Source organism: Dipodomys spectabilis, unplaced genomic scaffold, assembly GCF_019054845.1.
Source record: "Dipodomys spectabilis isolate Male_0828 unplaced genomic scaffold, ASM1905484v1 ptg000157l, whole genome shotgun sequence".
Classification (NCBI taxonomy): Eukaryota; Metazoa; Chordata; class Mammalia; order Rodentia; family Heteromyidae; genus Dipodomys; species Dipodomys spectabilis.
The window spans coordinates 7,505,240-7,607,664 of NW_024870834.1; the positions used below are offsets into that span (position 1 = coordinate 7,505,240).

General features: G+C 44.5%; 2 protein-coding genes and 2 pseudogenes across 3 annotated transcripts; 2 read left to right on the forward strand and 2 right to left on the reverse strand.

The window, feature by feature from the left end:
* The first annotated feature begins 854 nt into the window (after positions 1–854).
* On the forward strand, positions 855–1,442 carry LOC122118795 (annotated as a pseudogene).
* Positions 1,443–21,361: 19,919 nt separating this feature from the next.
* On the forward strand, positions 21,362–60,405 carry Nrde2 (NRDE-2, necessary for RNA interference, domain containing). Of its 2 annotated transcripts, XM_042692497.1 has the most exons (14): positions 21,362–21,471; positions 33,378–33,486; positions 34,577–34,810; positions 37,158–37,307; positions 44,261–44,711; positions 46,422–46,824; positions 48,625–48,758; positions 50,953–51,073; positions 52,052–52,227; positions 54,221–54,607; positions 55,612–56,540; positions 57,444–57,582; positions 59,561–59,632; positions 60,087–60,405. In XM_042692497.1, the coding sequence occupies exons 1-14, from the start codon at positions 21,408–21,410 to the stop codon at positions 60,210–60,212; spliced, it is 3,495 nt and encodes a 1,164-aa protein (XP_042548431.1). In that variant the 5' UTR covers positions 21,362–21,407; the 3' UTR covers positions 60,213–60,405. The 2 variants fall into 2 exon arrangements, with proteins under 2 accessions (XP_042548431.1, XP_042548432.1); XM_042692498.1 differs by lacking the exons at positions 57,444–57,582; positions 59,561–59,632; positions 60,087–60,405 and adding an exon at positions 57,254–57,429.
* On the reverse strand, positions 40,727–42,394 carry LOC122118843 (annotated as a pseudogene).
* Positions 60,406–61,590: 1,185 nt separating the features above from the next.
* On the reverse strand, positions 61,591–76,750 carry Psmc1 (proteasome 26S subunit, ATPase 1). The gene is made up of 11 exons (XM_042692499.1): positions 76,698–76,750; positions 72,593–72,646; positions 71,443–71,539; positions 68,212–68,336; positions 67,815–68,000; positions 67,527–67,655; positions 66,641–66,737; positions 65,655–65,844; positions 65,123–65,274; positions 64,518–64,672; positions 61,591–61,943 (listed from the first exon to the last, which is right to left on the reverse strand). Exons 1-11 carry the CDS (start codon positions 76,698–76,700, stop codon positions 61,809–61,811), a joined length of 1,323 nt encoding a protein of 440 aa, XP_042548433.1. The 5' UTR covers positions 76,701–76,750; the 3' UTR covers positions 61,591–61,808.
* Between the last annotated feature and the right edge of the window lie 25,675 nt (positions 76,751–102,425).

Below are 102,425 nucleotides of genomic sequence, written 5' to 3' on the forward strand. Positions count from 1 at the left end.
AAGGTTAGGTGATACGACAAAACTAACAGGACTTAAGAAACAAAGAACTCCCGCTCATCTGGTTGAACCACTACTAAATATCCTCATGCTGCTGATCACAAATATGGTATATAACATGTGAACACTTATATATTACAGACTGTGGTAGACAATTTGCTCCAGGGAAGTTAGAATGAACTTGTGACTTTGAAATTATGTAATCATTTAATCACAATCAAAAAAAAAAAAAAAAGAACCTCGGGGAAGGGAGGGAGGGAGGGGATGGTAGGGGGAAAACAATGGAGGGGGTAACAATGTTCAAGAGGAAGTGTACTCATAACCTCACTCATGTAACTGTAACCCTCTGTATAGTAGCTTTACAATAAAAAAAAAAAAAACTGGGACAAGAAGTGTTCTGGATCTGTTTGTTACCTATTGGTATGTCAAATAAAATAGTTGATACTCAATTTATATTACAGTACTTATACTGTGATGCTGGTCATATGTAGAAGTTCAGGGTACCTTAGAAACATCTGCACGGTATGCGGATAGCAGTGTGGCCATTTTTCTAGGACTGAAGTGTAACATAATCAGGTGAGAGATCATGGAAGCTAGTAGCATCCAGACTATCTTGAAGGAACAGAACCTTTCAACCAGGGCCTGCTCTGAGCTTTCCACAGAAGCCAGTTTGACCACCCAGGGTAATGACAAGACTTCCTGCTACAGGCTTGCAGGAGTAGCTTGATCTAGCCTATGGCAAATAAAGAGTTCCTTTTAACCCTCCTTTTCGTAACTGGGTGGGAAAGTTACTGTATGGGGAAGGGCACAAGGCTGGGGTCGGGGAACCCTCTGCCTCAGACTTCACAGGCAAGTCCTAACTAGTAGATTGTAAGAAAAGAAAATAGAAACCATGTTTCGAAGACCTGTGCTACAGGTCCTTCATCTGTTTGTGAGATATGAGTCTAAAATAGCTAGCAGTTTAGTTCTGGAAAGATCTCTGAATTGCATGCAGTTACTTGGGCGAGTGGGTCAGGACCTGTCCTGAGACAGGTGGAAGGAAAATATCCAGTCACAATATTTTCTCTAGCAACAAATGAAATGTGCAATCAGGAGAAAGTGAAGCATACCAAATGGGTGGTGTCAGTCTAAAGACAACATGGCACAGAATATTAGTGTTCTGACCTGGCCTTAGAGATGTGGCATATCAGTATGTGAAAAAGGGGTCTCAAATTTATGTGGAAGGGAAAGTAGACTATGGTGAATTCATGGATAAAAATAATGTGAGATGACAAGCAAAAACAATTATTGCTGATCACATTATATTTCTGAGTGACCAGACAAGAGAAAAGTCATAGAATGTATGATTCTTCGCTGGCCGATGTTTGGTACTGTCTCATTTCCAAATCATGTATAGTCTTTATAGTTTCTAAAAACAATGATTAAAATGCTCTTTCATATTAAAAAAGAGTTCCTTTTATATAGTTGGGGTTCAAAATTCATATACATTTATGTTTCCTGTAATGAAAAGGATAATGCTTCCCTGAAAAAAGTCATCTGACGAGATGGTGTGTATTTACCCATAGCTTCACCATCACACTGAAGTCTAGAATCTCACAAATGAATTTGTGAAGAAAGGTATGGAATTTCCTGCCTGAAGTCCAGGGCAGTGGTGGCTGAGGACCAGCACTCTGACCAACAGAAGTCCTCCAGGGAGATGAGGGAGAGCCGAACCCCGCGGCTGGACTTCCGTGCCACGGAGAGGAACAGGAGAAATAATGCAAAAGATGGGATTTATGCAGACTAAGACAAAAGAGGCCTGGACTCTTTGACCTGTGCCTTTGGACAAAACACTGAGATCTGGGTCCTGGTTTCCTTACTCTGAGAAAAACAGGACCAAAAACGATTATTTCAAGCTTCCTTCCTTCACATCTCGTGATTCCATAGAAACAATATGCTTCATTAGCTTAGTAACAGTTCCTAGGTTGCTTTTATAATTTACAAATGTAATCCAATAGATGCCTCCCAGTCTTCTTACCAGGCCCATACCTGGTAGTCCGCACTTTCTACTTCAGGCAATTGCTAAAATTATTTTTTTCAAACATCACTGAGAAATCTAGGCCTGCCATCTTATGGATCCTAAGTGGTACTGCCAAAAGACATGGTAGTGTATGTTATGTAACATGCACATTCTCTTAGAATACCTGCTTATGTATTTTCAGCTTGTTTTCAAAGGATTTTATACAGCATTTTGATGATTTTTTTGAGAGTGCTAGTGATTAAATCAGGGCTTCAAGCATGCTTGTAGTCTATTACCCATCTACACTCCTAGCTCCTATAATCCCTCCCTCTTCCCCTCTTTCTTCCCACCCCCCCCCCCCCCCCATGCCAGGCATGGGGCATGAACTCAGAGCCTAGGTGCTATCCCTGAGCTTTTGTGTTCAAGGCTAGCACTCTACCACTTGAGCCACAGTTCCATTTCTGGGTTTTTTGGGTTGCTTAATTGGAGATAAGAGAGGATCTCACAGACTTCCCTGCCCATGCTGACTGAGAACCATGATCCTCAGACCTCAGCCTCCTGAGTTGTTAGGATTACAGTTGCAAGCCACTGGTGCTTAGATACTCCTATAATTCTTAATTTTGAATCTCTGGAAAAGAATCCAATAAATCAAAGAGCTCCCAACTCACCAGTTTTAATTCTATGTTGATCCAAATAATTATTTTATAGAAATCATGTCATTGTCTATATGACAGTAGGTAGTTCCCTTGCCTTATAATTTATTGATTCATTTTAGTTCCTTTGCTTTTGAAGTTTGGAACACCAGAATGGTTCTTTGAAGTAACTGCACAGAAATACTGGCATAAAAGCTATGCTCAGCCCTCGTCCATGACCGTGAGATGGCTTTTTCCAGTCTTTTTTTTTTTTTTAATGTAGCTGAACAGTGCTGAGCTTAGGTTTTTTACAGCCACACTGGCCTGTTTGTGGAATTCTCTCTCCACCCCCTGCTGATGTATCTTAGCATTTATCTCTTGTCATATAGCAGATCCAATGAATCAAGTCAGATAACCAGAATAGTTTTCAACTGTTTCAAAACTAAAACTTGAAAATATTGTAAATAGGAGATTAAGGGAAGTAGGGGGAAAGATTGATTCCTATATGACTTTTAGGATATCTGTCCTTAAATAGATCCAAGTATAACTATTTTGCTTTCCTATAATAGAGACACTAAAATATCCAAAGGATTGCTTTTATTGCCCCTGTTTCCCGCCTTTCCCTTCCTCCAAGGCTGAGACTCAAACCTGCATGTACTAAGCAAATTCTCTACCAGTGAACCCCAACCCACCAAAGGATCACTTTTTTTTCCTATCCTGGGGCTTGAATTCTGGGCCTGGGCACTGTTCCTGAGCTTCTTTTGCTCAAGGCACAGCACCACTCAAAGGGTCACTTTTGAGGGACATCCTGACATTTTATCTGGGGCCAGAAATAGCCATTCTGTTTAAAGTTACTGATTTTGTTTATTCAACCACATTCTATTCCCACTGGCTTTCAATTTACTTTCAGTATATAGCATTATTCATGGAGGTTTTAATCCCTTTTGAGTAATTACTGTAATATAGCAGAAGGCAACATTTAGACTGGTTGATCATGGACGTGCTGAATGTAACTAATTTTCACAGATACAGACCTTATTATAACCCTATCACACAGCAGCAGGACACACCCATCACAGAGAACTATAGGAGACTCCTAACAAACTCTTTTAGCCTCTTTGATTTCACCCTCCTTTTTTTTTTTTTTTTTTTTTTTTAATATATATATGTTGTCTGAGCTTGCTTACTTTTTGCTGCCCCATGGAAGGTTGATGCTTTTTCTTCTCATTACATGATTATCAGATTAAATCTTCCTTCTTTAGAATTTCTTTAGTATTTCTGTCTTTTAAACAGACCAGAACCTGTTACTGATTTTCAGGAAACCCTGTAAAGTATTATTTCCACACAATCACAAGAGAATGCTACTTCCATATTTTCCCATTCCTTTTTGTTATATGTTTCAGATATTTATCAATCTTGTCAGTGTTAAATTTCTGTTCAAAGTTAAAAGCCTTCTTTTGTAAAGTGTCTCTGATCATTCACTTAACACATACATGAAAAATACTTTTGGCGTTCATTTCCAATGGTTCAAATCGTATTTCAAATTTCCTTTTCTTTTTTTTTCCCTTCCTTCCTTCCTTCCTTCCTTCCTTCCTTCCTTCCTTCCTTCCTTCCTTCCTTCCTTCCTTCCTTCCTTCCTTCCTTCCTTCTTTCCTTCCTTCCTTCCTTCTTCGCTTCGCCTCTTCCTTTTTTGTTGATCATGGGGCTTGAACTCAGGCCTGGGCACTCTCCCTGAGCTCTTGGTGCTCAAGGCTAGCACTCTATTACTTTGAGCCACAGTACCACTTTTGGTTTTCTGGTGGTTAAACGGAGATAAGAGTCTTACAGACTTTCCTGCCAGGGCTGGCTGTGAATCATGATCATCACATCTCAGCCTCTTGAGCAACTGCCTCTTGAGCAACTAGGATTTCAGGCATGAGCCACCAGTATCTGGATGGCAATTTGCTTTTAATCTTTTTTTTTTTTTTTTCCAGATTCCCCTTTACTAGGTGGCCATCTTTAATAATCTGTTTGCTGTAGACTTATGGAATTCTCTGGACTCCTGACTTTGAATTTCCTGAGAGCAGTGACATCATTTCTATTGCTGATTATACATTACTACCTCTTAGTGAGTGCTCTTACTCTTAAAATGTGTTGTCATAGGCAAAATGATTATGCCAAGTGCCAACAATACATTTAATAGAAATGAAATCATTCTCAAAAATAACACTGTAAGTAAAAATGATATCTTAAAAATAGTGTTTTATGAGGTTCCAGTTTGGAGTGTGCAGTTTGGAGTGATTCCAACACTGATCTTTGAGGAAGAACTACACATGTGTAATTGACATGTTGAAATACAAATACATATCTTTCTAATTATATAGCTATGTATTTAATTGTGTAGCTATGTCTTTAACTTCAAACTTAGGTTTACTTTCTCTTCTGCCACAGGAATGTCTAGTGGCTATAAATCCAAAAATAAAATCATTGCAATTTTTATGTCTTTTATTTAAATATGCAATTAAAAATCTTTATCTTAGGCAATTATCTTTGGAAAAAACAAGATTCTAGTATAACATTTATTTTCAGCCATTTGGTTATACAGGACCACATGTAAGGGGGTATATTTGAAAGCTTGTTAAGAACAATTGCTTAAAAATAGAATAAGTTGGCTAGACAAGAAGCATATATTGTGGTCTACACTAGGAGGTTTTGTAGAACTTTTTCATTAAAAGGGATCAGTTGTACTCTAAAAACCTTTCTAGGGCTGGGAATGTGGCTTAGTGGTAGATGTCTTACCTAGCATGCATGAAGTCCTGGGTTTGATTTCTTAGTACCATATAAACATAAAAAGCTAGAAATGGCTCTGTGGCTCAAGTGGTAGAGTGCTAGCCTTGAGCAAAAGAAGCCCAGGGACAGTGGCTAGGCCCTGAGTTCAAGTTTCAGGATTGGCAAAAAAAACTTTCTAAGAGTTTATTAATAAACTGTATACGAATTGTTTTGCAAGTAACCTTAACAATCTCAGAAAACATAAACAAGAGGCATTTTGGAGGTGTTGAATCATTGATATGATTATATCTTGACGTGGGGAAGTAGAGAAAATTCTGTTCCTCTTTGATGCTATTAAAGGCTTGTGGACAGGAGAAAGAGAGAGAGGGAGAGCAAGGAGTGTGGGGGGAGAGATACTGAACTTTTGTTGCTCTAAAATACACTTCACAAAAGCAATCATACATTTCAAGTTTCTCATCTATTTCTGCAGATCTTTAGCATGTCCTTTTTTTTTTTTTTTTTTCAAATAGAACCCGAGGATCATTTTATTATTGGGTTCTGGAGTTTAGTACCTGCAAAGATGACTATCTTTCTATAACTGGCCATGTCTTGTGGCATGTTCTTTGTGGGGTCAAGATGTTGATCGATGGTGAAAAGTTTTCCATTTTGCAGTGGAAGAGCCTTGTCTTCAGAGCTGGGGGAGAGGGGCAGGGGACACATATTTCTCTGTGGAGTAGGTACTAGCTAGACATCTCTCCTGGCCCCTCCCATGCCTCTAGTTGAAGAAGGAAATAGCTCCCTGGCAACCAGTGCCTGTCAAGTGTCTGAGAAGTGCTGGAGAACTCCCATTGGCCCAGGCTGAGAAAGAATGCAGTGGCCACAGTCACAGGCAAAAATAAGTAGAGCTGCCGGGTTCTAGTCACTTATGTTTGTAATCCTACCTACTTAGGAGACTAAGATCTGAGGATCGCTGTTCAAAGCCAGCCCGGGCAGGAAAGTCCATGAGACTCTTATCTCGGATTAACCACCAGAAAACCGGAAGTGGCAGTGTGGCTCAAGTGGTAGAACGCTAGCCTTGAGCTGAAGAACTGAGAGACAGTGCCCAGGCCCAGGGTTCAAGCCCCATGACCGGCAAAAAATAAAAAAGAGCCTTAGCAAGAAAAGGACATCAAAAAGGATGGTTTAACCCCACCTCTGTCCTCATTTTTTCTTTCTCCCATTTCTCAAGTCTCAGCTTCAGACCTCAGGATTTAGCATTCTCCTCAGCATATCCACATCCTCAGGCTTGCTTTCTGGAATAACTGCATTTTTAGTATGTTAATACAGATTTAGATTCATGTCTTACCTCCCTCGGATTTATGTAGTACATTGCAAACCTTTATAGGTATGGAATGAGGGAATCAGCTGATATAGGTGATTTAGGAACCTTGTATAGATTCTGTCATCCCAACTACCTATAGGCCTACCTTCTTGTAAGGTGTTAGCCCCTAGTTTTATTTTCAAAAGGCTCCATCCCACTACTTTCTCTCACTGTTCTCACTGATCAGTGTGAGGGCAAGACTGGCCAACTAAGATGCCTGAATAGACTAAGCTGTAAAAACCTAGAAACCTGGGGTTTCATAGAATTTTTATTGCAGGAATAAACAATCTCCAAAAGTCACTGAAGTTCCCCTGTTGTGGTTGGTATTTTGTATGTTTTTCAAGTGGATAATGAATGTGAATTAACTAAACAGTAACCACCTTTTCTCCAGCACAGAAGTGCTTCTCCATACTTGAGGTGGGTTGGTCTTCACTGTCTGAGCAGCTGTGGGGATCCCCAGTAGCCCCCACACCCCAATCTCTGGGAATCCATGATGCAGCTTCTGGTCATAAGAACTGTTTATCTGGGAGGATAATGCCCTTCTTTTTCTCCTGCCTTCCTTGTATCCTTTTTATGTTAAATCCCTTATGCCAAGTGAAAGCTTTCCCTGTCTATTGGCACACATCTAACACTGTTGATTTAGCACCACCAGGCAGAGTGGACGGAGCTGGCTAAAAGAAGTCTTTTGGAATCCCAGTGGGCAGCTGATTTACCAAGTGCAGGCCAGCCAGCTTTGCTGGAGTGGATTCGGAGTCCTATCGAGACCATTTGTGATTCTGGGCCTTGCCAATGGCTCCTCGCCCTCCCTGCTATTCTTCTAGCAATTCCGTGGTTCTGGGAGCTGCACAGTGAGACCTCTAACTTATTGCTACTCAGCCTCACCTCCCTGTGTGCTTTCCAGCAGGGACCATGTTCCATGCAAGATGTCCTCCGGAGATGACAGGGTTTCCAGGGCATCAAATACTCTGGTTTGGGGGGAGGGGGAGGGGAGTGACATGCAGTGCTGAGAGCCATGGCACTGCTCAGAAAAAGAAATATAGAAATCAAAAGTACGGACATAGTTAGGTCTTTGTGTAAAATCTAACGATCACTCCTGGGAATTTTAAATTTGGACGGCAGGTACATCAGCACTTTCCAAATCTCAACTATGTCTTGCTGGCACTCAGTGAGGACTCTGGGGACTTTCTGGATGATGATGTTTTCACAGGCCCTTCACTGGCATTCAAGGATTCCCTGTCATCCTGACTGTGAAGATCCACTTATGGAAGCTGCAAGCTCACTGTGTGGAGCTGGTGTTTCTAACTGGCAGATTAGACATAGTAATTCCATCTTTTGCCTTTATTATATGTTCCCCCCCTTTTTTTTATTGGTCGTGGGGCCTGAACTCTGGGCCTGGGCACTGTCCCTTAGCTCTTCAGCTCAAGGCTAGTGCTCTATGATTGAGCTACGGCAACACTTCTGGCCTTTTCTGCTTGTGTGGCGCTGAAGCATTGAACCCAGGGCCTCATGCATGCAAGGCAAGCACTCTACCACTGAGCTACCTTCCCAGCCCTATGATTCCTCCTTTAAAGGAAAATCTTCCCAACATGGTTCATCTGATTGCTCAGCTCTAATACCATGATGTATAAAGTTTCACAGCAACTGAAAAAAGAAGCACTCTAGCACTCAAGGCAGGATATAAATCACCAAGTTCATTAATTCAAACTGTTGAATGTCAGTGTGTCGCTATATAGCATGGTGTAAAATAACATTACCCCACAGTGTGAAAATGGGAAAGTGCAAATTCATTTTATTTTAATTTTTAATGTATTTTTGACTGCTCAAAAAAGATATTAAACATTAATATAACTTAATCTGTAGGCTGACATTTATCAAACCATGGATTTGTGAGCAAAATAAGCAGGGTATTTTTAAAGCATTAAAGATTCAATAGTGATAATTACCTTGAAGGTCAAGGAGGATTTGGGATCAGCATATTCTGCAGACTCCCCATCTGTTGAAGGGTTGGGGAAGTTGCAGTCAGCTGCTTGACACTTTTAAAAAATTTAATTAAATTTATTTTAAATTGGCACTTAAAAATGTAGACATGACCTAGTACTGATGGGTCATGCCTGTAATCCTATCTACTCAGGAGGCTGAGATTTGAGGATCTCTATTTGAAGCCAGCCAAATCTGACATATGAATCCAAAAGACTCATCTCCAATTAATCTCTAGGTAAGAGCTTGAAGCCCTGAGTACAAGCCCTAGTACCACACACATAGCAAATATTTACATTATACTTCTTAGGTAAAAGTCACTATTCTTTTTCTCATATGTCTCCACTTTTATTAGCATATTGTACAAAAGGCTTTCACTGTGGTATTCCTGTACATGCATATAATATATATTGACCTAATTCACCCTTCCAGTTATTTTCTTGTCTTGCTCCTTTCTCTTTTTATTTTATTTTTAAATTTTACTCTATTGTTGTTTTAGAGGTGCTATGCAGCAGGATTACATCTACTCACGTCAGGTAATAAGTACATTTCCTTTTGTACAATGTCATCTACTCCCTCATTTGCTCCTATTCCCTCCCTCCCATCTCCATTTCTCTCTTTTTAAAACAGTATTTTATTATTGTTTTTCATATATGTGTAAAAATACTTCAATCATATTCACACATTCCCCACTCCTCTCCTGTCTTCTGCTGCTTTCTACTTCCAAAGTGTCTGCTCACAATTTTGTTACTGGTTTCAGTCTACATTCCACATGTAAGAGAAAAGATGGGATATTTGATTTTCTCAGTCTGGCATATTTCACCTAACATAACCCTCTCTAGTTCTACCCATTTTTCCTGCAAAACCACAGAGTTTTATTTTCTTTAAAGTAATACGGAGAGAAGTTAAAGCACATGCTGCTTCGCTAGCATGATGAATCCGCTAACTACATGTTGGAGGCTAGTGAAAAATCAGGGAATGAGTTCCCATCCTTATTGCTGCCTTTCCTTGGAAGAGATCTGCTTGACTTGTGCATCCGCTAATCAATCTGCAAGTGGAGTCTGTCATCAGACAGATGTGATGCCATTAGTGTCATTGACCAAGCAGAGCTACACTGGGAATGTTGCTTTCTAGAATGACTTCCCATCACTGAGGTCTTTGAATTTGAGGACTCTCATTTAAGGAATTGATTCCTTAAATACAAAAATTCACCCCCAAATACAGAGCTAATTGGGGTGATTCTTTTTTTTCCATGAAGGAAAAGAGATTTGATGGTGGTAGTTGATAAGATTATCTGATTAGCTGATAAGATAATCAAGTGCTTGGATCTGATATGTGGATCATTTTTTCCTAGTTGTAAAAGCAGATTTATTTGTGGAGTTCCATTCAGTTGGTGTTGAAATTGCACAGAATTTCCAAACTACTGTGGGAAAAAAAATCTTACTGTCTTTGAAATGTATTTGTCTCTGATAACAGGGTCTTTTGATGGAAAGAATCCAGATGCTTCTATAAACACACCTTTGCTGGGTTCAATTTGACTTCTCAAAATGTGGCTTCTCTGTATCTCACTGACGGAATTCCTGTATAACACATACTCTCTCTTATTTCTCTCTCCCAACGTCCCTCCCTCTCCACCTTTACAACTGTACATTTTTTTTTGGGGGGGGGGGAGGTCCGGTCGTGGGGCCTGAACTCTGGACCTGGGCACTGTCCCTCAGCTCTTCAGCTCAAGGCTAGCACTCTACCAATTGAGTCACAGCGCCACTTCTGGCTTTTTTCTTTTTGCTTATGTGGTGCTGAGGAATCGAACCCAGGGCCTCATGCATGCAAGGCAAGCGCTCTACCACTGAGCCACCTTCCAAGCCCTACAACTGTACATTTTTGATAGTGACAGTGACATCTTTCCCTTATTCACCACAGGTTCATGTTGGATAGCCCTAAGCAAAAGACAGATTTAACAAGAGAACAGTGGAACAAATGTATTTCACTAAAGTCATATGGGAAGCAGGAGCCTTTAGAAATAAAGAATCAGAGACCTAGGAAAAATAGTATGGTGGTACAAGAGTGTGACCAGAGCACCAGGATACAACCTAGTGGTGGCAAAGTGGGTGGGCATCTGTATCTTTCTTTCCTTCCTCTGGCTATAGGACATGGACAAGTGCTCATGCAGGTCTCATGACTTCTTTTATGAGAAGTGGATGGGAGAATTTCCCTATGGCAGTGTTTCCAGGGAGAAAGGTGGGAGCATGACCTTCCTGTTCCTGTGGTTTTCTCAGATTACTTCAGCTTGAAATACTCAGGTGATAACCTCTCATCTTGTGTGCCTGCCATTGAATACTTTCATTTTACAAAGAAACTGATAACAAATTATCATTGTCTGAGGCTGAAACTTAAGAAATGAACAACAACAAAAAACCCTAAATGGCCAAAAACCAAGCAACCAAGCAACCAAGCAACCAACCAAACAAACCACGAGAAGCCAGAGTTGCACTCTGTAGCAAGCTGTGGTTGTGGCGTAGCTTTCTCAAGTTGTCTGTGGAGGGCTCAAAACCACTGGTGCTGGCATAAGCATTGTTTGGCTGGCTGCTTAGCAGTCCTTATTCAAGGCAGCCATGGCACCAGACTGTTGTCTAACCGCTGTCGTTAAAGAGTCTGATCACTCCCAACACCTTTGCTCATTTAAAAGAAAAATAAACATTAAAAGGGATACTTAGAGTCAGGGCTTCTAGTTAACACTGAGAGGATATGAATGATATTTAACAGTATTGTAACAATTCTTAACTCCTTCCCATTGCTGTAGAGAGAGGTTCTCCCCCTCTCCCCACAACCGTTTCATCTGGGCCCAAGAGGCTGGAGACATCCTTGTTGAACCAACCCCTAGGGGTGCTGTGATTTGCCACTTCACACACATTTCACAAAAGACAAAGCCAAGGGTAAGGTCCCACTTCTTAAATGGAAGGGGGCACAAATCTTCATCTATCACATCCCACTTTGGCCTCCCCCCTCCCTCCCTGTCTTCTTCCCTCCTTTCTTCTACCTCTGTCCTCTACTTTTTTTGTTGTTGATTTTTTTTTTGTGTGTGGGGGGGTCTTGGGGCCTGTACTCTGGGCCTGAGCACTGTCCCTCAGCTCTTCAGCTCAAGGCTAGTGCTCTACCACTTGAGCCACACCACCACTTCCTGTTTTCTGGTGGTTTATTGGAGATAAGAGTTTCACGGTCTTTCCTGCCCAGGCTGGCTTTGAACCACAATCCTCAGATCTCAGCCTCCTGAGTAGCTAGGATTACAGGTGTGAGCCACTGGTGCCCAGCTTGTTGATTTTTTTTTTTTGAGAGCATCTCTACTCACCTTATTTTCCAGTTTCTTAAAAGCTTTTCGGGAGGGGGGCATTTAACTCAGTGCTTGCCTAACATATGCCAGGCCCTGGATTTGGCCCTCAGAATCACAAAAACAAAACAAAAAACAAGTAAAAATTCTTTTTTTCAACTTGATAGTCCCTTACTAAGGCCCAAGTGTTCATTACTGTGCAATGCTTATGCGAGTTATTGTTAGCACAGACTCATTGGTTTAAGGGGGTAATATCCAACAATCATGGTGTCACTTTAGCTGCCAGCTGCAACAATGGTATATTCTAGACCACTTGTACTCTGTGTGTGTGTGTGTGTGTGTGTGTGTGTGTGTGTGTGAGCACACATTGTTTCTATCCCTGAGCTTTTTTCCTGAAAGCTAATACTATACCACTTGAGTCACAGCTCCACTTCCAGCTTTTGGTGGTTAATTGGAAATAAGCGTCTCATGGTTTTTCCTGCCTGGACTAGCTTTGAACTGCCGTCTTCAGATCTCAGACCCCTGAGTAGGTAGGATTACACATATGTGAGCTACTGGCAACCAGCCACTTGTTCTTCTAATTAGCTACCAATTTGGGGAGTCTTCAGGATCATCTTATGTTCAAGAAGATAGACTTGTGGAGCTCAGGAGTGGGCTATGTAGATAGCGCTCTGTATCCTGTGGATATAGAAATATTCAGAAAATATCCTATTCAGAAATATTCAGGAAAGTGTATAGCATCTATACTGAGCATGTACAGATGTTTGTCTAGTTATCATCCCCTAAGCAATTCAGTGTAACAACAATGTACATATCATTTACATTATATTAGCTACAAAGGGCAGTCTAGGAGTGATTTAAAGAATACGGGAGGGTATGTGGAAATGATATACCGATATCGCACCTACCATTTTATAGATGTCACTTGAGTACCCGAGCATTTTGGTAACTATGGGGAGTTGTGGAACCAATCTTCCATGGATACAGAGGGATAACGGTACTTCCTTTTACAGTTTTATTGTAATAGTCTCCAGGACCAATAAAGAGACCTGTAGGGGAAATTCTGGAAGGGTCCTGAATATAGACTAGAGAGTGCTTTCTTTCTGTGGAATCTGGATGAGCCAGCTCCTGGCACACCAATGTTGTTTTTTTTTTTTCCTACTAAGGAAACTCACTCAATCTTGGTATCTAGAGTTTGATTGGAATTTTATTACAGAGGGATGATTGAATAATTACCCACATAATTGAAGCCAGTCTCCCTGGAGGTCAGGCTGGCTCAAAGCCCCAATCCTCTTTAAGCACATGCTTGGGTTTCCTGGCCTCACCTGCTCCCCACCACAGTTGTTTTGTTAGCTTGCACTGGCGTGCAGTCAGGGTCCACCACTGGTCCTATCATACCATGCAGGAAACTCCAAAGCTCAGCGCTGGTCCCCCAGGAAGAACCAGGGACAAAGACCACATACATTCTTTATTTTCCAACAGAGAACATCCGGCGCCTCCAGACCTGTTTCCGGCAAATCTTGCCATGCGCCCCAGTGCCTCTCTCTTTTCACTGTGGCCAAGGAGTCTGCATTGAAGACCCTTGAACAACTTGGATTTCTGGACATACTGTTTTCTCCTCTTATGTCTGTTTTCTCCTATACCCATCTAGGATCTCCTCCTCATTTTCCAAGATTAAGGTAGCTGGCTTTACCTCTAAAGTACCTTCCTAGCCGGGCGCTGGTGGCTCACGCCTGTAATCCTAGCTACTCAGGAGGCTGAGATCTGAGGATCGCGGTTCAAAGCCAGCCCGGGCAGGAGAGACCGTGAGACTCCTATCTCCAATAAACCACCAGAAAACCGGAAGTGGCGCTGTAGCTCAAGTGGTAGAGCGCTTGCCTTGAGCTGAAGAGCTGAGGGACAGCTCCCAGGCCCAGAGTTCAAGCCCCACGACCGACAAAAAATAAATAAATAAATAAATAAAGTACCTTCCTGAAGGACATAGTTTGTCCCTACCTCTCTAGTGCTATTTGTAATCATTCATAGGTGTTCAATAAAAAGTATAGGACACCATCATTTTGGATTAAGCTCTTATAGTAGGCTTCAACAGACCAGATTAAAAGTCAAAATGGAGTCACCAAACCTAAACTAAATTGTCTGACTTGTGAGAAGTTCAGAGAGAAAATAGCCAACTCCTAACCAGGCCAATATCAATATCAATTTGATGATTGTGAAGCTTCCTCTGTTGTAGTTTTTAATCAGGAAAAAGTAATCTGATATCAAACAGTAACTTTCCTATTATTCTGTCTCCTTCTCCAGTCTTAAAAGAAGATAACTTTGAAATGGCCTGTCTGCCTTCTTTGTTTTTGCTTTATTCTGCCCTGAACTAGTCCCCTCTACAAAGCCTACCAGAACACTTGGTTGTTGTGGTTGTTTTTTTTTTTTACAGAGCAAAAAAGGATTCTAGAACTGCAAATAAAGCTGTAATCTTCAAACGTGTTGTTCAGTAATTTTGTCTTTAGATGTAGCTTATCTGTGCACTTCACTTTCAAAGCAAGCATTGTTTGTTGTCTCTAAGTGCTATTGACACAGAGCAGAGGTCCTTTGTTGAATAGATGGTAGCAATGTCTTGCCTTTACTCTTTCAGCTGTGTTTTGTAGGAAGTGCTGCTTTGCCCTCCTTGGCTGCTCTTTTCACCACCTTCTTCCTTATTTCCCAGTGAATCATCGTCTTGTCATCACCAACACAGTGAAATGTCTGCTAAGTATTATCAACATTCCCATTGGCTATGGATGGAAAGCTACATTCTGGATAACTGATGAGATGACATAAGAAGTAAGTTTGGGGGCTGGGAAGGTGGCTCAGTGGTAGAGCGCTTGCCTTGCATGCATGAGGCCCTGGGTTCGATTCCCCAGCACCACATAAGCAAAAAGAAAAAAAAAGCCGGAAGTGGCGCCGTGGCTCAAGTGGTAGAGCGCTAGCCTTAAGCTGAATTGCTGAGGGACAGCACCCAGGCCCAGATTCAGGCCCACAACCGGACCCCTCTCCTCCCCCCAAAAAGAAGTAAGTTTGTTAAATCTTCAATGGCAGGAAGGGCTAAGTGTATAATGAGAGTCCATTCATTGGATGAAATATGTGGCATCTAATATATGTCAATGAGCTTTAAAATAAAATAGAAATGCTTATAGAATAAAGAGGAAAAATCACAACTACAATGAAACAAACTTACCTTTAATCCAAGACACTGTAAAAATGTAAAAAACTAAAAGACCTGGAAAAATACTCTGCAGTAGTTATTTGTCTAACACACACTTCTCATCATAGTAGGAAAGGATAGTTCCTTTTCTGTATTTCTGAGAGAGAGAGAGAGAGAGAGAGAGAGAGAGAGAGAGAGAGAGAGAGAGAGAGAGAGAGAGAGAGAGAGAGAAAGGAGAGGATATGATGGTTCTAGGATTTGAATTCAGGGGCCTCACACTCATGTTTAGCTTTTTCCTGCTAAAGGCTGATGCTCTACCATTTTAGCTACATCTCTACTTTTGGCTTTGGATAGTTAATTGGAGATAAGAATCTCACAGATGTATCTGCCTGGGTTGGCTTTGAACCTGGATCCTCACATCTCAGCCTCCTGAGTAGCTAACATTACAGGCATGAATCACTAGTGTCTTGCCTCCTTTTCTGAATTTCTATATAAATAGGAGTAAGGGGAAAAGATATAGATAGATTAGATAGATAGATAGATAGATAGATAGAGATATATGTATGTGTATATGTATATCTATATTTACAGGCATATGTCTATATTTACACTTTTGTTCTTTTGGTAATGAAAAGGGAGATGAGATGGAATGAAAGGCAAAGTAATAATCAGCAGAATCCTGCTGCCACACCTGAAAGACAATCAGAACCAAGAGAACTGCCAGACAGACAAAAGTCATGAAGATGAAAGAGATTTGAAATGCAGACTAGGACTAACTTGGTTGTTCAGATGTTATTTTTCTAGTCAAAGAAAAATAGCATGAGTGATGAGGATTTAACTATTTGCTTATTGAAAAATTGTTTCATGGGTGTCTTCGTTATCCATAAGACATTAAAACCATCTGTTGGGCTGGGTGGTAGAGCAGGTGCTCTGTATGCAAGAACTCCACATGCTGGATTCAATCCCTAGCATCAAAACCCAAAACAAAAATCACACATCTTTTCTAGGGGAGCTATCTTTGTTTCTTATTTGTTTGTTTATTTGTTTGTGCTAGACCTGGGGCTTGGACTGAGGGTCTGGGTGCTGACCCTGAGCTTTTGTGCTCAAGGGTAGCATTCTATCACTTGGAGTCACAGCACCATTTCCAGAGTTTTGGTAGTTAACTGGAGATAAGAGTTTCATGGAGGGCTGAGAAGGTGGCTCAGTGGTAGGGCGCTTGCCTTGCATGCCTGGCAGGCCCTGGGTTCAATTCCTCAGCACCACATAAAAAGAAAAAAGCTGGGAGTGGCGCTGTGGCTCAAGTGGTAGAGCGTAGCCTTGATCTGAAGAGCTGAGGGACAGCGCCCAGGCCCAGAGTTCAGGCCCCATGACCGGACCAAAAAAAAAAAAAAGAGTCTCATGGATTTTCCTGCCTGGGCTGGCTTTGAACTTTGACTCAGATCTTAGCCTCCTGAGCAGTTGCTATTATAGGCATGATTCACCAGAACCTCGGGCTTCAGGAGAGCAATCTTAACAACAAAACTGAAAATCTTTTATGAGAATGGGAAGATATGCTAGTTCAGGGTGAGTTACCAAAAAAGATTCATGTAGATTTTTTTTAAACTCTGGTTATCAGAGTTTCATGTCTGTTTTCCCAGCTACTCAGGAGTCTGAAGCAGGAGGACCTCTCCAGTCCAGAAATTCAAGTGGCCTGGGCAACATAATTAGGCCATACCTTAAAAGAAACAACAGCAGAAAATAAAACACTGCTTGAAATGATTTTAACCCACAATCTTTATGAAAGAGATCCAATCTGAGGAGAACAAACTCCAGTGCAGTTCTTCCTAATGATTATTCTAAACAGAAGTAACCTTCCCAACTAGTGTCAGTCTTTCCCATTGCATATATCTACAGGACTGCTCAAGACTCATGTTTCAGACAGATTATGGAGTATGTGAATGGAAATTAGGTTTAGCTATGCCCTGAGATTGTATCTGTGTACTAAAACATGCCCAAAGCAAGATCTCCAGTGCCCTCCACACAAAGCACACCAGGACAGAAAGCAGGTCACCCTAAGGAAGTGGCTCAGGCTCTTTTAGGTTCTCCCTGTTATCTCTGCTTTCCAAATGATATATTTCTTTCTGTTACTTCATAGGGACTACCAGAAAATTCCTGAAGATTAAGTGAGTTGATTGACCTGTTTCACCAGTTAGCCAGGGAAGACTCCTTCTTCTTTAAAATAAAAGGGAGGTGGCTTTTACCAGTTCTGGGTTGACCAGTTGTAAAGTTTCATTTGTCATTCAAACTAACTGGAATGTTTCCAGGCTCTGTGAGTGTGGAAATGGCATCATTCACTCATTCATTCTGTATTACTTGGACTTTTTTTTGTCAGTCATGGGGCTTGAACTCTGGGCCTTGGTGCTGGTCCTGAGCTCTTCAGCTCAAGATGAGCACTCTACCACTTGAGCCATAGTGCCGCTTCCATTTTTCTAGTGGTTAATTGGAGATAAGAGTCTCATGGACTTTCCTGCACAGGATGGCTTCGAACTGTGATCCACAGATCTCAGCCTCCTGAGTAGATAAGATTGCAGGTGTGAGCGACCAGCACCCCGCTTTATTTGGATTGTTGGGTGCCATTGATGGAAAGTGAATTTGAATTTGATTACTAATGTGGGAAATAGGATATTTGACTGTGTCCAAAAATCTAAGTACAGACATGAGACTGAGTTTCAGGGACAACTAGAAGTAGAGTTCCAAAACCACTGGGACTCTCCTCTCTAACTCACATACATTTTCCACCTCCTTTTTGGGTTATAGTTTCACTATGTAGTCCAGGCTGGCCTTGAACATGAAATCTTCTCAACTTCGCCCCCTGAGTGCTGGAATCACAGGTATATACAATCATACCTAGTTCAATCTTCTCTCTTCATGGATAGGTTTGCTCTGTTTCTCCATGAGCTCCTTGGCTATTTGCAATCAAGATGCAAAGATTGACTAGCTTTTGTTTTTCAGTTCTGGTTTTAAAATTCTTGGAAAAGAACTTTGCTGGCCTGGCTTAGGTCCGAGATGGGTTGAGCACAAAAACTTAAAGGCTTGGCTGAGTTAAGTCATGTACCCATCCTGATATTAGCTGGGATTAGGTCAGCAGGTCACCCTGTACTGATGGCCTTCTTGTGGCTTCAGGAGAGAGGTACCAATTAAGCAAAACAAAAAATGTCCACTACCTATTCTTTGTTCTTGACCTGATGTCCTCTTTCCAAACAGAACTGGGGATTATGTAGGCACTGTTTTGCCAGAAACTACTGACTAGCCTTGTGTTTTCAATCTATCTCTTGGCAACCCCTTTGTTCATACCTTGTCTACTTATATATGACATTTCCCAAAGGCTGTTTCCTATCTTTTTTTCTATAGTTTTTAGCTATATACAGTTTTTATTTTTTAGCACTTATTCATATCTACCTGTTTTTCATTCCTCTTAATGCTGATCCTGGGGTTTGAACGCAAAGCTTGTGTCCTGTTCCTGAGCTTTTGTGCTCAAAGCTAGTGCTCTACCACTTGAGCCACAGCTCCATCTCTGGCTTTTTGATAGTTAATTGGAGATAAGAGTATCAAGGACTTTCCTGCCTGGGCTGTCTTCAATCCACAATCCATAGATCTCAGCCTCCTTAGTAGCTAGGATTACAGGTGTGAGCCACCAGCCTCTATTTCATTCTTATGGTCAGACTGGATGCCTTCCTCATTATCCAATTCCTCAACAACTAAATCTCTTTTTTTCCCCTTCATCTATCTTGTCTTACTCCCTCAGATCTCCAGAGAGATTTTCATCAGAATATAGAGGTGATCAAGGTCCCCCAGGCTAGCACAGCCCAAACTGAGAATCCCTGGGACAATGAGACAGATGCTGGATTAGTTACTTAGCACTGTAGTGGCTTTTCCTGCCACAAACAATAGAAATGCTTACAGGAGGTTAAGCTGTGCACTCACTTCCTTTCCACACACTATGTGCAAAACCAAATAATGGTTTGAAATTGTTTCTTTTTTTTGAGAACTCTCTGCCATATTCATGGATTATTACCATACTTACCAATCTTGTTACTATCTCAATAGTACTAATTATTATTCCCTTTACCTTAGGTCACTATATATTAATTTGTATTTTCTAGGATTTTATATAAATAGAATTATTCAATAAGTATATTTTATGTCTGGCTTTTAGTCAGCATGCATATTTTGAAATTTATTCCTATTGTATATAATAGTAATTTGGTCGTTTTGTGGTGATCTAAAAGTTTTAATTACTTGCTAATTTTTTATTATGGAATATTTTAATATACTTAACAAAATAGGATCCTCTTACACACATTAATTCAGGTTCAACAATCATCCAGCCAAAGTCAGTCTTATTTTTGCTTTATCTCTATTCTTAACTCCCTCTTGTATGACTTTGAAGTGAATGTTAGGTATCATATCATTTCATCTGTATTTCAATATTTACTTGTAGAAGATAGGGATAGTTGTTGTTTTAAAGATATAAACACAATGCCACTATCATGTCTATAAACTTTGAACAATAACTTCTTGATTTTTATTAAATATCTAGTCAGTATGGAAATCAACTATCTTTTTTTTTTTTTTTTTTGGGTCTAGTCGTGGGGCCTGAACTCTGGGTCTGGGCGCTGTCCCTCAGCTCTTCAGCTCAAGGCTAGCGCTCTACCACTTGAGCTACAGTGCCACTTCCGGCTTTTTTCTTTTTGCTTATGTGGTGCTGAGGAATCGAACCCAGGGCCTCTGGCATGCAAGGCAAGCGCTCTACCACTGAGCCACTTTCCCAGCCTGGAAATCAACTATCTTATAAATGTCATATTGCTTACATATTTGTTTAAATCAGATGGAGCATGTAAGATATACAATACTATCTGTATAAAACAGATATACATCTCAAATCTATTTAAATGTGTAAATCCTTATTAGCTTATTGGTGCTGGTATAACGAAATAGAGACTAGGTAACTTATAAATAGTAAGAAATTTATTTCTGACATCTCTGGAGTCTGGGCAACCCAAGGTCAAGGAGGCTTTGGTCTGGTGAGGATTGCCTTACTTCTGTGCTTTCACAAAAGTCAAAGCCAAGGGCTAAATGGGGAGGGAAGGGGTCTACTATCCTAATCATCCCTTTTATAAGGTTGTTAATTCCACCTCTTGTCCCACTTCATAAATAGAAGGGAGCAAAATATTCATCCACAGCATCTCCTTTGGCCTTGCGGGGTCCACCTCCCCTCCCTTTTCTGTATCCTCCCTCCTCTCGTCCCTCCTCCCCACCCTACCTCTCCTACTACTTTCTTTTGTTGATTTGTTATTTTTGTTCGTGGGGGCTTAACTCAGGGCCTAGATGCTGTCTTTGAGCTTCAAGGCTATTAGTACTCTACCACTTTGAGCCACAGTGCCACTTGCAGTTTTTGAGTGGTGAATTGGAAATAAGTGTCTCACGGTGACTTTTCTGCCCGGGCTGGTTTTGAACTGTGATCCTCAGATCTCAGCTCCTGAGTAGATAGGATTACAGGCGTGAGCCACCGTCAGGCTGACTTTTTTTTTTCTTTTTTGAGTCTCTATCCACCTTATTTCTACCCACCTTTTAGGCTGGGGGAGGGTAACTCAGTGTCAGTGTTTGCCTAACTTAAGCCAGGTCCTGGGTTCGGCGCTCAGCATCATAAAAGCAAACAAAACAAAACAAAAAAACAAGTAAGTTCTTGTTACCACTTGTCCAATCAGAAACCTATTTTTTTGCAATCTCCCAGTCTCTCAAAACCGTTGCTTTGTTGAGGAAACCTGATGACTTGTTTTTCACATCTGCCCATTCAGTCCTAGTATTTGGCAGACAGGGAAACTCTCAAGCATACAGTGTTTGATTAATCTGATCCAATCAACTAGCGCCTCTCCGCTTTGAACTCTGGCGATTTCCGCTTTTCCGGTTCTCACAGAAGCCCAAGGGCACCCTCCAACCGGAAGCCACCGTTCACTGCCTGTCCGCCCATTTAGCTCGGCCACGCCCATCCATCCCGCCCGTCGTGGCCACGCCCGCTAAGGCGGGCTCAAAGGCGGGGCGAGCGCCGAGAAAACCACATTTCCCAGAGTGCACCGGAACGGCACGGGCCTCCCACGGGCGTTCCGTGGCCGGCGCCATTTCTGTGAAGGGGAACGGCGGCGCGGCCTAGGGTTATGGCGCTGTTCCCGGCCTTTGCGGGCGTTAGTGAGGCCGCCGGTAGTGCAGGCCCCAGGAAAGGTAAGCGCACAAAAGAGCGGCAGAACGCTCTCGGTGACGTTAATGGCAGTTTCTTGTGCCCAGATCTTCGCCCTTACCTTGGCTTTGTTTATCCACCTGTATCCCAGAGTTCCCCGCGGCTCCGCAAAGCCTTCTGGGAAAGCTCGGGCGTCTGGACTGGGCCTTGAGGACCTGGCTGGGGCTGTTGTGGTCGTGGTTTAGCCAAGCCAGGCAAAGGGCACGTGGGCTGGGACGAAGACATCACTTATGTCGATGGGCTTCAGTCCTCAAGCCTCATTTCTTCTTTAAAATAAGAAGAGTGCACCTCCACACCGGAAGTACTTTTCAAGGAGACCCCTGATGCAGATGTTGAGTTTTAAAACGATGCGTCCCTCGATTTTCCTGGCTCAGTTATTGCTGAAGGTCTTCTTAGGTTCTTATCTTTTGGCAGCCACAGCTTAAGGATTAAGATCCAAAGCCTAATCAGATGGGCAAATGCATACAGTAAAAACAAGCAATTATATTTTTCTTGAGGGTTTATACTTGTGAGATTGCAACGGTTGTGTGTTTTATTTAAGCCTCACCTCAAATGGACTGCATCTTTAAACATTGAGGTACTAGTGGATTCATTTAAAATGTAATCTGAAGTCATGCATCTGCTGTGACAGAGTCCAGTTGTGGCTGACATCTGTGCTTTACAACAGATTTAAAGATTGTAACTGGCTTTTACTCAGGATTCTAGAATCCACTGGCTCTCAGAACCAGAACAGGATTTAAAAAAAAAAATCATGGGCTGCAACATGCCAGACCCCATTTATAGATGAAAATGGGAGTGAGATACAGGGACAGTTTAATGGGTTTAGTGGGATGCTTTGCTTGTATCAGCTTGTTGGACTGAGACTGGCCAGTTTTGTTCCAGGAGTATACTTGTTCCAGGAGTAGGTTAGGCTTACTAAGCCAGGTTGCAGTTCCCCTATAAGGATACAAGAATTTATCTGAGACTTTCTCAGTTTACATTTAACACACCTCCGTTAGTATCTTCTAGCTCCTACATTTTTTGGTAAAATGTCTCATAATTGTGATTTCTTGTGTGGTTAGTATATATATTTTATATGTATAAATATGCATATGTGTATATATGTTTATATACACATGTGTGTGTGCATATATATACACACAGGGGCTCCACCTGAGCTTTTTGCTCAAGGCTACCATTTGAGCAACAGCTCCTCATCCAGCTTTTTGGTGGTTAACTGGAGATAAAGAATGGCACAGACTTTCATACCCCAGCTGGCTTTGAACCATGTTCCTTAGATCTCAGCCTCCTGAGCAGATAGGATTATATGTGGCATGGGCCACTATTATCAGCTTGTTTTTTTTTTTACTAGACTGTAACCTCAAAGTCTAGGACAGTGTGTGTTCATTCAGTGTAGTGTACTTAGCCTGTAGTACAGGTCCAAAATACAGAAATCGTTCCATAAATACTTGCTGCTGTACAGGTCGATAGTAAGTACTTAACAGTGTGTTACTTTAACGCATGAATGAACCTAAAAAAATAATACAAGCTAGCATGTTACAGATGTCACAGACAAACCAACCACAGGAATATTAACTTGTAAGGTTTAGAGGATGCATTATATAAGGGATAACTTTTGGGATGAGTCTCAAAGAGGATAGGATCTGGATAGAGATAATGGAGAGCATTCCAGGACCTTCAAAGGCCAGTGCAAGGAAAAACATGAGATCCGTGCAGAGAATTGCAAATAATCTACTTTGTCTGAAAATGTGATTGGGGCTAGTGGTAAAGGATTATTTAATAACATCCAAAGATTGCATTTTGAGAGAGGGAGAATAGAAGGTTTTCAAGGGAGTGTTCCTCTTCTCATCTGTCTTAACTACTGTATTCTCTGGATATAGACTTTTTCCCCCCATAGTACTGATGTTTGAATTCAAGGCCTTACGCTTGCTGGCTATGCAAGCATTCAAGCTATATGCCTTCAGCCCTATAGAAGTATTTTTTATAAAACATTTAAAATTTAAATACATGATAATTTTTTAATATTACAGCCAACATTCAGCTTTTCTAGGTTGGCACAAAAATGGCCTTTTACAGTTGTTTTCTTAAGTCAGGATCCAAAAGAGGTCAAGATCTACATTTCATTTTGTGGATATGTTTTATGTCTCTTCCAATGTAAAATTCCTTCCGCTTCCCTCCCCTTCCCTCCCCACCAGTTCTGTGGCTTGAACTCAGGGCCGAGGAACTTCTTTTGCTTCAGGCTAGCATTCTATTACTTGAGCCAAGTCTCCACTTCTGCTTTGTTTAGGTAGTTTATTGGAGATAAGTCTCATAGACTTTCCTACCCTGTCTGGCTTTGAACTGCAATCCTCAGATCTCAGCCTCCAGAGTAGTTAGGACATCAGACATAAGTCACCAGTACCTGGCCTCTCTTCTAGTTTCTTAGGGGATTTATTTGTTGAGGAAACTAGGTCATTGTTTTGAAGACCAAATCTTTACTGTGGTATTTAACATGCATCTCTGTCCCAGGAAGCTGTTAACTAGATGTAGAGAAATTATTAAAATCAGGTGTAAGTTTTTGTTGAAGAATACATTGTTAGGAATCTGTGCACTTGTATGAAATCATGTCTGAAGGTAGCACTACCCAGTTTCCTTTGTTATGTTAAGTCTGGTCAGTGAATTCGTGTATTTGAATCTCATCCATTCGGAGTGAGGTCCATCTGTTAGTCTTCAATGAGGTTTTCTTGTTTTCTTTTTTTTTCCTCTGAAGTAATGAGGTGTGAACCTGGGGTCTCAAGCCTGCTACACAGAGACTTTACTGCTGAATCATGTTTCCAAACCAGTTTTTTTTTTTTTTTTTTTTTAAATCAAGGTCTTGCTGTGCAGCCTAGGTTGATCTCAAACTTTTAATCTTCCTGCCTTGGCCTCCCTAGTGCAGAGATTAAAGCCAAGCCTAACTCTTAGCTAATGAATTTTTTCAGTTTGTGATTAGTGTTTAGGCTTATTGTTTCATTGAAATAATTCTTTTTCCTCTCCTTTTCATTCCATCCTTCCCTCTCTCCCCATCCCCCTTCTGGGCATACTGTGGTTTGAATTCAGGATCTCCTGCTTGCTACACAGTTGCTCTGTCACTGAGCCATGCCTCCAGATTGGCATTTTCATTAGGCAATAGTATCCTTACATTGTTTTCCTTTACGCACCTTCTTTTCCCTTCTCTTTCTTAAGTGCTTGCTATTGTGAAGGTCGTCTTAGGTCCTGAAGATCTCTCTTATGGCAGTGTGGAGATCTTACTGGTGCACCGAGCTCCACTGTGTGTGTGTCACATAGTTATTCTATCAGTTCCCTCTTAAGGACTTGAGATTGTTTCATTTTGCTCTCATAAAAAGAAGCGCTGCACTGTTGGCTTTACACCATGAAATGTTATAAAAAGTGAAAGATACTATTAGGAGGGTGGATACAGAGTTCTAGTTTGCAAAAGAAAAACACTATCAGAAAGACTTAAAAGGGAGAGAGAGGCCAAGAAAGCTGGCCATTTTGGTGGTGCTAAGAGCTAGGCCTGTCATTGAGTAGGCATCATGTTTAGCAAGGGCAGTGGGGAGGCTGGATTCTGTGCTGCGCATTCTTTGAACAAACAGGCTTAAAGAGGGGCCATTGTGCTAGGAGCAGCAGAACACTCCAGTTTGCAATCCCTCCAAGTCTTTTTTTTTTTTTTTGGTCAGTTGTGGGGCTTGAACTCTGGGCTTAGGCACTGTCCTTGTGCTCTTCAGCTCAAGGTGAGCGCTCTACTGCTTGAGCCACAGCGCCACTTCCAGTTTTCTAGTGGTTTATTGGAGATAAGAGACTCCTGGACTTTCCTGCCCTGGCTGGCTTTGAACCTTGATCCTTAGATATCAGCCTCCTGAATAACTAGGATTACAGGCGTGAGCCATCAGCACTCAGCCAATCCCTCCAAATTCTTGAGCTTTGCTTCTTACTTTCAGATTGTTTATTTGGATTGCATACCTAAAATAAATGTGCCTGTGAGTCAAGTAGTTGGTCAGAGTTGGAATGAAAGATGGTGGTAGAGTTCATTTAGTCTCCATAATAACATATATAATATTTTGGGGAAGAAACTAAGTTTATCTTTTCTCCAGAACTATTCATTTTGGAAAATAGTACCACTCTTCACCCAAACAAAAACTTAGGCACATACTACGACTTCTTTCTCCCATTCAATTCTTCCTCTAGCCCTTGTAAGCCACTCAGTAGTTTATTATTACTATTTTTCCCTCATTCTCAAACCACTACCTACTTTCCTTCTTAGTCATCCCTGGATTTCTACAGCAGCCTCCCCAAATAGTTCTGCCCTGCTTTAGGCTGTACCTTCTCTTCAGGAACAACCCTCCTCACTGTAGCCAGCATTTTAAAATGTATTTATTTTAAGAACACTATATCACTCATTAGTCTAAATGCTTTACAAATATTAACTCATTGACTCCTCATAACAGCCCTGTGTTGGCACTGTGCCTTTTTTGATGGAGGAGGAAATGGAGGTACAAAGCTAGTAGGTCATTTGCCCAGGATTAAGTGGCCAACAAGTCACAGAACCAGGATTGGAATTCAGGCAGGTCTAGCCTCAAAGTGTGCTCACCAGTGCTGCCATTTGAACACCAGCTCTGATTTTGCCACTCTTGCCCAAAACTCTTGGAATGTCTGTCTCTTAGGGTAAACTCAAACCACTGAACTTGTTTTTTATGGCTTGAGCTCTTCACTTTTGTTTTCCTGCCAGTTGTCCAGCCATGACTACCTACTATTGCCCCAGTCATGTCGCTCTCAGACATTGGCGATCCTGTTTTCACGCCCAGATACTTCTTCAGAGCTCATTTACCTACCTGCGTCCTCTGCCTTTAGATCTTTCTTAGCTTAGATGTTCTACAAGACAGCTTTCCCTGGTTCAGATGTCCTTTGACTTAAGGAATCTCCTGTGAGTGCTTGCTACAGTCTATGTGTTTTCTCTAGTGTGGCTCTCTTAACCACCTTGTGTGGAAGTGACTGCCAGTATGTAGGCCCAGCGTTGATTGTGTATTCCCAGCACATGGTACAGTGCCTGGCTCTCAGCAAGAAAATACATGGGGGTTTAAAAAAAAAAAGAAAAAGAAAAACCTCACCAGGCAATTGTGGCTCACACCTGTAATCCTAGCTACTTAGGAGGCTGAGATGAGAGGACCTGCCTCGCTGGGCCAGGAAAGTCTGTGAGACTCTTATCTCAAAGTAAGCACCAGAAAGGCGGCAATGGAGCTATGGCTCACAGTGTTACAGTGCTAGCCTTGGGTAAAAAGCTCAGTGACAGCACACAGGCCTGGAGTTCAAGCCCCATGACCAACAAAAACCAAGACCTCACAACAATAACAATTCATAGCTGGGTGCTGGTGTTCACACCTGTAATTGTAGTTCCTCAGGAAATTGAGAACTGAGGATTGTGGTTCAAAGCCAGTGCGGGTGGAAAAGTTCCAGTTAACCAGCAAGTAGATCTATGGCTCAAATGGTGGAGAGAGCTCTAGCCTCGAGTGAAAAAAGCCAAGCAAGAGCATGAGGCCCTGAGTTAAGGCCCCTGTGTACTGGCAGGTGGATGTGATCATATTCACATGCACATAGACACATGTATATACAGAGGGAAAAGAGAGAGAGAGAGACAGAGAGAGAGACAGAGAGGAAGGGAGAGGGGGAAAGATCAAGTTTTCTTTTTTTCTTCTTTTTTTTTTTGGGTCTGGTCATGGGGCCTGAACTCTGGGCCTGGGCGCTGTCCCTGAGCTCTTCATCTCAAGGATAGCGCTCTACCACTTGAGCCACAGAGCCACTTCCGGCTTTTTTTCTTTTTTTGCTTATGTGGTGCTGAGGAATGGAACCCAGGGCCTCAGATATGCAAGACAAGCGCTCCACCACTGAGCCACCTTCCCAGCCCCAAGATCAAGTTTTCTGTTCAGAGTTGTACAACTAATAAACAATAAAACCAGTTTGAACACAGGCCCTCTGATTCTGGAATGTGTGCTATAAACTGCAGTCTTACAGGACCAAGGGCTTTGTTATTTAAACATTACCTTTGGAACTCCTGGTCCTCTTCAAACAAGCTGTTAACATTTGTAGAAGTTTGCTCATATTTTTTTTTTTGTTGTTGTTGGTTGTGGGGCTTTTAACTCTGGGCTTGGGCAGTGTCCTTCAGCTCTTCAGCTCAAGGCAAGTGCTCTACCGCTTGAGCCACTGCACCACTTCCAGTTTTCTAGTGGTTAATTGGAGATAAGAGTCTCACAGACTTTCCTAACCGGGCTGACTTTGAACGGTGATCCTCAGATCTCAGCCTCCTGAGTAGCTAGGATTATGGATGTAAGCCACCGGTGCCCAGCTTGCCATCTTTTTTTGTGGGGTGGGAAACAGTCGTGGATCTTGAACTCCAGGCCTGAGTGCTGTTCCTGAGCTCTTTTACTCGAGGCTAGCACTCTACCACTTGAGCGGCACTTCTGTTTTTCTGGTGGTTAAATGGAGATAAGAGTCTCACAGACTTTCCTGCCCTGGCTGGCTTTGAACCCTGTGATTCTCAGATCTCAGCCTTCTGAGTAGCTAGGATTACGGGCATGAGCCACTATCCCCATCTTAGAAATGTTTGAATTTTCTCTGGTAGGGTGGCATTCACCTCCAGGTTCACTTAAACGAACTAGTCATCATTGCTGTTTTGTTATAACAGCTTGCAGAACTTGGATATTTTATCCAATCCTCATTTAAAGTTTGTTTGTAGAGTTTCTCCCATAAATCTATTCATTACAGTTCCTCCCTTTATTCATGGTGGAATAGAATGAAAGCATTTTTCAATAGTTAATAAAGAAATAATTCTATAGTAGTAGTAAACTTATCACAGAGACAGCTTTCAATATTTAGTGATGATTGTCTATTATTTTCTGTTAAATGGCCCTGGAAGCTTAAACATGAAGCACAGCTACCAAATAGCCGCCTGTTTTGCTAGGCAGTAGGTCTAATGTGTTTTTTTCTGCCAACGCTTCTGCCTTTCTTCTTCTCTTTTAATGTGGTGGGGTGCCAGGTTCCAGGCAAGTTCCAGCCTGTGACTTATTTACTGTCCCACAGGGACAGAAGTTTTGGCAGTTCTTTCTCTTCAGCCCTAGGCATTTGGCATCCTGCTTGTCTTCTCTGTAAAATGTTGCATCCTGCTTTGTGTTGGCACAATGAAGTAAATGCAGTTTGATTTCTGTCAGGTACTGCAAATTATAAGGATGGAAGTATCTATTGAAAAAGACTTTGCAATCCGATTAATAAAGTGCCTTTTAATCTCAGATAACTTTCTCTAGGATTCTGTTTAAAATTGAGTTTAACAATTCAGATATTGTATTTGACTAGGTAAGGAAATAAGTATACTTACCATGTGTGAAGACCCTGTTTTGTTTACCCCTGTACTAGAACTCTAATACTAGAACTCTGGAAGTATAGTAGATGCTCATTAATTTATTTTATGGTTGAACACTCATTACAACTAAGAATGGAGGGAATATGATAATTATACTTTATGCCTCAATAATGGGTTTTTGAGAAGCTCTTTGTGTGTTAGGTACTGGTCTATAAAGATGCATCCATGTCCTCTCTCAACTTAGCTATTCAAGCAGCATTTATGGAGTTTAGTTACCTTGTGCTACCGTGGCATGGTGCTAGGAGTTGGTCACACCCTTTATGTTATTTTGATGTAATTTTTCTTTCCATTTCCTTCCAGCTGTCATCACTGCAGCCACATACATACTTGTGTAAAGATAGACTGGAATGGCTTGAACGTTTCTCTCAGTATTCTGTTTTCTCCACCTTTCCCCTGTTTTCTTCCTTTGCTCAGGACAGAATCTGTTGTGGAAATAATTCTGGTGTCAATGAGCAACCGGAACTGTTTTCACATATCTCTTGCCAGGAATTAGGCCCACGGGAAAGGAACCATGATACCTCTGAAGGAAAAAGGAGATAGGAGAAAGAACATGAACACTGTTAACACTTACTAGATAGGACCACACAAATCACTTAATCCCTTAGAGCCCTGGTTTCCTCCTCTGTGAAATGGACAACATAATACCTCCCTAGAGCCTTGTTATAAGGATTAAAAGATAGAGAGGAAGTACAAGTTTACCCTGGTATTTGACCTATTATAGGCACTTACTCTCTCTTCTTTCTGGTGTGTGTGTGTGTGTGTGTGTGTGTGTGTGTGTGTGTGTGTGTGTGTGTGTGTGTGTGTGTGTGTGTGTGTGTGTGTGTGTGTTTTGTTCAGTATTCCTTTTCTCGAAATAAAAGGTATAAGAATAATTATCCTTCCTTTCAAGTGGTAAACAGTGATAAACACTTTCAGCAACACAGCAAGATACAAAAAATACAAATAAGTATAGAAACTAGTAGCTTTTCTATATGGCAATAACAAACAGGTTGAAAAAGAAATGAGGAAACAACCCCATTCATATAGCCTCCAAAGAAAAATACCTAGCAATGAACCTAACTAATGATGTGAAAGACCTCTAGGGAGAAAGCAATAAGCTACTGAGGAAAGAAATTGGAGAAGACATTAGAGGGTGGAAAGAGCTCTCATGTTCTGGAGGGACAGATGATTGTACAACTGAAAGCAGTCTACAATGAGGGTAATCCCCACCGAATTCTAATGTCATTCTTCACAGAAATAGGAGACAGTTCTGTACAACAAAGGAAGTAATTACCAGAATGAGACAACATTTAGAGTGGGAGAAAATCCAACAATTTATTGGGTAAAGGTTTAATATGCTAAGCATATAGTGAGCTTAAAAAAGTAACCACAAAAGAACAAATGATCCAGTTAATAAATGGTCAAATGAAGCGAATAGACAGTTCTCAAAAGAAGTACAAACGGCAAATAAATACATGAAGTATTCAACATCCTTAGCCATAAAGGAATTGAAAATCTAAATGACCCTGAGATTCTATCTCATTCTAGTCAGCATGGCAATTATCAAGAAAGCTAATTAATGCTAGTGAGGGTGGGTGGAGTGGGGTGGGCAGGGAGGTCTTATACTGTTGGTTAGAATGTAAATTAGTGTAGCCATTATGGAAATCAGTATGGAGGTTTCTCAGAAAACTAAGAAGAAACTATCATATGATCTTGCGGTACCACTCTTGGGCATATATCCAAAGTAATGTAAATCAGCATACAATTAGATAGATCTGAACACTCATGTTTAATGCAGCACTGTTCAGCATGGCCAAGCTACAGAGTCCACTTAGGAGCCCATCATCCAATCATTGGATAAATAAAAATGTGCTATATATTCACAATGGACTATTATAGAATGAAATTCTGGGTGTGTGTGGGGAAACTTTGATCTTCAAGCCCTATACCCTTCTGTACTGGAAACAAATTGCTTCTTCTTGAGCACTTTCCCATCAACTAGAAGCAGGTCGATATCATTTTGATGTTTTTGTTAATATTGCCAAATAGTGTACTTTTAAATCTAAATTAACACTTTCATATACTTCTGATGCTCTTCATCACATTTGTGATCAGAAGTGAGATGTAATAGCCTTGCCCTTGACAGCAAAAGCAAAGTAGGTTCTTCTGATTATTCAAAGAGAGTTCTACCCTAACTCATGGATTGTGAAGAATGAACTGCTATTGGGTCTAATTAACTGTTGATGGGTTGTGGGTATCATATTCAGAGGCTATTAGTTCCAACTTATGATGCTTAATAAAAATCTTGATTCTTTTAGTATACAGACACACACAGACACACACAGCAAAATTATGTCATTTGCAGGAAAATGGATGGACCTGGACATCATGTTGAGCAAGATAGGCCAAACTCAGGAAGACAAACATTGTATGTTTTCATTTATATGTATAATCTATTCCCAAAACTAACAAGAATAATAATGAATATGACATATCACTCAAATAACTGTAATCAATAAGTAGTTGTGAAGTGTGAAAATTCATATCCTCATCATATATTGATAATGGGAATCTATGGTTTAGCTGGTTTGGAAGGTAGTGTGATAATGCCTTTCTGTGATAAGCATGCATTATTATATGATCCAGAAATTGCTGTAGATACCTACCTTGAGAAATGAAAATACTCATAGGAGCTGTGTGAGCAGAGTTATCCTAGCAGCAACAAAGAGGAAGTAATGAGAGTGTCAGCTAGTTGATGAAGAAAACTCATGGTTTCCATTTGGTCTCTGAATTGGCTGATCTTCGCTGTGAACTTGGACACCAGCTGTTCTATCCATAAAGTTGAATATTGCTTGGAATGGAAAAGAATGGTGTAGTGATACATACTGCAGCATGGATGAACCCTGAAAACATTCAAGTGGAAGAAGCAGTTACAAATGCTCACATAGTGTTGAGCTCATTTGCATGAAGTAGACAGGTCTGGAGAGACAAAGTAGATTAGTGCTTGCCTGTGATTGGTGGCGGGGGAAGAGGTAGTAGACATTGACTGCCCAGTCAATGAAGTTTGTGGGGTAGATGAAAATGTGGAGGTGGTTGCACAACTCTTAAAACACTAGAAACTATTGTCACTTTGAAAGAGTGAAACTTAAAGTATGTCAGTAAAACTGTTAAAATTCCCCTTCTTTCTTGGATCTTCAGCCATTTTAGTCTTTTTTATGAAAGAGCCCTGGCCTCCCATCCTAAGACAAAAATGGGCCAGAATACAAAACCTCCACTCCCCTGTCACTGCTGTGCCCCGCCTCTCTTCCTCCATAGCTGAGACTTTTAATTTTAATTTTTTTATTTTTGTCAGTCGTGGGGCTTGAACTGGACAGCCTCCGCGCTGTCCCTGAGCTCTTCATTTCAAGGTGAGCATTCTGCCACTTGAGCCAAAGCGCCACTTCCAGTTTTCTGGTGGTTAATTAGAGATAAGAGTCTCACAAACTTTCCTGCCCAGGCTGGCTTTGAGCTACAATCCTCAGATCTTAGCCTCCAACTAGCTAGGATTGCAGGTGTGAGCCACTGGTGACCGGCTGAGACTTTTTAATTTTTAGTATTTTTTTTTTTTTTTTGGTTGGTTGTAGAGCTTGAACTTGGGGCCTGGGTGCTGTCTTTGAGCTTTTTTGCTCAAGGCTATTGCTCTATCACTTTGAGCCACAATGCCACTTCTGACTAGCCTGCCTGAGCTGGCTTGTCTGTGATCCTCAGATCTTAGCTTCCTGAGTAGCTAGGATTATAAGCATGAGCCACCAGCACCTGGCTTTTGAGACACTTTAAAAGTTAGAAAACAAGCAATTTAGTTCATTGTAAAATAGTTAAAGATTGTGAGCATGTAGAAAGAAAAAGATTCTAGATAACTAATTGTTCACCACTCAGAAATAGTCCTTATTAACATTTATAGAATTTTAGCATTAAAAATGGACATCTTGTGTTTTTGTTTCCAAAGATGAATACTGTCATAAGGAAAGGTTTGTTACGTTACTACTCTAAGATAATAGAACATTGGTTATTTTTACAACGATCGACACTTCTGTCACAACAGCAGGCATGTGGTGGGTTTCATGCATGATTTGACTTTTTAATGCTGAAGATTCATTTAAATCAAATCTGAACTGTGTAAAACCTAATGCATTGCCAGCATTCAAGCTCCTTAGGTATTTGTGAGGTGAATGCATAGAACCCTGTTGACTGTTAGGCCATACTTGTTCCCTGGCTTTTGCTACAGCCACAGCCTGGTATCTCAAGAGATTTCAGTCTGACTATTTTAGAGTGTGTCAGAGTGCTGTGCCTTGTGAATTAACAATTTCATTTCTGTGTGGCTTCTATGGAGTGTTCAAAATGTCTAGCTGACACTGTCTGGGATAGATGGATGGTTTTCCTGTTCTGAAAGACATCGAGCTAATTTCATTGTTTTGTTTTTTTTTCTCCCTTTTGTTTGTGCAGAATTAGACTGGCTGAACAACCCGAGCTTTTGTGTGGGAACCTTGACATCACTGAGCCAGCCGTCAGAAGAGCCCTCGACCCCTGTTCCTCAGCGCTCACCACGCAGAAGGTAGCTGTTAGACAGGTGGATTTGGGCCTTTGTGTGCTGCTGAAAGTTTAGCTGACATGGTTCTTTTTGGAAAGCCTGTGGTGAGAGCTGAGTTTGAGCTATTTCTTCTGCTTTCAGTAGTGGACCTTACATAGAGTAATGGACTTCATGTGCAGTAAGGGACTGTCGTTCCTGCCTTGCTCCTGTGGATGGTTCTTTTTCCTCTTGCATTGCTGTGGCGAGCATAGGGGACAGTGGGTGCCTGTAACTAGGAGTGAGGGAGGGGTCAGGTAACTTCACTAACATCGTTAGTAACCCTTAGGGTAGTAATGCGGGCGTTGCTTTGGGTACATTTTCAATACTTCTGTAAAAGTAGCTCATATAACGGGACATAGAATGAAATCTCAGGAGAACACTGGGCAAGCACAGTTGCACACGGCTATATGTGGCTGGACAAGATCATGGAATTGAGAAACATCCTCCTTCACCAGTATAGGCTCCGTGGCCTCATTAATTCAGAGAAAGTGCGGTACCCTAAAGGCTCAGGAATTCATTGGACAATGATAACAGATGATAACCAAGAATACTTTGGTTATGAGGAAGAAGAGTTCATTGTCACCTTAAAAGGCAAGGACCAAGCTAGGCACTGTTACCTCATACCTGTAGTACTAATTACTCTGAGTAAAAGCCTAGGAACGGTGCTGCATGCATGTGCGCGCGCACACACACACGCGCGCGCACACACACGTTAGGACCTCAGTTAAGCCTTTTCCTTTTCTGCCTTAAAGTTGCATTGGCATAATAAGTGCCATTGAAAGTAAGACTGATTGTGTCAGTAAATGACATTTTTCTTGATCAAGTTACTACATGTATCTACAACAGTGTAGGCTTCGAAATGGCAAAAATGAGATTCTCCAGCTGTTTTTATTTTAGGTGCAGGTCTTCAGTATGGGGTGAGGTATATAGTCCAGAAAGTCACTATGAAGTATATGAGAAAACGCGTCAGTGTATGTGAGAGTTTCTAGAGCTCCCCAGTACATATTTTCTTGGTTACATATCTTCTCCCACTTCTCTTTTGAAAACAATTGTATGACTGCTTTTCTCTTATCAGAAGTCCTTTGAAGTCTGAGTCTTCAGATGAGAGTGACAGTGGCAGAAAGCTCCCACAAGGAAGCAGGAAGAAGAAGAAAGAGAAGAAGAGGAAAAGAAAGCACCAGCACCATAGGAAGACGAAGAGGAAACATGGGCAGTCAAGCAGCAGTGAGTCTGAGCACGACACGGATTCTGGGAAGGATCGGCCTTCCCAAAGCCTTATGGGCACTCAGAAGGGATCCGAAAAACCCAGGTGGGTGTCTGCCCCTGAGGTTTTTTGTTTTTTGTTTTTTTAAATTAATTAATTAATTTATTTATTGTTGGTTGTGGGCTTGAACTCTGGGTGTTGTCCTTGAGCTCTTCAGCTCAACGTGAGCACTCTACCATTTGAGCTACAGTGCTACTCCCAGTTTTCTGGAGGTTAATTGGAGATAAAGAGTCTTATGGACTTTCCTGCCCAGGTTGACTTTGAACCGTGATCCTCATATCTCAGCCTCCTAAGTAGCTAGGATTACAGGCATGAGCCACCGGCACCTGGCAGCCAGTAAGGTTTTAAATTGCAGTTTGTCTCCCTTGATAGTTGCCAAAAGATGGACATTTGAAGGATTAATCTAGCCATCCAGTCAGAAGAGAGCTCTGCCATCAGAGCAACTTAACAAACAAGAAAAACTGTCATCAAATTGGCAGCCTGATTATATTTGAGAAATATTATTTATGCCAAATAATGATCATGTCACAGTTGGAACTGGGACAGTGAAAGATGCCATTTGTGCAGCATGGATGACATGGGGTCAGTGCACAGCGAGGCGGTCACTTAGGAGTAGCAGTCACAGCTGCCTTGCTGTGACCCTGTCACTTGACGCAGGGCCCAGTGCAGTGCACTTTGCTGTCTGAATGAATGGCTATATTATTGACTTCTACTTTAGTTATTGCACCTTCTGAAAATTTACCTTTTATTTACACATCCATTTTTAGAGCAGAGGAAAAGGAGTGTGAAAGGATTTCCTGAAACCACACAGGAACTTCCATAAGAATTTGAACGATTGTTCATTTCTGCCTGTGCTCGACCATGCCAGAGAGAATCTTCAGTGTCGTAGTAGTTTTATGACCCAGACAGTCTTTTCAAGTTCAGTATTTTTGTTGAGTAACCTATTAGATCAAAATAGATTTTTCTTTTAAAAATTTTGCTACTGGGGTTTGAATTCAAGGTCTTGTACTTGCTCGGCAGATGCCCTACCTCCTGAGCCACCCTCTCGGCCTCAAAGTAGTTTTTATCCTCTCATTTCCTGCTGCTAACTTCTGCTGTCTTCTGGGAAGGTGACCTGGCAGAGTTGTTTATTCTGTACAGACAGGGACGAAGGTATTTTGAGTGATGAATGTCTTTCCATGATGCCAGGGAAAAGGGTTCAAGGAGGGTGGCGTGCCACGCGGGACCTGGGGATACTTCCCCAGGGTGACAGCTACTAATTGACTTGTATTTCATGGGACAAGATTTCCTTCACCGTAAGATGAAGGCAACACACAGCTGAGACTATGTCTTGCTTCCCGACCCACAATACCGACTTGGGAGAGTGGGGAAGGGTAGCCTGCAGTGTGCCCTTGGCTTTCCTCTTCTTTCTTCTCTATGCAGTGCATTAATTTCTTCGCAGTGGGCTCTCCCTCTTTTCCAAGTCTTACATAGTTTATTTTTTTTTTTATTTTTGTGGGCTGGGTGCCAGTTCTGTGGCTTGAACTTAGGACCTGGATGACATCCCTGAGCTTTTTTTGGTCAAGGCTAGTGCTGTACCACTTTGAGCCACAGCTCCACTTCTGGCTTCTTGGTGGTTAATCTGAGAGAAGAGTGTCTTAGAATTTCCTGCCCAGGCTGGTTTTGAATCGAGATCCTTAGATTTCAGCCTTCCGAGTAGCTAGGATTACAGGTGTGAGCTACCAGTGCCCGGCCTTTTTGTTTTTTCTTTTTTAAAGTATGAGCTGGCCTAAAATCATCACAGGCAGCCCACTTAATGTCCGTGGATATCACCAGTTATTACCTTTGCCTTGTGTTCCAGTGTGCCTTAGAGCAAAAGTAATTTTTTTTAATGTATTTTTATTGTGAAAATACTGTACAGAGGGGTTACAATTACATGGGCAAGATAACGAGCACATTTCTTATCAAGCATTGCAGCCTCCTCCTTTGTTTCCCCTTCCCGTCCCTTCGTATTCCCTCCCCCCCCCCCCGTCCGTCCCCCCCCACCAAAGTTGTAAAGTTCTTTTTTTGACATAATGACTTGTACAACTCATTGTGAGCAGAAGTAATTCTTAGAAAATATAAAGCTGTGTTTATAAGAAATATAAATAGTGCTCCCATGAAATAAAGTTGTAATCATTTAAGTGAAATGCTATAAAGTACACCTGTACTCTTCAGGATAATATCTGCGATGACCCCGTTGCTTGGTACGGGTGACAGGTCTGCTTGTTTTGTCCCCGCATCCCTGGCCTGTATGGTTTTCTGCACTTACGTGTGTCTGACGCCACGGCTGCTTGGAAAGCTTTCAGCTTGCTGCTTTGGGCTGTGCGGGAATGTTACTGTAGAGTCACCTGTCCCTTTCCTTTGTCCACAGCCAAGGAAGCAATGCAGTTGCTGGTGCAGGCACTCACCCCGTGTGGCTGGAGGACATTGAGGCTCTGACAGGAGAAACCTTCCGTGTGGATAAGAAGCCTGACCCTGCAAACTGGGAGTATAAAAGTCTCTACCGAGGGGATATAGCAAGGTATTCAGTGTTTCCCCCTCTTTCTACCCTCTCACTCTCTCTCATAGGTTCTGTTGGGTGTTAGCCATTGCATGTGTCATATTTACTGAAAAAGGCAGGCTTGAGGTCAGGTCATACTGACTTGCTTTACCCATGGGGCATTGCTTAGTGCCTGGTGGATAAGCCTAAAAACAACTTACTGTGACAGAGTATCCAGAAACGATTTGGCTTAATCTATCTGCCGTTTAAAAAAAGTAGCAAAGGCCTTTTTATTTATCCTTCTCCCCACATACCATTTAAAAAGTGACATTTAATGATAATGACTTTTTCAGATTATTTCTAGCATATACCACCAGATGATCATAAAACTATGTGGTAGGCGGCATTTGCTTCAGTAATGAAGTTGAACTTTCCCCCTGTAATCTGTCAATCATAAATATTTGAGTAAGCTAGACAAGATGGCTCATGCCTGTAATCCCATCTTCTTGGAAGGCTGAGGAAGTAGATGGGTAAGTCGAGGCCAGTCTGGGAAACCTCACAGTTGACACTCAAAGCAACAGCAGTGGAGTACTTAATAAAACTTTTCAAGCACTTACATTTTCTAGGAAACTTAGGAACTAAAGAACAATAGATAATCTCTATTTCCAAATAGTTTATAGGTAATGAAAATCAAAGGTAGGGAATTATAGGAAGTAAGAGTAGATCTTGGAGATTGTTACCCTTTATTATAGGTTAATGCTCCTTAAAGTTCAGTTTCTAATGCCTCACCAAACCTCCAAATTAGAATCACATTTCTCTTCCTGACTTTATATTTTATCATATAAACAATTCCTGCTGAAACTTCCTTTGTGAGTTTATCTTGGTTGTTTTTGGATTGTTTCAATACTCTGAAGTGCAGTATAAGGTTTTGTATACCACCCCAAGGAGTGGTGGGCACCCAGGAAGAGATGGGGAAGGCAGCATGCCTGACCATGCAGGAGGTGTGTACATGGCCCCTGCTCCTGCTGTGTCAGCCCGTGCGATGCCGTGGCTGCTCCTTGAGGAGGAGAAGGAGGAGGCAAGGACTCGAAGGTCAAGTATCTGTGCCAGATCAGGCAGCCAGGGGAGCACATGAGATGGGGTGTGGTAGGACGCTTTCTGGAGTGACCAAAGACCCAGGTTTGCATTTGATGGCCACTTACCAGCAGCACAGTCCCAAGCAGGTCATCCACCTGTCTCAGCCTCCTTTCCTTCATTTGGGAATTGGGAATTACAGTTCTTACCTGCCTTGCACACAAGTGTCAGAGATGTTTGTAGCGACGTTAGGCGTTACTATTTACTACTAGATGAAAAGGAGAAAACATTAACCAAGAGTGGCTCTTGAGGTTTTGCTAATGAATGTCACAGGCCATAGAAAGAAAGTAATTAGAAAGCACTTTCTTAGTCTAAACTGCAAAGATGGATTTTTTTTCTTTTGTGTTGGTTATTTTTTTCTCCTTAGTGTTTTCATCTAATTTGCTATAGAAAATGCTCCTATTAACTTCAGGTCAGAAAACTCAACCATTTTATGTGTCTATGTGCGTGTGCATGTGCATGTGTGTGTGCATGTGCGTGTGCATGTGCGTGTGCATATGTGTTTCAAGGCCTGTAGATAATCTGAGTTATGTTTTACTACAAAAAATACGCGAATCCAAACTACAGTGTAAAATCGAAGATGTATCTTCACTGAATGTTTGTAAATGGTTTCTTCTAAGAATTACAATTGTTACAGCTCTTAAAAAAATAGGCAATTTTGAATTTGAAAAAATTCACACTTACCATAAAGATGAAAGATGTTCATACTGAGATACTTCAGCCCAAACCTTCACAAACTAGTGTAAGTAAGTTGCTGAATGAAAAAGATTCATTTTTTTTCATATTAGAGAGAAACTACCTCTTGCCTTACAAATGCAAAATAAATTCACTAGACTCCACTCTTTCAGAAACCACTAGCTCACTATTAAGACTTGAACCTCAGTAGCACTAATTGGGAAAAATGTAAAAACAGACTTTAATGTGAGAATTGGCTGAAATAGACATTTTCTGTAGGAAGCATCTCTGGGTTTTTGTTAAGCACGCTCTTAAATCCTCAAACAATCACTTAACCCATGCTGGGTCTCAATTAGTACAGCACTTGCCTGGCATGCCCAAGCCATGAGTTCCATCCCCAGTACTGCAAAACCATAAAGAATGCAACTGAAAGCTGTTTCCAAGATCATTCTGGAAATGGAAAGAATACATTTGATAGCCCTAACAGTGTTAAGGCCATGTTTGAACTCTTAATTTGATGATCTCTTGCTTTTTCACTCCATTTCCTGTCGCCAGTGCACCCTCTCCTTTGTTTCGGGGTACCTGAGGTTCTCTGTGTTTCAGTGAACGCTTGTTTTTCTTTTTGCTTTAGGTAAGAGATTTATATCTTTTGAGACATATGTTCAATAACTACTCTTCACATCCTGCACCTGCATTTCTGACACGTAAAGCATAGCAGTCAGGCAGGTACCACCCTCAAGACTGTCTCAGGCTTGCTTTTATGCCAACTATTTGGAAAGGTCCGTGACCTCTAAGTTTGCCTTTGGAGGCTAGAATTCAATGTAGAAAGTTCAGCGTAGAAAACAAAGCACCTGTTCATAATTTATAGTAGAGCTATACAGCATAACAAACCCCCTTTAGTACGTTTTTGGGAGAAAGGGGCAGACAGTGGGAATTGAACTCAGGGCCTCGTGCTTCCTAGGCGAGACCACTCTTCCAACTCCCACATGTCTCTCATGCCTTTTAATTTATCTACTTTAAAAAATTGTCTTGAACTTAAAAGTAATCATTACAGGCCCCTTCTTAGCCTCAAGCACAATAAAAAAGATTTTTGCCCTTGTCTAACATAAAAGACATGCATTTTTGCTTGACAGGTTCATCAAAGTTACAGATCAAATCTGTTGCTAAGGAACACGGTTTCTGAGCTGGTAACCATCCTGATGACCTGACAACATGGCCAGCATTCTAACACTCAAATTAAAAGCACTGTTCAGGAATTCTACCCTTTTTACTATTGCAAAGGAAAACCATAAAGGAACTTCTAGCTTAGTAAAACACTGACTGGACCTTGGCTAATGTTCTTCAGCAACAGACCAGAAGATTGAGTTGTGCACTGATAAGGCTCTTACCACTCACTGGGTTTTGTTTTGTTTTGTTTTTTGGTCAGTTGTGGGGCTTGAACTCAGGGCCTGGGCGCTGTCCCTCAGCTCTTCGGTTCAAGGTGAGCGCTCTACCACTTAAGCCATAGTGCTGCTTCCGGTTTTCTGGTGGTTCATTGGAGATGAGAGTCCCGTGGACTTTCCTACCCAGGCTGGCTTTGAACTATGATCCTCAGATCTGAGTCTCCTGAGTAGCTAGGATTACAGGCATGAGCCACCAGCATCGGGCCCTACTCACTGGTTTTGTGTCATTTTTCCATAGCCTCCTCTTCTAGCATCGAAGTCCTTCTGATACTCATCTCAAACCAGGCTCCCAGATGGCCAATGTCCATATTGCCTGCCCTCTTTAAAGCCTGCATTCCAGCCTGTGTGAATTAGCAGGTCATGCAGATGGGTTCCACTCATGCTCCACATAGTGTAGTCTACAAAACGAAATCCACAGGCTGTTTTTGTTTTTGTTTTAATTATTATTATTGTGAAAATACCATACAGAGGGGTTACAATTACATGGGCAATATAGTGAGTACATTTCTTATCGAGCATTATTGCCCCCTCCTCTGTTTCCCCTTCCCATCCCTTCCCCTCTCCACCCCCCACCCCCCCACCAGGCTGTTTTTTTCACTTTATCCAGACCCATAATGATCTTCTTTCTGTTACCACTTTTGTTGAAGAGCTCATAAATTTGTTCTTCAGTTGTGTAAAAGGAAAGATTTCCAACATACAGCTTTTCTTCGGTTGTTTTTCTTGTTCTTCATTGTCCCCCTGAAAGTGCTGGTTGCGGTAGTGGTCCATGTAGGAGTTGCTGGACGTAGCACAGAGAGGTGGACAAGCGCACAGCACTTGCTCTATTAATCACTTCCTTAAACAGCTTAGCATGGGGTTATTTACTAGAATCCCGGGTTTGTCTCCCCTCTCTCTTCCTCTTCTTTTCCTCTTCCCGTCTTTTTTTCCTTCCCATCTCCTTTTCTTCTCCCCCCCTCCCCTGCCCCCCTCGCCATTCCTGGGGCTTGAACTCAGGGCCTGGTGCTGTTCAAGCTTCTCTGTGCTCCAGAATAGCACTCTACCACTTGAGCTACAGCACCACTTCTGGCTTTTTCTTTTTCTTTTTTTTATTGTGAAAATACTGTACAGAGGGGTTACAATTACATGGGCAAGATAATGAGTACATTTCTTGGTCAGTCATGGGGCTTGAACTCTGGTGCTGTCCCTCAGCTCTTCAGCTCAAGGGGAACACTACCACTTGAGCCACAGCGCCACTTCCAGTTCTCTGGTGGTTCACTGGAGATAAGAGTCTCATGCACGTTTTTTTTTTTTTTTTGGGGTCCAGTCATGGGGCCTGAACTCTGGGCCTGGGCGCTGTCCCTCAGCTCTTCAGATCAAGGCTAGCGCTCTACCACTTGAGCCACAGCGCCACTTCCAGCTTTTTTCTTTATGCTTATGTGGTGCTGAGGAATCGAACCCAGGGCCTCTGGCATGCAAGGCAAGCGCTCTACCACTGAGCCACCTTCCCAGCCCCAATGAGTTCATTTCTTATCAAGCATTGTAGCCTCCTCCTGTTTCCCTTTCCCATCCCTTCCCATCCTCCCTCCCGCCCCCCCCAATCCTCCCTGCTCCCCCCCCACCCCCCCCCCCCCGCACCAAAGTTGTAAAGTTCGTTTTCGACATAACGACTGTACATCTCATTGTTGCAATGGGTCCACCTGTATCCCTATTTAAACGATTTGTTTACTTCTGGCTTTTTCCTAGTAGTTTATTGGAGGTAAGAGTCTCATTGACTTTCTTGCCTGGGCTGGCTTCCAACCGCAGTCCTCAGGTCTTCGCCCCCTGAGTACTGAGGATTACAGGCCTGAGCCATCGGTGCCCAGCTTCTTCCTCTCTTCTCTTTTTGTGCCGGTACTACATCTTGAAACTCAGGGACTAGCACACTCCATTGACTTTCTCTACTCAAGGCTATTGCTCTACCACTTGAGCCACACCTCTGCTTCCTGTCCTGCTTTTTGCTGGTTAATTAGAGATAGGAGTCTCATTGACTTTCTGCCCAGGCTGGCTTTGAACCTTCATCCTTAGTTCTCAGTCTTCTGAGTAGCTAGGATTATAGGCGTGAGCCACCAGTGATTTAAAAATTATGATCAGTGTAATATACAACTCTTCATTCTCAGTACTGACAAATGCATATCCCTGTGTAGGCCAGAGCTCTTGAAAAGTACAGAAGGTTCCTGTGACCACCAAATGTTTCCTTTTTACTCACTATTCTAATGTTTCTCTTACCAGTTAGTTTTGCCTGATTGGAACTTCATCTAATTGGACCACGCAAAAAGATATGATGTGAGAAACATAGTATTTTGTGTATGGCTTCTTTTGCTTAGTGCAGTGTTTCTGAGATTTATGTGGCATTTCTCAGTAGGTTGGTTCCTGTTGCTGCCTGTAGAATTCTACTATATGGCTCTACCACCATTTGTTTAGTCTTATCTGTTGATGGACACCTGGATGCTTTCCAGTATTTGACTAGTCTGAATAAAACTACTGAGAACATTTGTGCACAGGGCTTTGTGTGTGCATATGGTTTCTTTCTCTTGAGTAAATACCTAGGAATAGAGTTGCTGGGTCATAAGGTAGACCTGTGTTTAAATTTGTAAGACACTACCAGGCCTTTTCCCAAAGTAATTCTACCATTCGCATTCTACCAACAAATGAGAATCTTGGTTGTTCATCAGCATTTGCTGTTGTTACTCTTGTAAATTTTATCTGTGTCAGGGGGATAGGGCATATGAATTGGCATTTCTTGAACTAATGATATTGGGTACTTTTTTGTGAGTTTATTAGCCATTCATGTCTTGTGTGAAATTCTGGTTCAGCTCTCTTGCCCAGTTGGCTGGCACTCTACCTCTTGAGCCACAGCTCTACTTTTGGCTTTCTTATTGGTTCATTGGAAATAAGAGTCTCACGGACTTTTCTGCCCATACTGGATTGAGTCATAATCCTCAGATCTCAGCCTCTTGAGGAGCTAAGATTACAGGTGTGAGCCACTGGTACCCGGCTTCTTGCCCAGTTTCCCCCTTCTCCCCCAGTCTTTAATTAGATTATTTGCATCCAGGAACGTGCACGATTCTCCTTCACCTTAGCCTGTGCAAACACTCAGTAGTCATGTGTGTGTGGTAACCCCGGGCATTCGTGCATGTTCCATAAAAGCCTTGTAGAACTCAGCTTCTCTTCCTCCAAAGTAGAAATAGCCAAATGAACTCTCACTTGACACACTATTAAGATTAAGAGACAGAGCTATAGACAACGTCAGGGTTAACAGGCTAGGTTACCTTGTTAAGTAGAGACGCAGGACAGCAGTGGGAAGGCAGGACCGATGACCGAGGCCCCGCGTCAGTGTGCTTTGTTAGGAGCAGTGTGAGAAGGGAATAATGCTTCTGCCTTGCCTGTCATGCATGGCTGTGATGGCTGAATGACGCAGTGTATGTGACAGTACTGTTAACTCCAAAGACCCAGGAAAACAAGTACTAAGATCTAGAAGACAGGCATGGTTTTAAATTCACGGAGCTGTGAATAAAGGCAGGAGGTGTCAGAGGAGGAAGTGAAGCCAGGCAGAGGGGAGCTCTTTGCTGACCTGCTTTGGCTCTGAGCAGAAACTGATAGGATCGTGAACGTGGATAGAGGCACATCCATATGAACTTGGATGACAAGAGTTTAGGTCTAATGAGTCTTCATGCTCTACAGGTAATGCCACGTTCTCCTTTTGTTACTTTTTTCTTTTTCTACAAGATACAAGAGGAAAGGAAACTCCTGTCTAGGTCTTGACCCTAAGAAGCAGTGTATATCTTGGGAAGGGGCTTCTGCCTCAAAGAAACACTCACACAAAGCCCCAGAACGCTACTTTACAAAGAAGAGTGTGGGATTACTGAATGTCGATGGAATTGCTGTGAGCTGCAACACTGAGCCTCCCTCTTCTAAGCCAGTCTCATTCATCCCAGTGAAGGACTCAGATGATGTGGCTGCACCTGTTACAAGCTGGTTGAATCCTTTGGGGATTTATGATAAATCAACCACACAGTGGTTACATGGACATGGTCCCCCCGAGCAAGAAGGGAAACAGCCAGACTCACAAGTCGACAGAGAGAATGCTGTTCTCAAGGCCAAGGTAGAGGACTTTAACAGGAGAGTTCGGGAGAATCCTCATGATACTGAGCTGTGGCTGGCGTTTGTGGCTTTTCAGGTAAGTGTCACTGTCCTACTTTTCTTACTTTGTAAGAGAAGACACATTTTATTTGCTCTGTAGCATTGCTTTTGGTTTGGCTATGGATTGAATCCAGAGCCTTGTGCATGCTAGGCAAGCACTGTATCACTGAGCTACTAACCCCGCCTTTTCTTGTTTTATTTTGAGACATGGTATCACTGAATTGCCTAGGCTGCTTTTGAAATTTGAATTATTTATTTATTTTGGTGGCACTGGGGTTTGCACTCAGGGCCTGATTCTTGCTAGTAGGTTCTACCACTTGAGTCATTCCCCCAGCTATTTTTGCTTTTGTTATATTTTGAATAGGGTCTTCACTTTTTGCCTGAGCCAACCTGGACTTCGTTCCTCCTATTCATGCTTTCCTCATAGCTGGGATGCCAGACCCACACTACCATACCCAGGTTTTCATTGTGATGGAGTCCTGTAGCTGAACTGGCCTTAAGTCATTATTATTCTGATCTCAGCTTGATGGGAAAGTGGGACAGATGATCTAGGTCTGGTCATCTCCCATGAGCTGGTTTTGAAACACTTTTTGAGCGTTATGAAGAAATTTGGTACTGTATATAAAGGTTATTAGAGAAGTAGAGGTGTAGCTCAAGTGGTAGAGCACCACCATGAAAAAGGTAAGTGAGAGTGTGAGGCTCTGCTCCCATGCCCCGGTACTACAAAAAAAAAAAGAAAAGAAGCAGCTAGAGCTTGTCCAGTGAGAAATCCAGTGACCCGTGAGGAATAAATGGAGCCGGGGTAGGTAGCAAGTGCTGTAGATGCTGTAATGTTACAGCATTTGAGAATGAATGGAGCGAGATTGGAACAATTTTGTGTGTGTGTGTGTGGTTCTGGGATGGAACCCAAGGCCTTTTATGTGCTGGACAAACATGCTGCCACTGAGTATACTCCAGCCAGGGAATGGGATCTTGCCCACCAGACAGAGGCGTTCCTGAAGTACAGACCACACGGGCAAAGTGCACACAAGTGTGAGAGTGGGCTGGTCAGGAAGTCCCCTGTGCAGGCCCTTAAAATATGTGGCTCTGTCTTCATTCTTCATTGGTGAGGCTGGCTCCTCTTTTCAAGGCATTGCATGCTAGTTATTGGTACATAGACATAAATACGAATGGCAGAGAGACAGGCCAGTCAGGTGAAATGAAGACCAAGCATACCAGGTTAGAGCACCACCTTAGGAAATGAGTTTCAAGATTACTTTTTGTTTGGTGTGTTTTTGTTTTTTTTTGTATTGAGGATTGAACCCAGGACATTTTACTTGCTGGGCAAGCGCTTTGCCACTGAACCATGTCCCAGCCCTGAGGAAACAAGTTTTTAATTAGAAGTTATAAACTGGGTCTGTGTAACAGTTGTTTTCATGATTTCTTTCTTTTTTCTTTTTTGGTATCTGTCCTGGAGCTTGAATTCAGGGCCTGGGTGCTATCTCTGAGCTTTTATGCTTAAGGCTAGCACTCTAAAGCTACAGCTCCACTTCTGCCTTCCTTGGTAGTTAATTGGAAATAAGAGTCTCACAGACTTTCCTGTCTGGGGTGGCATTGAACTGTGATCCTTAGATCTCAGCCTCTTACGTATTTAGGATTATAGGTGTGAGCCACTGGCGCCTAGCCAACTATTGGTTTTGACAGGAGGAAGAGACATTGCAGTTGATCCTCTGTAATCCATGAGTAAATTGGTGTTTGTGTTGTTGAGGATGAGGCCATGAAGTGTCCTGGCCTGTGTGCACTGGAGGAGGGAGAGGAGAAGCGGAAGAAGTCACTGAAGCTCCTCCTGGAGAAGAAGCTGGCCATCCTGGAGCGGGCCATCGACTGCAACCAGAGCAGCGTTGACCTGAAGCTTGCCAGGCTGAAGCTCTGTGCGGAATTCTGGGAGCCCTCCATGCTGGTCAAAGAGTGGCAGAAACTGATCTTCCTGCACCCCAATAATACAGCCCTGTGGCAGAAATACCTTGTATTTTGCCAGAGCCAGTTTAGTACCTTTTCAATATCCAAAATTCACAGTCTGTATGGCAAGTGCTTGAGCACTCTCTCTGCAGTTAATGACGGCAGCATCTTATCTCACCCCGCATTGCCTGGCACCGAGGACGCCATGTTTGGTAAGGAGATACCAGATACAGTTTGGATTTAGTAGAGAATGAGACTATATTCTGGTTTGCTACAAATTATCAAACACACACACACATATTTAAAACAAGGTATGACTGGTTAATTATAATAGATTAGCCCAGCCCTCAAGATGGGTGGGTTAGAGCCAGAAAAGTTAGGTAACTTGGACTGGACAAGCAGTTCCAACTTTCCTACTTATTAGCCAAGTGAATGTAGCTGGATCTTTTAACTGTTTTGATTGTCTGATTTTACTTGTCAACACCCGTTTTAGGGTCTCTAGCAATAATACTCATGAGATGCCCTGCTGACCTCATAGATGTCAGGTATTACTGTGCTGTTCATATTTTTGGTGTGTCCCAAAGGAGACTGGAATAAAAATTTGAGCAGTAGCCAGATAACGGAAGGCAGCACAGAATGCAGGGGCTGGGGCATGTCACTCATTAGTGTGAATTATGGATTTGTTCCTCATTGGCTGCAGTATGAGCTCGGGGAGATTCTTACCCTGCTAGAGCTCCTTCTCCACAGGAGCAGTAGGTTGCCTGTGCTGTGGGTATTGTGCAGGGCGCCTAGCTCTGTGTGCATGCAGTAAGCACTTGTTTGAGCAGAACTCCTGTTATCATCATTGTCAATGTCTAGAGACTGAGTTTCTCTAGAAATACTAAACAGTGCGCTGATGTAAATGGTGTCGTATATGGGGCTGGAACATGTATTTAGCATGTATCAGGCCCAACATAGTTTCCAACACGAATAAACAAAAAAAAAACATGAGATTTTTTTCATAAAGCCTCATTTGACATTACTTATGATAGGCTGACATCGCATAAATGGAATTACATCCTTGTTAAGGTGAACTGAAATCAAACATGGAACACTGACTTTGTAGCATACTGGATGTGTGATGAAATTGCTGGTAGCAAATGCCATCTATGAATGGGGAGTTCAGATTATACTTTCCAATAACTACGCCATCTTTCCTGCCATTTTTTTTTTTGGTGCTAGTGAGCATTGAGTGTTAGACATTTGGCATCAAGGTTAAATTCTTGACTTGTTTTTAGATACTATATGTAGTTTCTTTTTCTTTTTTTTTTTTTTGGTCCAGTTGTGGGGCCTGAACTCTGGGCCTGGGCGCTGTCCCTCAGCTCTTTAGCTCAAGGCTAGCACTCTACCACTTGAGCCACAGCGCCACTTCTGGCTTTTTTCTTTTTGCTTATGTGGTGCTGAGGAATCGAACCCAGAGCCTCATGTATGCAAAGCAAGCGCTCTACCACTAAGCCACCTTCCCAGCCCACTATATGTAGTTTCTTGTTGTTAATATTTATATTCTGGCCTGGAGCTGGTTGGCTCATGCCTGTAATCCTAGCTACTCAGGAGGCTGAGATATGAGGATCGCGTTTCAAAGAAGCCAGCCCAGGCAGGAAAGTCCGTGAAACTCTTATCTCCAATAAACCACCAGAAAACCAGAAGTGGCGCTGTAGCTCAAGTGGTAGAGTGCTAGCCTTGAGCTGAAGACCTGAGGGACAGCACTCAGGCCCTGAATTCAAGTCCCACTCCTGACAAAAATAAATAAATAAACATTAAAAAATTACATTCTGTGGTAGTTTTAGATAAATACCAGAAACAGCAGACTTGGCTTACAGTGCTATTGTTTGCCCTTTTAGATTAGGACATGTCTGTACTGTAGGGTTGAAAGCTAAGAGCAATTCTGGAAAAATGACTTGTCTTGGTGTTTGAGTAGCTGTTCTTTGTTTCTCTGTGCTTCACCTAGGGATTCTTTGTTTTCTGGTTCACAGCCCTCTTTCTGCAGCAGTGCCACTTTCTGCGGCAGGCTGGCCACTCAGAGAAGGCCATCTCCCTGTTCCAGGCCATGGTTGACTTCACCTTCTTCAAACCTGACAGTGTGAGAGATCTGCCAACTAAAGTACAGGTACCAAGCTCTCCTCTCCTGACCATTCTGTGTGTGTGTGTGTGTGTGTGTGTGTGTGTGTGTGTGTGTGTGTGTGTGTGTGTGTGTGTGTGTGTGTGTGTGTGTGTGTGTGTGTGTGTGTGTGTGGTGTGTGTGGTGTGTGTGTGTGTGCAGAGAGAGAATGAGAGAGAGAGAGAGAGAGAGAGAGAGAAATATTTCCCTGATCCAAGAGAGAGAGAAATATTTCCCTGATCCAAGAAAAATTCCATGATGAAGCTGGTAAAATACGGATAGATAAAAGAAACCTCTATCCCTCCCAAATCTAGAGCCTCAGCGATGGCCTTAGTTTTATACCTGGGCCCTGGTTTAAATGCAGGTCCTCTCTATTAGTTAGAGGAGCAGGGGGCATGGCACACTTAGACCTGGGATCACTCTTGAATGCCCTGGACCTTGTGTTGCTGATACAGTGAAGCTTCCCACTGCCTGCAGTCTTGGCCTGACTTGCAGATGAAGTTATCTATAGGTTCTTGTCAACACCAGACCTCACTGAGGTGGGTTCATCTTTTAGATGACAGATGAACATTGTCAGCAGTGTTATAAACAATAAAAACATCTCAGAGCTACTCATGTAAGATAACCTGACTCCTTTTTCCACTGAAGGAAATAGTTTTCTGCCCTGCAGGAGGGCAGGGAGGAAGATGGCAGAATAGCTTGAAAGGATTTCTGTGTGGGCAAGGACTCCATCATGTGGTAGTTTCATGAATTGCCAGTATAAACCATTTTTATCATAATTTTACCTCTAAACAAAGTTGGCTTAGAGACTCATACCCATTAATATAAGTGTGACAGGTTCTTACCAAACGACCAGGTCAAACAATTTTAGGACATGCTTTTATATTTGAAGAATACAGTGTGCTCCAGAAGTGATTCTTAGCCAGGGAACTGTCAGCGCTGCACCCCCACCCCCACTCTCTGCTAAGCCTGCTGGCTGTCCCCAGGACCTCGCTGGTGGGTAGAGGACACTGCCCATGGCTGATGCCCTGAGGCCCACCGCTCTGTGATGTCAAATAGTAACAGCGCCTGGCTTTCCCAGCCTTCACAGGACAACTTTGAAGCAAGGCTTCTCATGCAACAGTGTCCCCCTTGCCTCTGTAGCTGAGAGACATGGTTACCACCACCATCAGCATCACTGGTCCGGATTCCTGTGGAATAACCACATTGGTTGTAGAAGTTATTCTTTTTCTCCAATCACTTTTACAAGCGCAAACCTAAGAAGAGCAAGCAGTCTTCCCAGCCCCTTCCTGGGGTGACAGGCACACACTTGCAGTCTCACGCCCCATCACACCCTTGTTTCCATGCCCTTCGCTGGCTCCTGAGGGACCATGCTAGTCAGCCCAGGCTCAGGGAGTGGAGGCCTGTGGCCCTCGGCCCACGATGTCCCTGTTGGGAACTTACTTGTCCTCAAGAGATTTCTTGGAAAAGCTTTTGTGAGAGTAGGTTGTTGGCTCTCTTTCAAAGTCCTGCTGCCAATTGATAAGCGGATCACATTCTTGCTCAGCGCTGTGCTCGCCTTCCATTCCATGGGAATTATTTATTTCCAGTGAGCTGGTTTCCAGGACCTAGTGTCCTGAAGATGGGGGTGGGGTGGGGGTGGAGGAGGGCCCGCAAGGCCTCGCATGTGCATGGATGCCCTGTGCCCACAGTACCTGCTGACGCCTTAATAAGCGCTGAGCACCACACTGTTAAGATAAACAGTTACTAACGCGCGAGTTGGTGAGTTTCCTTCCCTTCAAAAGGTCTTGACAACAAATGACTTCAGCTATTGTTAGGGACTCCGGCGGCACGAGAGGCGCCAAGGACAGTGCCGCTGTCACTTGTCCCTGGTGAGTTCCCTTGGCAGGCTCAGAACCAGGAAGTTAGCGCTCATGCCCAGCTGCAGGCTCCCATTGCCACACCTGGGCCTGGCTTCTCGTGCCCTAATCCTGAAGACTAAGTCATCATTTCGCCTGTGCCATGTTTGATTTGTTAGACATCACTAGGTCCAGCCCAGCGTCCAGCATGCACAGAGGTAGGGTGAGGTGATGGGTGGCCCACTGAACCAGGTGATTCTTTTGCTGCTTTTGACTCACACATTAGGGGTCCTAGCTTCTAATGCCCAGTGCTCAGCAGTTTTGTACATGGTGGGCCTCACTTGGGGTCTTTTAAACCTCCACAGGTGGAGTTCTTTGAGCCCTTCTGGGACAGCGGGGAGCCCCGGGCCGGGGAGAAGGGCGCCCGGGGCTGGCGGGCCTGGATGCACCAGCAGGAACGGGGTGGCTGGGTGGTCATCAACCCAGGTAAGCCTCACTCCCCTTCCCCCCAGGTAAGCCTCACCCCCCCCTTCCCCCCCAGTAAGGGTAGATATGTTGTTGTCTTCCTATTTGTTTAACTGTAAACACTGCTTATTGGTAGCGTAAGGACATTTACAAACATCAGAATGTAAAATAATACATTAAAGTGGATGTCATGGCAGGATAGGCTGTTCTTTCCCACGGCCGCCTGAAAGCGTCTACCTCCCTCAAGTCTGAGCACTGCTCTCTCCCGCTCTCTGCAGACTTGAGCTTCTTTTATCAATGTGTTCTAATAAGAAGCAAGCTTTTGTTATAGCTTCCACCCCCATTCCTTTCTAGTGTGTACTTATTAAAACACTTTTTGTTCTTCTGGCTATGTATAGATTAACAAATCCTTTGAAAAATCATTGTTTTTTAAGGAATGTTACAAAAGGATTAACTAGTGTGTGTTACACTGTCATTCCACATGACCCAAGTGCTTTACAGATCCACACTGGAGAACAATGTGGAAAGGTGATTTTTACTATCAAGGCAGGGCTCTGTGTGTCCCCTTGGAATTAACAATGTATCTATTACAGAAACTCTTGTATTGAATTTAATATAGTTCTAAGAATCTAATAGCGCCCCCTCCCCAAACGGGGAAAACAAAAGATGGATGGTTCTCTTGTATCTAGAAAATGAGTTGATAATCATCTTTGTTTTTATTTTTAATTTCTCAAATCCATCTTGACACATTTAGCATTTAGAAGGTAATTGGGACTCTATCCTGCATTTCTTCTTCATGTTTTACTTTTACTTCTAGTTATTCTGTTGTTAGGTCTGTCTGTCCAAAGCCATACAATCTTTTGATATATATTTTTTTGCGGGGGGGAGGGGGGCGCGGGAGTAATACTAGAGTTTTGGCTCAGAACCTCACACTTGTTAGACAGGCGTTCTACTTTGGAGACACACCTGAAGGCATGCCCCTCCCCTACTTTTGCCTAGATGAGGATGATGATGAGCCAGAAGAAGATGACCAGGAAATCAAAGATAAGACGCTGCCCCGGTGGCAGATCTGGCTAGCTGCTGAGCGCTCGCGGGACCAGAGGCACTGGCGTCCCTGGCGCCCTGATAAGACCAAGAAGCAAACGGAAGACGACTGTGAGGACCCCGAGAGACAGGCAAGTGTCCTGTGCCGCGGGCGCCTGACTTCACTCCCGCCAGGAGGCTGCGGGGCCTCCTCTTGCCTGTGCTCATTTCCTTTGCCCCAGTGATGGGGAAGCAGTGTCCCCTGGTGTAGTTCCTGTCCCCCAGAGGGAAGGAAGGCTCCTATGGCCACCCTTCTGGAGATCACCTTCCAGGTCATTCACTTAGGTTTTCTTTTTTTTTTTGGTCAGTTGTGGGGCCTGAACTCTGCGCCTGGGCGCTGGCCCTCAGCTCTTCAGCTCAAGGCGAGCACTCAACCACTTGAGCCACAGCACCACTTCCATTTTTCTGGTGGTTTGTTGGAGATGAGTCTCACGACCTTTGCCTGGGCTGGCTTTGAACCGTGATCCTCAGATCTCAGCCTCCTGAGTAGTTAGGATTACAGGCATGAGTCACCAACGCCCAGCGCCCACTTAGGTTTTCATGTGACCCTGGGGAAGGACAGGCTGTAGATGCAGGTTCTATGGTCTGGATCACTGTCGTAGATTCCTTAATTATATCCACTGTCCCATCACACTCTTGGGTCTGTGGACATGTACATGCAGCAACTAGATTGGACTAGAAGCCCCAGGGACAGGATGTAGAGGCCATATTGGGGCAGCTGGCTCACACGGTGTCTTGATGGAGAGGGAGCGAGTGTTGCCCTGTTGACAGCGGGCACTTCACTTGTGCTGTGCCACCTGCCCTCTGGCTTGGGTACCAAGTAGCTGGCAGCTTTTGACGGAAGAAATGCTGTTTCAACACCTGCAGCCCTAAAGTAGTACTGGCTCTAGCTTCTGTGTGACCTGTGATGTGTATAGATCAAGACGTCTTCTTGGTAACCAGGCTCTGTCCCTCCCTGCAAGTGAAGTGCCTTTAGATGGAGGGTTTTGCCTCTTGTTCATTGCTTGTCACCTGTACCTGGAACAGTGCTTATCCTGTGGGAATACTCCTGGATGCTGAAAAGATATTTGATGGGAGCTTGACGGCTGCAGTGTGCCAGCATTTGGGGGTGATGCGTGAGATGGCCAGGCTGGAATTAGGTTTGCAGAGGAGTGGGCGTGAGGTGATTTCTGGACAGCAGAAGCAGCTTCCAGGGACACCTTCCCCCTCTGGCCTGACATAGGAGGAGAGCAGGGGGTGTGAATCTACCCCAGAGGCCTCTTTCCTGCTGGAAGCTGAAGGCATGGAGGAGGGCAGCATCTTTTCTTGGCACTAGAGGAGTCTGTAGACTTCATGGTCGGCTTGCAAGTTGTTTTTCAAGGTTCAGAATTTCATTTGTCCCCTGGAAGCAGATTTCAGAGCAAATGGCTGCTATGAGCAGTGTCTGGTCATTTAGCTTTTTCTCTAATGGAAGTGAGGGTTTGCTCATTTTACTGTGCTTGTGTTCTGAGGTCCTCTGCTGAGAGACACAACCAGCCAGCCAAAGAGAACTTTGAGACAAAGGATGGTGTCTTTGGCTGGGTGTCAAAAAGGAGCTACATGAAATCAGCTGCGAACATGCACCACTGTATTGGTTTCTTTTCATTGCTATTCACACACTCCATTGCTCCTGTTCCCTTCTTACTTGTGCCCGTCTGTCTCAAGCAGATTTCCTGAAGTAATCTGTGGTCAAATTAATCACAAATAGTAAATCATCCTTACTGAAAACAAAATAATTTGCCAAACTAACTACAAAGCAATTGTGTTGTGTTTTCTGAAACTCTAGCTGGATGCTAGGAAAGCTGTCAGCTTCAGCCTCTTGCTCCTCCCTCCCCCCTCGCTCTTCCCCTCCCCCTCCCTCCCCCCAGCATTGCAGGGAATTGGTGGTGCCCAGGCATCCCCTGCCATTGGGGCTGTTCTCCAGCTTCTAGTCTTTTGTGTTTTGTAGAATTCTTAGCTCCTATTTAAGATCTATTTTGAGTAATGTTGATTCATTAGTACACTGCATAGAGTTGTGAGGCGTTTACTAGCTTGATTAAACAGTCCCGGATTCTGCCTTTGTTGCAGGTGCTGTTCGATGATATTGGGCAGTCTCTGATCAGACTCTCCAGCCAGGCTCTGCAGTTCCAGCTGATGGAGGCTTTCCTGCAGTTCCTGGGCGTGCCTTCAGGCTTCATCCCGCCGGCCTCCTGCCTTTACCTGGCCATGGATGAGAGCAGCATCTTCAGTAGCGGACTCTACGATGAAAAGCCCTTGACAGCCTTTGATTTTTCATTTTTGGGCATCAGCTGTGTTGGCCGCATGGACCAGTTGGGCTGTCTGCGGTGGACCCGCGGTCACAACCGAGAGGGCGAGGAGTTCATCCGCAATGTCTTCCACCTCGTGATGCCCTTGTTCTCAGGGAAGCAGAAGTCTCACCTTTGCTTCTCCTGGCTGCGGTATGAGATGGCAAAGGTAACTTCGCATCTCTTCCCCCCTCCTCCTCCCCACCCGTGGGGCCTTCTCTATTGTATCAGATCCAGTACCAGATCCAGTACAGGCTCCTTTGAGTACTGTGTCCCAGTCCTTCCTGTTTTTCAGGGACTGCTGATGGCACCTCAGGCATGGCTCCCTCCACTTCCCCCACCCTCCAGGAAGAGGAGGCTAGCAGGCACCAGCCCCGATCTCAGGGACTGGAGCTGTCTGCTGTGTGAAGACTTGTCTTACCAGATGTCTAGGATGATATGGGCACTTAGTGTTAAGAACCAAAATAAGCTTAAGTGGGGTTAGAGGATTTAGGGCTTATTAGAGAAAATAAGCTACTTATCCTGTGATTTGTAACTATCTGTTGAAAAATTAGTCTCCCTCTGGCGTGCTGCCCTCTGCTGGCCACTCTTAGTATTGACTCCTAACACCCAAAGTTCTCCAGCTAACTACTTACTACAATTTAAATATACCAGATTGTTTCAAAATAGTGTCTTTGAAGGAGGGTGCCAGTGGCTCATACCGGTAATCCTAGAAGCTCAGGAGGCTAGGATCTGAGGATCGTGATTCAAAGCCAGCCCATACAGGAAAGTCCATGAGATTGTTATTTCCAATTAACCACCAGAAAACCAGAAGTGGTGTTGTGGCTCAAAGTGGTAGAGCACTAGCCTTGAGCAAAAAAGCTTGGGAACAGTGCCCAGGCCTTGAGTTTAAGCCTCACAACCAACCTCCCCGCAGCCTACTCCCCCCCAAAAAAGTGTCTTTGGTAAAGTGTAGTGACCTCATCTCTTTGGAAAAGAAAATTTGGAGCATAGCAGCCTTAAAGTCCCAATTTCTTTCTCAGCAGAGAGAGTTTCCATGTTTTATTAGATATGTAATAAAAGAAGTACAGGTGTCTTTGCATTGCCAGGGCTTCCTGAAGTTACAGTGTTTTGGGGTTTCCTGGAAATTCTAGAGCACTCAAAGTCATTCTTTTCTTGTGTGTGTGTATGTAGGTCATTTGGTGTCTGCACACTAAAAACAAGAAGAAATTAAAGTCACAGGGGAAGAACTGCAAAAAACTAGCCAAGAATCTCCTCAAAGAGCCAGAAAACCGGAACAATTTTTGCCTCTGGAAGCAGTATGCACATCTGGAATGGTTGCTTGGCAACATAGAGGATGCCAGGAAAGTTTTTGATACAGCACTCAGCATGGCAGGCAGCAGTGAGCTGAAGGACCGTGAGCTGTGTGAGCTCAGTCTGCTCTATGCCGAGCTGGAGGTGGAGCAGTTGCCAGACTCCAGAGAGACGGCCACAGCCCGGGCTGTTCATGTACTAACCCAGTTGACTGAGAGCAGCCCCTCTGGGCCATATGTTGGGCAGGTAGTGGCCACTCGGGTTTTGAAAGCTCGGAAGGCTTACGAGCATGCACTGCAGGATTGTCTAGGTGAGAGCCATGTCTCTGATAGAGCTCCTGCCGATTCCTTGGACTGTTTGTGTAGTTTGGTCCGGTGCTTTATGCTCTTCCAGTATTTGACCATAGGGATCGATGCAGCTGTGAGGCTATATGAACAGGTGTTTGCCAAACTGAAGGACTCCATTTCTCCAGAGAGCCCTGGCCTGAAGGACCAGAGTCACCCCCAGAGTTTGAGCAGTGTTCTAGAAGCTGTCAGCCTGATGCACACAAGTCTGCTGCAATTCCACATGAGAGTGAGTGTTTACCCGCTGACTCCACTTCGAGACGCTCTCTCGGAGGCTTTGAAGCTATATCCTGGCAACCAGCTGCTTTGGCGGTCTTACATACAGATTCAGAGTAAGTCCCACAATGCCAGCAAGACCAGGAGATTCTTCGATAAAATCACCAGGTCTGCCAGACACTTGGAGCCATGGTTGTTTGCAATTGAAGTGGAGAAGCTGAGGAAAAGCCTGGTGGACACCGTTCGGAGGTAATTACAGGCCACCTCTCTCATGTGCTTTACAGGCCTTTCTGCAGTGAGTGCTGTCTCCTCCTGTCTGCCAGGCCTCCATAGCACAGCCGTGGATGTGGCACAAGGCCAGGAACCCCTGCTGTGGTGCACTAGGCGATCACAGAGTAGATAACTGATAGATGAACGTGACACTTAGAAGGTAGACCCCATCCCTCCCTAGAGGCTGGGTGGCTGACTTCCTGGGCCAGCCATCTTGGGAACCCGGCTGCTATTTCTGTGTGCAGGGGGAGGCTCAGGGGGTCTCAAGCTGAATTGAGCATAGTTGAGCACAGGCTCTGGAGGTCAGCTCTCTGATCTTAGTGTGGGCTCTGCCACTTAGTGCTGGGTGGCCTCAGGCTGTCAGTCACTTGACCTCTAGCAGGTTCCTCATCTGCCAGTGAAATAATGAAGAAGCTGGAGGTGCCAATGAGGTCAGTGCTTGGCACAGACCAGTGCATAGTAATTGCTAGGCTTCTTGAAGTGTCATGCTCTCCATCGAGGATATTACGTGTGCAGATTAGTAATTGTTTAGGCATCATTGTTCATTGTGGAATCTCTGCTGATGCTTCAGTGCAGCCTTATAAACGAGGCAAAACTGCCTTTGCGTGGTATTTCAGTTTGCTTATTCCTTATTTCTTCCATTATTTTATTCACTCTGCCTGAGTCTTACTTTGTCTACTTGCAACCAAAAGGTTTTCCATCCCAGAGCGTGAGATTGCTTCTGATCACAGGCGAGGTTTGCCGACAGTGCTGTAGGCTGTGTGGAGCGGCAGCGCCGATCGCCGCCCCCAGACACGCTCGGGCAGGGGTGCCATCCTCCGCCATACTGCAGCGACAGAGGGGAGAGGATCCACCTGGGCTACATGACACCTTGTCTTACAGGGTGGGCGGTAGAGAGATCCACGCCACCATCCCCGAGACGGGCCTCATACATCGGATCCGAGCCCTCTTTGAAAACGCTATGCGGAGCCACAGTGGCAGCCAGTGCCCCTTGCTGTGGAGGATGTACTTGAAGTTTTTGGTAAGATGATACTTTGACACCATTTTGTTTTGACAGCTCTTTTTCCTTCAAAAGTGACAAAAAAGCAAGTGGGAAGGCTGAGGGGGGCCTCCCATTCGCCCTCACACCCCCAGTGTCACAAGCTTGCCGTGGTTCAATCCTTAAGGACCCTGATGGAGTAATGGCAGGTCTGTCCGGGCTGAGGCTCAGTGAGGACACAGCCATGTGGCTGACTGGCAGAGACCAGGCAAAGAAGCCTTGTTGGAACAAACCAGAAAGACGGCTACACCCTAGCTAATCTGACCAGCAGTGGGAGGGAAAAGACCCAAAGGGGACATCACAGCTAACACAAGTGAAATCCTGAGGATCGTGAGGAAATACTTTGAAATGCAAACTATATTCAAATGAGCTGGAAAATCTGAGAGGTGGTACACTTTTAGATGCACTTAAATTTCCAAAACTGAAATAGGAGAAGTGACTTAAATAGGCCTATAACAAGCAATGAAATTTAAGCAGTAATAATTGCTAACAAAGAAGAGCTCAGGAGTTGACGATTTACTGCCCAAGTCTATCAGACATTTAAAGAACTAACACTAGTACTCCTCAGACTTTTCCATAAGCTAGAAAGGAGAAGAAATCTAGATTCATGAAGGATAATCCTCATCCCCAAACCAGACAAGGTCACAGCATAAAAAGAAAATAGAACAACTGTCTGAATAAAATACTTGCAAATCCAATTCAGTAACATTAAAAAAGGTCGTCCACCATAACCAAGCTTAGAGAGAAAACCAGCTGAAAACATGGATAGTCTCAGACTTTTTTTTTTTTTTAAAGCAAAAGCGACCCAGAAGTTAATTTCAGAAAGGAATACTACTCTGTAGAGCACCCTAGATTTTAGGTATAGAGAGAATATTCCAAGACTAAAATTTCTGATGTGTAGTCTTTTAATAAGATAAAAACCTATTAAGTAAAGCTATCTTTTTCGTTATCAGTGTGTGTGTGTGTGTGTGTGTGTGTGTGTGTGTGTGTGTGTGTGTGTCCCTCTGTCCTGGGCCTACGTGCTATCTCTGAGCTTTTTTTTGCTCAAGATAGCACTTTACCACTTGAGCCACAGCTCCACTTCTGGCTGTGGGTATTTTAACTGGAGGTAAATCTCACAGACTTTCCTGCCCAGGCTGGCTTCAAACTGTAATCCTCTCATCTCAGTCTCCTGAGTAGCTAGGATTACAGGCATGAGCCACTGGCACCTAGCTTTATTGTTTTTAATTTGAGAAAGGGTCTCCTTATGTAGTGCAGGCTGCATTGAAACTCAGGATCTTCTCGTCTTAGCCTCCTGAATGCTACCGTTCTGCATTATCATAATCCCAGGCCTGGTGGTTTGATTTCTCTAAAAGATAATTTTCATAAGATGGTAAAGATTAAAAGCAAAAATGTCCTCATTCGCACAAGGTCATTAGCCTTACCTCAGTGACAACCTCATTTCAAGTGCTGTTACTGGAGCCAGGATGTAATAGCTCCAATAAAGGAGACATAGGGCTTCAAAAGTCAGAAGTGATTTGGGCAAAGGTGGCTAACACATGTAATCCATGTACTCAGGAGGCTGAGATCTGAGGATCAAGGAGGTTTAAAGCCAGCAATGGCAGGAAAGTCCATGAGACTCCAGTTAACCACCAGAAAACGGGAAGTGAAGCTGTGGCTCAAAGTGGTAGAACATTAGCCTTGAGCGAAAAAGCTCAGGAACAGTGCTTAGGCCGAGTTCAAGCCCCACGACTGACAAATAAAAAGTCCCAAGTGTTAAACATCACCACTCTGGTGCTGTGTGGATGGCTTGGCTGTGGTGCTGAGCTGGTTCTCTGGTTAGCTGGGCTCCATTCCCCCCAGCTACTCTGATGGAGCCAACTTCCCACACAGGTCAACAATATTGGGGACCACATGCAGATTGTACAAATTTTTTTGTCTTAGTCTCTTCTGTTGATCCTACTTTGTCCTCTTGCCTTAGGTTTCCCTAGGAAACAAAGAAAGAAGCAAAGGTGTGTTCTATAAAGCACTTCAACATTGCCCTTGGGCAAAGGTGAGTTTTAAAACACTGACCTAGCTTCAGTTGAACTAGGCCCTTCCCAGACACTGGCTCAGTCCAGCCAGTGTCATCTGAGACTTAGCTCTGGGAGTGCAGTATCCCATCCTGAGCCTGTCTAGGGCCTTTTCCTAGTGAAACTGAGCCCTGTGGAATCTGAGGCTTGTTTCCCTTCCTTGCCCTGGAGCAGGTCTTTGGAATACAGCTATGGTTCTCCAGCTTCCCACCATCTTTCCAGTTGGGATCCATGTCCCCGCCCAGTCAGGAGACACCCGACCAAGCGGACGGTGTCTGCAGTGTCTGCCGCCTCTGGCTGTAGTTGTATAGAACCTGAGCAGAAGGGGCAGGCTAGGGGAATGGAGGGCACCTTCTAGGCCGCATGCCTTGTTCTCGGAGCTCTTCCATACTCTGCAAGTACTGGCAGTGAGGATAAGTGTTTCTTTGTCCATAGGTGCTGTACATGGATGCCATGGAATACTTCCCTGATGAGCTGCAGGAGATCCTGGATCTGATGACTGAGAAGGAGCTCCGAGTGCGCATGCCCATGGAGGAGCTGGAGCTCCTGCTGGAGGACTAGAACCTGGCTGCCAGCTGCGTGGTTCTAGAACAAGGGGATCGTGTGGGATGGAGCACAGAGCTACAAGTGTTTCTGTCATTTGTGTCTGGATGTATAAATGACACAAAGGCTATTCTGCATATTATATATGTGACAGTGTACATGCGTTGAGTTGAATCATACCAATGGCAATGAAATCTTTGTGGTTAAGGTGTACATGCCTTCCTGTTCTCTCTGGTCCTGTCCAACCATCTCTGGTTCTGCCACCCTGTGGATAGCTCTCAGTGCTGCCTGCTTTTCCACTAAGCTAAATCTCAGTGCTGACCTGTACCCTGGGGACCTGGAATGGCCTGTACAAGCGGGCAGCGCCTGAGCAGCTCCTCACATCGAGTGCTAGCATACTATCAAGGGTTTGCTCTGGGTAGATGTTGAGTAGAAAAGAGATGGAGAGAGAACCTATTTTAGATAAAAAAAAACAGTTCTGTTTCAGTTGGCGACAGGAAAGTCTGAAAGACAATTGAGACTCCTCCCAGCTCATAGACAAATATGGTGGGCAGGGAAAGAGTTCTGAGCTCATCCAAGGCAAAAGGACCGTTGCCCATGTTTGTCAGGAGCTGGTTATTTTCTCTGGAAGTGCTCATCACATCACACCACAGGGCCCACATGCGTTGCTGAGCTGCGGGGGACCAGGAATTGCTCAGGTGGCTTCTGCTGTGTCAGATACAAGGGGCTGCTCTGTGGGCGCTGCTTACAATACACATCTGTTTTACTTCCAAAAGAGAAGACATGGTAGCCCCTGGCACAGGCCAACCACTTGCTGCAGTGGGAGCTATCAGTTCTCTCTAAAATCTCTCTCCAGAGAAAGGGCTTCAAGAACCAGTGGCTTTCTATAGGCAGGCAGGTGGTCTGTCCTGCTGCCCAGGTGTCAGCAGCCAGGAAGAAAGTGCTCTCTGAAAACCCTCTTGTTCAAGCCCTGACTGAGCTTTGAGGAACCTGACCCCTGCTCTGCTGGAGGGCAGCCTCTGAAGGTTGGAAAAGCCCCTAGCTGGCAGCAAGCAAACAGGTTCTCCTCTGGTCTTCAGAGATGAACACAGTCCTGCAGACAGGCTAGTTCCCCACCCTACCCTACCCTGGTAAGACACAGGTTTTGATCTCGAACTGAGATAAATGTGCATTAAGCTGAGTCCATGGTAACTCGTCATGCTGGTAGTAAATTCATACATGTCTTCACCCAGACCATCATGGATGCTTCTCTTGGAGACCAGAGCACACTGCTAAGCCAGCTGGCTCTGGGTTCTTCTCCCCACCCCACCCCCTTCCACCAGCCTGGGGCTATTAAGCCTGGGCCCCACCAGGCTTCCCCAGAGCTGGGCCCTCAGTGTGGTGATGCCAAGTGGGCTGTTTGTGAAAAGCACACTTTATTGGGACACAGAGTGCAGCACAGCACAGTGAGCAGATGGAGACTGCCTGACGGGCGACCTACAAGCCACACTCCCAAAACAAAGGGTGTTTTGTAATAAAATCCAACTGACCCATGGATTCCTTGGGGCAACCCTAACTGCATCCCACTGAAGGACCAGGGAAACGCCCAGCACTTTCCTGAGGCTGCTGTGGTTCCTAGAGATAGAGCCCCTCAGGCGTGCCTTCTTGTTTCTTATAAAGAACGTTTTCTTTAGATTTTTTAAAGTCTTCATTTGTTACTTTCATTCTGCGTTCTCTCAAGGCCATCAGACCAGCTTCTGTACAGATTGCCTGAAAGAAACAACATTATGTTCAGAAAGTGGAATGCTTATTTTTATCTTAGAGAGCTACTCTGAAATAAGGTATAAGACAAACTAGGCACAGATTTTTTCAATGTTTTAAGCACATTACTGATTTTCAGAAAGGATCTGAGGTGATTTAAACAATATTTATAACTGGTCGGGAAGCAGGGATACAGGTTCTAAGTTTTTCCTTTTTTTTCTGGGGGTGGGGGGCAAATCTGGGACTTGAACCCAGGGCCTAAGTTTGTTTTTTTTTTTTTTGGTCCGGTTGTGGGGCCTGAACTCTGGGCCTGGGCACTGTCCCTCAGCTCTTCAGCTCAAGGCTATGGCTCTACCACTTGAGCCACAGCGCCACTTCCGGCTTTTTTCTTCTTGCTTATGTGGTGCTGAGGAATCGAACCCAGGGCCTCATGCATGCAAGGCTCTGCCACTGAGGCAACTTCCCAGGCCGGGCCTAAGTTTTTTTGCTCAAGGCTAGTGCTCTACCACTTGAGCCACAGCTCTACTTCCAGCCCCCTCCCTTTTTTTTTTTTTTTTGGTGGTTAGTTGGAGATGAGTCTTAGGGACTTTGCTGCTTGGGCTGGCTTTGAACTGTGATCCTCAGATCTTAGCCTCCTGAATTGCTAGGTGGGTTACAGGCAAAAGCCAAAGTGTCTGGCAGATTCTAAGACTCAATTTTTAACAAGCTGAGTGGCTTCCCAGTCAGTAAATTCCTGTAAATCCACTTTTATTAATGGAATACTACTAGGAAATAGAGAATAGAGCAAAGGTAGACACACAAACACACACATCCATATATTAATTTTCTTATCTGGTTCAAAAGAGCAACCCATGGTATCTACAGGTTCCAAGGAACCCCCACATTGAGGAAACAAAACACTAAATATATGCACATTCAGAACATATAAAGTTCAATGTCTGTACTATGATTCATTCATTCATTTTCCCCTAACTGTTACTGCCTAACTTCCGCTAAAGACACACCACATTCCAACAAATCTTAAATGGTCGCCTTTCACCTAAATAGCACATGAATTTTTTTTTTTTTTTTGGGGGGGGTCTGGTCATGGGGCCTGAACTCTGGGCCTGGGCGCTCTTCAGCTCAAGGCTAGCGCTCTTACCACTTGAGCCACAGCGCCACTTCCGGCTTTTTCCTTTTTGCTTATGTGGTGCTGAGGAATTGAACCCAGGGCCTCAGGCATGCAAGGCAAGCGCTCTACCACTGAGCACCTTCCCAGCCCTAGCACATGAATTTTTACCTTGCTTTTGAAGAAGGCATATTTCACACAACTGAGGACAGGGAAATGGGCAGATCACCCAATTTACACAAACTGCTAATAATATAGGATTTGTTCTCATCAACTGAGCTTCATGATGCAGAAATGGGAATTCAAAACTTTTGTCTTTGAAATTTCTTTTGGTTTTATAAATGTATGATTATTTGAACTTACCCTTGAGGTGCCATATTGGAGCTTGAGCACAGGGCCTCACACTTGCTAGGTAATTACCACTTGCCTCTAGATACTATGTTTGGGCTGGGCTTGGTCAAAACCATGTGTGATAAACTCCCACGTGGGCTTACTGTACTGTAAGTTGAGAGTACAGAATTGACTAATTTATTCTTTCAGTAATTACTTGCCCAAAGTGAAACAAAACAAGAACTCTTGTAATGTGACAAAGCACGATTGATCTTGGCCCTGAAGGTTCTCTTTGGTGACAGCCATGAGGTTATTTACTTCAAAGGGTCCAGCCAAAACACGGATGTGTTTGTGCACAGAAACAGCTACGATTTATTTGCAAGCTTTGAGGAACACTGCCACAACGGCACAGTGGCACAGCCCCCTCCCTTCGTCAGCCATTCATAAACCACGTAATACCATGGTGTACACTGTTTTCTGAAGGCTTAAGTTTCAAAATAAGTTGCCGTAAAAACGAAAACAATTCCTATTAAATAAGGAAGACTAAACCACTAAGGTAGTATGGGACTGACTGGACTGATGGGATGATCCCAAGGATCAGCAGGCATTGGCCTGGAGAAACACCTGTCCCCTTCCTCCCCAGCCACGACCTTGTGTTGCTCAGGACCTACACTCACTGCTGCCAGGCCTGGGCATCTGGGAAGAAATGTCTTAACTAACTCCTAAGATTTGTGATGAGATCAAGAGCTATAATCTGGTACAGCCCAGCACAACACAGAGCAGAAGCACAAATGCAGTGGTGCTGACCCCTTGGCAGCTCTGGGGACTTCTCCAGCAGACTCAGATCTGGGACCAAGTGACACACACAAGCACATCACATGGGCCCTGCTGCAGGGAGGAGACAAGTTTAGTGCAGTGATTTATCCTTGTTGCTATGAGGGTTTGGGGTTACTTCCTAATTTGAATCATAAGTGACTTCAGATAAAAAGCAAAACTACCACTTGAATGTAAAGTAAACCAACAGGTAATGGCAACTGAACTATCAGATATCCATCCACACATCACACCTAAACAAACTCCAAGAGCTCAGTCTTTCTTAACAGATGGGCCACACTTCCAGAAATGAGTCTGCTCAGCCTAGTTACCTTGATGTCAGCCCCAGAGAGATCATCCTTTGCCATGATCAAGTCATCTAGAGTCACGTCATCAGCCAGCGTCATCCTGCTTGTGTGAATCTGGAAGATACGCTTCTTTGTCTTCTCATCAGGCAGGGGGAACTCAATCTTCCTGTCAATGCGGCCTGCAGGCACAAAGCCTTCAGTCACATGCCATATGGACCCAGCCTCATCCCGTCCCCTTACACCCAACCTTCAGACGTGGAACATCTGTGGAATGACATTCAAGCCTTACAAAGCAAACAATCGTTTCTGTACTGTGTAAATTTCTACATTTGAATTCATCCATTAAAAGCCTATAGAAATAAAGGAGCAGTTCATGAATAGCATATTTACTGACAAAGGACAGACCTTTGTTCTTTAGGTCTTTAGACTAAAAGGTAGTCTTTATTATGAGGACAGAAAGCCTATAATGGAAGAGTGGAATTCAAAGTGCCAATCTGCACAGACTGTGATCTCAACCTATTCAAGTTTTACTGTATTTGCTATTATGTGTATCATTTTATAACTCCCCCCAAACACACAACACAAATATACAGACATCAGTTCTCTGTGATGAAACGAGCAAATTTAACCTGGTCTGATCAGTGCTGGATCCAAAGTTTCTATCCGGTTAGTGGCCATGATAACTTTCACATCCCCCCTTGAATCAAAGCCATCCAGCTGGTTCAACAACTCCAGCATGGTTCGCTGAATTTCTCTCTCACCTCCAGAATTTGAATCGTACCTTTGAAAAAGAGAGAAAAAAATAAGCCCCATGTGATATGCAAAGGGGAGTTTTGCAGGATGCACCAGGACACACCCTCAATCCCACGGCCACTCCCTTTTTGTGTATGATCTGCCAGCCTGACAGTGACCCTCAAAGGCAGAAACGGCCATGCTCCCAGTCCAGATGGTTTGACTCAGGGAGTAAGAGCTCAAGCTGTAGTTAGTCACAGATGACTGATTTCTAAGTGCTCCTAGCTTCTGGGGAGCAGTCATCTGGTCTGGAGAGCAGAGCCTAAGAATCCAGCAAGAGCTTGCTACCTCAAGAGCCAAGATCATTCCCAGAATAGAACTGTACAGTTTTCTCTCTGAGTAACACAAAATAGGTAAGGGCAAATGTACCTTTTGGTCCCAATGGCATCGATTTCATCAATAAACACGATGGATGGTGCGTGTTCCTCTGCAACTCGAAACAATTCCCGTACAAGTTTGGGCCCATCGCCTAGGTACTTCTGAATAAGTTCTGAGCCCACCACTCTCAAGAAAGTGGCTGAGGTTTGATTTGCTACTGCTTTAGCTAACAGAGTTTTACCTGTTTTAGATAAAAGGAAAAAAAAAAAGGGAAAAAGCCCTCAGTGTGATTCTAAGTTAGACATGCTCCGCTGAGGTGGGAGGCTGCAGTGTTGAAAGTACGCTTCCACTGGGCGTTTGGACACTACCGCCTTAATCCACTGACACATTCTGAGCGCTGCAAAAAACTTTTTCTGAACTCCTCATGACAATGTCAAAAAATCTTTTTTTGTGGCACCAGTCCTGATGCTTGAACTCAGGACCTGGGTGATGTCAGAGTTTCATTTTGCTCAAGGCTAGTACTCTGCCACCTGAGCCACAAGCTGCATTTTGCTGCATTCCCAGCTTTTCTCCTGACTACCTGGAGATAAGTCTCATGGACTTTCCTGCCCAGGCTGGCTTCAAACAGTGATCCTTAGGTCTCAGCCTCCTGAGTAGCTAGAATTATAGGTGTGAACCACTGGCACCAGGCACAGCATCTGTCTTAAACTAGGGAACTGTAGTGTCCTCACTGGTCAGGTTAGTAATTATAAACAATCAATGCTGCTGCTCAAGGTAAGAGCTGAGCTAGGCATCATGGCACACGCTAATAATTCCAGCATCTGGGAGGCTGAGACAGAACAACTGTGAGTTCTGAGGCCAGTCTAGGCTGCACAGTGAGAACTTGTCTCAAAAAAAGGACTAACGGATGTAGCTCAATGACGGAGTATAGACTTTGCCAGGGCTAGGTTCATCCTCCAACACTATCTAGATAGATATAGAGACAGATATACAAGTAAATCAATAGCTGAGTGTTCATGGCATCAAACAGAACAAACCTGTGCCAGGTGGACCATAGAGAATGACTCCCTTAGGGGGTTTTATACCCATCTCTTCATAATATTCAGGATGGGTGAGAGGCAACTCCACAGATTCCTACAGAGGAGAAACACTTGGTAAGAATGAGGCTTTCTTACTGAAATTATTAGCATTATCTAACATCATGAGAAGATCTCAATTGTACCAACAATGAGGAAAAATGTCCTAAGCTCAGACCCAGCAGCTGAAGAGACATAGGTCCCACCTGAGCTCTTCGAAGCCATCACATTTCTAAGTTACACCTAGTGTCTCTCTTTAATTTCCTATAGAGTCAGTCCTAAGCAACATTTAAGCTGTTCTTGTGCAAGCGTATCTTAAGAAAGCTAAAATTCACCCTCTTGATCAAACAACAGAGAAGACCTGGAAGGACTTCCTGATGGCTATCCCCATCGGGAGATAGTACATATTTCCAACTGTCTGAGAGGAGATCTGTGAGGGCCTGAATGAATTCCCTAGGGATCAAAGAACCTGAAGTCAGCAGACCCACAGCCATACACCAATGCCAAGGACCATTGAAGATCGGGATTATGTGCTATACCCCACCACTATATCTTGTACAGGTAGTGTCAAAGTCAGCACGATGGGAAGTAACATGTCTTCACATAGATCATTCACTAACCATTACATAGGAAAGTATTAGACTATAGCTGATGCAGGAACATGTAATCTACTGTTATTTCTACTATCGAACTCAGTGTTAACGAACAAGGAACTCCACAACTGGTAAGCTCTGAGTCAGTAACTGGTCTGACCAATAAAGAAAAACAAGTGTACACAACACGTCAAAAGTGCCCTACCTGGAATAATCAGAAGTCTTAAAAATGCAGTGCTGGCGCTCCACCATACCTTAATTTCCTGGATTTGGTTGTCTAAGCCCCCAATATCTGCATATGTCTCCTGGGGAGCCTTTTCCACCTTCATCACTGTGACCAGGGGGTCTGTGTCATCCATCAGCACCCCTATCACTGCGTGCACCTGGCAACAACAGCACAAGTTAACAGACCCCACACAGTGCGGTTCCAGAGCTCTTCTCCCCACCCCCAGCACTGCTTAGTACCACTGCCACAGAACGGGTGGATGGACCTCAAAGGAAGAACAAAGTTCCATGGCGCCCTTAGAGACGTAGCAACTCACCTTGTGGTTGAGCAGGACTGAGCAGCCTGGTTCCAGCAGATCCTTGTCCACGAATGAAAGGATGCTGACGTAGTGCTCGGAGCCCACAGATGTAGACACGATGGCATGATTGTCATCGATGATCTCCTCCAAGGTACCTACTGACATCGGGGTCCCCCTCAGGTCATCCACCTTGGATCTTTCCTCCTACACAATAACGTTCCACAAATGAAAAGCAGCTTAGACCTAAACGGGAGAGGATCCTGACTGTACTAGATTTACAAAGGTAGCTAAGAAGGCTTCATAAAACTTGGCACAGTCCAGTCACTTGAACACATTTACTTATGGGTAGTTATAGGTTCTAAGTAGAATTCATTTTGTTAAAAAAAAAAAAAAAGACAGTAACTTCTCTTCTTACCTCTTGCTTTTCTTCTAATGGTTTCATTTGTTCCTGATTTCTAATAAATTCTTCCTCCATGAGAAGATAGTCTTTAATTCTCTCTAACTTCAGTAATTTTAAGCGGCACTGAGTGTGAGGTGTCACTGTAATTAAACAATAAGGTTTTAACTGAAGACCTTGCTGAAGAATGGTTACATAAGAAACTTGGATTTTTTTCCACTAATGTAAATTACAGTATCTGGGTGTTACTGGAACCACACATAAATACTTATTTTATGCCCCCCGCCCCCCCAAAAAAGGTTTTACTCTATTTGGAACTTAAAGTTTTTAATTAAGCAAAAATTTCAGGAATTTAATATTTGCTCATTTTAGCTGGAAAGATTCTGAAAACATACAAATTGTATGAACTTTAAGCATTCATGTACCAAAACAAAAAGGAGACATAGGCTCTAGAATTTCTAACCAAGCATCTGAAAATAGGGACAAGGTTTATGGCCAAATAAGCAGTGTAAAATAACCAATCCTGACTCAACAGAATAGTCTATATGCTTCTTGAAGAAACCATTGGCTGGGCATGGTGGCTCACTCCTATAGTCCCAACTATTTGGAAGGCAGACTGAGAGGACTGCAGTTTGAGGCTAGCAGAGACAAAAATTTCTTGAGATTTTTTCATCTCAACAAACAAGCCAGATGAGGTTGCATGACTATAATCTCAGGTAGTCTGAGGCCAGCACTGGGCAAAAATGCAAGCCTTTATCTGAAAAATAAACTAAAGGAAAATAAGGGACTAGGGCTCAAGTGGTACAGCACCTGCCTAGCAAGCACAAGACTCTTGAGTTCAAATCCCAGTACCTGAGTGAGTGGGAAAGGGAAGGAGGGAGAGAGAAAGAAAGGGAGGGAGGGAGGGAAGGAAGGAAGAAAAGAAAAAAGGTAAGTAAGAAAAGGGAAGAGAAGGGGCTGGGAAGGTAGCTCAGTGGTAGAGCACTTGCCTTGAATGCATGAGGCCCTGGGTTCGATTCCTCAGCACCACATAAGCAAAAAGAAAAAAGCTGGAAGTGGCACTCAAGTGGTAGAGTGACAGCCTTGAGCTGAAGAGCTGAGGGACAGCGCCCAGGCCCAGAGTTCAGGCCCCACAACTGGAACCCCCCCCCAAAAAAAAAAGAAAGGAAAGAGAAAGAAAGAAATGAAGAGAGATAAGGAGGGAGGGAGGGAGGGAGAAGAGACAGAGAGGAAAAGCCACTGACCCCAAACCATTTGTTTTTCTCCCACATACACTAATAAGAAGTTACATGTGCTGCCCAGCCAGCCTGCTATGCATACAGTGTTGTGGACAGCTAGAATGTGCATACAGATTCTGCAGCATCAGAGATACTTTCTTTGTTACACATTAGCAAAGTTTATCCACATTCTTTCTTTTGCCTTTGTTTTGAAGGCTCATAACCCAAAATAATTTTATCATTCATATGAATTGGCAGATTTCTATCAAGCTTTTCTTTTATGATTTCTGGAATTTTCCGTCCACTTCAGAAGGCCTCTATTCATCTAAGGTTAAATATATTTCTCAATTTTCATCTATTTCCTCATGTATATTTGTAATCCACCTGACATGAGACAATCGATCTAATTTTATTTTTTCTTGACGGAAAATAAATGCTAGCCATTTTTTTTGGGTCTGGTTGTGGGGCCTGAACTCTGGGCCTGGGCACTGTCCCTCAGCTCTTCAGCTCAAGGGTAGCACTCTACCACTTCAGCCACAGCGCCACATCCGGCTTTTTTTTTTTTTACTTATGTGGTGCTGAGGAATCGAACCCAGGGCCTCAGGCATGCAAGGCTAGCGCTCTACCACTGAGCTACCTTCCCAGCCCAATGCCAGCCATTTTTATTAAGTAACCTTCCCCATTCTCCACAGAATTGAAAATTTTACTTGGAACATGCACTAACTATCCATGTGACGTGACTTTTTTATGGGTGTGTGCCTACCCTGGGCTTACACTCAAGGCCTTCACTCTGTTTCTGAGTTTTTGTGCTCAAGGCTAGCGTTCTATCTTTGGAGCCACACTTTCATTTCCAGCTTCTTGGTGGTTAACTGGACATAAACAGTATCACATCTTCTTCCTGAGTTGGCTCAGGTCTCAGCCTCATGAACAGCTGGATTTTACAGGCATGGGACACCGCATCTAGATGACTGGACTGTTGAACTTCCTACTCTCTTCTGTTGACTTAGTCATCTCGTTCTGTACCAGTACCATATTGTCACGTTACAGTAGAGTTAATGACCAGTATTACTGTCTGACTCCCTGTATTCTTTTTTTTTTTTTGGGTCCGGTCGTGGGGCCTGAACTCTGGGGCTGGGCGCTGTCCCTCTGCTCTTCAGCTCAAGGCTAGCACGCTACCACTTGAGCCATAGCACCACTTCCAGCTTTTTTTTTTTTTCCTGCTTATGTGGTTCTAAGGAATCGAACCCAGGGCCTCATGAATGCAAGGCAAGCACTCTACCACTGAGCCACCATCTCAGCCCCACTCCCTGTATTCTTAAATATTAAATTAAATTTGAACTGAAGCCTGAGGGAGAAGCAGGAAGCCACAGGAGGGACCTGGGGAAGAACATGGTAAGCAGAGGAAAAGGCCCTGAGACAGAGCAGTCACAGGTCAAAGGCAGGCAATATGGCCAGTGAGCAAGGGTAAGAAGCAAGGCCTCCGCATGGAAAGCATGGGGAAGTGGGCTAAGTCAGAGGACAGCAGTCTGTGTGCATCAGGAAGCCATGGAAAAGTATTAAGTTCAGGCATCGCATGACCCCAATTTTAATACAGTAACACTTCATTTCATGAAACAGTATTTCAGAGTAGCTCAAGTTCCACTTTGGGTCTGTGATCTAAAACTATTCATTTGTACTGATGCTGCAGTCCCAGACTTTGGGAGGTTGAGGCAGGAAGCCTACGAGTTTGAGGCTAGCCTGAGCTACCTAGTGAGACCTTGTCTTAACAGAGCAAAACAAAATGACCTATACTTTTGATACATTAGGGCTGGCTATTTAAAGAAATTTTATGTAATACTGTATTTTAAAATAAAGTATAGCTTTTATGTCAACCTAGAGGAATATCACACACAAGATAGGCAGAATAGGTCCAATCACAGAGCTAGCACCTCCACAAATGCCCACTTCCTGTCTCTCCTTCCGACTTCCAGCTACTGCACAGAGATGGTTTCAACTAGGAACTGAAGGCAACAAGAAGGAGTCATGGCATTACCCAGTGGCAGTTTGCTGGCAGCATCTGGTCCCTTTGTTTTCTTCTTCTTTTTCCCCACTCTAGTTGGTACAGGAGGTTCATATTTCTTTTTCTTGTCCTTGGGTTTTTAGAAGAGCATGGGAAAAAAAGTCAATGGAATCATATAGCACACATTTTTTTTCCTGCTTCACCACCATCTATAGCTAGGTGGTATAATTTTCCTTATCTCTTAGAATGCTATTAGAAACTGCCTTTGAAAGAGCTAGATTTTTACTTTTCTGTAATCTTAACAAGTCCAATGTAAATAAAACAATGTAGTCTTTTTTAATAATAATAATAATGGGCTGGGAAGGTGGCTCAGTGGTAGAGCGCTTGCCTTGCATGCCTGAGGCCCTGGGTTCGATTCCTCAGGACCACATAAGCAAAAAGAAAAAAGCCGGAAGTGGCGCTGTGGCTCAAGTGGTAGAGTGTTAGCCTTGAGCTGAAGAGCTGAGGGACAGCGCCCAGGCCCAGAGTTCAGGCCCCACGACCGGACCCAAAAAAAAAAAAAAAAATATATATATATATATATATATATATATATATGTATATATATAAATGATAGTGAATTCGATTAGTTTTAAAAGGAGAAACTGAATTGAGTTTCATGACAAAAATTTGAAACAATTCTTCAGCTTCAGGATGTTAAACACTAAAAGTACAAGTATACTTAAAAGGGGCTGGGAAAGTGGCTCAGTGGTAGAGCACTTGCCTTGCATGCATGAGGCCCTGGGTTCGATTCCTCAGCACCACATAAGCAAAAAGAAAAAAGTCGGAGGTGACACTGTGGCTCAAGTGGTAGAGTGCTAGCCTTGAGCTGAAGAGCTGAGGGACAGCGCCCAGGCCCAGAGTTCAGGCCCCACGACTGGACCCAAAAATAAAAAAACATAAAAGTATACTTAAAAAACTTTTTTACACATTCAATAAACATTAACACTTAAAATACCATTTGATAGGTCAATAACCTTTTCAAAAACACAGAATGGGTGTTCAAGCTATAGATTAGGAGAGGTTCACAACTACTGGATCACATTGCTCTTTTAAATTTATAGATTCCCCAAAGAACTCAGCTAAGACCTATGATACTGTCCACAATCTGTCAAAATCAGAGTAAACATCCGGTGTTATTTACCTTGTCATCCTTCTTGCCACCTCCAGGACCGTGACCACCACTCTGACTTTGACCCTGAAACAAATCAAACGCAGATGTCAATTCTGAATATAATCCCTTCAAAAGCAGGCCTTTTTGTCCCATGATTTAAAAACATGAACACACTCTCCACTTCAGCATTCACAAAACCAAGTATTTGGTTGCTAAGTATGTATCTTGTATGGCAGAGATACTCGCAACTGATTACCTCTTTGAACCAGGAACAACTGTGTCATGTAGTGGATGTAAGTAAGGAAGCTGAGGTTCCAAGAGTACCTAGACCTTGAGGTTCCTTTCCACTCTCACACTGAGGCTCAGAGACTACGTTTCAAGAAACCAGGGCATGAAAGCTCCTCAACTATCATTTACTCTCCATGTAGATCACACCAGAATCCAGAAGACAACGTAATCTACCTTCCATCCCTACAGCCCTGAACATAGACAAATCCTTTTTCTGTCTGAAATGTTCATCTTAATATGCCAAGAACTTAGTGTATTTAAAAAAAAACCAACTCAGTGGGATTTCTGATTTTAACAGACCCCTCATTTATAGTACAATACCTAACAGAGCAGTGCTTCAAATGGTAGCTTTTAAACACAAATAACATGAACTTGCAGTCCCCTCAAACTACCTTCATGCAAGTATCTCTTAAATTAATATACTCTGTTTCAGTATGAAGACAAAACCACCACATCATGGTTATCTGGAGACAATATCACATTTATTTCACCACATAAAGGATTCTTAAAACTCTGCTTTAGTGAAGCAGCTAATTAAAAGATTACAACGATTCTATGTAACAGTTATACTGAAATAAGCTATTCAAGTTATAGGCTTGTAACAATTACTTATACCTCTTAAGGAAACTTGGTGATGGCTGGTCAGTTCTTTTTTTTTTTTTTTGGGTCAAGTCGTGGGGCCTGAACTCTGGGCCTGGGCGCTGTCTCTCAGCTCTTCAGCTCAAGGCGAGCGCTCTACCACTTGAGCCACAGCGCCACTTCCGGCTTTTTTCTTTTTGCTTATGTGGTGCTGAGGAATCAAACCCAGTGCTTCATGCATGCAAGGCAAGCGCTCTACCACTAAGCCACCTTCCCAGCCCTGGTCAGTTGTTTTTAGGGTGCTTATTATGTTCCCAAATATGTAATAGGTATTTTTTCCTTCACTATCCTTTATTCCACACAACCCTGCAAGGTAGATTTCATTATTCCCAACCAGCCTGAGAACATAGAAACTGTGGAATTAATGAATGTAAATTTGAATTCTGCCTATGAGCTACATGGCCTTGGGTCAGAATATCTCCCTATGTCCTCACCTGGAAAAGAGAGATGCTACTACCTCCTATCTGTTTCTGAAAATGAAGTAACTCAGGCAAACCATGACAGTCTATTACTGGTAAACAGGAAGGGAAAGGTCTCCATTTTAGCTGCCTGTCTGCCTACAAAATATGAGCTTTATTTTATTTTTTGTTACTATTGTTATTTTGAGACAGGGTTTTGCTATGTGGCCCAGGCTGACTTTGAACTTCACTCTTGGTCCTCTTGCCTCAAGTCTCCCATGAGCTGTAATTACAGAACCAAGTCCCTTTTTGGTGGTCAATTGGAGATAAGAGTTTCTTTGATCTGTCTGCATGGGCTGGCTTTGAATATCATTCCTCAGATCTTAGCCTCCAGAACAGTTAAGACAACAGGTGTAAACCACTAATGCCTGGCTTAAATTAAAAAAAAAAAAATTTGTTGGTACCAGAGTTTGAAATTAGAGATGGGCACTCCCTAGGCCCTGTTAGTGCTTGAGCCATGCCTCTAATTCTTTTTCTTTCCTTATTTTTCACATCGGGCTTCACTTTTCCCCCAGGCCAGCCTGGACTGCGGTCCTCCTATGAACATTCCATGTGTAGATGGAATGACAGGTGTGTGTCACTATGCTCCGCTTTCTCTTGGTTGAGATATACTTTTTCCCCTGGACTTTTTGCCTAGGTTGGCATCAAATCACAATCTTATCTCAGTAGCTAGGATTGCAGGCAAGAGCCACAACACCCAGCTTATAATGTGTGCTTTAAAGAAGTCTGAATCCTAGCCAGGTGCTGGTGGCTCATGCCTGCAATCCTAGCTACTCAGGAGGCTGAGATCTAAGGATTGCAGTTCAAAGCCAGCCCGGGCAGGAAAGTCCATAAGACTCTGATCTCCAATAAACCACCAGAAAATGGGAAGTGGCACTGTGGTAGAGTGCTTGCCTTGAGCTGAAGAGCTGAGAAGAGTGCCCAGACCCAGAGTTCAAGCCCCACAACAGACAAAAACAAAAAACAAGTCTGAATCCATTTCTGATCTTTTCTTCACTCTCTTTTGTGTATCTCCAACTTTATTCCTCCACTTTTTGCCCAGGCCATCATGACTTCTTATTTGAACTCTTGCCTCCAAGTGGAGAACTCTGACCTTCTAAAACACACAGCTGACCCTGCCCTCTCCTCAAAAACCATCAACTGCTCCCTGCCCTTTGTGATACCATATCCAAGCCTGGCCCCTGCCAAATCTTTCATCTACCTTTCCTCACTCTGTGTGAGTCTGATCCAATGGAAGATGTGAATGGATTCCATACTCCATTTCTGGGGCATCTTACATGTTTCTTCCTTTCAGATAATTACACCTTTTACTAAACAATTCTGATACGCCATGCAGTGTGCTAAACATGCTCACAGTGTTATCCTATTTAATTCTTACAAACTATATGAGACTAGTACATCATGGCCCTTATTGACAGGAAAGCCAACCAAGGCCCTGCGAAGTCCAGAGATTTGCACATTGTCACATTTGTCAGACAGAGCGCCAGGAATCCCACCCAGGTCTACTGGATACCACAGTCTAGATGTTTCTTTATGGCTTCCAGGGACTGTTGTAAAGAAGGACGAGAGAATGCTGGAAAAGAACTCAGACGCCTTTAGGCGACCTCAGTGATTCGGCTAAACACAGCCTCCTGGAGGGATTCCCTGGCGTGCTGCTGATCGCTCTTGCTGGACCGGGTGCCTTGAGGGTCACTCCCTCAATTCCGGCCTCTGCTCCTATGTCGCCATTGCCTTCTGACACTCCCATCAGAGACTGAGGCCCTCCCCGCCCCCCTGCAGCCTGTCTCGCCAGGCCGAACACCACATCACACTTTTCTCCGTCTCTGCGGCTTCTCCTGGGGGGCGGGGGGTGGGGGGGTTGAGTTAGCGCCATGAAGGCAGCTCCCCCGCCCCGGGAGCTCAGAACAGCCGAGGCAGGCAGACAGACACAGCCACACGGCTACCCTCATCTCCGGGCCCAGAACAGAGCCGAGGCAGGAAGGCTGGCGGGCAGAGAGACAGGCAGGCAGGCAGGCAGGCAGGCAGACAGACAGACAGACAGACAGAGGCAGACACAGACAGACACAGCCACACGGGCTACCCTCATCTCCGGGCCCAGAACAGAGCCGAGGCAGGAAGGCTGGCGGGCAGAGAGACAGGCAGGCAGGCAGGCAGGCAGGCAGGCAGACAGACAGACAGACAGACAGACAGACAGACAGACAGGCAGGCAGACAGAGGCAGACACAGACAGACACAGCCACACGGGCTACCCTCATCCCCGGGCCCAGAAGAGAGCCGAGGCAGGAAGGCTGGCAGACAGACAGGCAGACAGAGGCAGGCAGGCAGGAAGGCTGGCAGGCAGAGGCAGAGGCAGACGCGGACACACGGACACACGGACACACAGGCTGCCCTCGTTCCGCGCCCAGCCGCCCGCAGGCCCAGCGCCCGCCCGGCCGCCATGCCCGCCCCCCCCCCCCCGCGCCGCCTCCGCTCCAGGCGTCCGCCGTGCGCTGCCTGCGGCGGGCTCGGCCCGGGCGGGCGGCCCCGCTCCGCCGCCCCGCGCCGCCGCCCGCTCCGCCGCCCCGGGCCCCAGCGCCGCCGCCCCGGGCCTCCGCCCGCCGCCGCCCCGCGCCGCCGCCCGCCGCCGCCCCCGAGGCCCTGGCAGGGAGCCCGCGGCCCGCACCCCCGAGGCGGCGCCCGAGCCTCTCGCCACAGCCGCCCCCCTCCGCCGCCGACCCGGCGACCCCCGGCCGAAGCCCTGAGTCACTCACCATCTTGCCTCGGCCGCTTTAGCTGCTGCCGCCGCCGGAAGTACATCCGCAGCAATCGCCCGTCACAACCGGAAGTTGCTGTGAGGGAGGGACGCTACGGAAGCCGACCAGGACCAGATCCCGCAGGACCTTGTGCGGGAGCGGGCGTGGGGAAGGGTTTGGGAACGTTTTACTGGAGGAGTCTTACGTGGCTGCGAGTGTGTTTTTGTCAGCAACGTAAGAGAATGACCTCCACTGCCAAAGACCTAGAACAATTTTGGAAAAAAAAGTCAAAAATTGAAAGTACGGCAAAATTGTAACTGGACAGAGTTTACTGCAAGGCCGCGGCCTGGCTCTTGGAACTGGTGCGTGGACCTAGGCACACACCGAACATTTTAATTTTGGTTGTGGAACCAACGAACAGTTTTCGAGGTCTGTCATTTTCTGATGACCTATGGTTAGGAATGATGCTAAATGTCTTATAGTTCCTGTTTGGAATTAGTTGGCCTAATTGGTGAAGTCATTGATTTTGCATAGTAGGATGCCAACAAAGAAAGAGGAAGGAAGAGAGGAAGGGAGGGAGGGAGGGAGGGAGGGAGGAAGGAAGGAAAGGAAAACGTCTTTCTGCCTCTGGAAACTTCCCTGATCGGGTGCTTTAAATACTGCTTCTTGTGGAGTATGAGAGAGGGGGTAAAATTGACTGGAGTACAGTGTAAACATGTACAATGATATAGCAGTGAAATCCTTCTGTGTATAACATAAGCCAATAAAAATCTTATTAAATATTTATGGTACTTCCAAAAGAATAATGAATGATATTAAATGATATTCAAGATCATTGAATCCATTTTGTTCTTGTCTGCTCTACACTGACTTAGGTATTTAGTTATGAAACACTAAAACCTAAAAATACTTCACTTAGTAAACATGATGCATTCATCATGGTTAAATCAAACTTTTGAGCCTAAGATGTCTCTGAAATAGTTAATCAAGCTGTTACAAATGCCAGTCACAGGCAAAAGGACAGAGCCTGGGACAAACTCCTTAAACCACTAGCACATAGCTAGGTAGTACTTGGAAAAATGTCCTCCTGAATGAAATCCTAAAGAACCAAGGTGTTTTATAATGAAATTCTGGGGAAAAAAAAGAAACAAATTGTTGACATTAGGCCTATATTGACTATAAAGAGCATGACACTAAAAACCAGACAAGTTCTGGGATAGGAGATTATTCAATAAATGGAATATATATAATATATAACCCAGGCTGGCCTTGAAATAATATTCCTGCCTGGGTGCTGATGGCTCAGGAAACTCTTCTCTCCAATAAACCACTCAGAAAACCAGAAGTGGCGCTGTGGCTCAAGTGGTAGAGCACTAGCCTTGAGCTGAAGAGCTAAAGGAGCACCCAGGCCCAGAGTTCAAGCTCCATGACCAACAAGAAAGAAAGAAAAAGAAAGAGAAGAAAAGAAAGTAAGAAAGAAAGAAAAGAAAAGGAAAAAAGAAACAAAGAGAGCCGGGCGCTGGTGGCTCACGCCTGTAATCCTAGCTACGCAGGAGGCTGAGATCTGAGGATCGAGGTTCAAAGCCAGCCCGGGCAGGAGAGACCATGAGACTCCTATCTCCAATAAACCACCAGAAAACCAGAAGTGGCGCTGTAGCTCAAGTGGTAGAGCGCTCGCCTTGAGCTGAAGAGTTGAGGGACAGCGTCCAGGCCCAGAGTTCAAGCCCAAAAAAAAAAGAAACAAAGAATATTCCTGTCTCAGGCTTCAGAGTAGGATTACAAGGCAGGCACAGTGTGACCATAAAAAGTTCTTTTTATCTTTTCTTGATTGGATGATTCTAAAAGTGTGATGCAGTCTTGAAGGGAATTGTCAGCATGTAGGAAGATGAAGCTTTTTTTTTTTTTAACTTTTGTTAAAGGAGCTTAGGACTGTTCATTAATGAGCTTCTCATTTCTTTTCTCCCTCCATTCTCTGGTATCTGTTAGTTTAGGGCATCTCAGAAGTCTTCTTTTATCACACTGTAATAGAAAGGCTTGTTACTGTTGACCTCCATAAACAAATTTGACTTCAAGTTATCAGGATATATGAAATTGCATGATAGGGACAAGGCAAGACAGCTATCTCTTCCCAAATGCTCAGAGCAATGCCAGCTTAGCAAAGGATGTGCATGGGAAGTTGAGGTAGTATATCCTGAGTAGTATTGGAAGGGCCATAATGTTTCTAAGATGTTACCACAGTCAAGGAAACATAAGCTGAGGATCAAAATTGAAGACACACCACAGGTGAATACACATGCATTGTGAGCTGTATGCCTGTGCATCTCTTTTCTCCCCGAGGCTGACTCTCCATAATATCCACTCAGGGGACAGTCATCTTTGCAATTCTCCCTCTTTCCCACCTTCAACTTCCAACCTTCTCAAATGCCAAGTGGCCAACCGTTTGGGCCTCTTCCAACTTTTTGTTAGCCGTTCAGTCTATAGATAAGCTCGTTTTTTTGTGTTCTTTTTAGTTGTATTGATTTTTATCTATTTTGTTTTGAGGGTTCTCTTGAGAGGAGTGTGGAAAGTCCTTCCACCATAGAAAGGGGCAATGGAGCTGTGAAGAGGATAGAAGCTTATATGAAGACAGTAACTACTGTGTGTGTGTGTATGTGTGTGTGTGTGTGTTGGTACAAAGGTTTGAATTAAGGGTCTGGGCACTATCCCTGAGCTTTTTCACTCAAGGCTGGTACCCCACCACTTAAGCCACAGCTCTACTTGTGGCTTTTTGGTGGTTAATTAGAAATAAGAGTCTCAGGGATTTGTCTGCCCAGGCTGGCTTTGAACCTAGATCCTCAGATATCTCTTTCTTGACTAGGTAAGATTACATATGTGAGCCACCAGTGCCTGGCCCAGTTGTGTGTGCGTGTGTGTGTGTGTGTGTGTGTGTGTGCGTGCGCGCACACGCGCACGCGCCAATCCTGGGGCTTGAACTTATGGTCTGGGTGCTGTCCCTGAATATTTTTTTACTCAAAGCTAGTGCTCTATCTCTTGAGTCAAAGCTCTGTGATCCTCAGCCTTTTGGTAGTTAATTGGAGGTAAAAGTCTCATGGACTTCCCTGCCTGGTGTGACTTTAAACTGGATCCTCCGATCTCAACCTCCTGAATAGCTAGGATTACAAGTATGTAATTGATGTCCTCCCCCAATTCTATCCTATTCCTTATTTTAATAGATGTTGTATTGAAAAGTCTTGTTTAGAGAAATGGGAAAGGAGAGACATTTTGTGATGAAAATGTCATTTGATTCTTTTCTTTTTTCTTTTTTGCCTGTCCTGGGGCTTGAACTCAGGGCCTGGGTGCTGTCCCTGAGCTTCCCTGTGGTTCAAGGCTAGTGGTCTACCACTTGAGCCACATCCCCACTTCCAGCTTTTTCTGAGTGGTTTACTGGATACAAGAGTCTCATAGACTTTCCTGCCTGGGCTGGCTTTGAACCACAGTCTTTCAGATCTAAGCCTCCTGAGTAGCTAGGGCCACTGACCCAGCCATTTGATTCTTTTAAATCCTTCCACACATCATAAACCCAAACCAGAGCAATTGCTTAGCAAGACCTATTACTCATAATAATCTGAATTGAGCTTTTCTTCAATGTGATTGCAAAGAACTAGAAAACTTTGGACGTGAAAAATGATTTACCCGAGAGTTGCCAGGGCAACACAATTTCTCAGTTTCTGGAAAACATCTTCCAAAGGCTTCACCATTTCACTTCAGCGATTATCCCTTTTACCTGTTACCCCTTCATTCAGACTTTAAACTGATAGCCTGAAAAGTGGGGAGGGAGGCTTTGAATATCATTTAAATGCCATTCATTACTCGTCTGGCAGCACAACACATTTAATAAGGTTTTTCTTGGCTCATATTAGTTACACAGGGGAGGGTTTCATGGTTATATCTCCATACATGTTTACCCTGTATTCCAATCAATTTTACCCCTGTGTCACACTCCCTCCACACACTGATAAACTTTTAAATCATATGGCCTCCTTTAAATATATCATGGGCAACAATGACCTGAGGTTTGATAACCTGCCACCTGCAATAAAACCCACCTGTAGCATCCTACCCTACACGGACAGGGGCCGTTTTGCTATCCGTAGTGTTCTGGGCGTGGGTCAAAGAGGAATGAATTTTGTGAAAGGTACATGCAGGTCAGCCACTGGCCAGCAGGGGACGCAGGGCAACCTAATACTGCAGTGGTGGGCTCTTTTTTTTTTTTTTTAAACTCAGGTAACCTGTTTAGAGGAGGAACTTCCACGCTTTCTATCCTAACCCTGAGGGCTTCTGCGTGTGGGGAAGGCATTAGGGCTTAATACAAGGCCTCACACTCTCCTGGCTTTGTTTGCTCAAGGCTGGCACTCTACCACTTGGAACCATACCTCTACTTCCAGCTTTTTTTTTTTTTTTTTTTTCAGATAAGAGTTTTACAGACTTACCTGCCTGTGCTGGCTTTGAACCACCATCCTCAGATCTTCACCTCCTGAATAGGATTCCAGGTGAGAGTCAGGCGTACCCGGCCCCTTGGGCTCTTGTTCCACCAACAACTGACATTTGTTGCTCATCCACGCCTCAGTGCGCCCACTCTCTTCCTCTTGGTGGCCCTCGGGTAAAGAAACTTGATATTTCACCTTGTCATGTTCAGACCCTGGCCCCCTACCCACCCACCCACCCAGCTTCCGGAGTCTGTCCCCCGGCCCAGCTCCTCCTGGCTGACCCCTCTCGCCCCTCATGCTGGAGGAGGAACTGCTATGCCCAGCAGCAAGCTACCATCGCTGCTCCTCTGTGTCCTCCTCCTCCCCTCCCACTCCTCCCACTGCCCTACTTGCTTTCTTTGGGTACCAGATTTTATGTGCCTGACACCACACAGCTGAGAGACAGTCAAGTCTAGCTCACAGGCCCAGGGCAGAGCCCTAACTTTTATATTCCTCTCTTTTTTTTGTCTCAGAGAAGGGGTGACACACACACATACACACACTTTTACTGTCTTATGTACCTGCAACTCCTCTGTACATCACCTTTATAATAAAAATTAAAAAAAAGAAAATTCAGAGGCCTGTGATATGCCTTAGGTTCACATTCTACAAGCAGCTACATATCATGCTGTTGATGGTCTCAAGCTAATCGGTGAGTCTCACCATCTCTGCATGGGAGACCTCTACCTGCTTCCTTCTGCTCAGCTTTCCAGCTTGGGCCTCAGCACTGTGGGACTACTCAGAAGCTCCACTGATAATGAGGATTTATGTATGTATGTATGTATGTATGTGTGTATGTGTGTATGTGTTATGTATGTATGTGTGTATGTGTGTATGTATGTATGTGTGTATGTATGTGTGTATGTATGTATGTATGTATTTTCGCTGATTCTAGGACTTGGACTCTAAACCTGGGCACCATCCCTGAGCTTCTTTTCCTCAAGGCTAGTGCTCTACCATTTTGAGCCAGTGCCACGTCTGGCTTTTTCTGAGTAGTTTATTGGCGATCTTAGTCTCATGGACTTTTCTGCCCTGACTGGCTTCAAAACACAATCTTCAGATCTTAGCCTCCCGAGTAGCTAGGATAACAGGTGTGAGACTCTGGTGCTTGACTGGTAATGAGCATGTTTTTTTAAGGCTGAAAAAAAAGAAGGGAACCAGTGGACGCAGAAAGAAAGCAGCCTTTTCAATGTTATCCTTATTTGACTAAAAGCAGCAACTTCTGGAACATGAAGTAATCAGAAAGGCCCCCTTCGTGGGCGGGTTCAAATCCCAGCATAGTAGCTGAGAGCAGTTTTCCTGTAACCTCTCTCTGTGGGGCGATCTATGGCCGCATGCTCATGTGTCCCCGGATCATCTGATCACTGCTTCCTGCACCACAGCGGCCCTGCACCCGTGCACCACCGCACCATTGCATTCCTGCACTAGGTGCTGCTGCACCCCTGCATCCACACAGTTCTGCACCACTGTGACCTCAGACCACCGCATCCCTGTGCCACGGCAGCCCTCTACCACTTCATCTTTGTACCACTGCCTCCTTGCACCAGTGCATTTCCGTACCAGTGCAGCCGAGTTCCACTGCAGTGATCATTTTTGAATTAGTCAAAATTAGCTCTGGAATATGCCAGCTTTCCCTTAAGGAAGACTCCCTCCCTACAGTGGGGAATAGAGGACCGCATCTGAGGGCCTGCTGTGCTTTGTCCTTGTACGTCCGCTCTTCCGCCCTCTCCCATGAGCTGGAGGCTCTCTCCTTATTGCTCGTGGGTCCTGACCAAGAGGCTTTGTTGGAACCACAGAAGGGAGGGGTCTGTGTGGCTGATCCCAGGGTGGGACTTGGGTCATGAGAGGACATCTGGACACCATGAAGCCAAAGCCAGGGGACAGAGCAGCGTGTGGATGTCCCCACCAGACCTTGACAGAACCCTGATACAGTTCATAAGGGAGGTGGCATTTGAGTGGATTGGTGTTGGCCAAGAGACCAAGACAAATCCCTCCCACTAAGACTGAGTTCCCAAACTGAGGGAATGTCACCCCTGGGTGAGCCCCCAGCAGCATGAGGGGTGCTTTCTTCTCGGGATGATGGATGATGCTCTCGGTATCTGGTGAGTGGAGTCACCAGGCATCTTGCCCAGGAGCTTAGCTGTCCACTCAACCAAGGATGGCCCTCCCGGAATGCAACCTGCTCCGCCGTGGACAGGGGACAGCAAAGGACTTCTGTCAGTTTTCTGAGGAGCCCTGCCCTTAGCCCTGGTGACACTGGCCTGTGTGAAGCTGCAGAAACAGAGAGAAGGGAAGTTCTGCTTGTTACCTTCCAGAGGGAGGGTTTTGAGTCAGGAGGGATGGGTCTGGTGCTGGGAGTCTTCGTATTGTGTTTCCTATTGACCCAGCCTTTCTAGGCAGAGCAAAGTCTTCCCCAAAACATGGCTGTCCTTTTGATTAGAAATGACCACAAGTGCAGAGTGTGCTGGAAGGGTGGGAGGGAAGATACCTTCAGCGATGTCTGTCAATCAAGCTCTTCCTATGTTCCTCCCTCCTCTCCAATGAAAAATGAAAAGTCATCCCCTCCTCTGAGCCAAGATTGCCAGGGACCGTGTCTGTTGCCTGAGACACATGCTTGAGCTAGGGGCTTGAATTGTGGGCGAGGGGGTGGGTAGGACTGACAGCTGAGCCAACCTCTGCCCACCTGTGACTCCGGGCCTGGATCTGTTCAGATGTGCCCTCAACGTGCCAACAGAGCCACCACGTCCCCAGCTCCCAGAAGTCCATGCGCACGCCCCCAGTTCCCAGGAGACATCAGCTGTGTGCCTGGCAGTCTCCATGCAGATGACGCGAGGGGCAGTTTGTTAACAAATGCAGCTCCGTCTATCTTGGCCAAGCTTTCTCTGGACAGAGCAACTGCCCTGGGGAAAGGCAGGGGAAGCCCAAGTGCCAGGTATTTGAACAGCTGAGAAGCCAGGTGCTGGAAGCAGAAGTTCCAGCCAGACAGCGCCAGCAATGGAGGGAATCACGCATGGCATGCGGTGTGCAGTATTGATTGTAAACATCCCCTTACGGGTGTGTCTGCCCTCTTCCCAGGCACAGAGTTGAGCTGAGACAAGGAAACAGAGGTTCAGGGGAGGAAGCTCTCTGGCCAGAAGGTTCTACTCTGGTCCTCAGGGCTCTGAGGCTGGATGTCTGCCTTCAGGATTTCAGCTAGTTGGCCTGGAGCATTTATTGAGCATTTACTATATACATGGTACTCTGGCTCAGGGCAGTCAGGCTCTGTGTAAAGTAGGGTAACAATGGGTACAGTCACATTGACAGCTTCTATGTAATGAGCAATTTCAATGTCCTAGGCTCTGGATTCAAGCCTGATGGGTTGGACAAAGTACCTTCAAAGTTCAAGAACCTCAGACTGTGACCTTATTTGGAAATAGAGGCACTACAGATGCCCTTAGCTAAGTTGGATGGGTAAATATTCCAATTATAACTGGGCTGTTACTCCAGAGTGGTGGGTGTGGGAATTGTGACTCAACAGGAAGAATGTTCGCCCCGCAAGCTGGGGTTCAATCCCCAGTAGGAAAAGGAAAAGAAATGAAAAGAAAGGAAGACTCTTGGGTGCCAGTGCTCATGCCTGTAATCCTAGCTACTTAGGAGGTTGAGGTCTGAGGATTGTGGTTTGAAGCCAGCCTGAAGAGACAAATTGGAGAGACTCTGATCTCCAATTCGGCAGCATAAAGCTGAAAGTGAAGGCTTGGGTCAAGTGGCAGAGTGCCTGTTTTAGTGAAAAAGCTAAGGCTCTGAGTTCAAGGCCCCAGGCCAGCACAAAAAAAGAGAGAAAAAGAAAGGAAAGAAAGAAGAGAGGGAGAGAAAATAAAGAAGAGAAGGAAGAAAAGAAGAGGAAAAAAGAGAAAAGGATTTTTCATTACCCAAACAGTGATAGCATAAGTATTATCTTAAGCCACCCCATTTGGGATTTGGGACCGTAGCTCTAGGAAACCAATAAATAACAACAACAAAAAGAGAGAGAAAGGGAAAGTCAGTGACCCAAGCCACACAGGTTGGAAGCAGACCACCTGGGATTCCCAAGCAGGTTGATTCCAGAGACCCAATGGTGAGTGCTTAGCTGAGCAATTAGTTGCTATTTAATGGGCTCATTGTGTTCACCACTGCTGGGAGGTAGCAAGAGCGGGCTGTTATTGATTATAGATCATCTCAGGCTCACTCCCTCCTCTGCATACTTCCTGGGATTGAGGTGGAGATCAGTAAGATGATGAATGCCTTGCAATCTTTCCAGACCAGACAGCTGGAAATTATATCATCCTCAGTGGTAGCAGGAGAGACAATGAAGTGGAGAAAGTCACAGCTCCCAGTTTTCCCCAAGCCAAGGAAGTTTGCAGCACCTGTTCCTCCTGGTGGGCGTGGTCAGGGAAGATGAGCATTCTGTAGTGCCTTTGTACCCCTGAGATGGGTCTGTGTTTCATTCAGGACACCGAGTGCTGTCAGGTGCAGGGGAGGAGGGAGAGGAGGGCTCTGAATCCGCACTTCCTGGACCCACCTGCCTATGCCATTCCATGAGGCTCTGTGAAAGCCCCACAGAGGATGGAGGAATGAGGAAGGGAGGAGGGGTGGATGAGGGATGAGGGTGGAAGAGGAGGGTCACTGAGTTTCTGTTGGAGGCACTGGTAGTCTCAGCCCTGCTCTGCGTCCTCTGCTACGTGCCAGTATGCTTTCCTGAACCAAGCAACCAGCCAGGTAGCCCTTCACCCCGCCAACCACCCGCCTGTGAGCACGAACCCTGCTGGTCCCTTCTTCCCAATGCACCCCCCTCCCCGCATCGGCGGGGGCACGTGCTTTGCTGGGTGCCAGACACACAGAACTGAGCATGGAGCCCACCCCCTCCAGAGCTCAGGACCAGCGGGGAGAGGGACACATCAGAAGAGGGCAGAGCTGATCCACTCACCCCCAGCTCCATCTATTCCTTCATGTGTTTCTTCGGTGAGGGCGGGGGGCCGTAATCGCTGCCATCTGGGCTGGTTCACTCCGTGCTGGGTGTTTTCACCTGCGTTAGCTCAGTGTGTCATGACAGCCATGATTATCTCCACAGTTGCAGTAATAGCTCAGGGTCACACGGCTACGAAGCTGAAGGCTGGGAGAAATGCAAACCCAGATTCTGCGAGCTCCAGCCACCTTCCAACAAGCCCTCTGCTCTTTGTGTGAGCCTTTGTTTTTACCCTCAGCTCCCAGTGGAGCTGCTATCAAAATCCCTATCAGGCCCGAGACTGCATCTGGGTGCTGTCAATGTTTTTGTTTATCCTTGGGGGGTAAATACCTTTTGTGGGTGTGTGATGTGTGTATGGTGTGTGTGTGTGTACTGCGTGCTGGTACTAGAGCTTGAACTCAGACATGGGCGCTGTCCCTGAGTTGTTTTTTTTACTCAAGGCTAGGAGCGCTCTACTACTTGAGCCACAGCTCCATTTCTAGCTTTTTGTTGATTCATTGGCGTTAAGAATCTCACAGACTTTCCCGGTTGGACTGGCTTTGAACTGTGAGCCTCAAATCTCAGCTTCCTGAGTAGCTGGGATTACAGTCAGAGGTGTCTGGCTAAATACCAAATTGTATCCTCCAGACCAGTAGCCGGTGACTTCTGAGGCTGGAAGAGGGAGGGGCCTTGTATCTCCAAAGCCCACCCCGGAGCTGGAAGATTCTCCCTGAATGCCTGAGCCCCTGTCCAGCCTCCTCATTGGTGCTAGTGAGGCCTTAGGGGCATCTGAAAAACAAGTGGGCCTTTTGGGGGAGGGGGTCATCTTTGGGCCTTGTCACATGTGTCCTTCTCCTGGGCCATGTTTGGGGGAGGCTGGGAGTCTGGACACCCCAGTAAGCACTGCTTTAATCTACTGACAGGCCGATCTGAGGTGCCAAGGAGTCCCCAGAGCATCTACCCCTCCTCCCCACTCAGCATGGCCAATCCTCCTCCTCACCACAGTGTCAGCTGGCTGCCATATCGTCCTCTTTAGATGAATGTCGGTTAGTTTGAAGTTCCATCCATGTAGGAGCAATTGTGGTCTCTGCCTTACAAATAAGGAGCTGGTGGAAGTGACTGTTGTCAGGTTAGAGTTATTAAAAGTGTCTAACATTAGAGGAATTTCATAGATAGACCTGCCGGATGTCAAGGCTTTAAATGGTTAAGCATGCAATGTGATTCATGACTACCGTCATCAGACCCAGTAAAAGAAATAAACCAACGGAGAAATTAAAAACAGCAACAACAACAATGCTCCTTGGATTTGCTATCTCATCTCTCTCCTTCCTTTCAAAGCCTAGCTTCTTCCCAGTCGGGTTTGACATTTCCTCCTCTTCCCACCCACTTCCCTAAGCCTATTACAGTCAGATTCTGCCCCTGAGACATCACAGGCAAGATCACCCCTGGGAGTCATCACTGGAAAATCCAAGGGACACTGTATGCAGTCCCTGCTTCCCTGAAACGGTCAGTCTTGTCTGGCTCTATGCCTGCCTCTGAGCCTACTTCTCTGGGCTCCAAGCCTCTTCTTCCTCCTCCATCCGGTAAACATCCTCCAGGGGTGCGCCCTCACCTAGCATCACTGCTCTGTGGGACCTGAGCACTGGCTCTCTTGATGTCATTGGCTCTTCCTGCTGGCTATCCACAAAGAGGCCCAGCAGGTTCCAGACTGTGTGGAGGATGCTTTCTGTCTTTTGTCTCCCTGTTATAGTGTCAATATTCAGTATGAGAAGAGGGGGTGCATGTAGCTGCCCCTCCCAAGGAACCCAAGCCTGGAACCATCCCTTAAGGATGGCTAATTGGCATGGGGTAGGGGCAGGGGATAACAGAAACAGCCTTTGATCGGTGGAACTACAGAGTCTGAATCTCAGAAAATCTCAGGAAGTCTGGTGAGACCATAGGATCTGCCTGTCTGACTGGCCTTTGCTCTGAGCATTCATCCATAAGGGTGAATTCGTGTCCCTGAGATGGAGATGTCTTTTCTGAAATTCTGACCAGTAACTAATGAATGCCCACAGGCTTCACAGTGTTTGGAGTCAGACTCCAACACTCTGCATGATAGTAGCATAGTGGAAATGGGAACATGGAGCTTCTGTCTGCTCCCAACACCACAAACTACCAAGGGTCAGCCAAAGAAGCCCTTGAATTACAAAAGCAACTGTGTGTTCACACAGTCCCTTTGCAAAGGACAGAACCTGAGGCCGTAAAAACATCCAGACATTTATTTACTTTGGATTGCTATCTTATTCTAGGGTAAATTTTAAATCAGAGAAAAGCTGCAAAAGTAATATAAAGTCACTCACAAAGATGGAGTTCTTGGCAGGGTATTGTGGTTTACACTTATAATCCCAGCTAGTGGGAGGTGAAGATAAGGGGAATGATGATTTGTGACCAGTCTGTGCAAAAGAGTTTGTGAGACTCCATCACAACCAATCAGCCAAGCTTGGTGGTTTACTCCCGTAATCCCAGCTAATCAGGAGGCATAGCCTGGAGGAGCCAAGGTATGGATTCTGAAGATGGTCCAGGGCAAAAAGTGTGAGACTCCATCTGAAAAGTAATGTAAAGGAAAAGAAATTGGAGGCATGGCTCAAGTGATAGAGAACCTGCCAAGCAAGTGCAGCACCTTGAGCCTAAACTCTATTACTGTGTGTGTGTGAAAGAGAGAGAGAAAGAGAGAGAGAGAGAGAGAGACCCATACTTTTTGCCCAGTTTTCCTGAATGTTTGCACTTTAGGTAACCATGGGTACAAATGAACTAACAAATGAACACAGATGCATGGCGATGAATGGAACTACAGGCTTTGCTTGGCTTTCACTGGTTTTCTTTCTGTTCCAGAATCCAACCCAAGAACCACATCTTGCCTTGCTTTTCTGACCTTGGCTTCCTGGAGACTGATTTTCAGGGATTTTGTGGAACAGCCCGCACTGTGGGTTTGTAAGATGCTCTTCAGTGACAAGATTGGGGTAGCAGAAGAAACCTGCTAAGGGGGCGGGGGACTGGATCATATCAGGGGGTGCGTGGACTCCACTTGCATCCTTGCTGAGGTTAACTCTCTTCCCTTGGGTGCAGCCAGGATAGCCATGTCTCTCCTCCAGGAAGTTACTGGCTTACACTTTGCAAATTCTGTCCTTGGCAAGCAAATCACCAAATCCAGGGAAATCACTAGGCCCAGGAGAAGGGAGTGCTGCCTCACTCCTCTGTGTGAGTCCTTCTCTGAAGAAGCATGTTTGCATATACTATTGGGAATTTTTCTGAAAGGAAGATGGGTCAGTGGCTCAGGTTTCACAAATTTGGAGGGCTGGCCTCTTGGGGCGGGCCTGCCATGGGTGGAGTTTCTCCTGTTAGTTTGATGCTGTGTTCTTGAGCCTGGCTCCTCTAGCTGAGTCTGGGTTATGAAAGAGAGAGTTCAGGTTTGGAATTGTCATTAATGGAGGGTCCTTCCCACAGGCTAGATGTCCCTTGGGCCAGAGATAATAGAATGAGGAGACAGGGCAATGGATGCAATTTTTTTTTTTTGAGAGACAGTGTTACTTACAACCAATCACAGAAAGGGAGAATACTAAGTCTAGTCCATTGTCAAATCCCGGACTGATCCTGTGCCTGATCCAGACCCCAGACAGTCTGGTTGCCTGATGTTGACCATTGGTGTGTCTGTCTTTGTGTTAGCTTTCCATTGCTGTGATAAAAATACTAAGAAAACCAACTTATCGGGAAGAAAGGTTTAGTTTGGCTCATAGTTTGGGAGGTTGGCCTGCCGGCCCTGTTGCTTTTGGACCTGTGATATAGCAGAACATCATGGTGGGAGCACACGGTAGAGGGAGCTGTTTTCCTCATGGTGGCCAGGAACAGCTAGAAAACAATATTGCCTTCAAGGGCACAGCTCCAAGGACCTAACTTCCTCCCATCAGATCCTATCTCCTAAAGGTTCTACCCCCTTCCCAGTGTGCCACAGGCTGGGGGCCTATGTCACATGGGCCTTGGGGGTGTGCATGTCACTCCAGATCCATACTCTGTGATGATTATTTTAGGTGAAGCAGGGGATGCAGAAAGACAGGAACTGGGGCTTCACAAGCTCATGGAATGGGCTGTGGGACCTGGCATGGGGCCTGTGGGCTGATGAACCTTCAAGTAATCACTGTGCACATGAGGTCTGAGGACTGCTTTGATTATTATCTCTCCTTGTAAGGTGTGTGTGTGTGTGTGTGTGTGTGTGTGTGTGTGTGTGTGTGTGTGTGTGTGTGTGTGTGTGTGTGTGTGTGTGTTGAGGGAATGTTTGTGTTAGAAACAGAACCTAATATGACCAAACTAGAAATGACCCCGAGACCTGTCCTGCAATCAGTCTGCCCCTGTGACTTAGACAACAAAACTTAGAAAGCGACTTCCTGCAGGTGAGCAGTGCTCTATCTGTCCACCATGACATCTGCTGGTCATGGCCGCAGAGGTGCTAATCAAGTACAGGGCTTTGAAAATGGAGCTGATAGAGGGGTAATCTGCTCAAACTGTCTTTGATATTTTCTGGTAAGAGGCAATCAAGTGTCTCTAGACAAGAACAATTGTCTCGCCACCCCAGGGCTGGGTACTTGAAGTGTTCAACAAGAGACTTGTCTGCCGTACACAAGCAGCTTCAAACTATGCTATGCTTGACCCCACAGCCTCCACCCTTGATGTGAGAAGCAAATTAAATCAACAAAATGGGAGGTGTTTAGGATCCAAGACAAAGAGTTGTAACTCGATATTCCCGCTCCTAACAGCTCTGTTTTGAACGGAGATCTGTGACAACAATATATAATGACATCCTCATCAGCAGTAATTGTAAAGAATTCTTCTCCTCTGTGAAGCTAATTAGAGGCAGTTATTGAAATAAAAGGCAGTAGGCCCTTTTCTCTTGGAAGGGAAGAAAGTGGAAACGGAATTATGATGAAATATTTTTCATCGAAGGTGAGAACGAGCGAGCGGTTCCCTGGTATAAGCCAGGTGAGGACAACAAAGCTAGGTGAGAAAGAAGGAAGGGGAAAGAGAGAGGAGCCGGAAAATGGCATGTGTGTGTTTGGAGCATACCCACAGCGGGTCCACACACATGAACACACAGGAAGGCACTGATGAGGCCGGGCGCCGGTGGCTCACACCTGGAATCCTACTCAGGAGGCTGAGATCTGAGGATCACGGTTCAAAGCCAGCCTGGGCTGGAAAGTCCGTGAGACTCTTATCTCCAATTAACCTCCAGAAAAACCAGAAGTGGCGCTGTGGCTCAAGTGGTAGAGCTCTCGCCTTGAGCTGAAGAGCTGAGGGACAGTGCCCAAGCCCAGAGTTCAAGTCCCATGACCGACAAAAACAAAACAAACAAAAAACCACTGGTGAGGCTGGGAGGTAGTTTGATGGCAGCCCAGGCTAAGGAGTTAATGATTTCCCCATCTCAACCAGTAAGCCTGGCAAGATGGGGGTGGGGGTGGGGAAGTTATGATCTTATCTACTCAGGAGACATGGAAGAAGGATGGCTGTCCAAGAATCTACCCCAGGTAAAAACCTGAGACTCAGCAGAAAAGATTGGCTCAAGGGGTAGAGCCTAGTAAACTTGGAGGCCCTGTCTTCAAACCCCAGTACTTCCAAAACAGGGAAACAAACAATACTTGAAACCTTCCCACTGGAGAAGCCACTGAGAATCCTGGAGCCAGAGATGATCACGATAGATCTCCTGGAATTCACAGCAACCGAGAGACCAGAAGAGTGCGTTTGGAACTTACCTACGTCCTCAGGGAAGGGCTTGCCTCTCCCAATCTTTTTATGTACCTAAAGATGGAGTCTGAAGCATTGAATCCTGACTTATTCCCCAGGGTCAGGCAGAGCTCCAGGTGTGTGCTCACGTGCTTGTCTGCAGGCAGGTCATTCCAACCTTGATCCCCAGGAGACAATATCCTCTGCATCTTAGGTAGAGCATTCCACCTGGGCCTGGCCAAGGATACTGCCCTTGGCCTCCAAGAGACCAGAGCGCCCCCCTCCCTTTTTTTTTTTTTAAATTTTCTGCTTCCTTGTTAAACCCTATCTAAGCCCACCCAAAAATCCAGTCCTTTGCACACCCTCCAAATCGCGGGAAGGTCTGTACCCCTCACTGTTCCTCAATAAACAGTCCTCACCTGTTGACAATCGAGTCCAGCCTACTCCTTTTCCGATCTCCTCCATTTTCCCAATGCTCAGGTACATGGTTGCTCTCTACCACCCACTGAACCCGCCTCCCTGCCCCCCCCCCCCCCACCTTGGTCAGGGAACTTACTAGTTCCCTGCTTTGGAATAAGGTCTAAGGTCTGGGAATCACCAAGACCCTGCTGTTCCTCTTTAATCTTTTTGCCTCCCCTGCCCTAGGAAACACCTGGCAGGCGGCAGATGCTCCATAAATGTTTGCTAAATGACTGGGCAATTGGATCAACACAGCTGCACACAGATTTGGCCCTAAAATGCTGGAAATAGCTGCCATGAAGCCCCAACAGTAAAGCTAGCCATTCTTGTTCTAGCTTAATTAACTCGTATTTAATAAATGATTAAAAACACATTTAGTGTCTCCTTTTAGGAGTGCTTACTGAGAGAGGCAGAGACAGTGGATGGTACAGTTGGCACAAGAACAGCTGGAAATGAGGCAGCTGACAGTGTGACTCTTAGATTAGAAGGGAGCTTTGAGGGGAGAGTCAAAGTTGGAGATGGAGAGCTTACTTTGAGTCAGGAACTTCTGGTCATTAAAAAAAAAAGTTACATCTTTTAAGCAACACGATTCAGCTGTAAAGAGGGCATATCATTCCACTGCCCTGATTTGGAAGCCAAAACTTGGGAAAGTTAACAAGCTTGCCAATATCCATATCCAAATGTGTCTGATTTTTTTCTGACCCATTTTATTTTATATTTTTATTTTGAATATTCAAAAAGAACAGATAACTAGCCAGCCACCAGTGCCTCACACCTGTCATTCTAACTACTAGGGAGGTGAAGCTAGGGAGGCTTTAAGTTCAAGGCTGGTCTAGGGGTGTTGCAAGACCCTTTCAACAGAAACAACTGGGCATACTGGAACACACCTGTCACTTGAGCTACAGAAGAAAACATAAATAGGAGGATCATTGTTCTGGCCAGCCTAAACCAAAAGTGAGACCTTATGTCAAAATAATCAGAGCAAAAAGGGTTGGTAGCAAGGCTCAAGAAATAGAACTTCTGCCTAGCAAGCATGAAGCTATTAGTTCAAACCCAAGACTGTCCAATAGTAATAATAGATAATGACAAGAAACAATTAAGAGTTATCCATGTATCTAGGCCTCAGAACTAATAATATTTAGTATCTTAGTATATTTGCTTCTTCTGTGTGTGTGTGTGTGTGTTGTGTGTGTGTGTGTGTGTGTGTGTGTGTATGTGTGTATGTGTGTGCATGTCTATGTGTGTTTGTATGCCAGACCTAGGGCTTGAACTCAGGATCTGGACATTATCCCTAAGCTTTTTTGCTCAAGTCTAGCCCTCTGCCACTTGAGCCACAGCTCTACTTTTGGTTTTTCTTTCTTATTTTTCTTTTTCTTTTTTCTTTTCTGATTAACTGCAGACAAGAGTGTCACAGATTTTCCTGCTTGGGCTGGCCTTGGACTGCAGTCTGCAGATCTCAGCTTCCTGAGTAGCTAGGCTTATAGGCATGAGCCACCAGTACCTGGATCTGTTTTGTTTTCCTTTCTTAAGAAAAGTCCCTCTATGGCTGGGAAGATGGCTCAGTGGTAGAGCACTTGCCTTGCATGCCTGAGGCCCTGGGTTCGATTCCTCAGCACCACATAAGCAAAAAGAAAAAAGCCGGAAGTGGCGCTGTGGCTCAAGTGGTAGAGCACTAGCCTTGAGCTGAAGAGTTGAGGGACAGCGCCCAGGCCCAGAGTTCAGGCCCCATGACCGGACACACAAAAAAAAAAAGAAAAAAAGAAAAGTCCCTCTACTGGATTTATAAACATGCACTCTATAAGGATTTTAAACACTGCAAGAAAATGTAAAAGTTATAAAAGATCTCAAATCCTTCAACCCAGGAAACACATTATTAATGTTGAGTGAATATAATTTCAAACATCTTTTTAGGCATCAGAATATGGTTAGAAAAATAGATTGCTATAGAAATAAAAGCTATTGTGAGATGGAATGAGCCTATATCTGACATTTGAAAAACAGTAATTAAATTTAATTTGACTTGAATTCAAAAGAAAAAATAACTGACAAGAAATAGAAGAAATCATTAAACTTCAAATAAATTTTTCTTTTTTTTAAGAGATGATATTGCTCCAAAAAGCCATGTGACCCTAAGAAATAAAAAGTACTAAGAAGTGGAAATCATTGTATTTCTTCCTAGAGTGTAAACCCAGAGTCTTGTACTTGCTAGGCAGGTGGATCTACCACTTAAGCCATGACCCCAAACCTAGTTTGTTTGTTTGCTGGTTATTTTGGAGATAGAGTCTCTTGGACTTTCTTAACCCAGGCTAGTAGCAACCTTGATCTTTGAACTCTCAGCCCAAGTAGCTATAGGTGTGAGCTACCAGCATCCAGCTGCATTTCTTCCTTTAAACTTTTAGTGAGACATTTCATTCATGCTACACATATGAACAATTTCGCTTCTCTATCGCTTTTCTCCAGAATTTAAGTCTGTCTAGTATAAATTGATTTTTACATTGTCATATATAGCATCTACATTTTCATAATTATTTCAGTGTGGGAATCACGGCTCCCCCATCTCAGTCCTGTAATTAAAAAAAAAGAAAATTAACCATGACTGCCCATACACCTGGGCAATCTGGAGTTGTCCTGTGGCTGGCTGGATTTTATATAAATAGCATCCTATGTTCTTTGAGGTCTCACCCAGGGTGAATATCTCCTTTATGTCATCATGTCTGAGAGCCCTTGTGGTTGGGTCAAAAGCTAATAGAAAGTGCTTTGGTCCTTAGGGCCTGAGAGATATCAGTCCATCGTCAGCACCATGCATAGTTGCTGGGGGGAAGTCAAGGTTTACCTTCTCTAGGTAAGTTTTACTTTTCTGCACTCATTCCTAGACAGTCTTCCATCACCAGCCTGTGCCTTTATTTTCCCATTTGTAAAAGGCAGATTCAAATAGTTGTTTAATTTGCTTAGCATAGTGCTTGGCTCCTAATTAAGTGTTAGCTATTGTGCTGTTGTAGCCAGGTTTTGAAGTTGAGGAATACAGATAAGATTCTTTGGGCCTTGATCTCCAGTCTACTGAGTAACTGACAGAGGTGTAATTAGGTGGGGGAAAGTTTTTTGTTTTTGTCAGTTGTGGGGCTTGAACTCTTGGCCTGGGCACTGTCCCTGAGCTCTTCAGCTCAAGGTGAGTGTTCTACCACTTGAGCCACAGTGCCACTTCTGGTTTTCTGGTGGTTAATTGGAGATAAGAGTTCATGAACTTTCCTGCCTGGGCCGGCTTTGAAACTCAATCCTCAAATTTCAGCCTCCTGAGTAGCTAGGATTATAGGCGTGAACCACTAGCACCTAGCTTGGAAAAAAAGGTTTTTAAGGCAATAAAATTAAAGCAAGTAGCATAGTTGAAGGCACACAGAGACAACCTGCCTTAGGAACAACTAAAGATCCCAAAATCAGAGAATTAAAAAAAAAATGGAATAAAGCAGGTGCAGTGGCTCAGGACTGCAAACCTGGCTATTCAGGAAGTTGAGGTAAAGGTGATCACGGTTTGAGGCTAGCTAGGGCAGAGATCATGTGACCCATCTCAGCCCATAAAAAGCTAGATATGGTGGCATGAGCCTGTCATGCACACAGGAAGCATAAATAGGAGGATCGAATTCCAGGCTGGTCTAGGCAAAAAGAGAGATCCTACTTGAAAAATAACAAAAGCAGAAAGGGCTGGCTCAGGTAGTAGAGTGCCTGCCCAGCAAGGGTGGAGGTACTAAATCCAGACTCCAGTATGATTAAGAAAAATAAGGAATAAAAGATGTATTTAAGATAAAAGACAAGACAAATTCTCAAAATGGCCAGTTAAAAAAAAAGCCAGTCTGTAGGTCAAGGTTAACAACCTGGTCCTGGAAGTTCACAACTCTGGGATGTACTAATGTTGTACTTGCTAGGCAAGCACTTTGCCACTGAGCTCCATCCCAACCCCATCCTTTATGTTTCTACTTTATCTTGCAGTGTAGCAGGTGTTTCTAACCCAGGCACAGTGGTTAGCTTTGTATATTCAAAGTAGCTCACATAGTTGCACATAGCTTTGATATTTATTATTAAGTTGAGCTAACTCTCAAGAGGGTGTGAGAAATAGGAACTGAAATGCTCCATTGTGCAGGGAGTAGAGGGGAGATGGCACCCAGTGTCACAATGGTGGAGGTCACAAGGGCACCCTTGGAGGGAGTCAGTGTTTCTGTGGCAATGTGCCCAGCCAAGATGAATGCACAAAGCTATGCTGTGCTGATCTCATGGGACTGCAAGTCCTTCTCATCCAATCCAGATCCCGTGTCTTCTCTGAGCTATCTCCTGTGTCCTATGAGGCTAGGCTCTCAAATGTTCTTATAGAGAAGGATTGATTTCTTGAGGAGAAGGTTGTGCATATTTTCTGGCTCTGCTCCAAGACGTTCTGGTTGAGAATATTTGGGAAGAGATAGAAACCTTCATTTCAAATATAACTCCTAAGCTAGACATTGGGGGCTCACTCCTATAATCCTAGCTACTCAAAAGGAGAGTAGTTTGAAGCCAGCCTACGTAGCGACATCCGAGAAGCTCTTATCTCTAATTAATCAGTAAAAAGCCAGAAATGAAGCTGTGACTCAAGTGGTAGAGTGCTGGCTTTGAGTGAAAAAGCTCAGGGACAGTCCCTAGACTCTGAGTTCAAGATTCAGGACTGACCAGGCCCAGAGTTCAAGCCCCACGACCAACAAAAAAAAAAAAAAAAAAAGATTCAGGACTGACAAAAAACAAACAAAAATATAACTCTTCAGCGAGGCTTGGTGGCACAAGCCTCTAACCCCAGCACTCAGCAGAATGAGGAAGGAGAATCATCAGTTGAAGGCTAGTCTGAGTAGTAAGAGTCTGTCTGTAAACAAGCAAACACACACACACACACACACACACACACACACACACACACACACACACACACACCCCTTGGGTGGAGAGTGTACTTGGTAGAATACCTGCCTAGTATATGTAGAGACCTGGGTCTCATCCTCAGTAGTGCAAAAACAAAGTCAGCAACAACAAAACAGTAACAAAAATATTCTAGGTAACCTCAATAAATTTGGTACATGCTGGATGCATGGCTCTCTTGGGAAGATAATTCTAGAATGACTTAAGCTCCAAGGCAGTTGCTGGGTAGACTTAAGAAAATCCACTCCAAAATGCTCCAAGAAGATACAGAAACCTCTTACCTAAAGACAATCATCAGGTGGTGGTTTTTATAAACTCACACAAGCCAGGCACTGGTGGCTCATGCTTGTAATCTTAGCTACACAGGAGGCTGAGATCTGAGGATAGCAGTTCAAAGCCAGCCCAGGCAGGAAACTTCATGAGAATCTGATCTCCAATAAACCACTAGGAAACCAGAAGTGGTGCTGTGGCTCAAGTGGTAAAGTGCTAGCCTTAAGCTGAAGAGCTGAAGGACAGCACCCAGGCCCAGAGTTCAAGCCCCACGACTGACAATTTTTTAAAAAAAAACCCAGGGGCTGGGAAGGTGGCTCAGTGGTAGAGCGCTTGCCTTGCATGCATGAGGCCCTGGGTTCGATTCCCCAGCACCACATAAGCAAAAAGGAAAAAAGCCAGAAGTGGGGCTGTGGCTCAAGTGGTAGAGTGCTAGCCTTGAGTTGAAGAGCTGAGGGACAGCGCCCAGGCCCAGAGTTCAGGCCCCACAACTGGACCCCCCCCAAAAAAAACCCAAAACTCACTCAGCAATACACAGAATCTCAGTGTGTGTATGTCAACTCAGTGGTCTCAGCCTTTACCTTCACCATATTCTGTTCCTGGAGCATCATTTCTACAGCATCTGGAGATGCATCTCTGAGATGCAGGAGGGAGACACATCTCCCCTCAGGAGCTTGGACATGCTGACAGCAGCATGTCTGACAGTACAGGGCTTCAGAGTGTTTCACCACAAAATGTGTCCCTTTGGCAGAGAGTTTGTTTGAGTTGAAGTCAACTGAGAAACAATAGATAGATGCAGGAAGAACCCTCTATCCTCTCCCTATCTGTCTGGAAGCAGAGCATGTTCCCTTGTTAAATGTGTCCCCTGGACCCTCTCTTGTACTACTGGAGAAGGAACTGACTTGAATTTACCTAAGTAAACTATACTATGCCCCTGATCTTGTGTCTATATCTTTTCCCTCCATATCAACCTTTCCACAATGCACTGCCATTTAGACTCTGAACCCCCCTTTTTAAAGAGTTTGTCACATCTTCACCAATGATTGCCCTCTATTAAAAATGTAGCCAGGAGCTGGTGGCTTCCACCTGTAATCCTAACTCCTCTGGATCAAGAGGATTATGGTTTGAGGCTAGTCCAGCATTGAACTTGAGACACCATTTCAATCAATAGCTGCATTTGGTGGTGCATGTCTGTAGTCTCGGCTATGTGGAAAGTATAAATCAGCAGATCAAGGTCCAGGTTCGCCTGGGCATACAAGCAAGACACTAAAAAACCAAATACAATCTGGGTGCTGGCGGCTCATGCTTGTAATCTTAGTTACTCAGGAACCTGAGGATCACAGTTCAAAGGCAGACAAATCTAAGACTCTTATCTCCAATTACTAACAAAAAGCCACAAGTGGAGTTGTGGCTTAAGTGGTAGAGTACCAGCCTTGAGTGAAAATGCTAAATGAGAGCATGAGGCCCTGAGCTCAAGACCCAGTACTGGTACACACACACAAAATGAAGGCAAAAAAGGCCGGAGGTATGGCCCAAGCGGTAGAGTACCTGCATAGCAACTGCAAGGTGTTGAGTTCAAAGTCCAGTAATACTAAAAGCAAAAAGGATCTATAAACAGAGTTTAAACATAGCAAAACTCTGCTTATGGGTTTTTTTTTTTTGGTGTTTTTACTTCTATTTCTTCGATTTAGTTACATGCCATGTAAAAGTATTAAGTAATTTTGTATAAAATATAATACCTGTATTTTTCTGCTATCTTTATGCCAGTTTAATTTTCAGCCCCCTCCTCCCACTAAACATAAGAGGAGAGAGAACAAAAAGTTTTTTCCATCCCTATGGTGAAGATGTAGGCGAGATTCCATCGATACATATCTTTCCTGTCCTATACAGCTAGCTGGTGCTTAGAAGTTCATTCTTCAAAGTTTTACCTTACAATACAATCATAACCAAGAAAAATAATAGGCACAGCTTCACAGGCTGTGTTACTTAGATCTTTTCTTCTAAGGACAAATAAAAGATGATTTACCAGTCCTTCCATGTGCTAGCAGAGGAGAGGTAAAACCCAATTATAACCTTCAAGGAGCTTATGGAGTCCAAAACAAACCCCTGGGATGTTAAACAAGAACGTTTCAACAAAAGACTGAGACAAAAATAAATAAATCATTGCAAGGCTATGTGTGAGAAATGCAGACATGACTCAGGGTACTGGGGAGCCGATGGCCCTGCAAGCCGCAGTGGACTGGGGTGGGGAGAGGTTACACAGAGGAAGGGATGAGTGGGCAGCTCACAAGAGAGAGGCTCTGGAAGGCAGCAAAGGAGGATCCAAGCTTCTGATGGTGTTGGGATTTTGCTGGAGGTTGGTTCCCATTGCTGTTGTGTTTCACCTGACCAAGGGAGGGGAGATGGGGGAGAAACACAGACCGGGGAAGGAAGCTGGATTCTAGTTATTCCTGTGCTGTGGTTTGGATGAGGCTCATGTGTTCAAAGCTGGGGCTTTGTGGAAGGGCTTAGATCCCAGGATTCTGACCTAAGCCATGCATGAATCCCTCCACATATTCACAGTACCATGGCACTAGTGGGAAGGGATGGATACATTAGGAGGAGGGGCCTAGTTCAAGGAAGTTCGTCACTGGGTTGTGCTCTGGAAAGATGCACCTGATCCTGAGCCCCCTTTTCTTTCTAGCTCTGCTTCCTGTCCTCCATGCAGTGAGCAGCTCCACTTCTCCACATCCTTGTGCCAAGATGCTCTGCTTCTTCATAGACCAGAAACAGCAGAGCTCGCCACCCACAGATGGGAACCATGCAATCATCAGCCATAACAAACCCTTCTTCCCTTCAGTTGTTTCTCTGGGATACTTGGTCGCCTAAAAATAAGATGATGGAAAAACTAACCAGCCGTACATGTCACCGACGTAGGCCATGAGGAAGCTCTGAACTCTAGCACAAGTGGTGAAAAACTACCTGCCTGATACATGATGACATGAGACCTTAAAAAGCTGGAACACTGCTGGTAGCTCATGATTGTAATCTTGGCTACCCCAAGGCTGAAATCTGAGGATTGAGATTTGAAGTCAGTTTGAGTAGAAATGTCTGTGAGAATCTTAACTCCAAATAACCACCAAAAAGCCAAAAGTGGAGATCAAGCCTTGGGCTCATGATCTAAGTATCAGCATTCAGGCTCTGAGTTAAAGCCCTAGGCCCAGCACACACACACACACACACACACACACACACACACACACACACACACACACACACAGTTGAAAGATGCCGTTGCCAGTGGCTCATACCTGCAGTCTTAGCTATTCAGGACACTGACACCTGGGAGACAGAGGTTTAAAGCCTGTATGGACAGAAAGGTCTGTGAGACTCTCTGTCTTCAATTAACCAGCCAAAGGGCAGGCTGGAGGCATGTCTGAGGTGGTACAATAGCAGCAGAGCAAGCAAAGCTGAACAAGTGTGAGTTTCTCAGTTAAAGCCCAGATATTGGCCTCAAAATAAAAAAAGTAAAAACAACAACAAAATTCCCCCAAATAAAACAAAAATACCCCACATGACATGTATGAATACAATTGCAAAATACAAACATTAGGGTCCTTAGCAGAGAACTAGAATCCTTCAGGATTTGTTACACGGCAGATTGTTTCTGTGGAATGTAAGAGCTGGGAGAGGTCACTGATGACACATTTCCAGGTGTTCCTGCCGCTGCTGGTCTGGGGATCAGCTCCAGAACGATGACTTCAGACAGATGGCCACAGCCTGCTGAGGACATGAGCACTGAACGGCCCCCCTGGGTGCCATGTCCGAGTCACGCCCAGGTCCAGACAGGATTGGCTGCGTTATCTTCAGAATTCTGAATTTTCCCCCTCTTGAATCTATTTTCCTTTGAGGTAATTTTAGACTTGCAGTCAAGTTATAAAAACAGTATAAAGCATATCCACGTACCTATCACCCAACTTCCTCTGATGTGAAATGCCTTGCGTAAGCAGAGAGCCGCTATGAAAACTCAGAATAAAACTTTTGAGACCACACTATTAACTTGACCGCCACATTTACTGGCCTCCACTCTCATTTCCTCTTTTAAGGTCCTTTTAATGGTCCCAGATCCAACCCGGGATCCCCAATTGCATTTAGTTCCAGAGTCCATCCCAAATCATAATGACTTATCACGGGTCTTCTGTCTCCTCTGAAGTACAGTGGTTCTTCTGTCTCATCTTCCATGACCTTGAGCCCTACCTCTCCTATACTAGGGGTCAAGTCCAAGTGTCCTGACACCAAGAGCTGTTCTCATCATGCAGGTGGCCTAAGCTAGCCACAACGCAGCTCCAAATGGGTACCCATGACCTGTGTGGAATAGGAGATGACTTCAGGGGCCCTGGTGTGGAAATACTCAATGTCAGCTCCCAGGGTGAGAAAGTGACTCTATTTGCCTGGCAGGCTTTTTGCTTACTAGGAGAGAATGTCTCTGCCCAGTGCTGTCGTGTCTTTAGCTCCTCTCCACACTTGCCGATCTGTTTTGACAAAGGGAGGAGAGGCCTGAGGCTTAGAGCCTAGAAACTGGCTGGAATTTATTAAAGTAGTTTGATCTTCATTTTTATTGATTTTCCTAATTACTGTAGTCCCTATCTATAGCAAGTGATAACAGGCTCTTCCATTTAGTGAGTGTGCCAAAGTCTCTTTTTGAAACAAAGCTAATTAAAAGCTGAGCTGATTAAAATGCAAAGACGACACAGCAGTGTGGAGGTCTGGGCCACGTGGTGAGTGGTGTGGGACGAGACACAAGAGAATCAGGAAAGGCTGCATCACATTTATATGTCACTGAGAGTCCTGAGGCACTCCATTGTGAGTCCAGCGGTCTGAAACTCATGGGCC

What these genes read in the sequence shown, in the direction of transcription:
- Nrde2 (XM_042692497.1), top strand. Translation starts at nt 21,408, where the DNA reads ATGGCGCTGTTCCCGGCCTTTGCGGGCGTTAGTGAGGCCGCCGGTAGT. An exon ending in GTGAGGACCCCGAGAGACAG is followed by an intron (nt 52,228 to 54,220) that starts GCAAGTGTCCTG and finishes CCTTTGTTGCAG; the next exon opens with GTGCTGTTCGATGATATTGG. An exon ending in CTGGTGGACACCGTTCGGAG is followed by an intron (nt 56,541 to 57,443) that starts GTAATTACAGGC and finishes CTTGTCTTACAG; the next exon opens with GGTGGGCGGTAGAGAGATCC.
- Psmc1 (XM_042692499.1), bottom strand. An exon ending in GTGGCAAGAAGGATGACAAG is followed by an intron (nt 71,540 to 72,592) that starts GTAAATAACACC and finishes TAAAAACCCAAG; the next exon opens with GACAAGAAAAAGAAATATGA. An exon ending in TGCCAGCAAACTGCCACTGG is followed by an intron (nt 68,337 to 71,442) that starts GTAATGCCATGA and finishes GTTTAATTACAG; the next exon opens with TGACACCTCACACTCAGTGC.